Source organism: Nyctereutes procyonoides, unplaced genomic scaffold, assembly GCF_905146905.1.
Source record: "Nyctereutes procyonoides isolate TBG_1078 unplaced genomic scaffold, NYPRO_anot_genome, whole genome shotgun sequence".
In the NCBI taxonomy this organism is placed as follows: domain Eukaryota; kingdom Metazoa; phylum Chordata; class Mammalia; order Carnivora; family Canidae; genus Nyctereutes; species Nyctereutes procyonoides.
Genome location: NW_026575129.1, coordinates 4,592,551 through 4,736,729, shown reverse-complemented (window position 1 = coordinate 4,736,729; position 144,179 = coordinate 4,592,551). Strand labels below are relative to the sequence as shown.

General features: G+C 43.3%; 1 protein-coding gene across 1 annotated transcript; it reads left to right on the top strand.

Moving 5' to 3' along the window:
- Positions 1 to 32,899: 32,899 nt before the first annotated feature.
- SERINC5 (serine incorporator 5) lies at positions 32,900 to 140,743 on the top strand. Its single transcript, XM_055342236.1, has 12 exons — positions 32,900 to 33,076; positions 84,094 to 84,261; positions 107,806 to 107,984; positions 108,486 to 108,568; positions 110,371 to 110,464; positions 116,271 to 116,482; positions 119,200 to 119,295; positions 122,406 to 122,532; positions 129,904 to 129,970; positions 133,448 to 133,487; positions 134,067 to 134,211; positions 136,219 to 140,743. The coding sequence occupies exons 1-12, from the start codon at positions 33,050 to 33,052 to the stop codon at positions 136,364 to 136,366; spliced, it is 1,386 nt and encodes a 461-aa protein (XP_055198211.1). The 5' UTR covers positions 32,900 to 33,049; the 3' UTR covers positions 136,367 to 140,743.
- Positions 140,744 to 144,179: the final 3,436 nt, after the last annotated feature.

The window sequence follows — 144,179 nt, the reverse complement described above, 5'->3', positions numbered from 1 at the left end:
CAATCATTACAGTGGTGATCTAATGGTGATTTTCTATTTCTTTTTTTTTTTTTAAGATTTTATTTACTTATTTATTCATGAGAGACACACAGAGAGAGAGAGAGAGGCAGAGGCACAGGTAGAGGGAGAAGCAGGCTCCATGCAGGGAGCTTGATGTGGGACTCGATCCTGGGTCTCCAGTATCAGGCCTTGGGCTGAAGGCAGCGCTAAACCGCTGGGCCACTCAGGCGTTCCAAGATTTTCTATTTCTGTCATTCCTTTTATATTTGTTGATTGTAATTATTTTGTAAAGAACTATCTTGGGATGCCCAGGTGGCTCAGTGGTTTAGCGCTGCCTTCAGCCCAGGGCCTGATCCTGGAGACCCAGAATCGAGTCCCGCGCCCGGCTCCCTGCATGGAGCCTGCTTCTCCCTTCGCCTGTGCCTCTGCCTCTCTCTCTCTCCCTCTGTGTCTCTCATGAATACATAAATAAATAAAATCTTAAAAAAAAAGAGAGAGAGAAAGCTATCTCTTTTCAGTATTTACTTATTCCTTCATTTGAGCATGTGTTTATAGATGCATGGATTCATGGATATTTATTTTATTTGGGGGGTTATAATTGAATACTATAATTCATTTTCTTGATCAGATATATAAGAATAATTTTAATTTGACGAAAATTTTTGTGTATAATTAAGTATATTTTCGTTTTGTGTAATTGTTCTAATTCTTCAGTAATTTCATTTTGTTTTGAATCCAAAGCAATAGCTGATTTTGACTATTTAAAGATCTTTATAGTCACAAAGGAATCTATGCCGGGTGTGATTTTAAACAAAACGACTTGTATGATTGCTTTTATATGTAGTAATGTACTTGTGTGTAGCCAGTTAGAGGTAAAATTGTCTGAAAATGTGAAATTTTTATTTAAACAAGCAAAATACAGATAAAACTGGACACATTGATTAGCCAGTGTTCCTCTGCATGACCTCTTTTCTTGGACCACCAGGTGGTGCTGTTGGCTTTCAACATTATAGAAGTTGCTGAGGGGTTTTTGTTTGGTTTTTAAATATTCAATTCAGAATTAGTGATATATCACAGAGATAGTCTCGTCTAGAGCCGTTTTTTCCCCCAGAGTTTGAGCTAAGTGACTTGCCCAGAGTCACTTAGCCCAGCTAGTTATGATGAGAGCACAGATTAGAGTTAAACTTGCAGGGGAGGCAGGTTCTGCAGATGAGGCTGTGGAAGAATTTTTAAGTATCTGTTAAGTGTTACATGAAAAAGGGGTTATGTGGAAAAGCAGGTTTTCAAAACTGATGAGACTGGCTTGTTTTACAAGATGTTGGCAAACAAACCTATATAACACAAACGGTATTTCTATGGGCGAAAATGTGACCAGAGACTCACAAGAATTTAACCTTGTATTTCCCTTGAAGCGATTATTTAGTATTTGCTAATTCAAAGTTGGCAGCAACTTTATAGAACATTACTGCAAAGAACAAGATTTGACTGTATATAGAAGTAACAACAAAAAGTGCAAACTTACATTCTGAAAACTACAAAGTATCATTGAAAGAAATTAAAGAAGATCTAAATAAATAGAAAAACATCTCATGTTCATGGATTTGAAGACTTGATATTGTTAAGATAGCAATATTTCCCAAAATGATCTACAGAGTCAATAAAATTTCTATCAAAATCCCAGTTCTCCCGGTTTGGCAGAACAGACAAGCTGATCCTAAAATTCATATGGAAATTCAAGAGATCCAGAAATAGCCAAAACAATCATGAAAAAGAAAATAGGGGGATCCCTGGGTGGCCTAGCGGTTTAGCGCCTGCCTTTGGCCCAGGGCCTGATCCTGGAGTCCTGGGATCGGGTCCCACATCAGGGTCCTTGCATGGAGCCTGCTTCTCCCTCTGCCTGTGTCTCTGCCTCTCTGTGTCTTTAAAAAAATGAAAAAGAAAACATAGTAGGAAAATTCACATGACCTCATTTTAAGATTTACTTTGTAGACATAGTAATCAAGACAGTGTGGTATTGGTGAAGGGACAGACAACACATAGATCAATAGAGCACAAGAGAGAGCCCTGAAGTAGACCCACACAAATACAGCCAACTGATTTCTATCAAAGGGAATTCAATCAAATGGTGCTCCACAGATTGGATATCTGTATGTGAAAAACAATACATACCTGATACCTTACCAAAAAAATTTAACTCTATGGGGATTATGGAGTGAAGTTGCTATGATGAGCCCTGGGTATTGTATGGAAATGCCAAATTACTATGTTGTATACCTGAAACTAATATCACACTGTATGTTAATTAACAGGAACTTAAATAAAAACTTAAAACATTTTAACTCTAAGGGCTCCTGGGTGGCTCACTGGGTTAAGTATCTGCCTTTGGCTGGCCCTGTGTCACTGTGTGTGTGTGTGTGTGTGTGTCATGAATAAACGAATAAAATCTTAAAAAAAAAATTATAGCAGAAAGAGTAAACTATAATGTATAAAAAAGTTTTAAAAATCAATCAGGAAAAAAAAAGCAATCAGGAGGTCAAAGGATACAAGGGGTGAAATTCAGATTGTGACAATGCTTAATGACGTGCCCCCAAAAAGTAGAGTATGGGAAGGGGGAAATGAAAGTAATTTTATATTGGAGAAACCTGGCAAATACTATTTGGACTGTTCTCATCAGTGCTGAATCATGGCAATAGCATGTACCCCTGATGTAATGAGAATGGGCCTTCATCTCTATGGCCTTCTTCCTCCAAACCCATTACCCGTAGTCTAACCACAAGGAAAACATTAGGCAAAAAGCAAATTGAGATACATTTACAAAATACCTGACCAGTGTTTTTTTGTTTTTTTGTTTTTTTTAAGATTTATTTATTTATTCATTCATGAGAGACACACAGAGAGGCAGAAACATAGGCAGAGGGAGAAGCAGGCTCCCTGCGGGAGCTGGATGTGGGACTCAATCCTGGGAGCCTGGGATCATGCCCTGAGGCAAAGGTAGATGCCCAACCACTGAGCCACCCAGGTATCTCCTGACCAGTGTTCTTCAAAACTATTGCGACCAGGGCAGCCTGGGTGGCTCAGCAGTTTAGCACCACCTTTGGTCCAGGGCATGATCCTGGAGACCCGGGATCGAGTCCCACGTTGGGCTCCCCGCATGTAGCCTGCTTCTCCCTCTGCCTGTGTCTCTGTGTCTCTCATGAATAAATAAATGAAATCTTAAAAAAAAAAAAAAAAACTACTGCAATCATAAAAAGCAAGGGAAGTCTGAGACACTGTCACAGACCAGAGTCGACTAAGGAGACATGGTAACTAAATGTAGTATTCTGGATGTGACTCTGGAACAGAAGAAGGACATTGTGGGAAATGGCGTGACCCAAGTGAAGTGGTAAGTTTAGTTAACAGTGATGCACGAGGGGCAGACTGGGTGGCTCAACGGTTTAAGCGCCTGCCTTCGGCCCAGGGTGTGATCCTGGAGACAGGCTCCCTGCATGGAGCCTGCTTCTCCCTCTGCCTGTGTCTCTGCCTCTCTCTCTCTCTCTCTCTCTATCATGAATGGATGAATAAAATCTTTAAAAAACCAAAAACAGTGATGCACCATTGTTGGTTTCTCAGTTATAGCAAATGTATAAGATGTTAACAGTGGAGGAAACTGGATGAAGGATATACAGGAACTGAACTCTCCGAGCTATCTTTATAACTTGTCTTTTTTTCTTTCTTTCTTTCTTTCTTTCTTTCTTTCTTTCTTTCTTTCTTTCTGTCTTTCTTTCTTTCTTTCTCTTTCTTTCAGAGAAAGAGAGAAGGTGAGGAGGGGCAGAGGTAGAGGGAGAGAGAAAAAAATCTTAAGCAGGGTCACATCCAGGAGAGCTCAACATGGGGCTCAATTTCACAATCCCAAGATCATGACCCCTCAGGTCATGAGCTGAAATCGAGTCGGATGCTTAACTGACTGAGCCACCCATGTCCCCTATAACTCTTCTCTAAATCTAAAATTTCATTCAAAAATAAAAAAGGTTATTTTTTAAAAATTAAATTCCTTACTTGGCAACACTGAGATATATGGTAGAGTGTGATTTCAATTAATTATGACAGTGAAGTTTTTGTGTTGCTTAAGATATTTATGTCTTCATCTCAGCCCTATATAATTGAAAGGTGTAGAGTAGATGTAGAAAGGACATAGAGCTAGCTTGAAGGAGTTAGCATTGTCAAATATGGGATGTTGAACATCAACATAAATAATGATATTAACAGAAATTACTGGTAGACTAAAATGAGAATCCATGAGTCCATACAAATAAAAATAAATAGATGATAGATAAGTGGTATAGGTAAGTGAAAGTGAAAAACAAACTCTCCCTTATGACAGAATGGCAACTGTAAATGCAAAAGTAATGATGGGATTGGAAAATCACCTTTTAGCAATCATCATAATAACAGTTGTTTCAACCAAAGATCATCAATGCATGATTAAAACTAATGGGTGAGGGATTCTCGGGTGGTGCAGTGGTTTAGCGCCTGCCTTTGGACCAGGGGGTGATCCTGGAGTCCCGGGATCGGGTCCCACATTGGGCTCCCTGCATGGAGCCTGCTTCTCCCTCTGCTGTGTCTCTGCCTCTCTCTCTGTGTGTGTCTCTCGTGAATAAATGGATAAAATCTTAAAAAAAAAAACTAATTAATGGGTGAAAATTTGATGAGAAACCCAACATTTACGTAATCTCTAAGCATCTTTCCAAAGATAGTTAATTATCTTTCCAAAGATAGTTATTATCAATATAGCAAAAGGACAAAGAATAACTTTACAGTGGAGAAACCAGGCAGTGACCACCCTAACCAAGTGATTCGAGTTAGCATCACCAGTAATGGGACAAATAAAATTTTCCAACCCCTTGAGTCACTTGGGTGGCTCAGTCAGTTAAGTGTCTGCTTTCGGCTCAGGTCATGATCCCAGAATCCCAGGATCGAGTCCCACATGGGGCTCCCTGCTCAGTGGGGAGCCTGCTTCTCCCTCTCCCTCTCTCTTCTCCCTCATGCTCTCTCTCAAATAAATAAACTTTAAAAAAAATTACTGCCCCTCCAGAATGGACTGAGAAAGATACAATATTACTTCTGTGTAGTATTCATAGCCAAAAATGCATCATCTGAACCTAAACATGAGAGAACACCAGGAAAACAAAAATCGTGGGACATTCTATAAAATAACTGGACTTACTCTTCAGAAATTTAAGATCATAAAAGCAAAGACAGATTGAGGACTTCATCAAAAAAGTATGACAACTACATACAATGTGTGATCCTTAATTTAAAAAAAAATAATACCTTTGAAAGACATGATTGGGACAATTAAATTTATTTTTTTAAAGATTTTATTTATTTATTCATAAGAGACACAGAGAGAGAGAGAGAGAGCGAGGCAGAGACACAGGCAGAGGGAGAAGCAGGCTCCATGCAGGGAGCCTGACATGGGACTTGTTCCCGGGACCCCAGGATCACGTCCTGAGCTGGAGGGCAGACGCCCAACCGCTGAGCCACCCAGGGATCCCCGGGACAATTAAATTTAAATACAGGCTATAGATTATGGATTAGAATCCAGACATCAGTACTTTTTAAAGCTCCCTAATAGATTTCCATATGCAGCCAAGTCTGAGAACCAGTAGTGTCCTTCTTCTGTTTTTTCTTTTCTTTTAAATGAATAGGCTTATTTTTCATTTATTTATATATTTTTATATTAAAGAACTTTATATTTAAGGCACACAACAGAATTATATATATATATATATATATATATATATATATATATATATATATACCTACCTAATGAAATTATTACTAGTCAAGCCAATTAAAATATCTCCTCACATAGTTAGCATTTTGTGTGCAAGATTAGTGCAGCTGAAATGTATTCTCCTAGCATATTTTCAGGGCTCCATACAGTATTATTAAGTGTAGTCATCAAGCCTGTACAGTAAGTCTCTAGATTTCTTCATCCTGGCTTTTAGTTAGAACTCATTGCTTCCTCAGTAAGACCAAGCAGTTCCAATGCCTGCATAGTGTCCGAGGATCCCTAGAATGCTCTAAAGACAGATGGATTGTCAAGAAGACAAGCTATAAACCTAACATCGGCATGGTAATTAATAAGACTAATGATGATGTCACTGCATTAAAAGAATTGCTGAGCACTTGAATGATATAAGTAATTAATCTTCCTTCACTATCGTGTTTTTGGGGCATCAATCCTGCCTTGTTTCTTAATTTCTGAAGACAAGCTTCTATCTCTAAAATAAAAAGGGTAAGCGATGAACTCGATTGGAGAATAAGGTTAAGAAGAACCTAAGTAGCTTGTCTCTAGGAGTCAAATTTCAGTTCTCTTACCTAACAGGCCTAGCATCCTCACCGTCCTTTCTTCCCTATCTGCTCCGGGTCTTGGATGCCAGGACTTTTACCTCCTGAAAGACCAGGATTTTTACTGACTACATTGTACTATGTCCATATGCTGAAATCTCTAAAAAATAAAAAAGAACATTGCATCCTTACCCATCTTACAGCAAAAGCCCTATCTCTTCTCTTTCCAAGCAAACAGCTGAAAACTACATCCATTTCCTTACTCCTGCTCACTCTTCAAACCACTAGAATCTGTCTGCCTTCTTGCCCCAGAACTTCAAGAAGTTCTGCAAAGACCTCCTTGTGGAGAAATCTGAAAGACAAGTTTACATCTTTACTGACTAGTCCCCTCAGCAGCATTTTACACTCTTAGCCATTCAAGACATCCAGACCCAGAAAAAACTTTGAAGTCAACATCTGAGTTCAAAGGCTGGCTTAGTTACCTTCTAGTCCTGCAACCTTGGCTAGTTACCTAATCTCATAAAGCCCCAGTTTCCTCAACTGCTTCAGGGGGATTATGATTATATGGGCCCATGAGACAGGATATTGTAAGCCCTGAACACAGCATCTGGCTGGCACTCAAAAAGCATTCAATGCATTGTGACTTTATTTTCCTTTTTGTTCTTCGATGGCCCCAACTTTCCTGAATTTCTGCTTCATTCTTGTCAGTTACTCAGACCTTCTATGTGCATGGCTTTCTAGATTCCCAGGATTATGCTCTAACTTTTCAAAGCCTCCTTTGAATATTTCATTCCCCAGTTTTTCCATTTAAATTTTTCGGTCAGCTTCTCATTAGCTTCAGCTGGTATAGCCAACTTAGGCAGCTGCAATATCAAACATTTGCTGCTGATAGTTTTATGATAAGTGCTTTGAGGATAGGGCTGTTCTCACACTGTGAACTTTTAGGTGAAGCAGAGACAAGTATGGAGCATTTCAGAAACTTCTGGATAAATCAAATAGTGATGATACTTTTTTGGGAGCTATAAACCTATTTTGCCCCCTGTGGTGGCTGCTAGATTGCTGATTTTCACAGCTACTCAAGCTGTGAGGCTACTCCAGAGCAGGGGAGAGGAGGATAGGAGTGGGGCAACTTAACACATCAAGAATCTCAATGTTCTTATTTAGATTCATTTGTTTTTCTCTTTTCTTTCCTTTTCTTCTCTTTCTTTTCCTTTCTCCTTTTTTCATTTTAAAGATATTATTTGTTTATTTGAGAGAGAGAGAGAGAGAAAGAGTGCAGAGGAGAGGGACAAACAGACTCTGCTGAGCACAGAACTTGGCATGGAGCTTGATCCCACAACCCTGAGATCATGACCTGATCTTCAGACCAAGCTGAAATCAAGTGTCGGATAATTAACCGACAGAGCCACCCAGGTACCCCCTGTTGTTTTTCTTGAAAACACAGAAATACACCCACAACTATATGGTCAATTAATCTTTGACAAAGCTGGAAAGAATACCCAATGGGAAAAAGAATGTTTTTTTCGACAAATGGTGTTGAAATCTGGACAGCAACATGCAAAAGAAAGAAATTGGATTCCTTATTTTGTTTTGTTTTGTTTTTAAAGTAATCTCTATGTCCAATGTGAGGCTCAATTTTGCAATCCAGAGATAAAGAGTCCCATGGTTCACTGACTGAACCAGCCAGGCTACTTTCTTACACCATACACAAAAATAAATTCAAAATTGTTTATGGCCTAAATACAAGACCTGACACCATAGGAACCCTAGAAGAGAACACAGGCAGTAACTTTTTTGACATCAGCCATAGCAACTTCTTTCCAGATATGTCTCCTGAGGCAAGGAAAACAAAAACAAAAATAAACGGTAGGGTATAATCAAAATGTGCTTCTGTACAGCAAAGGAAATAATCAACAAAACTAAAAGGCAGCCTACAAAATGAGAGAAGATATTTACAAATGACATATCTGTTAAAGGGTTAATAACCCAAATGAATAAAGAACTTATAAAACTCAACACCCAGGGGTGCCTGGGTGGCTCTGTGTGTTAAGCATCTGCCTTTGGCTCAGGGCATGATCCTGGAGTCCTGGGATTGAGCCCCACGTTGGGCTCCCTGCTCAGTAAGAAATCTGCTTCTCCCTCTGCTCCTCACCCTGCTTATGCTCTCTCTCAAATAAATAAATAAAATCTCTTGAAATACTAAGCCTCCTAAAAAAACCAACAACAGAAAGTTCAACACCTGCAAAGCAAATAATCCAATTAAAAACTGGGCAGAAGACATGAATAGACATTTCTCCACGGAAGACAGACAGATGGCCAACAGACACATGAAAAGATGCTCTACATCACTAATTATCAGGGAAATGCAAATCAAAACTATAATGGGATATCACCTCATACATGTCAGAATGGCTAAAATCAACAACACAAGAAACAACAGGTGTTGGTGAGGATGTGAACTGGAACACTCCTTCACTGCTGGTGGGAACAAAAACTGGTGCTGCCACTGTGGAAAACAGTATGGAGTTTCCTCAGAAAGTTAAAAATAGAATTACCCTGTGATCCAGTGATTGTACTTCTGGGTATTTACCCAAGGAGTAAGAAAACACTAATTCAAAGGGATACATACACTTCTATGTTTATAGCAGCATTATTTACAATAGCCAAGATGTGGAGGCAGCCCAAGTGTCCACTGATAGATGAATGGATAAAGCAGGTATGGTATGTAAATATGGTACCCACAGAACCTCATGAACCAAAAATCTGGAAATAATCTTTGACTCCTCTCTTCCTCCATCTCTCTCTCTCTTTTGGGATTCCATCAAATACCAAATCCCAACCATTCCACTTCCTACATATGTCTCAATCTCCCATCTTTTTCTTGTCAATCGCCCTCTCATTTACCAAGTTCCCACTACCATCCTCTCTCCCTTTAACTCCTGTCTCTAATGGGTTTCCTTCCCCTCTGTATCCTCCATTACACTCAGTCATAGGGAATCATTAAAAAATGCAGAATAGTGGAGGATAAGAGTTCAGGCTTGAGACTCAAGTTGACAGGGGGTCCTATGTCAACTTTGCTATATACCAGCTCTGGGTCCTTGGTTAAATTACTAATTCACTCTGTGACTCAAATTTCTCATCTATAAAACTGAAATTAGTTCATAGGATATTCATGAGGATCAAGTTAGAAAATTAAAAGTTTTTATTACATTGTCTGACAGGTAGTAAGGATTCAACATATGATATCAATATAATATTAGACTAAAGTCCCAACTCTTTAGCATGAGTTATAATACACAATAGCATCCACTGGGGGTTTAACCCTCCAATAGCTTCTCCCAATCTTGGAGCCATTAGAATTTTCATTTCCTCATCTATATGAGAATATAGTATGTTCATTTTCAGTTCTCAGCTCTCAGCCTTCAAACATATTGTTCTCTGCCTGAAACATCTGCAGTTTCTGCAATATACCAGACATGATTCTGGCTCAGGGCCTTTGCACTGGCTATTTTCTCTGCCTCGGAGGATCTTTCTTAGATCATCACTCCCTTTCTCCACTCATGTCTCTCTGCCCAAATACTATCTCCCTTAGTGCAGCCTTCTTTGATCACCATATGTAAAGTGGTGCTCCCATGATTACCCCTTTACATTGTTTAGTTGTCCTTTGTAACTCTTACCCCTGCCTGGTATTAAATGATCACTTTCTTTATTACTCGCCTGTTTTCTTTGTTAGAATATAAGGTGGGCAAAGGCAAGAATTTTGTCTTGTTCCTTGTTGTAACACTTGAAAATACCTGGCTCATGAAAGACACAAATGTTTGTGGAATGTATGAAAAATGAGTGAGATCTTGGTGAGTTTGCCTGGTAAGATTTTTTTTTTAAGACTTATTTATCTATTCATGAGAGACACAGACATAGGCAGAGGGAGAAGCAGGTGCCTGGCAGGGAGCCCGATGTGGGACTCGATCCCGGATTCTGGATTCACACCCTGAGCCGAAGGCAGACGCTCAACCACTGAGCCACCCAAGTGTCCCACCTGGTAAGATATTTTGATGAAGCTATACCGAGATGCAGGTAAGAAATAGATATTATCTTATACACTTGAAAGGACTTCCTAGGACCAGATATAGGACCACTGACAGACCCACGTTCACTTTAACACGTCTACTCCATTAAGACAAGAGTAAGAGATTCCAGGTGGAATCAGTATCAGTAACAGTAGAGGCTTTCACTAGTTTCAAAGGATGGACCAAAAGACCTAATTAGAAAAAAAAAAAAAAAGACCTAATTAGAATTAATAAATCTCTCTTTGAAGGTTTCTATTATTATGGCCTTCCTGGGGTTGGTTGGACATTCTATGGCTATTGAAAAATTATTACCTTTTGATCCACACACATTAATATGTGTCTGGCCCTAGGCACTTGCATCTTCTCCTAAGAGCTCATTCTGCAGTACGTGCAGGTCGATTCTCATGACCTTTGTTATCATGAAGAGAAATCTGGTTTCATGAGATCTTTGTTTTTTGTGTTTTATCCTCCATCTCCTGAATTTCCTGTTTGTAGAATTTTACTTACTGTATAGGTGATATTTCTGTTTCCTCTCTTCCCATTCTTAATCTTCCTGAAAAAGGCTTCTTTGGAAAAATGCTGCCTTTCTGCTAAAGAGTTTATTAAGTATATCAGCTTTCTAATGCAAAGTTTCGTATTCATTTTCCAGTAGAGTTTTGGCTTAAATCAGTGAGTAAGATTTGTGTTCCAATTCCTCTGTTTTCCAGCCCTTGCTGAGCTTGCAATTCAGCACTCAGCTTGGATTGGAAATGGTCTTTATCTTTTTCAACTATCGTTAACAAAAGTTCCTTTTGTGAGCCATCTATCATCTGGTTTTTAACTTCTCAGTCTGGTCACCTGCCAGCTATTTCAGCTGCACAATGCCATTACTCAAAACTTGAATTTCATTTTCTTTGTGAGCAAGGGCACTTGCTATGTCTTTTGGAAGTTTCTGACAGTGTTTGATGAGATCACTGAGCTCATTTCAGCCCTTCTGCTGCTAGCTGCAAGTGTCCAAGTCTCTGAAGTTCAATGTGTTCTTTTTAACCCTTTGGAATTCAGGTTTTGTCCCTTTACTTAGACTAATTTCATTAAAGGCTCTTTTCATCTCTGAAGTTTGCAAAAGCCCTTGTGAAAACTCACATTTTCACTGAGATTTCGCACTGTAATATTTTATCCTGGTTCTTAACATTCCTGTTTTGGGGCAACCTAAAATAACAAATGGATTTCCCACTAGCATTTGATTTGTTCCATCAAGCCTTTGATTGCGTCTTTAAACCCACTTCCTTCAAGTGATTCTGATTTGTATCTTGGGTTCCTTCAAAAACTTCTTGGTCGCTTTCATGATCTACTGATAATCTGACAACTCTCTGGGATTTCTTTTTTCCCCCAAGATGTTTTTAAATTTCTGCACAGTGTGCTTCAGTCACTTCATATCTTTTTCTCACTAAGGACAGAAACATTCCTCCTTTTTTTTTTAAATTTTTTTTATTTATTTATGATAGAGAGAGAGAGAGAGAGAGAGAGAGAGAGAGAGAGAGGCAGAGACACAACACAGGCAGAGGAAGAAGCAGGTTCCATGCATCGGGAGCCGGACGTGGGATTTGATCCTGGGTCGCCAGGATCACGCCCTGGGCCAAAGGCAGGCGCCGGACGTGGGATTTGATCCTGGGTCGCCAGGATCACGCCCTGGGCCAAAGGCAGGCGCCAAACCGCTGCGCCACCCAGGGATCCCCCAGAAACATTCCTCCTAAAGAAAATGCCAAAGTGATTACTTCCTATTTGGTAGTGATAGATTTCCAAGGCATTTATTGAAAATTAGGTCATAGAGGGGGCACTTGACTGGTTCAGTTGGTTGAGTAAGCAACTCTTTTTTTTTTTTAAAGATTCTATTTATTTATTCATGAGAGACACACAGAGAGCGAGAGCGAGAGAGAGAGAGAGAGAGAGAGAGGCAGAGACACAGGCAGAGGGAGAAGCAGGCTCCATACAGGGAGCCTGATGTGGGACTCAATCCCGGGTCTCCAAGATCAAACGCTGGGCTGAAGGCGGCACTAAACTGCCAAACCACTGGGCTGCCCGAGTATGTAACTCTTGAACTCAGGATCATGAGTTCGAGCCCCACATTGAAGGTAGAGTTTACTTAAAAAAAAAAAAAAAAAAAAGGAAAGAAAGGAAGAAAGAAAGAAAGAAAGAAAGAAAGAAAGAAAGAAAGAAAGAAAGGGAAAGAAAGAAAGAAAATTAGGCTATGGAGACTGCAGTATGGGACAGTGGCATGGCAGGGAGGACAGAAGGCACCAGAGCAAGGAGCCTGGGCCTGGGAACAGTGAGCGGGTATACTTGTTGAGGCCAATTCCTGCCAGAGCCTGGTGAGAAGAAAAGTACAGGAGAAGGAAGAGCTCACTATCCATTGGTCTACCAGAGCTTCCTGTAGTACCGCCTCTGGGCCTGCCCCCCAGCTTTTAATTACAGAGTTGGCCAGGGCTGGCCCCTCCCCAGATCTTATTCTAGCCCTGCTACAGTCAGACCCTCTCCTCACCAGGGCACCAAACTCAGTGGCACGTGTGTGGGACTTAGAAGCAGGCGCTCCTAGGGCTCCTGGCTGGCTCAGTTGCTAGAGCATATGACTCTTGATCTTGGGGTTGTGAGTTCAAGCCCCACACTGGGTATAGAGCTTACTTAAAAATAAGTAAAAAATTTCGGGATCCCTGGGTGGCGCAGCGGTTTGGTGCCTGCCTTTGGCCCAGGGCGCGATCCTGGAGACCCGGGATCGAATCCCACGTCGGGCTCCCGGTGCATGGAGCCTGCTTCTCCCTCCGCCTATGTCTCTGCCTCTCTCTCTCTCTCTCTCTCTGTGACTATTATAAATAAAAAATAAAAACAAATAAGTAAAAAAATTCAAAAAGACACAGTCACTCCTTCCATGATGCTTTATAATATGTGTACAAATCTGGTGAGTATGATGTGACTGGTGCCTCCTAAAGATATGCCATTTACAACTTATACATCAGATAATTCCTGCCCCCTGCAGCATGAACTCCCTACCCTAGAATGATCCTAAAAATAGATATGGACTTCCTTCTGAGAAAGTTTTCATTTTATCTAATCTCATTGGCCTTCCCCTCCCAACAGTCCCTTCCATACTATTATTCAAGCTAGAAGGCAAATCCCCATCAGCATGAATAACCAGAAATTCCATATACGTATACATATATATATATATATGTTATATATATAATATATATATATTATGTATATGTTATATATATATATATAATATATATATATATAATATATATATATATATAACTGAACCCTGAGATCAAGTGACACATGCTCTGCAACAGAGCCACCCAGGCAACCCTAGAAGCCCAAAATATTTTAAAAAGATAGTTAAGATCCATGAGAAGTTGAGAAGGATTTATTTTTGCTCATGAGAGGAAAGTGTGAAGAGAATGGGACTGGGTGTCAGGCCTGGTCCCAATTCCATTAGCTGAGCAAGCTAATCTCTTGCATTTTACTTTGCACATCCTGAGCTCCAGAGATGTCACTGTAAGAGAAGTAGACGGAGCTAGATGATCATGAGGGCTGCTTCTACATTTGGCATTCCATGGGTATCCAGCAATCAGGGGTTAGTGGCCAGACTGAAGGAACAGTGAGAAACCCAAAAGTAGGTTCACTGCTTTTCTGGGATGATGTGACTTGGGAGAAATTGCTCACTTGGGAGGAATGAATCATGCCATACTGCCTGGACCTGGACAAGCAACCTGACACTTTCCTGGTTTTTCTTTCATGTCAAAGTCAGAGCTGTAGAAGCCACTTTTTGGCAAACAAACTTGAGTAATATGGAAAAGGCCCACAGCAGCCCCCTGGTTGAGTACAGACAGGCCCATCAGGTGACCCCATCTCAAAACATCCACAGGCTCTAACCAACCAATGGTCTACTTAAAACTAGGCACAGTTACCAAAAAGGGGAGAATTCCATACGTCCTCGTACCTCCTCATCTCCCCCCTCTAAAAACAGCCCTCACCCACTACCTCCTTGCCGAAGGTCTCTCCTCTGCTGCCTTCTCTGCAGCAGCCTCCTGGTGCATTCGATGAACTTCTATTTCCTCTTTTCTGCCTCAGGGTAATTCTTTCATCTCCTAAGCCACTGGCTTCCACTTGAGAGTCACCCCACACTTGGGGGCCCCCTCCAATCAGGATACACACCACGAGAACGACTTCTAGCTTCTCTATGCCGATTTTGCTCACAGTAGGAATGAGCGTTGAAAGTCTTAGGTAGAGTCCATTTGTTGGTTAAGGAAGTTTTCTTCTATTTCTAGTCTGTCAGGAATGAGTGTTGGCTTTTATCAAATGTGTTTTCTGCATCAGTAGAAAGGATCATATGATTTTCTCCTTAAATTTGCTCCTCTGGCGAATTACATGGATAGATTTTCTCATATTAAAGCCTCCTCGAATTATTTTGAAATCATAGGGTTTTTTTTAAAGTACACTGTTGAATTAGACTTGCTTGTATTTTATTCAAGACTTTTTCATCTATGTTTATAAACAATGTTTTCTTTCTTTCTTTCTTTCTAGATTTTATTTATTTATTCATGAGACACACAGACTGAGAGAGAGAGGCAGAGACACAGGCGGAGGGAGAAGCAGGGTCCATGCAGGGAGCCCAACGGGGGACTTGATCCTGGAGACCCCAGGATCACGCCCCAGGCTGAAGGCAGCATTAGACCGCTGGGCCACTAGGGCTGCCCAAAAATAAAATCCTTAAAAAAAAAATTAAAGAAATAAATAAGCCATCCCTCGGTGGCTCAGCAGTTTAGCGCCTGCCTTTGACCCCAGGGCATGATCCTGGATCCAAGCCCCACATCGGGTTCCCTGCATGGAGCCTGCTTCTCCCTCTGCCTCTCTCTCTCTCTCTCTCTCTCTCTCTGCCTCTCATGAATAAATAAATAAAATCTTAAAAAAATATTTTTAATCTTTATGCCCAACATATGCCACAACCGTGAAATCAAGAGTTGCAGGCTCTACTGACTACTGACTCAAGTCAGGTGCCCCATAAGCAATGTTTTAAGCATAAAAGAGAGTTTATTGGTTCATTTGACTGCAAATTCCAGGGACAATTCTATTTATGCTTATAGGTGACAGTGATTTCTAATTTTCTTTTTTTATGTTGACCTTGCCTGGCTTGGGTGTCAGGATTACACAAGTCTTAAAAATGAGTTGTATAACTTTCCTTTTTTTCTGTTCTTTGAAATAGTTTGTATAAGATGAAGATTAGCTGTCCTCTGAAGTTTTATTAAACAGACTTCTAAAAATATCAGAGTGATCTTCCACTTGGCCAGGATCGTGTCCAGAGACCCTGCACAAACTTCCTAGTAAAATAACTAGGCATGCTGGAGTAAACATTTAAAAAATTATGTAACTGTGTGGCTGAGCTGGAAAAAAAAAAAAAATCACAAGAGAAAGGAAAGGGGTGCCTGGATGGCTTGGTCAACAGAGCATGTGATGCTTGCTCTTGGGGTTGTAAGTCTGAGCCCTATTTTGGGTGTAGAGATTACTTAAAAATAAAATATTTTGCAAATGAGAGAAAAAGGAAAGTGGACATTCAGAGGAAGCAAGAAGCCACAGTTTTTCCCCTCAGAGCATCTCCAAATCTTGGTAAATTTGAATTCCAGTTTTGATGGTTAGGTATAATATAAGAGAATAGGGGACAAAACTCTCTCAGACTGTAATAGAAGATTGCTCTTAAAATCCAGGTCTGCAATTGGTAAGTTATTCATATAAGGGCAAACTAGAAATAATGCACATCACAGAAGGACACAGTAAGGAAAGTTGTTTATCTAGACCTTGTGCTAGGGGGAGGGGAAATGAGTTCCTTGGGAATTTGCAATCAATTTTTATCTAGACACAGGCTGCCTGGAGTAAAGATTGTAATTTCCAGTCTTCTCTGCATCTAGGTGTGATCATGTGTTCTGGCCAATGGAATGTAAATAGAAGTGCTTACATATCATTTTTTTTATGCTTACATATCATTAAGGAATTTTCTTTTTTTTAATCTTTTTTTAATATACTTTTAAAATTTATTCATGAGCAACACAGAGAGAGAAGGAGGCAGAGACACAGGCAGAGGGAGAAGCAGGCTCCATGCAGGGAGCCCGACATGGGACTCGATCCTGGGTCTCCAGGATCACACCCTGGGCTGCAGGTAGCGCTAAACCGCTGTGCCACTGGGGCTGCCCAAGGAATTTTCTATGTATGTTCATAAATGAGATAGAATTTTACTTTATTTATTTTTTGAAAGATTTTATTCATTCGTCTGAGAGAGAGAGAGAGAGACAGAGCATGAGCATGAGTGGGGGTGGAGAGAAGGAGAGGGAGAAGCAGACTCCAGGTTGAGCAGAGAGCCTGATGTGGGGCTCCATCCCAGGACCCTGAGATCATGAGCTGAGCCAAAGGCAGATGCTTACCCGACTGAGTCACTCAGGTGCCCCAATGAGATAGAATTTTAAAGTTATTTTCTTGTGTTGGTTTTTGTCTGATTTGAGAGCTCTTAGAAAGGATGAAAGGTACTGGGATAGATGACTGGCAGTCCCTGCCACATTGGTGCAAAAAGTGAATGAGACCTGGAAAGAGGTATCACAGAAACAGAAGGTTCACACTGACAGGGGGGATATTTTTTTCTTTCTTTAATTTTTAAGACTTTATTTTTAAGTAATCTCTACATTAAACGTGGAACTCAAACTCACCATCTCAAGACTGGGAGTTATATTCTCTACGGACTGAGCCAGCCAGGAGCCTCAAAAGGGATTCTTATTCTTTAAAGAAGATCCCAGCCCTAGGATCTTCTAAGTTTCAGCCAAGATAACTGCCTTGAAAAAGAAGCCATAATTAATGATCAAATGTGGAGAAACATGAAGTGAATTATTTTTGTGTTCATTCCAAAGTAATCTGGAGCATTCTGTGGGCTGAAAGTGGGGAGGGTTTTGGGTTGAATTACTCAGAAAGGAAAAAAAATCATATATTTGTGTATATGTTTATGAGAGAGGTCCAATGCAATTTAAAATATTTCTTGAATTATCTCTTTTCCTGTGTGTGCTTGTCAGAGCTCTTATTTCAAATAGGCCTCAATTCAACCTCAATCCAGCCTTCTGCATTCCTCAATCCCTCTTCCCTTTTGTCCTAAAAGGAGTCTCTTATTACCTGTGAGTCAGGGCCTTGCCCTGGAGCAGGCTGGCCTCTCCTACTCACAATCACTCTGGGCTCAAGGACTGCACTGGTCTGAGCCCAAGTTGGAGTGGTTAACAGAGTTTCTTTATCTGAGAGGTAACTGCTGACTTTAGGACTCTATTCCGGTTCCAGTAAAAAGTAAAAGATGAAATATTCTTGGAGCCCTTCCAAATCCATGAACTCTGCAATTTGAGATATATGCCCCTTTTTCCTAGCACTGGGTGGAATCCTACAAACATTTACATGCTTCTCTGTGTTCCAGATTAGCAGGCTTCAAATCTTTTCGCTAGTGTACTCTACATAAAAGTTTCTGAAAAGTATGTTCTTCTTCACGCATTTCTACTTTGACAAACTTTCTCAGCAAATTTCTTTTCTTTTTTTAAAGATTTTATTTATTTATTTATTCATGAGAGACACAGAGAGAGAGGCAGAGACACAGGCAGAGGGAGAAGCAGGCTCCATGCAGGGAGCCCGACAAGGGACTCAATTCAGGGACTCCACGATCATGCCCTGAGCCAAAGGAAGACACCCAACCGCTGAGCCACCCAGGTGTCCCATTGAAATTGTTTTTATATCACTTCTCATAATTCTTTGCAACAAAAATGTGTACATTTTCATTTTGTTTAATTTCCTACGAACCTGGGATGTCTGGGTGGCTCAGTGGTTGAGCATCTGCCTTTGGCTTGGGTTGTGATCCTGGGGTCTCTAGATCGAGTTTCACATCAGCTTCCTCGCAGGGAGCCTGCTTCTCCCTCTGCCTGTGTCTCTGCCTCTCTCTGTGTCTTTCATGAATAAATAAATAAAATCTTAAAAAAAAATTTCCTATGAACCTAAGGCTCTGAGTCTTATAAATGACAATTATGAGTAATTCAGAATTGAAATATACTTCTTGAAGGAGCTTCAAAAACCTTATTGACACACTTTTTTTTAACCTTGTGAAAAAAATAGGTTAAAGTATTTTTAAACTGTCTCCCTGTCAGGATGGCTCATGTGAATCACTCTTCCATTCAGACTCAATGTCTTTTTTTCCCCATATGTTGTCTTAGGGGCATCATGAGCATTGGTGAAGCAGCATTTCCTAAAAACAAAAATTGCTTCACTCTGGTCTCAGGAGGGTTTTCCTCCAAGTTGCCAACATCTATTTGTTTTAAGGCTGGCACTTTCTTATTTGACCAGAAGGTACCAGGCAAAGATAACTATGGTAAGACAGCCACTTGGTGGATTTGAATGGTAACATCGATCAATTTCAGGAAATAGTATTACCATGTGGAGGGAGAAAAGAGCAACTTAGACTCAAAGAGGCATAGTCTTGTGAATGGGAAGGTAGGAAAGGAGAACTATGGGAAGCTAGGGCAGAGTACAGATGGACATTAGGGATCTGGGAATAGACTCTTAAACCTCTTTGTGCCTTTTTTTTTTCTCCCTGGACAGTGCACCCAGTTTGAAGACCGTGTCCTAAAGGATCAATGCTCAAACTTTTTGATCTCAGGACCCTATGCGCTCTTACAGATAATTGGGAACACCAAATGGCATTTGTTCACTATCTACAGTGAATGGGTTCAGGACAGGGCCTCCATGCTCCCCTCCCTAATGTGTCACTTTAGCATGTAGATGATTTTGAATTGAAGGTATTTGAGAACTTGTGGGCTCAAGAAAAAATTCTGACTTTCCTTAGCCACACAGAAGAATTTAAATTGAGGTTTTCCCCAGAATAAGGATAACTGACAGAGATAAATTTTATCCGGGTGACCCATCGGTATGGTAGGACAGATATCTAATTACCATACATTGGCTCTTCTTATTGCTCTGTGAATTGCATTCCTTTCCTCTGAAGTCCCAGACTCCTATCCCTTCTCCTTAGCTCAGAATGACATATATACTTAATTTTGCCTGCTTTTGGAATTTCCATGTCTATGTGGATTCCCTGTATGCGTGCCTATTAATTTTCTATTAATCCGTCTCTTAGTCCAACTAGAAGGATCCTTAAGAAGATAGGAATTCTTGCTCCCTGAAATAGTATCAGTAATTAAAACAGAAAAAAATTAGGGGTGCCTGGCTGGCTGAGTCAGTGAAGCATGTGACTCTTGATCTTCGGGTTGTAAGTTTGAGTCCACATTGGGTGTAGAGATTACTTAAAAATAATAAAATCCTGGGGAATCCCTGGGCTGCTCAGCGGCCTGCCTTTGGCCCAGGGCGTGATCCTGGAGACCCGGGATCGAGTCCCATGTCAGGCTACCCGCGTGGAGCCTGCTTTCTCCCTCTGCCTGTGTCTCTGCCTCTCTCTCTCTCTCTCTCTCTGTGTCTTTCATGAATAAATAAATAAATAAAATCTTTAAAAAATAAAATAAAATAAAATCCTAAAAGAAAAAAAAAGAAAGAAAAAGAAAAATTTAGGGATGCCTAGGTGGCTCAGCAGTTGAGCATCTGCCTTTGGCCTAGGGCATGATCCTGGAGTCCTGGGATCCAGTCCCACATCAGTCTCCTTGCCGGAATTCTACTTCTCCCACTTCTCCCTCTGCCTATGTCTCTGCCTCTCTGTGTCTCTCATGAATAAATAAGTAAAAATCTTTTTTAAAAAGAAAAATTTAAATATTCATGCAATTCACTTAAAAAAATTATTTGAGGGGGATCCCTGGGTGGCTCAGTGGTTCAGCGCCTGCCTTCAGACCAGGGTGTGATCCTGGAGACTCGGGGATTGAGCCCCGCGTCGGGCTCCCGGCATGGAGCCTGCTTCTCCCTCTGACTGTGTCTCTGCCTCTCTCTCTCTCTTTCTCTCTGTGTATCTCATGAATAAATAAATAAAATCTTTAAAAAAAATTATTTGAGAGAAAGAGATAGTGAGTACTTGAGCCAGAAAGAGAGTAGGAGCAGAGAGCAGGGGTAGAGGCAGAAGCAGACTCCCCACTCAGCAGAGAGCCCAACACAGGGCTCGATCCCAGGACCCTGGCATCATAAACCCAGCCAAAAGCAGACGCTTAACTGACTGAGCCACCCAAGTGCCCCTTATTTTTATTTTATTTATTTATTTTTAAATAGTTTATTTATTTATTCATGAGAGACACAGAGAGAGAAGCAGGCTCCACACAGGAAGCCTGATGTGGGACTCGATCCCGGAACCCAGGGATCACGCCCTGAGCCAAAGCCAGCCACTCAACTGCTGAGCCACCCAGGCATCCTGCTGTCCCTTATTTCTAAAAATAATAAATATATTGCATTTTAGCAAAAAATAATATATTAATTTTTTTTTTTTTTTTACTTTGAGGATAGTTGACACACAATGTTACATTAGCTTCAGGTATACAACATAGTGATTCAACATATTTATGTGTTATGCTGTGCTCACCACAAGTGTAGCTACTATTAGTCACCATACAATGCTATTATAGTACCACTGACTATTTTCCTTATGCTGTGCCTTTTGTTCCTGTGACTTATTCATTCCATAACTGGAAGCCTGTATCTCCACTCACCTTCACCCATTTTGCACATCTCCCCACCCCTCTTCCCTCTGGCAACCATTAGCTTGTTCTCTGTATTTATAGGTCTGATTCTGCTTTCTGTTTGTTCATTCATTTGTTTTTTATAATTAACACATAAATGCAATCATATGGCATTTGTCTTTCTCAGTCTGATTTGTTTTACTTAGCATAATACCCTCGAGCTCTATCCATGTCATAATGGCATGATCTCATCCTTTTTTATGGTTGTGTAATATTCTGTGGTATATACATATATATGGAAAAAATATATATATACATATACATACATATATGTATATATCTTCCTTATCCATTCATCTATCAATAGATATTTAGGTTGCTTTTATGCCTTTGCTATTGTTTAAAAAAATCTATCTTTATGTGTAATAACTATATTCTTCAAAAACAATTACTATTTTTTTTTAAAGATTTTATTTATTTAATCATGAGAGACAGAGAGAGAGAGAGAGAGAGAGAGAGAGGCAGAGACACAGGCAGAGGGAGAAGCAGGCTCCATGCAGAGAGCCCGACATGGGACTTGATCCCTGGTCTCCAAGATCACACCCTGGGCTGAAGATGGCACTAAACCGCTGGGCCACTGGGGCTGCCCCTATTTTATGTTTTTAAAAACCTTTTAATGTTTGCTTAATAGATGTCAGCTAGACTCTTGTATCTTATCTGTTTCTGCTTTCAATATGTTGTGAAATACTGTTTCGGTTGAAGGATAGGAAGAAAATTTGGACTCACATGTATATATACTTGGAAAAGGGAGGATTTCGTAGAGGGACTCCCAGGGTCCCTCAGACCACATTTTAGAACTATTGAACTAGAAAAATATTTGTACACGTGCACCAGAAAATACATACACACTTTATGAGCATGAATTTTTATAGCAGCATTGGTTCTATTTTTTAATTTTTTTAAAGATTTCATTTAATTATTTGACAGAGATTGAGAGAGAGAGAAAGAGAAAGAGAGAGAGAGCAAAAGCAGGGGGAGCAGGAGAGGGAGAAGCAGATTCCCTGTTGAGCAGGGACCCTGATATGGGGCTTGATCCCAGGACCCTGGGATCATGACCTGAGCTAAAGTCAGATGCTGAACCAACTAAGCCTTCCAGGTGCCCCTTGCAGCATTGTTTTAAATAACAAAAAGCTGGAAGCAAGACTTACAGGATTGATACTGAAATCATGCCCCATGGGGTTAACGAGGTTAAAACTGTCACCAGCAAGACCTCCACCGACCACCTCCCTCTCCTTTCCTTTACAGGAATGTTAACCTTATCTTTTAGAGGCAGACAATAGGAAGAGCTGCAGTTTGAGCTGGACCACTGACTCACACCTGCACAGATGGATCTTCGACCTCCACCTCATTATAATGTTAAAATCCCTGCCCAAGGAGGAGTACAAACTTCATTAATGCAACATAGCTTACGTATATAGGCATATTTTCTAGGTAAGCCTGCACATTTGTCCTTATAAGCGATGATAAATCTCCTCATTCTGAATATTCATCCTGACTCTAAATAAAAGAAATCCACTAACCCCCACTTGGGGAATGGGAATCGGGGAATTGCAGCTTTGGAAGTTGTTCCCCATGGTCTCCTTATTTGCTGCAAATAAAGTTTTCTTTGTGTGATAACCACCTGGTGTGATCTCTCTCTATGTAACTCACCAAGGAGTGGACTTAGTTCAGTTACAATGGAAGTAGGATAGATAAGCAATCATAGTATAGTCATATAATGTAATACACATTGATGAAAATGAATGAAAATAGCCAGTTGTATTAAAATGGATGAATCTTACAAAATGGCAATGAGTAAGAGAAGTCTATAACACATACAGTATGATGCCATTTATACAAGGTTCAAAAATAGGCTAAAGTAAATTAGTTGGAGATGCATACAGTGGTAGTAAAGTTATACAGAACGATAGGAAATGTAATTATCTAGAGGGTGGAGGAAGAAGGATGTGATGGAGGACACAGGGGAGGCTTTTATAGTATTAACAAGGTTGTATTTTTTTCATCCAGATGGTGTTTACATGAGTGATGGCTTTACAATTATTCTTTAAGCTGTACATATATGTTCATATACTCATTTTAGCTATTTTGTATTTCACAATTATTTTTAAAAAAATATTTTATTTATTTATTCATGAGAGACACATAGAGATTGGCAGAGACATATGTAGAGGGAGAAGCAGGCTCCCTGCAGGGAGCCTGATGTGGGACTCCATCCTAGGTTGAGGGCCCCAGGATCATGACTTGAGCCAAAGGCAGATGCTCAACCACTGAGCGACCCAGGTGTCCCTGTATTTCACAATTAAAAATAAAAATATATTGCTTGCAATAATAGTAAAAAATAAAGAATATGTTCAACAAAACTGTGCAAAACCTGTGTGGAATAAATGATATACTTTTAATGGAAGTTTGGGGTACCTGGGTGGCTCAGTGGTTGAGCATCTGCCTTTGGCTCAGGTCGTGGTCCCGGAGTCCTAGGATTGAGTTCCACATCGATCTTGCCGTAGGGAGTTTGCTTCTCCCTCTTCCTGTGTCTCTGCCTCTCTCTCTATGTCTCTCATGAATAAATAAAATCTTAAAAAAAAATTTAATGAAAGTTAGTAAAAGAGACTCAAATAGAGAAAAATACATGGTGTCCTTGGATAGGAAAAGTCATTCTTACAAAGATGTCAATTCTTCACAATCTGTAGAGTCAATGAAATTCCAGTAAAAATTCCAACAGGCATTTTGTGAAGCTTTACAAAATGACTCTCAAATTTACATGGAAGAGCAAAAGACCATGAATAGTGAAGACACTCCTAAAGAATGTAGTAGGAGTTAATCTACCATATATCAAGACATTCAAATTTATGCTATAAAAGTTAAGAGTATATATAGTACAGGGATAGACAATTAGATAAATGGAATGTAACAAAGAGCCCAGGAAACAGATCCAGGCATGTACAGACACTTGGTTCATGACTTGGTATTGTAGATGAGTAAGAAAAAAATATTACCTAAAAACAAAATATCTCAAAAATAAATAAAGAGACCAGCTGCATTCACAAAAGCATCAGAAACAACAACATACTTAGGAGTAAATTTAACAAAGGAGGTAAAAGATTTGTACATTGAAAGCTATAAAACTTTGATGAAAGAAAATTGAAGATGACACTAATAAATGGAAAGATAATCCATGTTCAAGGACTGGAATAATTAATATTATTAAAATGAAATAATATTTTCATATTACTGAAAGCCATTTATAGATTTGGTGTGAACCCTATCAAAATTCTAATGGTGGATGCCTGAGTGGTTCCATGGTCAAGCTTCTGCCTTCGGCTCAGGGCGTGATCCTGGGTCCTGGGATTGAGTCCCCATGGGGAGCCTGCTTCTCCCTCTGCTTGTGTCTCTGCCTCTCTCTGTGTATCTCCCATGAATAAATAAATAAAATCTTTAAAAAAAATTCTAATGGCATTTTTTCACAAAAATAGAAAAAAAAAACAATCCTAAATTTCATATGGAACTATGAAAGACCTTAAAGAGTCAAAGCAATTCTTTTTTTTTTTGTTCTTTTTTTTTTTTTTTTGAGTCAAAGCAATTCTGAGAAAGAAAAACAAGCCAAAAGGCATTGTACTTCCTCATTTCAAACTATATTGTAAGTCTACAGTAATTAAAACAGTATGGTACTGGCATAGATATAGACAGACCAATGGAACAAACTCAAGAGCCCAGTAATAAACCGTCACATATGTAGTTGACTAATACTTGACAAGCGAGCCAGAGATTCGCTGGTGGAAGGATAGTCTCTTTAATAAATGGTGGTGAGAAAACTGGATAATCACATGCAGAAAAATGAAACTGGACCCCTCTCCTATACTGCCCACAAAAATTAACTCCAAATAGGTTAAAGACTTAAACATAATACCTGAAGCTATAAAACTCCTAGAAGAAAATAGGGAAAAATTCTCCTTGACATTGGTTTTATTATTTTATTTATTTTTATTTTTAAAGACTTTATTTATTTATTCATGAGAGACTCTAGAGACCCCTACGTGGGACTCGATCCTGGGTCTCCAGGATCACGCCCTGGGCTGAAGGTGGCGCTAAACCTCTGAGCCACCCGGGCTGCCCTTGACATTGGTTTTAATAATGATTTTTAGGATGTGACACCAAAAGCATAAGCAACAGAAGCAAAAATGAACAAGTGGAAACACATCAAACTAAAAAGTTCTGTATAGCAAAAGAAATAACTGACATCATGAAAAGGCAACCTATGAAATGGGAAAAAATACTTGCAAACCACATAGCTAGTGGTTAGTATCCAAAACTTACAGGGAACTCATAAACTCAAGAGGTAGAAATCAAGTAATCCAATAAAAAAAATGGACAAAGGACATGAATAGACATTTTTCCAAAGAAGATACTCAAGGGGCACCTGGGCGGCTCAGTCCGTTAAGTGGCTGCTTTGGGCTCAGGTCATGATCCCAGGGTCCTGGGCTCAGCAGGGAGCCTGTTTCTCTCTCTACTCCTTCCTCTCCTCATGCTCTCTCTTTCTCAAATAAATGAATTTTTTTTAAAAAGAAGATACTCGATCAGCCCCGGTGGCTCAGCAGTTTAGCGCCGCCTTCAGCCCAGGCCGTGATCCTGGAAACCCGGGATCGAGTCCCACGTGGGGCTCCCCACAGGGAGCCTGCTTCTCCCTCTGCCTGTGTCTCTGCCTCTCTCTGTGTCTCTCATGAATGAATAAATAAAATCTTTTTAAAAAAAAAGCAAAGAAGATATTCAGACGGCAGCAGGTACATGAAAAAGTACTCATTATCACCAATGTGAGGAAAATGCATATCAAAACCACCCTGAGTTACCACCTCACGTCTGTCAGTACGGTTATCATCAAAAAGACAAGAAAGAACAAGTGCTGGCAAGGATGTGAAGAATAGAATGCCCTTGCACACTTTTGGTAGAAATGTAAATTGGTGCAGCCAAAATGGAAAACAATATGGAAATTCCTCAGTATGGAGAAATCACCACCTGGAAGAGATGCTTGCACCCCCATTTCTACTGCACCATTACTTGCAATAGCCAAGACATGGAAACAGCTTAAGTGTCTATCAGTGGAAGAATAAAGAAGGTGTAGTATATATAAAAAATGGAATATTGTTCAGCCACAAAAAGAAGGAAAGCCTGCCATTTGTGACAATGTGTCTGGATCTTGAAGTCATTATGCTGAGTGTTATAAGTCAGGCAGAGAAACACAAATACTGGATGATCTCACTTACATATGAAATCAAATAAAACTGAACTTACAGAAAAAAAGATAGATATTGAGAAAGAGAGGAGATGAATGTAATCATTGTCTGCCACTTTGAGCCCCAAATCTCCTCTGCCTTGTTTTAAAATTATTTCACCAGAATGAAAACACAAGGCAACCTTCACGGGGTGACCCATCCCCATTCTGAGGTACTCCTGCGATCCTTTGTTCTGCTTTGGGATTCAGACTGAAATAAGATAATATATAGAAATTTGGAAATCAGTGGGGCACAATGTGGTTGGTTCCCTTGCTCCAGCTTCCTGTCATCCAAAAGGTAGGAGTTTTTGACTAAGGCTTTTCCCTAAAATCTAGGGTTTCCAATATCTACTATGGTAAAATAGAGGGTACAGGGGTTCGCATCCTAAAATTTTGATCTTATGTGAACTAATCGATGTCCAAAGACCTGTTTGCCTGCAAGCACTCCCTGTTTGTGAAAGATCCCCAGAGTTAGAGAACTCTGATTAGATGAAGGTATTGTTTCCTTTTAGGGATTCCCGGGGAGCAAAGCTTGAAGGAAGACAGGCAAAGAGGGCCCAGGCTGACCTCTACGAGCATCTGGCTGCAGTGGGCCTATGGTTAGAGTCACCATTTGACTTAAAACATAAAAGCTAGAAGGTTTTAGAGCTATTGGTACTTCTTCCTTCCACCCAAGCACTAGACCTTACATATTCCTATGGTGGAAGCTAAGCCATTCTGCTTGGTTTCCTACTTTTCCAAAAGCCTCTGTGTTCCAAAGGATTTAAAAAGTTAGCGGCACAAGGAAAACTTCTATTTCTAAAAGAGAAACCTCCCAAAGTCATCTCGTTGATGAAGTCATCACCATTAGCCTTACCGAGCAAGCTGATAAATCTGCAGGTTGACAACAGCAAGAACCTTTCACAATTTGGTATCTAAGGTATTCCTGGGGGGGGGGGGTCAGTTCAGCCTTTCCTCCACTAAATAGCCAATCTTTTGCTTCCCTCCTATTCTCTTGTCTCTCCCTTCCACCCTCAAGTCTATAACATTGCTTTAACTCTGTGTTTTCTACTAATTGGTCCCAGGTCCCAGCCAAAAAGAAAAAATTGGTGTCTGTGTCCTACCTCAGTTTACTGTGGTTCAGATCACACATCCTCATTTCAGATTTCATACTTCAGCTGGTGGGCCAGAAATGAATATGCCTTTGCTTCTTCAGAAAATGTAGACGGGTTATGGAAGAGAACCCCACTGCTTTAAAAATAAAACAAAATTTAAGAATGTGTAATTTTTCTTTCAACTTGTAGGAATGTCATAGGGAAAAATACAAAAAGAAAATATTCAAAGTGATTGATGTCAGTTCAGTAAATTCATACCTTTAAAAGTAAATGCATACTTGAAAAAATCTTAAAGCAGTCGCTTCTAAATTTTTTGAGAGTTTCAGGGTCATTAATTTTCTTAGTTGGGTATTTTCCTCTTTTACATTAAAGAGGGAAACAAAAATGAAGTAGTTTTTAAATATTTTCTTACCATCTTTTCTTATGCATTTAAAATTCTATTTTCGAATCTTAAACATTCTTCTCTGAGATGTGATTACAAATAAATAAGCTGCATTGTCTTTCTGTGAAGCCTCAGGAAGATCCTTCCACTTTTCCATCCTTCACAGAACAATGTAAACATCTTTCAAGTGAAACCTCAATGAAAGCTGTTTCTTGATTTTCAAGAAACTAGCTAGTTTCACAGGCAGTTAGCACTCTGTGGCTCTTTTAAAACCAATCACCTCCTAAGAGGCTAACTTCAAAGGAAGCATCATATGGAGGGGATTTAAGAGAAACCAATAGGAAGAATCTCTTTAAATACGTATTAAAAAGATAATACAACATGAGGTGCTTTTTAAAATTATTATTTTATTTTTAAGTAATGTCTACACCCAACATGGGGCTCACATGTCACAAAATTTACAACTTTGAGATCAAGAGTTGTATGCTCCACTGGCTGAGCAGGCCAGAAGCCCCCAGAGTGCTCTCGGTGTGAAGAAGTGGGCTCCCCTCTTGTTTCTTCCCCTCAGGAGATTAATTAGAATGGATTAACCAGGAAACCTGAAAAGGTTGCCTTGCTCTCTCTTTTGTCTCCCTCTGCCTTCTCCCTCTCCTCCACTTCAAGCCTCTGTTTACTTGAAATCAGGATATGGAAAGTTTTTGGATTGAGTTTTAAAACCAAATAAGTCAGAATAATTTTCCTTGGTATGCAGAAGAGCAGAAATGAACTGTTTTCAGCCATTTTTTTTGAAAGTTCATAATAAAGTTGAATAGTGACTGCAATGTTGATTTGCCTGGTTTACACAAATTTTTATTTCTAAGAGAAGAAAATGGAGACTTGAAAAAATTTCCTCTGCCCTTCAAGGTCCTTTTAGCCGGACTAAGAATCAAATTGACATGAGACAGATTAACAGGAAAAAATCGAACTTAGTTTCTTATGTACTATGTAGTTTCCTAACCGGGAATCCACAGAGACAGGACATGCCCTACTGGTGAAGTGTGAGGCTAATCCTGAGCTAAGGGGAGGGTGAGGGCCCTGGGGACGGGAAGGGGAGGAAGATTACTAGCCAGAAGGTGAGAGGAGATTTTTGGAAAACAAGGGTTGCCCTGTTATGGAGACTGCTCCTTTGATAAAGAGATCTCTGTTAACAGCTCTCTTCCTGGTACAAGCTCTCTTTTCCAATGTAAATTAGGCAGTGGAAGGGGAGGTGAAGAGCTTTTCCAGAGTCTGGAGGGTTTTGATGGCTTTTAACGGAAAAAAAAAATCTTCAGGCCAAATGGTCCATCTTGGGGCAGTGTCCTTGGCCCCTACACATGGTATGTCAGAGGTGGGTGCAGAAATATGCAAACATATATAATATATATATTAATAATATATATATTATGTATGTTTTCTCTCCACTGATATTAAGTCTATTACCCTGAGGATTTAGAAAAATTTAATTTGTTCCCAGAAGGGTTGAGCAACGCTGAAAGACCCATTGAACAATCCTCTGCGCTCTTCATTAATTTGGAATTTGGGTTCCTTCTTGGGATGCTAAAGGGAGTATTTCCCTTTGTATTATCTATACTCAAAGGACTCATCAAGCAAATTAATAATGTAAAATGGGTTACTGGGAGAAGCTTTAAAATACTGAGGCAAATACCATCTGGTGAAGAATCATTAGCTTTCCATACTGACAAAATAACTGATGACAAATACAAAAGACTTCTTCAGTTCTCTAAAGCACCTAACCAAAGAATCCTGACCAGACAACGTATCTTTAAATTATTTAGTCATTACTTGAATTTGGAAAAACAAGAATATATTTTTAAAAAAATCCTTTCAGGGGCACCTGGGTGGTTCAATTGGTTAAGCGGCTGCTCAGGTCCTGATCTCAGGGTTCTGGGGTCAAGCCCTGCTCAGAGGGAGTCTGTTTCTCCCTCTCCCCCACCCCCTCATGCTCTCTTTGTGGCTCTTGTTCACTCTCTCTTTCAAACAAACAAACAAACAAAGTCTTAAAAAAAAAAGAAAATATGAAGGTAAATAGGCAAAAACTGCTAACCTAATAGAAAGTGGTTGCCTCTGGAGAGGGGGGCTGAAGGATAGGGTGTAGCGAAGGGAGATGCTATTTTTCATTTGATGTTTTGTCATATTTCTGACATTTAAAAAAACATTGTGCACATGTTAATTTAACAGGGGTCAAGGAGCCTGGAATTTCCAGGAGTGGGGTGAGGGTACCACAGGGCTCTGATTCATTTTTGCTTGGGGTACTGAATTTGTAGCTCTTTGTTTCTAAATGAATACTTTGTTGTTTATTGTAATTGAAATTAATACAACTTCCACAGCTACTTTGAGGTCCCTAGAGAGTTTATAAGAGAAGATTAGAGAAATTTCTTCTTTTATATTAAAAAACTAACTGAATGTACCACTAGTGTTTTTCTTCAAAGTTGAAAAAGCTTTAGGGAATCAGAACAATGGATTTTATTTGCTTTTAAACCATTATTGAAGTGGACATTAAATGTATAATGAAATTTTGTGGGTGTCTATGACTAGTGTTTTTCTTTCATAATATGTGTATACCACTGTTGTTTTCAGTTCAGGAATGGTGTTTTAAAAACTCAACGTTGACTTCTACTTTCTAAAAAAGGAAAGACCCAAAAAAAGCACTTCAAATTCAGGAAGAGTAAAAAGCAAACTATAAACTGGTTATTTATGTCATATATACATATATAATTATATTGCATAAAAGGAGCTAGTTAATTTAGGAAAATTTTTGTGGGGGAAATATTTCACATAGTCCGCCAAGAGCCAGTCTCATTAAGGAAGGGCTATTACTGCTTGTTCCCGAAAAATCCAAATCAGAAGAGACGGACTGTAAATGTATCTACATGTTAGGAACACCATGTACAACTGTCTTCCTTGAAAAGGTCTTCAGAGCACTTAAAATGAAGGTCCCACTGTTTTCTGTGATGTGTACTGACATCACCCTTATTCTTGTTACCTGACCACAGATGCAAAGGGTGCTACCAACCAGACCTTAAATAGCGACTGCACAACCTTAGAACAAGGAAGGTGGTATGCTCTACACAAGGCCACATTCTTGTGAGTCTCCCAGTAGGGAAATGGGGGAACCCACTTGCATAGATCATTTCTTAATATTCTTTAAACTCCTTCATTAATACCAGCCAGGGCTGCTACTTGGTCAGGACTTAAGAAGGCCAGGCCCTGTTCGGCATGGTCTGTTGGGGTGAGTTTATCTAATCCTTGGAAAGTGAGTCCTGTTTTGCAGATGATGACACTGAGATCTCTGTTAGGCGGTCCTGCCAGCTCTTGGTAGAGTTGAAACTTTCAACTCCTGGCTCTGGAAGCTCAGGCTTCGACTCTGCTTTTCCATACCTTGGGGCAGTGCTGACAAATCCCTGGGTTATTAATTCTTGCCTTAACTCTCTGGGAGGCTGGCATTGATTTAGTCACCGAACCCTCCCATGCTGGCATCCATTTGGCAAAATGAGCACAGTATTTACAGTCAGGAGGCCTGATCCTTTTACAGTTGACTCTATCCCCATGGTCCCCTGGTGAGAATTCTCTGCCTTCTTGAGCCTCAGTTTCTCTAACTGGTTAGGAGGCCTGGATCCCAGACAGCTCAGACATATGTAACTGTCACACCTTCCCTTTCCCAGGAACTGGTTGGCTCTTCCCAGCTGGACAGAAACTCTAGGTGTCCAACTAATCTCCCCAGGTGAGAAATGGGACCAAAGTGACCTCGGCTTTGGATGAGTCACAGGCCATCAAGGAGCAGGGTGCTGCCCTAGTCTGCTGTGTATGCTGTTGCAAAATTTTTTTGTTTTACTATTATTTCCAGATTCCAGTCAATTCTCATTACACTCCACGGCTCTGAGTAGGGCCTGCGCCATGACTTTTCTTCCTATAAACTCTGGCATTTGAGATACTAGGAGATCCTGTGCAGCTCATAAAACACTCAGGACCAGTTCCCATTCGACTGCCTTACCCCCTCCAGCTTCTCATCTGCGAGGCAACACCCTCCGCGGCCAAAGGCTGTGTCTTGGAGGCGAGTTCAGCTTGGGGCAAGCCTGGCATCAAGTGCAAGGGGGTCAGACAGGTGACTTCCAGTCCCAGGGTTGCTTCTGCAGTTTTGCTGCGAAGCTTTGGGCAAGTTGTTGAGCGAGTCTGGACTTCCGTGGCCTCAATTCTAAAATGGGTAAAGTTCTGATTTAAAGGGCTTGGCGCCAAGTTCTTATTAACAAACGCCCTGAAGTGGCTGCGAGGAGAGCAGATCTGGGATAGGGAGAACTAGGGGCGCTACCCTCTGCACGTCCTCTAGCGATTTTGGGGCCCCCTTTAAAGTGAGGTCGGGGGATCCCTGGGTGGCGCAGCGGTTTGGCGCCTGCCTTTGGCCCGGGGCGCGATCCTGGAGACCCGGGATCGAATCCCACATCGGGCTCCCGGTGCATGGAGCCTGCTTCTCCCTCTGCGTGTGTGACTATCATAAATAAATAAAGTGAGGTCGGGGTGGAAGGCAGCAGGGCCGCGCCTGGAAGACAGATCAGCTTCCAGGGAAGCGCTGCAAGTGCGCTCGCGGGGCCCCCCCGAGGGCAGAGGGAAGCAGGACGGAACAGCCCGGTGCCCCGGGTCCCAGGGAGCCGAGGAGGGAGGTGAAGCGCCCCGTGCAGGTCGCCGAGCCTCCGCCCCGTACGGCTCCAGGCTCCCTGCAGCAGGCAGCCAGCCGCGGGGGCCGGGGGCCGCGGGCAGGCGCGGCAGCACCGGAACGCGGGGCCCGCCCCCCGGTAAGTGAGCGCAGCCGCCGCGCCGCCTGACGCCAGCGGAAGGGCGGGCCCCGCGCGAGCCTACTCGGCCGCCGGCGCCCGGGAGGGGGCGGGGCCTGCGGCGGCGCGACCGGGCGGGGCGGGGCCTGCGGCGCGGGGGGCGGGGCCTGCGGCGCGAGGGGGCGGGGCCCGAGGGGGCGGGCGGGGCCCGCGGCGGCGGGGCGGGGCTTGGCGGCGGTTGTTTGCTCCCAGGCGGCGGTGCCTGGCTTTCCCACCGGGCTGCTCGGCGTGGAGGAGCGGGCTGCTCCAGAAAGGGGAGATCGCGGCTGGAGGTGGCGCGAGGGCCGGAGGGCAGCGGGCAGCGGGCGAGGACGCCGGTGGTCGTCGGCCGCCGCGATGTCAGCGCGGTGCTGCGCGGGCCAGGTGAGCGCGGGGCCGGGCGCCCAGCACCGCCGGCTCCCCCGCGTGCGCACCCCGCATCCTTGGCTCCGAGGGGCCGGGCGTGGGTGCCGCGGCTGCCGCTGCGCCGTCTGCGTGGCTGCCTCGGGCCGGAGCGCGGCGCGCAGCCGTCGGGGGAGCCCGGTGCCCTGGCTGGGAGGGACGGGCGGCTGGAAAGCGCCGAGGAGACCCCGGGGTCCTCGGTCCGTTCCTCGGGGTTCGCCTAGGGCGGGGCAGGCGGGGCAGGCGGGGCTCGGGCTCGGGCTCCCCAGGCTGCCGGGGGGTCTCGCCAAGAGCGAGCGCCGTGGTCCACCCGGCTCTGCCTCCCCGACGAGCCCGGAGAAGGACGTGCGTGCGGGCCGCGTCTCCTCTGTCGTGCGGTGGACGACACTCGGGTCATCTGGCGCCGGCCGCTGCGCTGGGCGTCGTGCAGCCCCGAGTGTCGGCGCTGGGCCTGCGGGAGCGCCTCGAAACCCGGGTCGCGCGCCACGGGGGCGCCGGCGGGCGGGGGAGCCAGCCCCGCTTCCTGCGCTCGCGCTCGGAGCCTTCCGTCCCTCCGCCTCGGCTCCGCGGGCCGGGGACGGCGAATACCTTGAACCGCGTCTGTCTCCTTGGGATGGGCGCCTCCTACTGGCTAGTAGCGCATCCGGGCGGAATTACTGGGCCTCAACTCTTCAGTGCTGATTAAACAGTAGGAGGCGGCGGAAGGTAAAGCCTTCCCGACGTGGAGCCCCCTCCTCCCTATCCTCCCCACTCTGTACAGCGTCTCTTTTCTCTTTCTCTTTTTGTGTTTGCTTTTTTTTTTTCTTTTCGAAGATTTTATTTATTTGAGAGCGAGCACGGCGGGGTTAGGGGCAGAGAGGGGAAGAGGGCGTGCAGGCTCCCCGTTGGCGAGCCGCGGGGCTGCACCCGGGACCCTAAGTTCATGACCTGAGCCGACGCGGAGCGCGGACGCTTAAGGCACTGAGGCACCCAGTGCCCCTCTGCACAGCATTTCTGTACATAATTTTAATGGTGTGTTTTTTTCCCCAGTAACTCTCCCTCGGGAGCAGTCAGGTACTGGGATGTGCCTGCTTTCTTTCTAATGCGTTCAGTCTTGCGGCAATCGAGGCCGGTCCCTGCGTGATGCGGAGGGTTAAACTGAGAGTCTCTAACCCGCGGATTGTGTTGGGAGATAATCCGCCCCCTTCCAGCGGCTGTGTGAAGTTCTCCTGGTTTTTGAGGTCTAATACTGTACTTGGCTTGCGTTCACGTTGACCTTTTCATACACGAGGAAATTGAAGTTTTTGTGAGTTTTTTTTTTTTTTAATTCGCAAGTGGTCTCCATGTCCAACCTGAGGTTCAGACTCACTACCCCGTGACCGAGAGTCGCGTGCTCCACCGACTGAGCCAGCCCCTGAAAATTGAGGTTTTTAACTTGAGGTGTAATGACTTGCGTTAAGTCAGGCAAGGAGGGAGAGAGGATGCTTACCACTTTACCAGGGCTTTTCGTACTAAGATGGACTAGAAAGGCTGTTTTCCGAATGTTCCCGATCTCAAAGCTTTGCAGATCTTTCGTTGTTGTTTGAGATGCTTTCCAATTTGGTGCAGCACTTCCCATTATTTAGTAATTATAGATATTTAGGGGCATCTGCCCTCCCCTAGTCCCTTGAGGCCTTCTGTGACTCCAAGCAGCTAATTTAGGGCTTTGAAAATGATTACCGGTACTCAAGTGGTCTTGTGAAAGAATTATTGGTATGGTTGATATTTTGGCAGGATTTAATGACTTGTTTCTAAAATTCCCCTCTCAGGACTTTGGAAAGAACCAAATCCTGGCCATTCATCACAGGAAAGTTAACTTCTCCTTTCTCTGGGCTGCTTGAGGGAACACTGTGGTGGGTCTCAATGCAGTGAGGGGGTGATGACACTATGACGTCTTTCGAATGGGGCTACTAAGAGGTGTGTGTTAAAAACAACTCATAGCACCATCAGAAGCTAAGTCTGACAGTCCCTTTATTTAAACAATTTTAAAAAATTGGTAAGTAATTTTTTATTCAACCAATCTTTTTTGTTTAATTTGAGCACCTATGAACTGTTTTATTCCCAGCATCTCTGAAATCAAATGTGTGGGTCCCCGCCCCCACACCAACCAATTTCCCCAAGATACTAACTGGATTTACAATTCAATTCAATTATGACGCCACCTGGATTTACTATCCCACAGGTTAAGGGCTTAGTTGGATACAACTGCCTCTCGCCACACACTTCAGATGCCAGTCACAAGTCTCATGGGCTTCCCATACTGAAGGAAAACCAAATCTCTATTTCTGGTATCACGATATCACAACACCTACTATGTGCCAGGAGCTAGAGATGGGGCAATGAGCCGGACAGACATCGTCTCTTTCCTCAGTGGTCTGTCCAATTGTGCTTGTGTTCACAAGCATGTAAACAGTGAACTAGTACTGTAACAAGACCTGGTAGCAGAGTGGCTTTGGGTGGGTTGCCGCAGAAGCCTGTCTGAGAAGATGCTCCTGGAATCGAGACTGGAAATGATCAGGAAGGAGAGGCATGTCAGGGCATGTCCATGTCAAGGTCTGGGTAAGGAGCCTTGCAGGGTTTTTGAGGAACAGAAGGGGGTCCAGGGTAGCCGGAGTGTCATCAGTGGAGCAGATGAGGCAGAGAGGCAGGCAGGTCCAGATGTGGCCAGAGACGGACTGACAGCCACGGTTGGAGTTGGGACTTTGTGTCTGTTCCAGGGCGAGCTGTGGTTTGCTCCACACTTAGATCACTTTGGGAGCTGTGAAGACTCCACGGTCTCCGGGACTAGCGGAGGTAGGGAGAGCAGCGAGCTGTTCATTCAGTGGAATATTTTTAAACTGCCTCCTGTATGTGCAAGCAGGCTGTAGCAGTCAACAAAGATGCCCCCTGATGGAGCTTAACGCTTGGCCATCCGCTGTTGCTGTAGTGTGAGGAGGAGAGCATGTTTTACCTTAATGTAGGCTGTAGTGGTGTTCACAGTGGGAGGTTGTTGGCTTCTGGGGTAATTTTAGAGGTGAATTGGACTTTTGTGTGGATTGGAAGTGGGGTGTGGGAATGAGAGCTATGCCAGATTTGTCCCCAGCTACTGGATTGCTGATGGTGCCATTTACTAGGTGAGATGGGAGGCTTGAAGGGAGGAGGACATTTGGGAAATTAGTTTTCTTTAGGCTTTGTTACATTTGAGATGCCTATTATAAATTACATGTGTATGGAAAGTCACCAGTTGGATGTTTAAATGGGGAGAAACTTAGGGGTGCCTGGCTGGCTCAGTTGGTAGGGCATGCAACTTTTGATCTCAGGATTGAGTTCCAACCCCACGTTGAATGTAGAGATTACTTAGAAATAAAATCTGAAGAAAGTTGGGAGAAGTTTTAGGTTGGAGATAGAACTTTTTGGAACCTGAAGGACCATCAGGAGCAATGTATAACTTAGAAAATAGCTCTGGACTCAGGTCTGGGTTTGAATTGGTAAATCTGGACGAGGGCTGGTGTGAATGTGCACATGTTACCTACCCTCTGTTAACCTCAGTTTTCCTTGACTGTAGAATGGGTGTGATAATACCTCCTGGGATTATTGTAAGGGTTATATGTGATCTAGACACACAGTCTCTAAGTACATAGTTTAGCACAGAGTAAGGAACCCCAAACTCTTAGTTTGTTACTAGCCAATACCCACCTGCACCTGGATAGTTCCCAGATCATCTTATTTTTGCACCGACTCTGAAACACACTTAGATTTCACTTATGCTGTTGCTAATGGATGCTAATGGAAGGAGAGATTACAGGGGAGAGTGGTCACTCCACACTGTGCCGGGGCAGATCCCTGAGGACTGGATGATGAGCAGAGCTGCCTTGCTCTCCTGGGAACTTACGACTTATTTAGGGGGGCAGTGTGGGGAAAGCTAGCTACAGAAAATGAAAATACATACTGTCAGAAGTGAAATAAGATGTGTAATTGAAAAATCTAGGGATCCCTGGGTGGCGCAGCGGTTTGGCGCCTGCCTTTGGCCCAGGGCGCGATCCTGGAGACCCGGGATCGAATCCCACATCGGGCTCCCGGTGCATGGAGCCTGCTTCTCCCTCTGCCTGTGTCTCTGCCTCTCTCTCTTTCTCTCTCTCTGTGACTATCATAAATAAATAAAAATTAAAAAAAAAAAAAGAAAAATCTAGACAGTGCTCACAGGGCAATTTGAGAATAAAGCTTGGCAGGGAGGGGATCCCTGGGTGGCGCAGCGGTTTAGCACCTGCCTTTGGCCCAGGGCGTGATCCTGGAGACCTGGGATCGAATCCCACGTCGGGCTCCCGGTGCATGGAGCCTGCTTCTCCCTCTGCCTGTGTCTCTGCCTCTCTCTCTCTCTCTCACTCTGTGTGACTATCATAAATAAATAAAAATTATATATATAAAAAAAAAGCTCGACAGGGTTCACTCCAGGCAAGTATAGGCATTAATGATGGTAGTAACGATAGCTGAGGTGTATCTCATGCCCACGATGGGCTGCCTGTTTCTACCTGCATTAGAGCCTACATTTTTCCACAACAACCTTAAGGGGTGATTAATGTTCTAATTGGCTTCCTTTTGCAGGGCAGACAACTGAGTACAGAGAAATAAATGAACTTGACTGATACTCCATGGTGGTGGAGCCAGGCCTCGATGCTGGTCCACCTGACTCAGGTTGGGCCTTTTAACTACCAGGCTGCCATTCCTTATTATTCTTATTATGTAGAAGTAATGAATACCTGTTGCTCATTATTGTTGCGTATGATGGGCCTTAGGCAGTTTTGAATACACAGCTGTTTTGATAGATACTGGTAGTTGCCAGTGGTTGTGGGTGGATAAGGTTTAGCCTTTTCCAGACCAAATTCTGCCGCAAATGCTGACATTTATTGGCCAGGCGGGTACATAGCAGTCAGGCAGCCTGATCTGGGGCTTCATGATGTTCCAGCTCTTTGCTCTTCTTGGTGCACTGACAGGGAGCTTGCGTGCTCACTCGAGGCAGAGGCAGAGGCAGCAGTGATCTATTATGCGGGACCCTCACCCAGGCGGCCAAACCAGCAAGACCATGTGGGTGGATCACAGCCATGGGACCATTCCTGGGATGCAGGTTCACTATCCAATGGTGGTTGGGCCAGTTCGTTTAAGAGGTATTTCCAGCCAGTTCATAATAATTACTGTTTCCCCCAATGAAAGCCCATTTGTAATGTCTGTCCTGTTAACAAAGTCATGAACACCACCCGGAACTAGCTGTGGTCAGAGACATACAGCTAGATGGTTTTTTTTTTTTTTTATGATAGTCACACACACACACACAGAGAGAGAGAGAGAGAGAGAGAGAGAGAGAGAGAGGCAGAGACACAGGCAGAGGGAGAAGCAGGCTCCATGCACCGGGAGCCCGACGTGGGACTCGATCCCGGGTCTCCAGGATTGCGCCCTGGGCCAAAGGCAGACGCTAAACCACTGCGCCACCCAGGGATCCCCACAGCTAGATGTTGAAGCAGTGAAAACATTTTATTTTCTGAAACCTCTGACACTAGGGGAAGAGCTGAGCTCTGTTCTCTTTTGCAGGTAGTTTTTTTTTATATATATATATATTTTTTATTTATTCATGAGAGGTGCAGAGGGAGAAGCAGGCTCCATGCAGGAAGCCCTACGCGGGACTCCATCCAGAGACTCCAGGATCACACCCTGGGCCAAAGGCCTCTGCGCTTAACCGCTGAGCTACCCAGGGGTCCCTGCAGGGAGTTTTAAAGGGGGAATGAAGGAGTAGGGAGGAGTGAGTGGGGCCCAGTCGAGTTAGGGAAGGGAAAGTTACAGGAGGTGGTTAGTAGACTTGGGATTAGGCCCCTGTGTCTGCTAGTTGGCAAGTTAGGATTGTCCTGTCACTGACCTGGGGAGACAGGCCCTGTCCTTCCTGATAATTACATTTCCAAGGAATGGCTTTCGGGTCCTTGAGAAAGACGCTCCAGAGTTGTAGGAAATACATACACATCTCAAAGGAACAGGAAGGATTCACAGTTGTAAGCTCTCTTTGGTAAGAAAGGAAGGCCAGGGCCTATCTTAGGTGTTGGCTAGGACAATTAATTTCTTTTGACTGCCCAGAGCTTTTCTAGATGAGAACTGAAGGGCAAAAGGCAGCTGGGCCATCCTCGGGATGCAGCCTTAGGTTGCCAGAAGCCCTGTTAGAGCTTGGTCAGATCTGTCCTGTAGGAGTTTGTGCAGAGTTGCTTTGTGTTGAGATTTCTTGGAGTTTTCACCATTATTTAAGCTGGTTAACAAAATCTGGGTTCATTGGAGTTAGAGGTGACAAAAGTCCATACAGGAGACCTAGAGTGTGGCCTCTGAGGAAGTGTTAGCTGGAATGGGTGTTCCTCATCAGGGCATCTGAAGTCCATGAAGACTTCTACAAAAAGTAAGTAAGCTCAAGAAGCATTTCCTTGGTAATGATCTTCCCCTTCCTTTGAGAGTTCTCTCCGAACGTGCACTTAGACCTGCCTAACCCCTAATACTTGGTCATCTGATGGACAGGAATGGTTTCCTGGTTACTGTGTGTATGGGCTTCCTCTCTCCCCCTAGACAGAGCGGGTACTATTACCTCGCTGAACCCCCTATTGAGTGCTTTTGGTTACAAAACTCTCTCTCCCTACAGCTCATTGTTTATAGTGATTGGAAATGTTAGGTCCTCATTGTATCACGTGATGCTTCCACCCTTGGAAGGGATCCAGGCGCAAAAGTTCATTTTATCTATGACTGGTGTGTTTTTTTAACTTATTGGGTGTATTTGTGAAACACAGGGGGGAAAAAACATCACACCAGAGAACCATATTTTGATATTTTAACGTCCAGTCACCCATACTTAGTATATATGATTTTACTTTGTAAAATTCGATTATACTGTAGTGCTGTGGAATTATTGGGTGATCCTCCTCTTTTTGTGGAATTATTGGGTGGTCACGGGAGTTTTTTTTTTTTTTTTTTTTTTAAGTAATCTCTACTCCCAAAGTGGGGCTCAAATTCACAACCCTGAGGTCAAGAATTGCAGGTTCTACCGACTGAGCCAGCCAGGTGCCCCCTTGGTCAGGGAAGTTGTGTTTTTTGTTTTAAGAGTTTTAAAAATTTATTTATTCATGAAAGACACAGAGGCAGAGGAAGAAGCAGCTCCCTGCAGAGAGCCCGATGTGGGACTCCCATCTCCAGGCCAGGATCACACCCTGAGCCGAAGACAGACGCTCAACTATCCAGGCGTCCTGGTCAGGGAAGTTTTTTTTTTTTGTTTTTTGTTTTTTAGATTTTATTTATTTATTCATAGAAACAGAGAGAGAGAGAGAGAGGCAGAGACACAGGCAGAGGAGAAGCAGGCATCATACAGAGAGCCTGATGTGGGACTCGATCCAGGGTCTCCAGGATCACGCCCTGGGCTGCAGGCAGCGCTAAACCGCTGAGCCACCGGGGCTGCCCCAGGGAAGTTTTTAACAGACACAAATCACTCATTTGTAGCCATTAATATTTTCTGGGTTAACATTCAGGTGTAAGTATTCTTTTGCTTTCAAACATGATGAATTCTCCAGAGGTATTAAATAAAGTTAAATGAGTGAAAGTTAGTTAATAAGCATGTGTGTTAATAGGCTTGTGTTTCTATTTCTAAAAGACCAAAAATAGCAAAGAAAATCTGAATTATGCCCCCTTTTAATGCCGTCATTGACAGTATATTTCAGTCATTTCCAACATTTTCTTTGAGCTTTTTCTTTGCCTTTATTTCTACAGATACTACCTCTCTCAATGGTGTTTGAGTCTGTTTCCCTGCTGTATGAAGGTGCCCATCTCTGTTTCAGTTACATTAAGTGTGACTCCTGTTTTCTCACTAGGGTCAGCACTTTTATTTTTCTGTTCATTTTTGTAAAATGCAGGCAGAATGTGGTAAAGTGCCACCTGGTTGGCATCCCACACTGACAGGGTGCTGACTGCCTAAGGTTGAACCGGTAGCTTATATCTTCACTGCTGAGCTCATATAGAAAGAGTGTTCGGAGATGTGCAGTTAGGCAAGCTTAGGTTGTTGGGGAGGGGTTGGGGGGGTGGCCTGTTACCTGTCTTAAAGCAGGGAAGAGGGTTGCCCGGGAGCTCAGCAGTTGAGCGTCTGCCTTTGGCCCAGGGCATGATCCTGGGGTCCTGGGATCGAGTCCCATGTCTGGCTCCCTGCATGGGGCCTGCTTCTCCCTCTGCCTCTCTCTCTCTCTCTCTCTGTCTCTCATGAATAAATAAATAAAATGTTAAAAAAAAAAACAGTAAAGAGGGTGAAGGTGGCCATGTTGGTTGGAGAGTTAGGGTGAGGGGTGTTCACTCAGCCTTGTTTTCTTGGGCTGCTTTATAACTGATGTGGGCGAGCTGACAAGTAGCTTTGAGCTATGTGGGATGCCTCGGCTGGGAGAGCCAAGAGGGCCGACCTGTGGGGAGTGGAAGCAGTCTCACTGTCTCCGCTAGAGAGACAATCTCTTCCCAGTGCTTGATTCGGCCCGGTTTTCTGTATAAATAACACCTCTAGGTTTCCCACAGCTTATTCAAGATCTGGGACTCAGTCAAGTATGAGACTTGGCAGCTTATCTTCCAGTGTCCCAGGTGTTTTCATGTGAGCTGCAAGGGTAGAGCAGGGAGGATGGCATTGTCCACTTACATTTCAGTTCACCTATGATAATTTGACATCAGAAAGGAGGACTTGGGTGCCTGGTGGCTCTGTCGGTTAAGCACCCAACTCTTCTTTTTTTTTTGGAAGATTTTATTCATTTATTCATGAGAGACACACACAGAGGCAGAGACACAGGCAGAGGGAGAAGCAGGCTCCCTATGGGGAGCCTGATGTGGGACTCGATCCCCTTACCTGGGATCAAGCCTTGAGCCCAAGGCAGATGCTCACCGCTGAGCCACCCAGGTGCCCCTAAGCATCCAACTCTTGATCTCAGCTCAGGTCTTGATCTCAGGGTTGTGAATGTGAATTCCACACTGGGTGTGGAGCCTACCAAAAAAAAGTCATCATGTAAGGTGGCGTCTGCAGCATTAACCACTGGACACAGTTCCATTTTAGCTTTTGAATTGTTCTCAATACCTGTAATTATAGCTATAACAATTGTTAAAAAAATTCAACTAAATTCTCAAGATCTAATTGGCTTTATTAATTGATTCATGAATCCAGCAGCATCCCATCTAGCATGCAGAGGAATGGTTTTTAAAGGTAAGGAGGGGTGGGAAAGGAATGGTTTTTAACGGTAGAGAAGGATGGGAAAAAATTACTAGCAAAGAATTCATTGTTTTAGGCAAGGTCACCCTCTTAAGGGGAGGAGGATGGATGTATCAGTAAATTTCCTAGTGCTGATCAGGATAGTCCCGGGTCAATTGGTTAAAGGTTACATTTTTGGAGGGTTGAAATTGCAGTTAAGTTAGGTATTAGGTCTTTGTTTACAAATTTGGGATCTTCACCTAAGTGACACCATTTGGAGCTTGTGGTTTTCTTTTTAACACTGCTAATAATACCTTGTGTTCTGTGTGAGTCAAGCAGCGTTGTCAGTGAAGTTTCATTACATTTTGTGGTTGGGGTTGAGATTGGAGCCTGACAACATTGGTCAAGTTACTAATCTGGACCGCTGTGATTATCTTTGATAATCTTTGTTGATCAGGTTTTCCAAGTAGTCTAAAGTGAACCTTTGCAAGATTTCTGAACATTACATGGAAGTCAGCATAGCGTGTATAAGGAAATTCAAATAGTGGATTGATTTGATTACATAAAACATCTGTTTGAATTTTAAAGGAAACAGGATTTTACTTTGGCTTTTCCTCTGTAGTTTGCCTTCTGAGATTAAAATTGAGCTGATGTTTAAGGAAAGCAGCTGTTATGGAAAAAGAGTGGGTTTTTATCACAGAATAAGTTTTGAAACAACTTGCAGGTTTGAAGTAGGGTTGCAGTTTACAGTGATTTAAACAGCATTTCCCTCATGAAAACTGTCTAGTCAAAACAAAAGTAGGAAAAGCACATGCACACAACCCTTAAATCTTTTATGCAGCGATAACTAGGAGAGCTGGAAAATCAGACTTCTGTTTAAGTATCATTTTTATAAACTGGCCAACTACACTTTGAAACAAAGCCCACAAGGTTTTCATAGGATTTATTTTCCAGTTTTTTGTCCTTGCATTATATCTCAGTAATTTCACAGAGGACTGAGTCCCCTAATGCTCTAATCCTTAGTGTGTGTGGTTCACCAAAAAAAAAAAAAAAAAGGGAAGAATTTAGTCTTTTGTTGTTGACTCCATGCTCATTGAACTCCTCCAGTGGTGTTCTCAGAAACAATGACAGTATTTTGTAACCATAGTAATGAAAATGTTCTCTGTAATAGGATTCTTTATCAGTATGAATTTTCTTTGACTTTGGTAGCATTATTCCCGTTAAATAACAAAAGATTTAACCAAGTAAATTTTAAAGACCTAATTGGCTTTACTAATCAATTCATGAATTGGGCAGCATTCCAACTAGTAAGTAGAAGGGAGCTTCAAAGTTCTACAGAAAAGGGTTTTCTTTTTCCTTTTTTTTTTTTTTTTAATATTTATTGAGAGAGAGAAAGCACAGGGGGTAGGAGCAGAGAGAGAGTCTCAGGAAGACTCCACTTTGAGAGTGGAGCCCCATGTGGGGCTCAGTCTCATGTCCCTGAGACCAGGACCTGAGTGGAAACCAAAGTCGGACCCCAACCAAATGCACCACCCAGACATCCCAAAAAAGGGTTTTCAGAAGAGGGAGAGGAGGAAGAGGAAATTATTGGCACAGAATCCATTGTTTTAGGCAAGGTTGCCTTCCTAAGGGGAACAGAAGGGAGAGGGGTCTATCATAGTGTGGACCAGGAAATTCCATGTTGACTGGCTGAAAGTTCCATTTTCAGGGGTTGAAACTGCAGTTTGGTTAACCTAAGTGACAACATTTTGGGCCTGTGGTTTTCTTTTTAAAATTCCTAGGAATACTGGTGGCGACTTTGCTGTTTGCAAAAGAAAAAAAAAAAAAAACTTACAACCCCCAAAGCAATATGTCAATTGATAAATACTCACTGGGTATCGAGCATATTATTAGTCCAAGGCGGTAACTAGGCTTACTTTCATGCTTGGGAGCAACTAGTGAATTGATGCTGGATATTCTTAGGATAACATTTCTCCTGGGGCAGAACTTCCACAAAGACCTGAACTGAGGTTTATGTATCTCAGCTTTGGACCTTTTATGCCTGTGAAAGGGGAGGAAACATCAAGTTCACCAGGGGCAACACTTCCCTAGGAGTAAATGAACCAACCCAGAGGTGCACCCGGGGTACTAGGTCCTCAGAAATGGACTCTTATGGTTTCTGTGCAGCCCTCCGGTCACACAGTTTTTCCTAGGACAGAATTCTTACCATTTTTCAGCTTCTCAGAGGAATTTTAAGACCTCAAAAAGTCCCAGTGCAGAATGATAATGGAAAGACCAACAATGGAGACAGCTCCATTTAAAAGGCAGACATTCTGGGTGGGGGTAAGGGGGACTCCCAGCTGGCTCAGTCTCCTCATGAAGAGCCTCCGACTCTTCATCTCTGGGTTGTAAATTCAAGCCCTGCGTAGGGTATAGAGATTACTTAAAATCTCTAAAACCAAACCCAAAACATTAAAGGGCAGACACATTCCTGTAGCAAACCTAGAAAGAAAATGCAGTGATGGAGGGAACAGCCTTCTAATGGAGAGGGAAGAGGGTGGGGGTTTGGGGTGGGAGAGGTTTTGGCTTTGTCAGATGACACCCTACAGCCTAGAAGTTCATAAGGGGGAATCCCAAGATTCCTGGGGGGGGGGGGTTGACAGCCTTGGTTTGCAGGGAGCAGAAGCTATGGTGCTATGGGTTAGAGAGTGTTGGGGAGCTAAGGAACTGAAGCCAGAGAGGGGAGGTCGGTGACTAGTGGGAGATGTGGGGTTTCAGCGGTGAAACCAATGTGGTTTGGGGGTAGTGAAAAACAAAATTCAGCTGAATAAAATTAAAGATCTAATTAGCCTTATTAAACGATTCACAAATACGGGGCACCTGGCTGGCTCAGGTGGCGGAGCATTTGACTCTTGATTTCGGGTTGTGGGTTCAAGCCCCACTTTGGATGTAGAGATTATTTAAAAATAAAAATTTTGAAAGCCCCCAATTCATGAATCGAGCAGCATCTCATCTGGCAAGTAGAAAGGAGCTTCAAGAAGTTTTAGGAAATGGGAGGTTTTTAAATGGAAGGAGAGTGGGGCAAGGAAGTTATTAGCCAAAAAAAGGAGGGGAGGCACCTGGGTGGCTCAGTGGTTGAGCCTCTGCCTTTGGCTCAGGTTGTGATTCTGGGTCCTAGGATCGAGCCCTGCATTGGGCTCCTTGCGGGAAGCCTGCTTCTCCCTCTGCCTGTGTTTCTGCCCCCCCCCCCCATCTCTCATGAATAAATAAATCTTAAAGAAAAAAAAGGGATTGTTTCAGGCAAGGTCACTTTCCCTTAGTGGGAAGAGCAAGGAGTCTTTTTTTTTTTTTTTTTTTTTTTTCCAAGGAGTCTTAACATATAGGTTTCTTCATCTTCCTTTGCAGGGGGTGGAGAGGGCCCATGTGACACATGACCGCAGTGGTGCTGACTGCAAAGTTCTTGACTGGTTAAGACTGTGTTTCTTGAGGGAGATGGAGGGTGAGGAGAACTACATTTCAGGGAGAAAGTAGAGCTGCAATTAAGTTAGGCATTAAGCCCTGGGTTGCTTGCTTGGCCTGGCATCCATGACTCCCTTGTGGGCCTGTGGTTGATTTTAGAGAGGGATCTGAACAGGTTGCCCTTGTGAAGGAGGAGTAGGTTCCAACCTGGGGCTGGCCCTTGGTATGCATGGTGAGGAAGCTTGGACACCTTCTGTGCCCAGATTGCAGGATGCTGAAGCTCATTTACTGTACATTCTGTAAGCTGCCAAAATTTAGTCTCGCGGTTGCCTCCGTCCCCTTGATTTTTCTCTTCCTCCTCCTTTAACCCCTTTCCCCCATGTTTTTCTGTTTATATTTGTTTGATCCTTTGGGATTTTATTCTTTGGAAAATCCTGGAGTCTGGCTCTGGAAAGATCAGATTTTGCCGTTGTGGTGATTTTTGAGGTAGATTGTGGAATTAGAGAAACTTTTGCAAGAGACTTTAAAAGGCCTGCCTTTTAATTCTGCATGTGAAGCTTAGCTGTCTTTTTTTAAATGTCCCCTCTCAGTATACATCTGAACCCCTCTGGTGTTGGAGACTCATAACCATTACCAATTCTTAAATTTTCTGAGCCTTGGTTTCTTTGTTCATCAAATAAAGGAATTTCTGTCTTGCTTCCCCTATATAATTGTTGAAAAAGACCATATGAGAAGACAGCCTTGACTCTTTGTTCTCTGTAAAGTGGTGATGCAGGGGTGTCATTTATAATGCAAGAAACTAAGACCCCTTGTGGTATTTTAAGCAGAAGGGGATTTAAGGTGGGGAAATTAGTTTAAAAAATAAAACTAGAGGAGCAAGAATCAGGGACCATCCTTTGAACTCTTAGATTTGAGAACATAGTACCATAGCTGTAATCCAGAAGTCTGGAAGCTGAAGCTGTTGTTGTTACCACCATGACTGCTTCTTGACACCCCGAAGCTGATGGCTTTAACACAGGACCTCCAAGTCTAGCTGATGCAACTCCCTGCCCTGTCCCAGGACCTTGCTTGGCAGCAGACATCACAGCAGGAGGGCGGCCCTCATTTTGTTTTCCTTCCAATTATGACTGTTGCCAGTTGTCAGGCTCCTAAGAGCAAAGGAGTCTGAGTAATGTGGCTTTCCTTTCTAGGTTCTTCAGTACTGGAAGACCCGTAAAAGAAGGTAGGAATGGAGGCTGAGTGAGGCTGTTTATGTGGAGTACACGGCATGAGGAACTAGTATGATAAACTCTAGTCGTGTGAGCACGGTACTTCCCACTCATTGTGGTTTGACCAAAAAGCAAACGGCAACCTTGGAAGTAAGACCAGAGTGTTGAGGGGGCTGACTTAGAGGTGGGAGGGTGGAAATGTGTGTTGTATAAACTGGTTTTTCTCCCTCTACTCCCTTCATTGCATGACCATTTCTTTCATATACCACCAGAAGGTTGATCCTTCTACTATAGTATAGTTTAATCTTGTTATCCCATGCTTGATTTTTCCAATCCATTGGGGTTAGTGCAGTGGGTTTTCTAAATGCAAATCCTTTGTAGAAATCTGTTACTTAGAATATACAATCTTCATATGACTAACAGTTAATACATGTTGTCTTAATCATTGCTGATACTAGCACTTTGTATTTTTTTTTAATGACTTCGCCTAGGAGTTTAAACTTGTGAAAGAGGCTTACCTGAGCGGCTCAGTTGGTTAAGCATCCCACTTTTGATTTTCGCTCAGGTCTTGAACTCAGAGTTGTGAGATCTAGTCCTGTGTTAGGCTCTAGGCTGGGCATCGAGCCTGCTTGAGGTTCTCTCTCCCTCTTTAAAAAAAAAACAAAAACAAAAACCAACCAACCAAACAAAAAACACCTTGTGAAACAGATAATTTTGTTCACTGTCAGTTTTTTATTTTATTGATTTCTGCTTTTTATCTCTGTCTTAATAGTTACCTTGAGTTTAATCTGCTTTTTCATTGATTTTTTTTTTAAAGATTTTATTTATTTATTCATGAGAGACACAGAAAGAGAGAGAGGCAGAGACACAGGCAGAGGGAGAAGCAGGCTCCATGCAGGGAGCCCGATAGGGGGCTTGATCCTGGGACTCCAGGATCACACCCTGGGCTGAAGGCAGGCGCTAAACCACTGAGCCACCCAGGCTACCCCTGATTATTTTTAAGGTAGAAGCTTAGACTATTATTTTAAAGATCTCATTTTTCATGAAAATAAATATTTAAACCATAATTTACATCCCACATATTTTGATGTTGTATTTTTGTTATTTTGTTTAAAGTATTTTTTTAAATGAATTTTAATGATACATTTTTTTTTTTAAAGATTTTATTTATTTATTCATGAGAGACACACAGAGAGAAGCAGAGACACAGGCAGAGGGAGAAGCAGGCTCCATGCAGGGAACCTGATGTGGGACTTGATCCTGGGACTCCAGGATCACGCCCTGGGCTGAAGGCAGGCACTAAACCGCTGAGCCACTCAGGGATCCCTGTTTAAAGTATTTTCTAACGTCTCTTATGACTTATTCTTTGGCCTATGAGTTATTTAGAAGTGTGTTGTTATTTTCCAAATATGTGAGGATATTTCAGGGTATTTTTGCTATTGATTTCAAATTTACTCTTGTGTGATCGAAGAACATATTCCGTACATCTTAATTCCTTTTAAAGCTATTGTTTTATGGCCAAGAATATGATATATCTTGGTGACTATTCTATGTGCCCTTGAAAAGAACACATATTCTACAGTTATTGGGTATAGTGTTCAAGTTAATTGCTAGTGTTGGTCAAATCTCCTTTATTTTTTAGTGGCAGTGGTGGTGGTCGTAGTAATCCTCTAATTTTATTAGTCACCAGGAGAAGGGTATTTTCCAATATGATTATGTTTTTGTCTCTCCCATTAGTTTTGTAATTTTTTGGTTTAATACATTTTGAAGCTATATTAGGTGTAAAAAAATTTGGGTTGTTATGTTTCTTTAATGAATTGCTCCTTTATTTTTTAAAAAGTTATTTAATTATTTTAGAGAGAGAGTGCACATGTGCATGTGAGGGGAGAGGCAGGGGGAGAGAAAACATCTCAAGCAGACTCCTCACTCATCGAGAAGCTGGACACGGGCTCAATCCCAGGATCCTGAGAGCATGACCTGACCAGAAATCAAGAGTCAGATGCTTAACTGACTGAGCCACCTAGGGCCCCTGAATGGATCCTTTAATAAATGATCTCTTGTATCTCTGGTAATGCTCTGTATCTTTAAGTCTTTGTCTGATGGCCATTCCACCCTTCTAACTTACAGTGTGTGTGTGTGTGTGTGTTTAAAGTAAGCTCTGTGATCAATATGGGGCTTGAATTCATGACCCAGAGATCAAGAGTTGCATGCTGTACTGACTTAAGTCAGCCAAATGTCCCATCAACCCATTTGTGTTTTATATTTAAGAGTGTGTCTCTTATAAACTATATGTAGTTGGGACTTGCTTTTTGATCAGCCTGACAATCTTTGCCTTTTAATTGGATGTTTAGATCATTTACATTTAATGTAATTATTCATGTTTGATATTAAGGCTAAGTAAGGCCATTTTCATTTCTCCTTTGTTTTTTTTCTTTTTTTTGAGGGGGGAATATTAGTTGAATATTTCAAGCATTCTATCCTCTTCTGAATTGCCTTTTTATTTCTTATAATGTTGTAAGGATTCCAGTATTGTAGCATCTTGAAGAAGGGATATGAGTCAGAATTTGCCCATTAGTGATGGAAACTCTTATAAGTGGGTCAATTTACTAGATGCTTACTGATTATTTATAGCAAATTAATTAACATTCATGAAATTTTAAAACTATATTTTCTGCTTTATAAAAATAACAGTTATAGAAAATCTGGGAAATACAGGAAAGTTTAAAGAAGAAAGTGAATAATGTTTATAATCCCAGAGAGAACGACCTTGTTAGTGGTTTGTTTTATTTAATATTAAAATACAATAAATTTGACTGTACTTTATGTACTATTTTATATCCTGACTTATCACATGATACTGTGAACATTTTCACATATCATAAGAATTCTTTTTGCATATTGTAGGAATTCTTAAATATTGTAATCACTGTATCACATTTAATTGATCATATCAACATATATTTCATTATTTTCCTTTTATTAGAACATTTAGTCTTTTCTTTCTTTCTAAGGTTTTATCTTTTTAAGTGATCTCTACACCCAGTATGGGGTTTAAATTTAGAACCCTGAGATCAAGAGTCACATGCTGTACAAACTGAGCCAGCCAGTTCCCCCTAGTGTATTATTTAAAAACAACAACAACAAAAGAACCCCAAACTAGTATAAATAATAGTTTTTCTCTATGCTCATTCCTCTTTAGGTTAGATACTGGAACACAATGTGAATATACATTCCTGAAAACCACACTATGCGAAATTGCACAATAAAAATCACAGGTCTTAAGGGAAAAATGAGGTTGGGGCATAGCATTTAAAACTTTGTCAGTGACACACTTAAAAAAAAAAAGGAAACTAGTTAAAGTTGATACTACAATTTTACAAATGTTTAATGGTTAAGAAACACATAAATACTGTGAAAAGTTTGGCACTTGATTTGAAAAAGATTGAAATTTGCTTGTGGAAATGGGTATTGGAAGAGTTGCAGCTTGTGAGTAACTGTGAAGTCATGGAAGGAAGGTTCTCTGAAATTGGATGGAAAGGTGTAATACCATGTATGTTTTAGAAGCTCATAAGTGCTGGTTCAGTTAAAGTCTGTGCATTCATGTATTCCTATGCAGCTCGGTAGAGCTGATTTTAGTTGTCGGCCTTCAGTGGGTGTCTCTCACAGACAAAATTACACATCCTACTATGTTCAGATTGTTCCCTACTGTGCCAGGGGAGAAAAAAGTTTTCTTTGACCGTCCTAGCATCTCTGGTTGACACAGATTAACAGGAGAAAACCATACACATTTATTTAATATAAATTATATGTGACTTGGGAGCCCTCATAATGAAATGAAGATGTAAAGAAATGGTGAAACATATTTGCTTTTTTTTTTCTTTTTTAAGGATTTTATTTATTCATTCATGAGAGACACAAAGACAGAGGTAGAGACACAGGCAGAGGGAGAAGCAGGCTCCATGCAGGGAGCCTGATGTGGGACTTGATTCTGGGACCCCAGGATCATGCCCTGGGCCGAAGGCAGACACTCCACTGCTGAGCCACCCAGGCGTCTTGACATACTTGCTTTTATATTAGGTTGAAGAAAGAGGGGTAGTTGTATGGAAAAGTGATTTAACTATATGGGGAGACTTACTAGAAAGATAAGAATTATTTTAATATGGTCTATCTGTATAGGATTCTCTCCATCTCAGCTTCTGGTCTTTCTAAGTATGCCATCTTCTTGATACAGGGTGGGCACCTTTCTTTTTTTTTATTTTTATTTGAAGATTTTCTTTATTTATTCGAGAGAGAGAGAGAGAGAGGCAGAGACACAGGCAGAGGGAGAAGCAGGCTCCATGCAGGGAACCTGACGTGGGACTTGATCCCGGGTCTCCAGGATCATGCCCTGGGCCAAAGGTGGCGCTAAACTGCTGAGCCACTTGGACTGCCCGGAGGGCACCTTTCCTAAGGGAATTTATCCCTTTTTTTCAGGAAGAGAAAGGAAGGCCAGAGTGCCCTTCTTGCACCTGTTGTTTCTCAAGTGCCTTTAACTCAAAATGCTCAATATGCCAAAGTGTCATATATTAGGGTGACATGCTCTAAACTCTTTATTTTTAAAAGATTTTATTTATTCATAAGAGACACACAGAATCAGAGACACAGGTAGAGGGAGAAGCAGGCCCCCTGCAGGTCAAGAAAAAGCTATGGAATTGTTAAGTGAGCTGAAGCATTTGGAAGGATTGGTGTGAGCAAGTGTGGCCTAAGCCTGATGTGGGACTCCATCCCAGGAGCCCGGGATCACGACCCGAGCCAAAGGCAGACACTCAACCACTGAGCCACCCAGGTGTCCCTGAACTCTTTTAATATCAACGCTCAGTTGGTTGAGCGTCGGACTCTTGGTTTCAGCTGAGGTCGTGATCTCAGGGTTGTGGGGTCAAGTGCTGTGTCAGACTCTGCACTTAGTGCGGAATCTGCTTCAGATTCTTTCTCTCTCTCCCTGCTCAGTCTCATGCTCTCTGTCTCTCTCTCACGTAAATCTTTGAAGAAATAATACCAATCCTGTTGGAACAAATTTGTTTTTCTTTTTTTTCTTTTTAATTTTTTAAATTTATTTATTTATGATAGTGAGAGAGAGAGAGAGAGAGAGAGAGAGAGAGAGAGAGAGAGAGAGAGAGAGGCAGAGACACAGGCAGAGGGAGAAGCAGGCTCCATGCACCGGGAGCCTGATGTGGGATTCGATCCCGGGTCTCCAGGATCGCGCCCTGGGCCAAAGGCAGGCGCCAAACCGCTGCGCCACCCAGGGATCCCTTGTTTTTCTTTTTTAAAGATATATTTATTTCTTTGAGGAAGAGAAAGAGAAAGCCAGGGAGAGTGCAAAAGTAGGCACTGGGAGAAGCAGACTCTGGGCTTGATCCTGGGATGCAGAGATCATGACCTCAGCCAAAGGCAGATGCTTAACCTACTGAGCCACCCAGGCGCCCCAAGTTAGTGTTTTCAAAGCAAGTATAGCAGAACTGACTATAGGATGAATAGCTCAGAAGCCCTAGCTGGATGTTGGAGACCTTCTTCGTTAAGGCTGCCCAACCATTTCACACTCCTGTTAGCTGCGTGAGGGAGGAGTTGGCTCCCCTGCCTCCTTTTGGACCAACTCCCAAAAAGTTGGTGCTGGAAGTGGCTGCGAGGGTCTTCTGCTTCTCCAAGTACTCAGTTTTCTTGTACTATAATAAGCAAAGAACTCCAGAGACTTCCTTTCTTTGAAAGCAGCTCTCCTTAATTTTTGGGGGCTCTGGTTTAGTTCTTCCTGTGGGCCTCCCAAGGCTGAAATGACCTGCCAGCTAGGATCTTGGAGAGGGAGGCATTTTTTTTTTTAAGATTTTATTTATTTATTCATGAGAAACACAGAAAGAGAGAGGCAGAGACACAGGCAGAGGGAAAAGCAGGCTCCATGCAAGGAGCCTGATGTGGGACTCGATTGCCAGACTCTAGGATCACGCCCTGAGCCAAAGGCAGACGCTCAACTGCTGAGCCACCCAGGTATCCCGGCAATTGGTTTTTGTAGTAGTCAGAAGAGACAGGCAGTGTGGAAGGTGGACATGGACTATGGCTGCTGGGCCATAAGAGGACCACAGTTGGGTTGATCCTGCTGGTTATGGGAATCCCCAATATTCACCCAAACCATAAACTGCAAATTGGGACATCCTGACAAAGGGGAATTGGGCCTTTGGGTATGAGAAATTTCAGTTGGAAGCCAAAATATTTGGAACTTCTAGGACACTCAGTTTTTAAGGATAATGGTCAGGCAGTTTGAAATGAGAACCATCTTGGGAAGTCCTTGACTGGCGGCAAGCCACCTAAAGTCTTACTCTTGGTCGTGGGTTACTATTTTCGGATGGCTTATGGCCTATGAGAATCTGGGAAGTCATAGGTGACCTCTGGAGATAGCAGGATCCCTAAGGGAGCGACATGCCCACCCTCTCTTGTTATTGAAGAGGAGGTAGGCCTCCAGAGCTCAGGACCTTCCAAGACAAACACCAAATTGGCACGGGTACTGCCACCTTGCTCCCAGGCCTTTGCCATGCTCAGTGCCCAGTACACAGTTCACACTTAAATGACAAGAGAGGGAATAGGTGATTTTTTTTTTTTTTTTTTTTTTAGCCATCTGGTGTCTTTGCAGAGCAACAAAGAGCTCATGGCTATAGATTTTAAGCATCTTATGCTGGGTGCCCCATATTGGTTTTTTGTACCATGTTTTGCTGTAATAAAACCAGTGTACACCTTTGTCCTCTCTTTTCTTAAACCCCCAAACAATTGTTTAACATTTTCCCCCGGAAAGGTTTGCCCTGTGGGTTACAGGATTTAACAGCAGTTTTTTTTTAATAATAATAAATTTATTTTTTATTGGTGTTCAATTTGCCAGCATACAGAATAACACCCAGTGCTCATCCCGTCAAGTGCCCCCCTCAGTGCCTGCCACCCAGTCACCCCCAACCCCCGCCCTCCTCCCCTTCCACCACCCCTAGTTCGTTTCTGTCTCCCTTTCTTAACAGCAGTTTTTAAGAGTGTGCTTTCCTACCGAGTGATGTCATTTGTGAAAGTTGCAGGTTGGTATTAGGCCATTTAGAGAGAGCTGGTTAACCGATGAGCTGCTCTGTGCAAAATATGATGCCTAGCAGTAGCTTCTGGTTGCAGGCTTTGGAAAGCATGAAGCAGTAAATTATTTCCTTATGATGGGGGGAGGAGAGAGCCATGAGGGTTGTCACGGGATTGCATTTTCTTGGAAGCAAGAGGTCCAGCAGAGCTGAGTCTCTGCTTTCTTTTTACTGTTGTGGTGTGGCAGAAAGAAAGCAGGGCTTGGAGTGCTGGAGAAGAAGGCTAATTAATGCTCATTCCATTTGCCCTCAATATGGAGAGTCTAAGAGTGTTCCCAGATTATTTGGGGGATGCGCCTTCCTCTCTTCCAGTCGGTAATAATTCTTCCATTCCCTCTTCCTAATGTTTGTAAGACTTTGAGAATAAAAAAATTAGTACTGTATATTAAGCCCAGAGCTCCTGATCACAAAATAGATATATAGAATATATATAGATATGTAGAATGATCTATTCTATAAGGCTCTTATTAGAAGAGGTCAAGGAAAAGCTATGGACTTGTTAAGTGAGCTGAAGCACTTGGAAGGATTGGTGTGAGCAAGTGTGGCCTTAAGCAGTGCTCTTGGTGTTCTGGGTGCCACCACTCTTTCTCTTGGGAACTGTTGCGCAGAGCTGGTGTAAAGCATGCTTGATAAACCCCAGATGTTAGTAGCACTCACCAGCCTTTGTGAAAACACTGCCTCCACCTTCATGACCTGTGACCCGCAAAGCCCCAGGGAGATGGGATGCTGCCCACAAAATAACCACACTGAGTGCTTTGGGCTTGAGAATTATTTTTTTCTTTTAAGATTTTGTTTATTCATGAGAGAGACACACAGAGAGAGGCAGAGACACAGGCAGAGGGAGAAGCAGGCTCCATGCAGGGAGCCTGATGTGGGAGTCGATTCCGGGACCCCAGGATCACGCCCTGAACCAAAGGCAGGCGCTCAACCGCTGAGCCACCCAGGGATCCCGGGCTTCAGAATTTTTTAGTACAGTTTAGAGTTCTTAGAAAACAGACTGAATCCTACTTCCAGTGTGGCACAGCTATAAAGATGAAAAAGGACACAAGCAAGTGGATGATTCTACTACAGTACCACCTCGATGTACTTGAGATACAATGAAGAGTGGACATAATGATGCAGACTGTACTTTGGATGTGGTTTACGTTAAATGTTGCTCAGATATATTAAGATATAGTGCTTTAGGTAAACCAGTTAAATGAACTTATGTTTGATAGGAAAAGGAAAAACATACTTTATAATGAGAGAATTCATTTAGGTCTATTTCTGGTGTGCATTTGAGGCTGTTTTGTTGATAGTCCAGAGGTGGTATAGCTTGATAGGTAAGAGCCAATTCTGATGATGGATAGCTTGAATTTAGATGTAGTCTCTGGTCCTTACCAGTGGTGTACCTTTCCTCTGCCCTTTAATTTATTTACCTGTAATATGGGGTAATCACTAGTAACTTTGTAAGATTTTCACTTCGAACAGTAGCTGGCTAAAAATCTGAGTTCATAAATGTTCCCTGTTATGGGGTGGACTGGCACTCTTTGTTGGAATAAGAGTACTGAAATTTTAAATTGTAAATAAGCTTCTTTTGAGGTTTGATCCATGCTCTTTACATCAGAATAAATAATGTGTGACTCTAATATTTAACTGTATTAAATTAAATGGGTTAAAAGAGGTCCATAAAAATATTAAGAGGAAATATTAGTGAACCTTTAAAATGATAATCTTGGAATGGCTATGGTTTTTCTGTTTGTGATGAAAGATACTTAAAAGAAATTGATGAATTTGACTGTAATAAAAATGAGGAACTTGTCCAGAGCAAAATATAAACTAAGTCAGAAAAAATTGATACACAGTGATTCATAGGATAAAGATCCATTTTCCCTAGTGTATCAAAAGTTTTTTTCCCCCCTAAAGATTTTGTTTATTCATGAGACACACACACACACACACACACACACACACACAGAGAGAGAGAGAGAGAGAGAGAGAGAGAGAGAGAGAGAGAGAGAGAGGCAGAGGGAGAAGCAGGCTGCATGCAGGGAGCCTGATGCAGGACTCGATCCCAGGACTCCAGGATCACACCCTGGGCTGAAGGCAGATGCTCAACCACTGAACCACCCACTGTCCCCCAAAAGAGTGTTTTTTTTAAAAAAGATTTTATTTATTTATTCATGGGAGACACACACAGAGAGAGGCAGAGACACAGGCAGAGGGAGAAGCAGGCTCCATGCAGGGAGCCCGATGTGGGACTCGACCCCGCGACTCCAGGATCACGCCCTGGGCCAAAGGCAGGTGCCAAACCGCTGAGCCACCCAGGGATCCCCCCCAAAAGAGTTTTTATAAATCAATGGAAAAGACACACAATAGAAAAATGGACAAAGGTTAGAGATAGATACTTTGGGGAAAAACACAATTTGCCAGTAAATATGTGAGAAGATGCTCAGTCTTACTCATAATTTAAAAATACAGTTAAAAATGGAGATTTTTTTTTTTTTCACTAATCAGATTGGCAGTTAAGAAGTATAATACCCAGGGGTGCCTGGGTGGCTCAGGTGGTTAAGTATCTCCCTTCACTCAGGTCAAATCTCAGGCTCCTGGGATTGAGCTCTGTATAGGACTCCCTGCTAAGGGGGAGTCTGCTCCTCCCTCTCCCTCTGCCCCTCCTCTCTGCTCATGCTCTCTCTTTCTCTCTCTTAAAAAAAAAAAAAAAAAGGTATAATACCCAGAGTTGACAAGGTGATAGAAAAACCAACCTTTGTGGGTTCATGTTTATTCACTTCTGAAGGAATAAATTCTTCTGTTTTTTTGTGTTGGAAGTAGGTGTGAAACATCTTAATTCAACATTGGTAGTGAAAACTAACTTAAAAGTTTATTAGTCTTACATACAATGGAATATTAGGTTGCGACTAAAAAAAAAAATGTGACAAATTTGTGCAGAGAGGGAGAGATGTCCAAGATGTGCTGTTAAATAGGGATTAAAGGAAAGTATGTATATGATGAACCCAATGTATATGGTTTTTACAAGGAATAGGCACATGAGTATGTATGTCAGGGCCTGTAAGTGCATACAGATTTCTGACAGTTTTTGAGATGTATTGTCATATATAGAAACTGTCATATCTAGAAGACTATATACTGTCATAGAGGATATATATGGAAACTGTCAACAGTGGTTACCGTGTTGGAGTAAGAATAGGAGTTTAGGAGGTAGGGGATAATGTAGGGAGCATTTGTTTCTCATCTGACATCTTGCTGTGTTGTTTGAATTTATCATGGACATGTGTTGGTTACTTTAAAAATTTTCAATCTTAGGTTTTAGCAAACCTAAATGTGTGAATTTCAACATGTATAATTGCATTTTCTGGCATTATTTTCATTCTTGACACTACTCCTGCTGCTCAAGGAAATGATGGTGGTGGCAGTATGTGTGTTATATATTTAGGATATAGGTTTAGACATAATAGACTTAACCCATTTTTGCATGAAGACAGGAAACTGATGATTAATTTGACTGCACAACTGGTACTGGTATGTGGTGTATCTATATTATTTGTAATTTACGTATGTAAATATCGATTTTTCATAACTGAAGTGTACTGAGGTGAACAGAACTGGGGAAAAAAAGAATATGCCACCCATATTCTTTTTTGGAGGGTGCCAAGATTATAGTTAAACTGTCAAATCAGTTTTTGTAAGCGTCTCCAGCTGGCTGTGGATTATTAGGAGACATGTGAAAGGGTTGCTTTGGCCTAAGTAAGACAAGAAAATTGTTGGAGAAATGGGAGCTCTGGTACCAAGATTCAACCGTCGCCAGTGTGCAGTCTCTTAAGAAAACCAAATGTGGAAAGATCCATGAAACGTTTTATGTAAACTTTACAAAGCTTTTTATAGCTGACCAATAACTTAGACACATGAAACAATTTCAGCTTCTAAGTGCTAGAAATTTGTCCTTGGGGACACTTGATTCCTGTTCAAATTAACAGGTGTTCAAAAAACCTCGTAATTTTCTTTTCGTTCTTAAAGTGGAGTTGGAGAAATGCCTAAGCTTTTACTTTTGTTGAGGAGGAATAGCCAGCTTTTAAAAAAAAACAAAAACATGATTTGAAGTTTTTCCTTTTTTTTTCACACTTCCCCATTTCTTTAAAAAAGTTTTAGGGGATCCCTAGGTGGCGCAGCGGTTTGGCGCCCGATCCTGGAGACCCGGGATCGAATCCCACATCGGGCTCCTGGTGCATGGAGCCTGCTTCTCCCTCTGCCTGTGTCTCTGCCTCTCTCTCTTTCTCTCTCTGTGATTATCATAAATAAATAAAAATTAAAAAAAAATAAAGTTTTAAAGAGATTCTTTATAAAAATTAAAAGCGTTTTATTGAGATACAGTTCACATACCATACAGCTTACCCATTTAAACTGTATGATTCAGGGGATCCCTGGGTGGCTCAGTGGTTTAGCGCCGCCTCTGGCCCAGGGTGTGATCCTGGGGTCGCAGGATCGAGTCCCATGTCGGGCTCCCTGCATGGAGCCTGTTTCTCCCTCTGCCTGGGTGTCTGCCTCTCTCTCTCTCTCTCTCTCTCTCTCTCTCTCTCTCTCTGTGTGTGTGTGTGTGTGTGTGTGTGTGTGTCTCATGAATAAATAAATACAATCTTTAAAAAAAAAAGAAAAAAAATAAACTGTATGATTCAGTGGTTTTCAGTATATTCCCAGAGTTGTGCAGCCATGACTACTAAGTTTAGGACATTTTGTCGCCTTCCATGGGTGTGAGCAGCCGTTCCCACTTTCTCCCCAAACTGCATCAGAGCCCTGGCAACTGCTCACTCACTTGCTGGCTCTGGATTTACCTCTTCTCCATGTTTCATATGAATAGAACCACACAGTATGTGGTCTTCTGATGGGCTTCTCTCAGTGAGCATGTGTTCAGGGTTCATCCACGTTATAGTGTGTACCAGTATTTCGTTTTTTAAATGGAATATCCTGCATCTTACTCATCTATGTGTTGATGGTTGTTTGGGGTTGGTTCTACATTTTGCCTTTTAATAATGCTTTTATCACCATCTGTGTACAAGTTTTTATGTGCCCATGTTTTCATTTCTCTTCAGTACATATCTAGGAGTGGAACTACTGGATCAATCATATGGTGACTGTGTTTAACATTTTGAGGAACTGCCAAATCTTTTTCCAAAGAGCCTGCTACATCCTAACTGTTCCACCAGCACTGTATGAGGGCTCTAGATTTCTTCACATCCTCACTGACTCTCATTTTCTTCTTCTTCCTTCTTCCTTCCTCCTCCTCCTCCTCCTCCTCCACCTCCTCCTCCTCCTTCTTCTTCTTCTTCTTCTTCTTTTTTTAAGATTTTACTTATTTATTCATGAGAGACACACAGAGAGAGGCTGAGACACAGGCCAAGGGAGAAGCAGGCCCCATGTAGGACCCGGGAATCACGCCCTGAGCTGAATGTGGATGTTCAACCGTTGAGCCACCCAGGCGTCCCCTCACCAACTCTCATTGTTTTTTTTTTTTTTTTTTTTTTTTTTTAATAGCCATCCTACTGGATGTGAAGTGGCATCTCATTTTGGTTTTGATTTATATTTTCCTTTTTTTTTCTTTATTTATTTATGATAGTCACACAGAGAGAGAGAGAGGCAGAGACACAGGCAGAGGGAGAAGCAGGCTCCATGCAGGGAGCCCAACGTGGGACTTGATCCCGGGTCTCCAGGATTGCGCCCTGGGCCAAAGGCAGGCGCCAAACCGCTGCGCCACCCAGGGATCCCTTGATTTATATTTTCCTAATGGCTGATGATGTTGAACATCTTTTCAAATGCTTATTAACCATTTCTGTATCTTCTCTGGAGACTGTTCAGATCCTTTGTCCATTTCTTAGATTTTATTTATTTGAGAGAGAGAGCAAGAGCAAGCTTAAACGAGCAGGGGGAAGGGCAGAGGGAGAGGGGGAGAGAGGGGAGAGAGGGAGAGAATCTTAAGCAGACTCCCCTCTAAGTGCAGAGCACAACGCAGGACTCTTATCTCATGACCCTGAGACCTGAGCCCAAATCAAGAGTCAGTGCTTAACCAGCTGTGCCATCCAGGTGCCCCTATTACTGCATTTCATATATTCTGGATATTACCTCCTTATAAGATAGGTGATTTGCAGATATTTTCTCTTATTCTGTGAGTTATCTTTTCACTTTCTTGATGGTATCATTTGAAACATAAAAGCTTTTAATCTTGATGTAGTTCACTTGATTTTTTCTTTTGTTGGCTTGTGCTTTTGGTTTTGTAGTTAAGAAATTTTTGCCTAATCCAAGATGATGAAGATTTAGTGCTATGTTTTCTTCTAACAGTTTCATAGTTTTTGCTTATACATTTAGCTCTTTGATCCATTTTGAGTTAATTTTTGTGTATGGCATAAAAAAGGGGTCCAACTTCATTCTTTTGCATTTGGATATCCAGTTCCAACACCATTTTTTGAAAATACCGTTCTTTCTCCATTGAATTATCTTGGCCCACTTGTCAAAAATTAATTGGACCATAAATACTAGGGTGTATTTCTGGGCTCTTGTTCTTAATTTCTAAAAATTGACTGTGTATTGGTTGAATTATTCATTAGAGATATAGATACAATGGGACAGACATTCAGTGAGCTGGAAATTGCAGCTTGATGACTGGTCACTAGTCATTCTTAGGTGGTTGACACATCTCTGTGTGATCATGAGATTAAATATTACAGTGGTTTAATTATAAGTAGCCCAGGGCTGTGGTAGATGTTAGAGGCATGAGAAATGATTTTGTTTGTACGGATCACAAAATATAAATGCTGTAGCAGTGGGAAGTGGAGCCATCCATATATCAGAGTTAAACTGCTCCTTGGTAGTGGAATTGTCAGGACTAATGTGCACTTACTTGCCATATGGAGTAGTAGCCAGTTCTTTATTTAATATTTTCATTTATCAGGTAATAAGGTAATTGGAAAACGAATTTTGATTCAGTTTTCCAAAGTTATTTTTTTAAATGCTATTTCCTTTTTCCTTTTCATCTTTATTTATTTATTTATTTTTTAAGTAATCTCTACACCCAATGTGAGATTCAAAGTCATGACTCAGATCAAGAATTGCAGGCTCCACTGACTGAGCCAGCCAGGCATCCCCCCTTCTCCGCCCCCCCCCCCTTTTAAATCTTTTCTGTATTGGCTTGGTGGGGTGGTTAATAGGGCTGACTTTTTTTTTAGTTGAAGAATGCTGCCTTTGAAGTCACACCTGGGTTTGGCTCTTATCCTTGCCCCTGATGAGTTGTGACCTTGGGTGACTTATTTTCTTGAGCCCAAGTGTATCATTGCTACTGTGGAGAGAATAATAAAAGTAACTGCCTCATGGGTTGGCAGAAATTGCCCATATGTACTGGAGTCCATCATGGCGCTTGCAGGTAGTGCTGCACAAATGGTTTTGGTTGCCTTTGTTGTTGTACTTTTTTTTTTTTTTTTTTTTAAGATTTACGTATTTGTAGAGAAAGCAAGAGGGACCAAGGGGGAGGGGCAGGAGGAGAGGAGACAATCCCAAGCAGATTTCCCTGCTGATCACGGAGCATCACGCAGGGCTCGATCCCATGACCCTGAGATCATGACCTAAGCTGAAACCAAGAATTGGATACTTAACCAGCTGTGCCATCCAGGCGCCCCTGTTGTTATAATTTTTTGGATAGTTATAACCCACCACTGGGTTATATATATGTAACTGGGTTAGGTATGTATATACCCCCCCCCCCAACCTCCCCCTCCCTACCCCCACTCCCACCTCCACCTCCAAGCCCTCTTTGGGAAAATTTGGCAAACAGAAATACAAAGGGGAATAGCTTTTTGGTCAGATGTGAGGTTCAAGTGATGGGACTAAGGGGGTATAAGCTGCAAGTTCCTGGAGCTGATTAAGCTGCCAGGAGGAAGGAAGCCCTTCGGAGTTTCCTTGAGTTTTCCCCCAATGGAAGCAAGCTGGCAACCAGATGAAGTCTCCCAGGCATCACCTTTTAGGTGGAGTTTGAGGAAATGAAGTGATAGCTGCTTTGGAGTAACTAGGTTCACATCGTGGTCCCTGTGAGTCTTCAAGCTTCTTCCCTTTTTTTTTTTTTTTTAAAGATTTTATTTACTCATGAGAGACACAGAGAGAGAGAGAGAGGCAGAGACACAGGCAGAGGGAGAAGCAGGCTCCATGCAAGGAGCCTGATGTGGGACTTGATCCCGGGTCCCCAGGATCACACCCTGGGCCGAAGGTGGCACTAAACCGCTGCGCCACTGGGACTGCCCCAAGCTTCCTCCTTTTGAGGGCACTAAGAATAGTACTGGTCACTAATGCTGTAAGTGCTTTCAGTACCTTTTCCATCCTGATAATCCCATGATGTGGGAACTACTAATATTTTTATCTCATAAATGAGCAACCAAGGCACAGAGTAGGAAGTAACCTCGTATTGAATAGAATGGGCATTTAACACAAGCTACTGTAGGACACTGATTTCTATGCCAGGCCCGTGCTAATAAACCAGCACTGTACATGGTTGATCTCCTGTAATCCTTACAGATGTTCATCATCATGACTTTGATAGGGGAACTGTGTTGCTTCCCTGGCTGCGATCCCTATTTACATTAAGGAGCAAGTTTCTGTTACTTGTTTGCTTTCACTCTTTTATAGTGTTGACCTAAATTATGCATGTTTAATGTAGGGGAGTTCAAATTCTTGTTCCTCTTAATAATTTTCAATTATTTGATAGCTTCGAAATTGGTCACTAAACTATTTTCTTATATACAGCCTGGAAAGGGATGATTCTAAGATGTTATATAGCAAAAATTTGCTTATATGTATGTAAAGTATTCAGGTGGCAAACATCTATATATGTATGGGATCTATGATCTTGGAAGATGGTATTTTAAGGGATAGAGAATTTTGTGAAGAACTTACCACTAAATGTGCTGTATAATTTTTGTTTTCTGTCTTTTGCTTTTGTATCTTCTTGTAATAATAGTTAACTTTGAAGAATTTGGAATGATTTTTTAATGTATCTTAGAAAGCGTGGGAGGAATTCTAATATTAGTAGTGGGAAAAATGAACCAAGGGACATTTTGGAAATGGATATTTTGTGCAGAATCATAATGAATGAAAATGAACAACTTTAAAATTTTTTTACTTAATATAATGGTAGACAGAAGGTAGCTAATGGTACAAGGAGATTTGGGATATGGGTAGGATTTTAGATTTGCTACAGGAACCAAACTTTATTTTATGCTTGGTGTCTACATTAACTGGAGCCCCAAATAATTGCTAAAAACTTCTAAACATTCTCTCTCTCTCTCTCTCTCTGTAGACAGTAATATTATCATGTGTGTATATTACTAGCTCTTGACACTTGCCCCATTTTAGAGATGTTACTGTAGAAGTCTGGGTCAGTTTTAGGCTCAAGCTGACTGAGTTCACATCTCAGGACCCCAGGAAAGTTACTTCCCTTTTATCCACCTCATCTTTCTCATGTGTGAAAAAAATGGAAGTGATCTCCTTTTTCTCTATGTCTTGTGTTAAATAATGAAAATTCAACCAAGTAAGTTTTGGAGATTTGGCTTTATTCGATTCATGAATCTGGCAGCGTCACGCACATCGAGCAAGTGGAGGGCAGCTCCCTAGGGCTATAGAAAAGGAAAGGTTTTTATTTATTTATTTATTTTTATTTTTTTATTTTTTAGTTGCATATCCATCTTCATTTATTTTATTTTTATTTATTTATGATAGTCACACACTCAGAGAGAGAGAGGCAGAGACACAGGCAGAGGGAGAAGCAGGCTCCATGCACCGGGAGCCCGACGTGGGACTCGATCCTAGGTCTCCAGGATCGCGCCCTGGGCCAAAGGCAGGCGCTAAACCTCTGCGCCACCTGGGGTTCCCAAGGAAAGGTTTTTAAAGGTGGGCAGGGGAGCAGGAAATTACTAGCAGAGAATCCATTGTTTTAGGCAAGGTCACCCTCCTAAGGGGAGTGGAAGGGGCCTATCAGTAAGCTTCCTAGTGCTGATTAGGAAATTCCATGTTGACTGGTTAAAGGATACATTTTTGGGGAGTTGACACAGTAGTTAGTTTAGGTATTAAGTCTTGGTTTACTGACTTGGGCTGTTAACCTAAGTGACGCCATTTTGGGCCTGTGATTTTCTTTTTAACACTTATTATTTTGTCTTTCCAGCACTTTTTCAGAGTCAGTATAGCTTATGCAATTTTTTTCTGATTATAAAAGTAGTACATTTTCATACCAAAAAAATTCAATAACACTTTCTCATTTGTGAAAGAATGGCAAAAATACCAATGAAAAAATGGTATAATGAGTATTTACCTCGCAGAGTTGTGAGAAGGCAATGACTCTATGCCAAGAATTTAGGACCCTGCCTGGCACCTAGAAAATACACAATGTAGTTTTTTGTTACTCAAAAAGTTAAGTGTTCCTACCACTGCCAGAACTTAATAGAATGAACAATGCCCTTCAGAAAGACTCTGGGCTGCCCAAGACTGTAGCTGTGTTCTCCCAGCAAGCCTTTGGAATGGTGCTGTCAGTGGGAGCGGGGTGAGGCAGTCGCAGGACCAGTGGCTCCTCGGACTGCCTCGAGCTGGGCCTGTACCTGCTTTACAGGGTCTTGATTTTATGTATCTCTGGGGGAGCAGGTGGAGGAAGCTTCAAAACTGTGTTATCAAAAACAGTTTTGGGAATCCTGATGGTCTTTGCAATCAGAAGGTCAGGTTTCCTCATATGTAAAATGGGGATTGCATTACTTATATCGCATGGCTCTTTTGAAGATGAAATGAAAAGAATGTCACAGATACAGAGGAAGTTAAGAAATGGTAGGTGACTATTATTTATAATGAGTACTGGGTAGAAGGATCCTCCTGGTTGCCTAAGACACTCTCATCTTTAATTATCAGTGTTTTGATAGCAGCACAGCATATAATTCTCTGCCTTCTTAAATTGTGCTTCTTAAACTTGCTGCAAAGTTTGGCACTTGGAAGTAGTGCTGGGGTGCTGGGGCTTTGTCCTTCTCGGATTCACACACACACACGTGCATGAGCACGCTGGTACATGCGATGGCATGGTACGCCTGCCCATAGAATAACCCTGCACTCTCAAGGCAGGATTGAAATATCAAGGTTACCTCAACTGTCTTTTCTAGTGTGAGCAGTCTCCACTCTCTACCCTTATCCGTGCACAGTGCCATGTTAGAAAGATCAAGAATGAGTCTGAAAGTAATGTAACTTATCCAGGCTTTACATTTAATTCCATAATGGGAATAATGCTGTTCTTGCTGTCCATCAGGAGTGGTTGCCAGGATAGAATAGGAAGTTGGTGAAGGCACAATCCAAGTGTTACTGATGGAAATGTGAGAATAGAAGAGTGTGGCCTCATGGGGGGATTACAAGCCTCAGCAAAGGGTTCAGCCCTTGTGAGTGAATGAAGTTAGGGTACAGGCCCCTGGAAGATAGGACTCACACAGTTCTGATCCATGATGGCCCTGCCATTATAATCTTTACAATGGAAAGACCAGCCAGCAGCTGGCTGGCTCAGCTGGTGGAGCACGTGACTTTGATCTCAAGGTTGTGAGTGCATGCCCCACGTCGGGCACAGAGCTTACTTTAAAAAATAAGTAAAAACAAAAACAAAAAACGACCAAATAAATAGTAAATAAAATGGAAAGATAAAAATTTAAGAAGAAAGTGCCGCCTTTTAGATGGTTTCTCTATTTTAGATGGAAATAGTTTTACATTTGACTTTGGTCCATGCCAGATATTTGGCGCTGATAAAAAATAAACAGGCAAAATGAAGCACAGCCTCTCCTGTGAGTGCCCCTGGATGACCTCAGCTAGAAGTGACATCTCCCTCTTGGGGGTGGCACCGTTTCTTTTAGCTCTCTGCCTGCCAGTTGGGTAAGAGTGCTGTATCTCCTTGTAGATAGTGAACTTCCAAAATATTCAACAGATATTTATGGAGCACTTGCTTTGTTGCAGGCACCAGGCTAGGCACTGGAGAGGTAGCTTAGAACAAGATGGGGAGTCTTTGCTTTAATGGAATACAGACGCTAGTGCAAGGGACAGATTTTCAATATATCATTCCCGAGAGACCTAATTCCAGTGAGATGAGTTTTATGAGGTTAAGACAGTTATAAAAGCAACTTAATCCAGGCAGTAGTATTAAGCAGGTCAGGAAGCAGTTTGGGGGAAACAGCAGTGGGGCTGCCATATAAGGTTGCACAGTTTGTGTACTGCACAAAGGTAACCAACTGAGAGTGAAGGTGAGAGCTGGGATGCTGTCCCTGCTGGCTTGCTCATGCTGTGCCTTTTTCTAATTTGCAGAAAGGCATTGTGTAGACTACCAAGGAACAGTGTTTAGTTCCTTATACCCCTCTCCCCCGCCCCAAAGTATTACACTGATAATTAAACATTATAAAATGGTGGAAAGAAACGGACTTAGAAGGCATCCACCTGAGACAGAAATCCTAGTTCTTTCATTTACTAGGTGTGTCTTCATTTGATCAACTTTCTCACCTGTAATAGAGATGGAGAACAACATAGGGTCATGATGAACATTAAATTCTGTAATGTATGTAAAGAATCGAGTAACGTATATGATGCGCATAGTAGTTACTCAATAAATTATGTTTGTACAAACTTGTCAGTTCTGTTATTTCTACTGCCTATTTTGGCCTGTTTTATCTATATTTTCCCAATTTCTTCCTTGTCTTCTTTGGGAAGACTGTATATTGCCTAGAATATCTGTGCACCAAGTCGTCGTCGTCGTCTTCCTTTTTTTGCACCAAGCTTTCTTACTTTCTGGTTGGTGAATGGGAAGTTATATCATCAAAAGTTAAGTCTTCAGGTTTCCATTTATGCCTGACAACTACTTTTTGTTTTGTTTTTCTTGCTTTGAAATGCTTTATTTCAAGACATTTTTGGATGCTTAAAGGTAACCAGGAAAATTTAGTCTGTCAAATGATTTTTATTTATTTATTCATGAAAGACACAGAGAGAGACAGAGACATAGGCAGGACGAAGCAGGCTCCTCACAGGGAGTACAATGCGGGACTTGATCCTGGACTAGGGATCACGACCTGAACTGAAGGCAGACGCTCCACTGCTGGGCCACCTAGGCATCCCAATGTCAAATGAGTTTTAATTCAATTAGAACATTGACTCTCAAACTTGTTTTTGGAGTGGGATATCCTTTGTAAAACATGGTGTTCCTTACTGAGTACCATGAGAAAGTTAGCGATATGACCTAGATAAGTTTTGACAGCAGAATGTGATTATTATATATGTCTTATAAAATTCCAATGTGTTGGTTCATGAAAAAGCAAATATCACCTTTTGATTCCTGGTTTTCCATTAATATTTGTGATGTCTTCTCTCTGTCTGCCACCTGCTTACATAAGTGGGGGTAGGTGATGTTTCCCTAGGGCTTCCCTTCTCACTGTCACCAACAAGTCCGAGTCCAGAAAGATTTCTCGGCTGCTTGCTACCTCGTTGCCGTCTTCCCCACCCCAGCCTCCTCCATGCTGTCTGATTCTTCTGTCTTCACTGAGGGTGGGTGTGCCCACTTCAGAGGCACCATTCACCAGCCGTGCCCAACCCCAACCTGTCCTGCCTTGTGGGGCTCCCTGAACACCAGGGCCTTGGATTGCCCTGGGGAAGGAAGGAGGGGTGAGACTGATCCAGAAATCTTCCAAAGAGCCCTCTCTTTGGTCCGTCATCCACTCTACCCAGCAGACTCGAGAAATTCTAGGTTTGATTGAATAAATAACAGTAATTAAGGTCCATTTCCTGAACTACCCATCCCTGGAGCCTGTTTACCTTGCAGCCCAATAACCGTTCATCTGATGTGTGTGTTAGCTTAGTCCATTTGTTTGATTTTGATGCTGGGATATGGTTCTTCATCATCTAGGACTGATAGAAGAGCTCTGTCTTTATAGTTTTAAAAAAGCCAGGGAGCACCACTCCCAAGATGAGTAACTTATTAAGAGAATGCCCCAGGGGAAACCTCTCTTTTAGACTCCTTTCTCCCCACCTCCCTCTTGCTCACAAAACCAGTGCCCTGATGAGTAGAAAATAAAGGTTGGGGTCCCCTATGTAAGAATGTTTGCATTTCTGTTGGTCTTTGATAGAAAAAATATGATTCATAGGTTCCTTCATTTGGCCCTGGTTCCTTCTGAAAATGTATTTTAAGAACATCAGGAGGAAGTTTCTCAAGTTGTTGGTTGGCTGCGGGTTGGGGAGGGAGGAGTTGCCTGCGATGACCGTTGCCTGCTAGTTGGTACCATCAAGGCAGCCGTACTTGAATAAGAGCATCCTCGTAAATGCTGTCCAGGCCTTGGTGCAGCTGGCTTTGTCATGAGGACCAGGTTCAGAGGAGCGTGGAGGGTGATGATGATGAGGTCCTCTGGGGGAAGCACACCTGTCCGTTCCTTCCTCTTGAAGCTGCAAGTGGGAGAAGGAGATAAATTTCGAAGAAGAAAGGAGAGCAGAGCTGATACGGCTTCCTAAAGTTTTAACGGCCCGACGGATGGAGAAATGAAGCGTGAGAAAGTTCTTTCAGCCTTGGATACTTGGATCTGAAGGAAAGAGTGCGGCTGTCCCTTCAGAAGAGCTGTTAAGCCAGGACCTCTCATGGGGCCACCAGGCTCTCCTCCTGAGGGTGGACTCAGCCAGCCACGCTGATCTGTGGGAGGGACGGGAGTTTTCCAGTGAGAAGTGAGGCGTCCAAGCCCATAGGGGCCTTTGCCCTGCTCCCCTTCCCGCTCGGGCCGAGGGCGACAGCCGTCCAGGTAGGCCCAAGTCTTCCAGACCCCAAGCCCCGCACCTCACGTTTCTCTCTCTGGTGTATGTGTTCCTGTATTTTGTGAAAAGAGGTTCAAGAAGTCACCCTGTATGGGGCTATTAGTGAATCCCAAAGAATAGGATCCAGCGAAATCCTGCCTGCTGGCAACCCCAAGGTAGGGGGTATGTGCAAGCTTTTCCTTGCCCAGTGCTGGTGGAGCAAGACTTAGCTGGACTGACCCTCGGGGGAGCATCTGGCCCTCGCAGATACCTGCGTCACCTGGGTGGTGGCTCCTCTGGGCGGCCTGCGGAGGGAGACTGGCCAGCACCTGGCCTGCACGCGGGTTGTGTGTGGGATTAGGGGTGCTGGGGAGGGCTTGCCTGCTCTGCTTCTCAGACCTGGGGCGGTCAGGGTAGGGAGGTACAGCGGGGGACTGCCTGCCGCTGTCCCACAGCATTAAGTTTTGTGACCATCGTGGGCCAGCCTCTCATTTTTTTAAAAAAATGAATATTTATTTATTTTTATTTTTAAAGATTTTATTTATTTATTCATGAGACACACACACACAGAGAGAGAGAGAGAGAGAGAGAGAGAGAGAGGCGCAGAGACACAGGCAGAAGGAGAAGCAGGCTCCATGGAGGGAGCCTGATGTGGGACTCGATCCCGGGTCTCCAGGCTCACACCCTGGGCTGAAGGCGGTGCTAAACCCTGCTGAGCCACCCAGGCTACCTCCAGCCTTTCATTTTAACGCTGTTGTGATGGAAACCTTTCAAAAATGTACAAGATGCTTAGAACACAGCCCGCTTACTGTGGGCAGTGGTGGCATTTAGATTTATTTATGGAGACTTCATTTAGCTGCTTTGAGTATCTGTTAGTCTTTGGGGCATCTGTTAGTTTTTTTTTTTTTTTTTTAGATTTTATTTATTCATGAGAGACACACAGAGAGAGGCAGAGACACAGGCAGAGGGAGAAGCAGGCTTCCTGTGGGGAGCCTGGTGTGGGACTCGATCCCGCGACCACGGGATCATGACCGGAGCCGAAGGCAGCTGCTCAACCACTGAGCCCCCCCCCACCCCCCCCCCCCCCCGGTGTCCCTGGGTATCTGTTAGTCTGTTACTATAGGTACAGAGGTGTGGAACCCAGAGGGTGACTTACCTAGCCTGTCCCTGCTCCAGATTTGCCTAGTTGTGTCACGCTGTGGGTCTTCCTGGTCCACTGATGCTTGTCACTGAAATTGTCCATGAGCCATATCATCTAACATTTTTTAAAAAGATTTTATTTATTCGAGAGAGAGAGAGAGAGAGAGAGGCAGAGACATGGGCAGAGGGAGAAGCAGGCTCCATTCAGGGAGCCCGACATGGGACTCGATCTCGGGTCCCCAGGATCACAGCCTGGGCCGAAGGCGGCACTAAACCACTGAGCCACCTGGGCTGCCCCTCACCTAACGTTTCTGGGCCACAGATTTCATGGCAGGAGCATGAGAGGACTGGCCTCTCCAGGGGCTTCCCAGCTCAGCACAGGTTGGACTTTCGGGGATGCTGAGTTCGACGTGAGCCCCTGGAGTGCAGGCTCCAGGGGAGCAGCAGCTCCTCGCTCAGCTCAGGTCGCCAGCAGGCATTTGGTTAGTTTGTTGTGTGAACCTGGAAGCACTTTGGTCGTATTACGGTGCGTCCGTGTGTCTTCTACGTTGGGGTTGCCCGTAGGCTTTGTCCGACAGGGAGAGAAGCGTGCTGGCCGCCCCCCACCCCAGGGCCGGTGGGCCCACCCGAGCTCTGAGGTGGTCGCCGCTACAGCGAGCTCTCTCTGTCCTCTGTCCTGGAGCTGGCCTGCTCCGCTTGGCTCTGCGGCCTCCTGCCAGCCCGGGAAGCTCTCCGCCGCTTGGCGAGGTTTGGGGACCTGCCTGGCAGAGAGCACTCCTTGCAGGGGCTTTGGCAGGCTTTTCTATGGCAGCGTGACGTCCGTGAGACAATTGGGCAAATTCTGGGCTTTTAGGTTCCATGAACTGCTTGTTGATAAGTAGAACATGCATTCCCTGTTATTTTGATGAGAAGGTTTAAAACTTCTAAAAATGAGCACTTTTCTTCCCACCCTACGCCTTTCCATTTCAAACTTCAAGATTTCATTTTCCTCCACCCTGCCCCCCCAACTCTTCTCTCTTAGCCGGGTTTGCCTGTGCACGTCCTGGAGGCCAGTGCACGTCCTGGAGGCCTGTGCAGGTCCTGGAGGCCAGTGCACGTCCTGGTGGCTTCTGCCTCCTTGTGTGTTCCTTAATGGAAACAAAGTACAAAGATAGCCTTTGGCAGGTAGAAAGTGCTTGTGCATACAGGGAGGAGCTTTTTCCCCAGGTTCCCAGAATGCTCTCCTGGGTTCAGATCTCAGGAGTTTTATTTCTAAAAACATTTTCCGTCAACAGATGGATTTATCAGCCATGTTAAAGTAGGAAATGAAAACATTGCTATGAATGAGGTTTTAAACATTTTGTCCCATTGCCTCCCATCCTTACCTCTTTCCATATGACCTGAAGGACCAAGGACAGTGGGCATCTAGGGAGGCCGGAGAGGACTGGTGATGTGTTCTTTTCTTTCTTTTCTTTTTCTTTTTTCCCTTTCTTTCTTCCCTTTCTTTCTCCTTTCCTTTCCTTTCCTTTCCTTTCCTTTCCTTTCCTTTCCTTTCCTTTCCTTTCCTTTCCTTTCCTTTCCTTTCCTTTCCTTTCCTTTCCTTTCCTTTCCTTTCCTTTCCTTTCCTTTCCTTTCCTTTCCTTTCCTTTCCTTTCCTTTCCTTTCCTTTCCTTTCCTTTCCTTTCCTTTCCTTTCCTTTCCTTTCCTTTCCTTTCCTTTCCTTTCCTTTCCTTAGCACCCTGTGCCAGCTTCCATGTGAAGAACTTTATCTGAATTGTTTCATTTAATCCTCATAAGGACCCTGTGAAGTAGATGTTTTTTATTCCTATTTTAAGAATGAGGACATTAATACCTAAAGAGGTAAAGAATTGGTCCAAGTCCACATCCAGGCAGTGTTCAAGCTTGGGTGTGAGCCCAAGTGGCCTGACCCCCTTGCTCTCTCTCTCTTACCCCCTCACATAGGCAACAGAAGCGGGGAGGGACAGGAAGGGTGCTCCTGACATCTAGAGGGTAGAGGCCCAGGATGCTGCTAACCATCCTCCAGTGCACAGGTCAGCACCCCTCCCAGCAGAGACTTTCACACTGAAGGTTCTAGTGCTGAGTTTGACAAACTGCTCTAGGCTACCTACCTCCTGGGAATGTTTGTTTCCTGTTGAACGGCCACAAAGTTAACCTTCTTTTTTTTTTTTTTTTAATTTTTATTTATTTATGATAGGCACACAGTGAGAGAGAGAGAGAGGCAGAAACACAGGCAGAGGGAGAAGCAGGCTCCATGCCCGACATGGGATTCGATCCCGGGTCTACAGGATCGCGCCCTGGGCCAAAGGCAGGCGCCAAACCGCTGCGCCACCCAGGGATCCCCAAAGTTAACCTTCTAATCTTAAACCCAATAGACTCTCTCCACCGACCTACTAAAATATATCAGGTGGTATTTTTTAGTTTTACTTAAAAAAATTTTTTAAAGATTTTAATTTGAGTTAGAGATAGAGAGAGAGAGAGAACAAGAACGCAAGCTGGGAGGGGGGGCACAGGGAGAGGGAGAAGCAGGCTGTCCATGAGCAGGGAGCCCAATGCAGGGCTTGATCCCAGGACCCCAGGATCATGACCTGGGTTGAAGGCAAATGCTTAACCAGCTGAGCCACCCAGGCACCCTGATGAGGCCAAGATTGACACTTGCATCTGCCTCTCCATGTGGGTGTACATATTATGCACATCTTATAGGACTGCAGGAGTACTGAGGAGGGCCCCACTGCTTGCGAGCTGCAGCAGGCCTTGCCCGCGAGTGTGGTATTTTTTAAAAGAGACAAGTGGAGGTGCTCGGGTCGTGATCCCTGGGTCCTGGAATGGAGCCCTGCATTGACTGGGCTTCCTGCCCCGCGGGGAGCCTGCTTTTTCCTCTCCCTGTGCCAGCTGCTTCTCCTGCTTGTGCTCTTTCTCTCTGTCAAACAAATAAATAAAATCTTAAAACAAAAAATCTAGAAGTGGAGGCTGGTGTGATGGAAATGAGTCAAAGACTCCAACTGCTAAGGATAGAGAACTCAATTGACTTTTTTGTGGGGGGGAGGGGTATTGCTGAAAGCAACCCTAACCTGGTAAGAAAGAGTCTGAGCAAGGAGAAGAGTTTGGGCCGGGCCCGTGGTAACCCAGCAGCTGGCACTGGCTGCCTGTGTGTGTCACAGCCCGCCTGTTTCACATTTGGTCCCGAAAAGTCCCTGGGTGCCCAGGGCCACTTACGGAAGCACAGTGACCCCTGACAGTGCTTGGAAGCACCGTTGAGGGCGGAAGCCAGCATATTCTAGCGTGTTGAAACCTGCGTGAGAAACTACCTGTCAGAAACGCCTTCCTGGCAAATGCCCAGAATCTGGTTGCCACGGTTGTGGGAAGGGTTGTGAGAACCTTGGAGCTCTAAGGGAGTCTCTGAACTCGAAAGGAAACCTTAAGAATTTTAGATGAAGGAAATACAAGAGCTCATTTCTGGGTTAGGCAAATGCATAGCTTCTTGTTCAGCACCTTGAACCTTTAGGTAGCTCTTTAATTTTTCCTCATTTTTTCTTTTTCTTTTTCTCTTTCTTTTTCTCTTTCTTTTTCTCTTTCTCTTTCTCTCTCTCTCTCTCTCTCTCTCTCTCTCTCTTTTCTTTCCTTTCCTTTCCTTTCCTTTCCTTTCCTTTCCTTTTCTTTTCTTTTTTTTTCTTTCCTCTTTTGCTTCAAATTCTACCAAGTAGAGGTTTGTTTATACCCCTTGAACGCTAAAAAATATTACAAGGGTTAAGGAATATTCTTTCTCGCTCTTTTTTTTTTTTTACTGTGGTTAAAAAAAATAAAAATTTACCATCTTAACCAATTTTAAAGATGCAGTCCTATGGGAATTTCCTGTGTTTTTTGTTTTTGTTTTTTAAGATTTTATTTATTCATGAGAGAGACAGAGAGAGAGAGGCAGAGACATAGGCAGAGGGAGAAGCAGGCTCCTGGGAGCCCCGATGTGGGACTCGATCCTGGGTCTCCAGGATCACGTGCTGGGCTGAAGGCAGATGCTCGCCTGCTGAGCCACCCATGCATCCCGAATTTTCTGTTTTTATTCCTCCGTTTCAGAGATAGTTCACTCTGGCTGTTTTCTCCCAGTCACATCACTAGAGTAGGTTTCTTTTTTTTTTTTAATTTTTTTTATTTATGATAGTCACAGAGAGAGAGAGAGAGAGAGGCAGAGACATAGGCAGAGGGAGAAGCAGGCTCCATGCACCGGGAGCCCGACGTGGGATTCGATCCTGGGTCTCCAGGATCGTGCCCTGGGCCAAAGGCAGGCGCTAAACCGCTGCGCCACCCAGGGATCCCCAGATTTCATTTTTTTAAAAAAGATTTTATTTATTTATTCATGATAGACATAGAGAGAGAGGCAGAGACACAGGCAGAGGGAGAAGCAGGCTCCATGCAGGGAACCCAATGTTGGACTGGACCCCGGGTCTCTAGGATCACACCCCCGGCCAAAGGGAGGTGCTAAACCGCTGAACCACCCAGGGATCCCACTAGAGTAGATTTCATTTACTCACTGGTTGATTCAATTAAATATTTGAATGCTTACCACCTTTGAGATAAAACAGAAATATTGTTTTGTTTTCTTTCAAAATGGAAAGTTGCTGTCATGTTTTTCTAATTAGAAGCTATGTGCTTATTGCCAAGAGTTTAGAAAATATAAAAGCATAGTTCTTCCTAACCCTGCAAGTTTATTAATTACCGTTGTCAAGTTGCTGTATCCTTCAGATTGTTTTTTATTATTGTTATTGCTGTTCTATGTCTTATTTCATTGTTGTTACCTCAAATGCTGTCCTCCTCTGTACTGTTCTGTTAACTATTTTCAGCAGTAAAGTTTTCTGTATCATCTGTATAATCAATGGGGGGGTGCATTGTATTCAATGATGTGAGCGTACCATAATTTTCAGTGGTTAGTACTCTTTCATTGATTATCCAGGTTTCCTTTCTCCTAAACAGCATGTGGATGGTCATTCTTTTTTTTTTTTTTTTTTTTTTTAATTTACGATAGTCAGAGAGAGAGAGAGAGAGGCAGAGACACAGGCAGAGGGAGAAGCAGGCTCCATGTACCGGGAGCCCGATGTGGGATTCGATCCCGGGTCTCCAGGATCGTGCCCTGGGCCAAAGGCAGGCGCCAAACCGCTGCGCCACCCAGGGATCCCTGGATGGTCATTCTTGTGCATATCTTTGTATTCTTGCTTAGGTAGAAAAAGATGTCTTGTTTTTATTGCTACATTATTAGGAATTAACACCGTGCATAGTAGGTTTGTAGTATAATAAATACTAGTTGAATGAATGAATGGCCTGGTAATTTCCATAGGACTAGGAACAGGGCTGTTAATGCGGAATAGGACTTGGTGGTGATGTAGGGTCTTGGCGATTGGGGTGGTTGGGCTGCTTGGGACAGGGCTGTGTTTAGAAGAGGTCATCGAGATCGCTGAGGCCAGGCACTGGCTGGGAGAGAGAAAAGGGCGTGGAGAAGGAGATGCCTCCTTCAGATACTTGTTGAGTGCTTACTGTACACCCAAGGTCAGGCAGGAAAATGTGCTTCCTCTCTTGCTGTCTCCTTCGCACGCAGCCCATTTCCCTTTTGCAGGCAACCAAGGTTTTAGGCCGGTGTTGTCTGTCTTGCTCACCCCCTCTAGGCCAGCAGTAAGCAGGGCAGAAGGGCCAAGAGCCAACCAGATTGAAATTCTGGCTCTACCACTCATCAGGCTTCTGACCCTTAAGTTCCCGAATGTCTCTGAGCCTCTGTCTCAGCTCTGTTAACTTTGGGGTGATAAAGTAGCTAATCCTAATAGTTGTGCCTTGCAGAGACTGAGAGATTAATAAGTGGTAGCTATTGTTAGCTAGTATTGTGGATTAAATAGGCTTTAATAAGTTGCCCTTTATTCTTTTGCATGAGAGAAATCCACCATATGCCCCAATCAGTTTACTAACACGTGTGTAAGTATGTGTTGAGTTTCCCACCACACGATCATTTTGTGCGTTAGGGACTACCTGCCACCTGTATGTGTTGTTTGTGAAATAGGCCTTTATTGAGCAGAGGGAGTTGTGTTCTTGTCCTCCTTGCTTTCAGGTCTCCTCGTCCTCTTGCACAGCTCCCAGTCAAGGACAGCATGAGGCACTGTGATGGCGAGGGTCGCTATTTACCCTCACCTCTGCCTCCTGGTAGTAAAAAAAGGTCTGTACAAACTTGATGGGAGGCCATTTATGAGCTTGGAGCCAGAATGAGCTGCAAAATGTAGGTTGTGAGCTTTAGAGTTTAAATAAATACTGCTTGTCAAAGTAGAATCCATTGTTCATTACCTCTCTGCTGACCCCCAGTAATTCATAAGTAATCCTAAAACCTCAAAGGAGGGGGAAACAAAGTGGGCTGTGACATTCATGCGTAGTATTGTATGTCACTGAAAGATGTGGAAGTCTAAATATAGTTAAAGGTTAGAGAACTATTTACTTGGATAAAAAAATTTTGAACCCAGTTTTATGCTTTAACGTTTTGCTTCTATTTCTTTGATAATAGAAACCCTGCAGCATGCCCAGGAACCTGGGTTCTGCTTTTAACAGCTTCAAGAACTTCAGTATTTGAGGAGCTTCCCTATTGCTGTCCCTTCTCCCCTCCCTTTATTAAAATAGGGACAATATTGGGACGCCTGGGTGGCTCAGTGGTTGAGCATCTGCCTTTGGCTCAGGTTGTGATCCTGGGGTCCTGGGATCGAGTCCCACATCGGGCTCCCCGCATGGAGCCTGCTTCTCCCTCTGCCTATGTCTCTGTGTCTCTCATGAATAAATAAATAAATAAAATCTTAAAAATAGGGACAATATTATAACTTTTGTAGTTAAAAGAAGTCTGTTATGTCTTCCCTCAGTTCTGCTAGGGCTCCTCTGTTTCCAAGTTGGGAAAAACAACTGAATGAAGGATGGTGTCAGATTTGATAATTTCCTTCCTTCTGCAATTTGGACTTAACTTATACACATTAAAGCCAACTTGGCTATCCAGAACTCTTAAGGAATAAATCTTTTTGAATGAATGTTTTCTGCATTGCTGAGGGATTTACATGCCCCCAAACTAAAGCGCTGAAAGTAAAAATAGTGGCTGTCTTTGGGATGGTTCTTGTGGCAGAAGTGTCCTTCTTGTTTGCCTTCCTAAGTGGAACGAAGGGATGTGATGGATAAGTTATCACCATGCCGCGTGTGAGCTGGACCACGAGAGCAGAGGCCAGAAGCAAGTGATGCTCACCTTACTTGTGGAGTGCTTGAACAGGGCTTTGAGTTGCTCCACTTTTTAGTTCTTGCTTCTCTTTATGACTGGTTTTTCTCTTTCTTTGAGGTTAACTCCGTGTGCTTGCCTCTTGCGGTTCATTTTTCAACATCCAAGTATTTATGGATGGTTGGGGACAACCTCTCGTAGGGATGACAAGAATGTAGCACGAGTGGCACTGTGCCTTTGGCAGGTGGTACTCATTTTTTCTGAGGAGACATTCAGTCTTAGGATGCACCTCATATAGCATTCCAGGCCAACACTGCTGATGGATTGTGTGGTGTGAGATGAAACCTATTTCCTGTTGTCTGTTGTCTCCAAGTCTCCTTCGATTTTCAAGTGAGGAAAACCAAGACCCAGAGAGGAAAAATGACTTAGGCAAAGTCACACAGAGTTAGATCCCAGGTCTTCTGGTTCTTGGGCCAGAGAACTTTCAGCAGTTTTTCCCTCCTAGCAGCTCTGGGCTTAAGCAAGCCCCTTGTAACTGTGATAATAAGACTTGAGGGAGGGAGGGGCAGCTGGGTGGCTCAGTGGTTGAGTGTCTGCCTTTGGCTCAGGTCGTGATCCCGGAATCCTGGAATCCTGGGATCGAGTCCCACATCAGGCTTCCCCACAGGGAGCCTGCTTCTCCGTCTGCCTGTGTCTCTGCCTCTCTCTGTGTCTCTCATGAATAAATAAAAATAAAATCTTAAAAAAAAAAAAAGACTTGAGGAGGGAGAGAGGGACTGTCATAAGCAAGATACATGTTATTCTATGTGTGTGTGCCAGTTCTATGACATCTATTTGGCTTTCTTCCTGATTCTTTGCTTTCTAATTGATGGTGTTGCCAGCTGGGAATTCCAAGTAATAAAGGAACTGTGCTTTTTAATTTGACAGACGGAAGTTAAAACCAGCCCTAGCTCATGTCCTCACATGCTTAAGGTCAGTCCTTGGAAGAACTATCAATGCCCAAAGCCAGGGTGGGGGAGGGGAGACAGATATTTGTTTATTTGTTGCTGTGTGTGTGTGTCCTTAGATAGAAGAAAAGCTGAGCAGGCTCAGCTCCCGGTAGCAGCAAGTAGCTGGCTTATCCTTCCATTTTGACTCTGCCTAGCAAGGACAAAGTCCCTTCTATTTTGAAAAGCCTTTGCTATTCATACTGTTCCCTTTTGCTTTTCTTTTCTTTTTTTTAAGATTTTATTTTTAAGCAATCTTTACACCCAACACGGGGCTCGAACTCACACCCCAAGATCTAGAGTCGCACTCTCCACCCACTGAATCTGCCACGTGTTCCCATACAATTGCTATTTGAATGAAGTTAGATAAAGGGTATAAAGGGCTCTTTGAAGACTTTTCTCTTTGGCTATGTTTGGGGGAGGAAAGGTTCTTCAGAAAGGAAAAAAAAATCACAGAATTCAATACCACATTTGCACGTGCTCCTGTATCAATATCTTCAAACTTAGTTTTCTTAAGCAATTTTCTTTTCTTTCTTTAATCGTGATAGTGATACGAGAATAGGATAAGAACCCAAGCAGCGGAGTGCAGTGAGAGCTCCACGTCATCTTGCCCTCCCATACCTAGACCCACTCTACAGATGGTGTCAGTGGTCACTTTGGGCATATGCACATTAGTGCCCTCACCCCCCATGGCCCGCCATGGCTATAAAATACCAGGGCATGCCAGCTGTGTTTGCTGGCACTGTCATAAAAAGGTACCACAGCCAGAGGGGCTTAAACAACAGAGATTTCAGTTCTCACAGTGCTGGAGTCTGGAATTCTGAGGTCAAGGAGTTGGCAGGTTGGTCTTTTTTGAGGCCTCTCTCTCTTTGGCTTCAGAATGGTGGTCTTCTCCACTATCTTCACACGGTCTTCTTTCTGTGCCTTTGTCCTGACCTCCTCTTCTTACAAGGACACTAGTCAAGTTGGATTAGTGCCCACTCCAATGACCTTATTTAACTTTAATTACCTCTTTAAGAACCCTATTTCCAATTACAGCCACATTCTGAGGTAGTGGGGTTAAAAAGTTGAACGTATGATTTTTGAGGCATAGGGAAGGGAGAAGAGAGCATAATTCAGTCTACAACACCGACTTACTCTTTTTAACTATACCGTTTTGTCTAGCTAGCCGGTTAGTCATTTTTCCAGTCCCCATGTAGCTGGAGAAAAAGACTGTTTTCATGCTTATAATGAACAACCTTAAACTAAATCTCTGTACCCTTTTGCAAGTATATTAGCAGAATGAATTTATAGAAGAATTGTTGGCATTATTCTCCAAAGAGATTTCTTGGGTCTCTCTTGAGTGTATAATCATCTCTTGTGGAAAAGGAGAGTATGCAGATTCTACAAATTAAAGCTCTTTAAAAAAAATTTTTTTTGTTTATTTATTTGAGAGAAAGAGATAGAGCATGAGCGAGGGGCAGGGAAAGGGAGCCAGGAGGCTCTCCACTGAGCAGCGAGCCTGGCACAGGGCTCCATCCCAGGACCATGGCATCAGGACTTGAGCCAAAGGCAGATGCCGAACCGACTGAGCCACCCAGGTGCCCCCAAATTAAAGCTCCTAATGTTTTTCATAATGTAATGTTGATATGAGAGATTCAGAGTGTATCATATGAAAGAAAGGATCAGTATGAGTGACATGCTCAAATAAACCTGTAAGTGGCTGGGGCTGGGTATGGGTGCATTTTATTCCAAATTAAGCTCTTCCTGAAAGAAGTGGTAAGTCAGTAGGGCTATGAGATTTTCTAGATGATAGCATAACACTGCTTTTAAAAGTGCTATTTTGGGGCAGCCCGGGTGGCTCAGCGGTTTAGCACCACCTTCAGCCTAGGGTGCGATCCTGAAGACCCCGGATCGAGTCCCACGTCAGGCTCCCTGCATGGAGCCTGCTTCTCCCTCTGCCTGTGTCTCTGCCTCTCTGTGTCTGTCATGAATAAATAAATAAAATCTTTAAAAAAAAAAATAAAAGTGCTATTTTGAATATATACTTGGTATATATGTCAATGTCTAGGTTAAGACAGTGCACTTGTATTGTTGGTTATTGGCATAGTTTGAGTTGACAAGTAACTCTTTGGCTAGTAGAGAATGGCTGTTGGGTTCTAATATTAGGTGTGGATATATATGCACACACACCTGTATATATATACACACACAGATACACACACTTATACATGTGCATGTATATTTTTAAAATACCACAGTATGATAAAGGGTGAAAGTGAAAAGTAAGGAAAGGTTGAAAAGTTAAATCCATACAATGATACATGACTTTAACGATAAGCTTATTCTGAGAAGCCCTATGATTTTCTTCTCACATTTTCTGTAATCACACTCCTTCTGTTACTATTTGCCTTTAAATAATAACAAATAATAATAAATAACATAATTTATATAAATATATAATAAAAATAAAAAATATAAAATCTCTTTATTTTCCCCCTCTGTGCAGATAGTTTAAATGTTGATTGTGCTATGGGAACGTTCTATCATGGGAAACATTTACTGTTTAAAAATATTTCTTTTCCCAAATAGAATAAATCTTTTATTGGATTTGAGTTTGCAATACAGTAAGACTGGTTATTTAAAGCCATAGAACTAAAAAAATTAGCAGCCAGCAAAGGAGAACGTTGGGCAAGAATTTGGGAGGTGAGGAGGAGGAAGGCAAGGGTCCAGAGAAGAGATCGCTGTGTGAGTGGAAGGAGAGAGAGTGTGTGTGTGGGGGGATTTGGATCTATAGGTGGAAAGGGGTCAGTCAAGTTGGGGATTGAGATTGTGTGAGTGGGTTATAAAGGAAGGTGACCTCTCAGAGCCACACACACCAGTAGTGGTAGGTTCTCACTTGTGTCATCTGTTAGCCCAGCCCAAACAGACTGGCTTATCTTACAAAGAACCAGTCTAACCTTATGAGGCCAGAAGAGTCTTTTGAGGAAGATAGTTTGAAACCTGAACATAAGATGGAAAGAGTGCATTAGCAAACCTGTGAGGTGATGAAATAGTACACAAAGTGCTCAAACAATGGTGTTACGGGATACGGGACAGAGAACCTTTTTTTTTTTTTTTTTTTTACAGAGAACCAGTTCTGAACTCAAGCTCGGCTGCTTTATTTTTTTTTTAAATTTTTTTTTAAATTTTTATTTATTTATGATAGTCACATACAGGGAGAGAAAGGCAGAGACACAGGCAGAGGGAGAAGCAGGCTCCATGCACCAGGAGCCTGGTGTGGGATTCGATCCCGGGTCTCCAGGATCGGGCCCTGGGCCAAAGGCAGGCGCCAAACCGCTGCACCACCCAGGGATCCCCAAGCTCGGCTGCTTTAAAAATCAATACTTGGGAGACAAGTGATGGTCAGAAAGGAAAGGTTGCTTTATTCAGGAAGCTGGCAGCCTGGGACTATGGTGGACTAACGTCCCAAAGACCATCTTCCCTGTCCAGACAAAGCCAGAAGGTTTTATTTATTATTATTTTTTAAAGATTTTATTTATTTATTCATGAGAGACACACACAGAGAGAGGCAGAGACACAGGCAGAGGGAGAAGCAGGCTCCATGCAAGGAGCCCGATGTGGGACTCGATCCCGGGACTCCAGGACCACCCTGGGCCGAAGGCAGGCACTAAACCGCTGAGCCATCCAGGGATCCGCCGCCAAAAGGTTTTAAAGGGGAAGGTGTGGGACATTGGGGGTTGGAGGTGGGCTACCTGCAGGGGAAGGTGGTGCCCAGGTGGATAGTCATGGACATGACCTTGAACAAACTTGGTGGCATCAGCAGCAGCTGTGCTCCAGTGTGGGCAGGACTCCTCTCCTGGGGAAGTCTGGTCCTTCCCTCCTCAAGGCCTGTGGTCTGCAGATCTCAAGGATAGTAGGTTAGTTTATCTATAGGCCAAGGGACTTAGGTCAGCAAGCAAGGAGTGCATAAGCTTGAGACCTATTGGAGTGGTCTTACAATGAGTTTCCTGACGTAAATGAAGGAAGATGTGAAAATGTGGTTGTGATTATAGCCTGTTGTCTTATACCTATATACTTGTGATATAGATTTAGTTATTTGCAGGTTATGGTGATCTCTTTTGTAAGATTCCCGGTTTGCTTAAGAGAAATCCTTTCTTAACACCAAGTGTGTTAGATTAGGTCACCTATGAGACCACAGCACAGGCATAAATACTGTTACTACTCCAATTTTGTAAATAAGGAAACTGAGTCGTAAAAGGGTAGATAACTTGATCACGGTACACAGCTAGTAGGGGGCAGAGCCAGGCACCAAACCCAGGCAGGCTGACTTTGAGCCCAAACTTTGTTTGTTTGTTTACTTATTTATATGTTACCTTTTTTTTTAGATTTTATTTATTCATGACAGAGAGGCAGAGACACAGGCAGAGGGAGAAGCAGGCTCCATGCAGGGAGCCCGAGGTGGGACCCCAGGATCGTGCCCTGGGCTGAAGGTGGTGTTAAACCACTGCGCCACCCAGGCTGCCCAACTCTGTTCTTTTTAAAGATTGACTGACTGATTGATTGATTGATTTGAGACAGAGAGAGAGAGAGGGTAGAGAGGCAGGGGGAGAGAGAATCTCAAGTGGACACAGAACTAAGTGTGGAGCCTGATCCGGGGCTGGATCTCATGACTGGGAGACCATGACCTGAGTCAAAACCAAGAGGCTTAACCCATTGAGCCACCGAGGTGCCCCTTGAGCCTGAACTTTTAATAACACTGCCCCCATTGCCTTATGATTTCCTGAAGATTGAGTTTGTTTTTGGGGCAGTGAAAATACTCTGTACGATATTATGGTGATATATATCATATATATATTTGTTCAAACCCATTGAGTATACGACACCGAGAGCGAACCCTTAGGTAACCTGTAGACTTTGGGTGATGATGATGTGCCATCATCGCCCTTGGTAAAAAACGTACCATTTTTGTGAGTGGTATTGCTAATGGGGAGACTATGCATGTGTGGCAGTAGGGGTATATGGCAAATCTCTTTGTCTTCCTCTCAATTTTATTGTAAACCTAAGCATGGTCTAAAAAACATAGCCTTTACAAAGACAAAAAATTAGCAGAGTCTCACCCTTGAAAACTTAATCCCTATTTTATATAATATTCCCAAATTATGTCTAGTTGCATTGACCAGTGAATCTCAGTCAAAGATGGGGGGAAAAAGATCTCATTTCCCCAAAGGAAAGGTGTGTGTGTTGCTACTGGTACAGCAGCATCTCTCAGCTACTCGGTGCCCAGGCCTGCTCATGAGCCTAAAAGCTTACCCTTAGGGGCACGAAGCTCTGGTACACAATGCCTGGGTAAGAGGCACCTATTCCTTCGGAGCTTCACGTTACACACTAGCATTCCTGCCTGCAAAGGGAGAGGCATACCAGCACACCTCACCCTCCCCATCCAGCACGTCCCTAGGTGTTTATACAGTTCATTATCTGCCTCATGGATTTTTGGCAATGCCCTTTCTTGGGCCTAGCTTGTTTTCTCACATTCTTCCCACCTCACTTCATCCTTTTTCTGGTTCTTGGCTGCTTCTCCTACTCCCTAGCTGATCTCAGAAACCTTTGATCTCAGAGTAATGATTACAGTCCTGCGGGCGAGCCTTACACAGAAACGGTTGGGCATCTCCCCAGCCACATGCCTGCCTTTTACCGAAGACAATGTCAGAGCAATTCTGGTGAACACTCTGTGCACCCCCGCCACCGTTCCTGCACGTTCTGTGGGCAGGTGGCTCGGAAAACCACAGCCCAGAGCGGGGGGCGGGGGGGGGGGGCTGCAGAGGTCTGGCGTTCATGGGTCTGTAAACGAGGGGCTCTAACAGGATGTTTGTGCTCCTTCCCTAGCTGGCCTGCTGCTGTGGTTCCGCTGGCTGCTCCCTCTGCTGCGGCTGCTGCCCCAAGATCCGACAGTCCCGGAGCACCCGCTTCATGTACGCGCTCTACTTCATCCTCGTCGTTCTTATCTGCTGCGTCATGATGTCAAAGACCGTGGCTAATGAGATGAAAGAGCGTGTAAGTCTGCCTCTTTCCAGCTCTTCCCATTTCCCACGGTTGATGGGGAGGTGGTGTGGGAAACCTTCAGTTAAGGGGATGGAGCCCTGCTGCCCTGGTGTGGTTTGGGGTATCCTTGTTTTCTCTGAACCTTCCTGAAGCCTCCTTGGTGCTTTGCTGCCAAGCAGGGGAGCCATTTAAGGTCTGGAACTTTAGTACAGATACAGTCCAGTGCTTTTGGTGTACTGTGTGTTTTGTCATAGCCTTGTTTTTAGCTGTTCCTCCTTGGATGTACAGTCTTGCCTTGTAGACTTCTGGACTTCCCCCTGTTGTGGCTGCCATGGTCTCAAGTAGCAGTTGTTATAAACTCAGTTTGGTGATATGTCATTTGTAGGTTGGGTGTCTCCAAGGGTGAGAGATGGATTTCTAGCCACGTCTTAGGCAGCGCCTACAGAGATGGGCTTGGTTATGTGATGCTGATGAAGACACGTAGGACCTTATCCTGGACTCTCCCCATAGAAGGCCTTTTCGTCAGCCAGGTGATGGGGGACATTTGGGGTTTTTTGAGGGAGCCCCCCAAAAAACATTTCCCCTCCTAGGTTCTAAACAAATTGACAAAAAAGACTATGGAGTCAGCAGATAGATGCCAGACATCCTCTTTACGCTTCATAAAGCTGATGTGAGACAGTGTGGCTTGGATCTGCAGAGAAATGGGCTTCCCACTATCAGACCCCAAAACGAGTTAGACTTTTCCCCTGGGAGACCCCACTCAAGCACCAGTCTCACTGGGCTGGGCCAGACTTCCCCTACAGAGGTAGGCAGTTTACCAGGAAGAGCAGCAGGCATGTTACAGCTCTTGTCCAAGGAAAGAGGGACAGGAAAGGCTAGCTGTCCAAACCCAGTTTTCCTGGGGCCCAGCTAAATGAGGATGGGAAGGAGGCCAGGAGCAGAGCTCTAATGGAGCCCCTCCACAGTGCAGGTGGCATCAGTAGGAACAGTTTCCGAGCAAGTGTCTGTTCTTCCAACCTTACGCTGATTCTACAGACTCTCTTAAGTACTCTCAAGTGCTTCAAAACAACCAGTTCCTTAAAAGCACTTGATATATTCTTATCTGTTAGGCCCTTTGAAGTCTCCTGTTCGGTAATGCTTTTATAATTGTGGATGTATGGTCTGGAATATAGTGGGGCTACTGTCAAAGCTTTTAAAATTGTGATTCTTGGGCAGCGTGGGTGGCTGTGTGGTTTAACGCTGCCTTCAGCCCAGGGCGTAATCCTGGAGACCTGGGATCGAGTCCCACGTCAGGTTCCCTGCATGGAGCCTGCTTCTCCCTCTGCCTGTGTCTCTGCCTCTCTCTCTCTCTCTCTCTCTCTCTCTGTGTGTGTGTGTGTGTATCTCTCATGAATAAATTAATAAAATTTAAAATAAAATAAAATAAAATTGTGATTCTCCTCTGACTGCTTTAAACATTGGCTCTTTCCTCAGTAAGACACTGCTGTGGGAGCTCCGGGGCAATCAAACTTGTGAAAGATGGAGCTTACCATGCAGGAGACAGGGTGCAAAGTCTCCTGAGGTATAAAACAAGGTAGAAATTACTAAGTGCCAAATAAGCGGATGCATGAAGTGCTTTGGAAATTTGGAGGCAGGGAGAACCAGAGCTAAGGCTGCCACACCAGGCTTCACTCCATGGTGGTGGTAATTAGCACCAGTTCTCTTCATTATACCATGGTTTGATCTTGTATGTTTGTAGCAGAAAGTTTGAGAGGAGGAATACTGAGAGGGCATTTAATCTCCCTCTAGTATCTCCCTTTAGTATCTTTGTTTTTCAGGTAACCTCATGTTCTCTTTCTAAATGCAGCAAGCATTGGTTTGTATCCACCATGGTTGTGGCCAGAACTCTGAGCATGTATCAGATGTCTCTGGTGCAATTCCAGCCGGTAAGAGGTTTTCAGGGTAGGTAGAATTAAGCCTAGATCCAAGAGACAAAACCCAAGACTACAAATATGTAGTGGTGAACCCATCAGAAACATTGTTACTCAGGGGAGGGTTCATTTGGGAGCCCTAGGTAAACCTTTTAGGATATGACTTTAATAGTAGTAATTCCAACATTCAGTTGCCATCCAGATAACCTGCCCCTTGAAACAGTCCTTGACAAGTTCAGCCAGTGTCTGTGATTTCCAAGTCTTCATAGAACATTTAAGAAACAGATGTTGAGTGGTGTCACTAAGGGTCACTTCATGGAAGTGACTTGTGTAATGACGATGACTATTTTAATTGCTAATATTTATTGGGTGAAACCATGTGCCAGGTTTTATTCTGAGCATCTTACCTGAATCCTCTCAGTTCATCACTGCTACACTCAGCTGAGCAGTAGGTGCTGTCATTATTCCTGCCTTACAGATGAGGAGGCTGAGGCACTGAAGCATTGAAGCACCTTGAGCGGTCTCCAGCTCTAAGTGGTCCAGTTGGGATTTGCACCCAGGCTGACTGTGTTCTTAGTGCCTGGGCTGTGTACTGCGTAGGTCGACAGGAGGGAAAAAAAACAAGGACCAGGCGCGTGTAGGAGGACAGAGATGAGATATACATAGGTAAAAAGACTGCAGGAATTCTGGTGCTAACGCTAGGCGTTTGGCTGTGGTCTGATGGCAAGTTGGAAGCCATGCCATTATCAATTCTTGAGCAAGAGTGTGTCCTTATAGAAACAGGTGTTTAGGGAGGTGAGCCCAGCAGTGGTGTGTGTGTGCAGTGTGATTTGAGGTCGGAGCAGGGGGTGGGGGATTGAGCAGGGAGGGGAGAGGGGCAACTCTGACTCCTCACATTGGCTCTTGTAAGTGTTTCTATGCCTGTCTTTTGAATATACGCATTTAAAAATGGTTTGGCTGGACTTTCTGCATAAAGAATGAGGTCCCTGTGGGTGAAACCAATCCTTTTCCATTTCTAAGGCCTCATAGGGTGCAGGCCAGCTGGTCACAAAGTCATCTTGTTTGCAGCCTATAGAATGGAGGCTGACCTCACCCTCAGGCGATGCTCAAGGGTGGTGTTGAAAGATCCCCTTGTGGGGACACTGGGCTTCTGCTGCAGTCCTCGCCCCCACTTTGTTGGACGTGGAAATGTCTGAGGCTGTGATGGGAAGAGGAGAAAGTGGGTGTGCTGGTAACTGCCCCGATGGGAACATCTAATTGCCTCCCACCCAGCATTCTCACATTTGTATTCAGAGGACGGGGCTCCGTCCAGTGTCACATGGGTCTTTGGTGCGTGGGTTAAGAACACAAGGGCAGCCCTTTTTTTCAGTTACTTTCAGTTTTTGCCTTGTTTTCAAAACGTGGCCTATGTTTAAATGTGAGCAGGAGGAAACTGCAGGGATCTGCAGAGCCAAACTTCATCCCGCCTCCTTTTCTCTAGGGAAACTCCTTATTCCCATGAGAACATTGGCTCAGAGCAAACTGTGCCAGTGCTGGTGGTGTGGAGTGGGATGCCTGTCTGCTCCTGGAGCACGGTTCTCATCCTGAAATGTAGGAGCCATTTTATGGCAGGTCATTCATGTCATTAAGCATGTAATTCATGCAGGTGTAGTCTTTTTTTTTTCTTTTTTAAGATTTATTTATGTATTTGAGAGACAGAGAAAAAAAAGTCCCCAGGAGAATACCCTCCACTGCTGAGTGTGATGGGGGCTTGATCTCATGACCCCAAGATCATGACCTGAGCCAAAGTCAAGAGTTGGAGGCTGATGAACAACATAGGTACCCTAAGCAGGTATAGTCTTGATGTGGTTTTGGAATGTTGGTGAGATCCGGAGCCGACGGCCAAGAAAGAATTCTTCAGACCTCTTTGGTGCAAAAAGGTGGTTTTATTAAAGCCCAGGGACAGAAGCTCTGGGTAGGAAGAGCTGCTACAGCAAGATTGTGGGGAGTAGCTGATTACATACTTGGGAAGTGGGGGAGGTAAGGACCAAAGGAGGTGACCAAAAGGACTTTCATATGGTAAAGAAGACTCTCAGGATGCTGGAGGCATGGCTATTGTCAAGGTTATTTTTCCTTCTAGTAAGGCATTTTAAAAAAATTAAAAAATAAAAATAAGAAACACATTAAAAAAATTTATTTATTTATTCATGAGATAGAGAGGCAGAGACACAGGCAGAGGGAGAAGCAGGCTCTATACAGGGAGCCTGATGCGAAACTTGATCCAGGGACCCGGGATCAGACTGGAGCCAAAAGCAGACACTCAACCACTGAGCCACCCAGGTGTCCCTGGTAAGGCTTTTTTTTTTTTTTTTTTTAAAGGATTTTATTTATTTGAGAGAGAATAAGAGAGAGAGAGGGAGCTTGAGTGTACAAACTGGGGGAGGGGCAGAGGGAGAAGCAGGATCAGCAGACTCCTTGCTGAGCAGGGAGCCCAACCTGGGGCTCTGTCCCAGGACCTTGGGATCATGACCTGAGCCGAAGACAGACACCCAACTGACCGAGCCACCCAGGCGCCCTCTGGGAGACCTTAAGACCGCTGGAGTTTCTGCAGGAATGCTGTATCCCGCCTGCCTCAAGTATTTGTCAGTGGGCGGCAGGTTATAAGGAATTTTTATTTATTTACATTCCCTTCTACCTTTGTTTCCCACATCAGTGTAGAAGGCAGGGTGATGTTAGGGCTCCAGGAAATGGAGTCTACCAGCTTCTGAAGGTTAGGCTTTTGGTTAAGAATGCTTTTTGCCTTGTAAATCACTAAGACATTGTAAACTGCTAGAGACTCAGGTCCTGCCAGACTTTGATCTGTATCACTTACCTGTTTGTTTGCCTTCCTCTTAGCTTTAGGGCAGCCGGAGCCCCGAGGAATGCCACAGGTAGCCCACCTGGGGAGGGGTGCGGGGTGTCAGCTTGTGCTTTGTCCTCTACTTACCTTCTGCTCCCTCATCAGTCTTGAGATATCTGATGCCTAGGGGACTAAAAATTCATTTCAGAAGGTAGGATGGCCAGAAAGACTCCCCAAACCCCAGAGTGAGCTCAGGGTGCCAGGCCACCATAGGAAGAGCCTAAACTGTCCCTGACCTGAAACATCTTGGATCCATTTACTTCCCTCCCATCCCACGCTGTTCCCGGCTGCTCTGATTCATTGAGGTGGGTGGTAGGTTAGTGCCTCACCTGGCTAAATCTTTGCATTTTATTTTCCTCAGAACCCAGACACATGCTCCACGTCGTGGAAGACTGGTTTTTGTATTGTTACATGTTTTAAATTTAAATTTTGAAGAATTATTTCTTGTATTGAGAGGAGTGGCTATAAAGGTCTTTGTTTTTGACCACAGCCTTTTTTTTTTGTTCCTTCATTTGTCTTATTTATTTAATGAATTTTTTAATGTTTTAATTAATTTAATAGATTAAAGTAAACTCTATACCCAACACGGGGCTCAAACTCAGGACCCCAAGATCAGGAGTCGCGTGTCTTCCGGCTGAGTCAACCCAGGCGTGTCCCTTCATTTGCTCTAGAAGACATTTGTTTCTTCTTACCTGGTCTCTTTGGCAAATATGTTTTACTTTATACAGTATTTTCTCCTCCTGGGTTTAGGTCTGTTTTCCTGTGGGTAAGTGAGAATGCAGAAACTGCGGTCCTGGGATTGGCTGTTCTTGTCCTGGATGCAGAGAGCTTGGTGGTTATTTTCAGCCCCTGCTGGGAATGCTGCAGGCAGAGCAGGCTTTAAAGGAATCGTGAACAAGGTCTGTAAGATGTGGACATGAGCAGGACTCAGCTACAGTGCTTGCAGTGTGTTAAATGCAGTTCTTAAATTTTTATTCATTCATTCATTCATTCATTCATTCATTCATTCATTTATTTATTTATTTATTTATTTATTTATTTATTTATTTATTTATTTATTTATTTATGATAGTCACAGAGAGAGGGAGAGGCAGAGACACAGGCAGAGGGAGAAGCAGGCTCCATGCACGGGGAGCCCGATGTGGGATTCGATCCCGGGTCTCCAGGATCGCGCCCTGGGCCAAAGGCAGGCGCCAAACCGCTGCGCCACCCAGGGATCCCCCAGTTCTTAAATTCCCTTCTCTCCCAGGACTTGCTCAGCCAGCCTAACGTTAGAATCCCAGCCCCAGCGGCAGCCAGTGCCGCACCCAGAGGTTGCAGGGGGAGCCCAGGACATGTGCATTGTCCTACAGGCTCTTGTTTGGCCACTGGTTTTTATTATTACTAAAGTTTAAACTTGGCGCCTCTAGGAGGGGCGAGCATGCTGTAGCTCCTCATGAGTCCCATCGCAGGATGCTTACCGACACCGTGTCTCACACATTTACCTTTACTTCTTGCCCCCTGAAGAAAGGCATTTGGATTTGCCACTCCTGAAATAGCTTAAACTCTCTGAGTTCAAAATTTCTGACAAAACTATACATTTGAAAATGGACACCAGGCTTCTCTCACCCCACCTGTTACAGTGAGCAATAGGGAGGTTGCTGAGTGGCATGTGCTAGAGTGGTCTGTGCAAATCTATGCATGTAGTCCCAGGATCCAAGAAGCCCTTCTCTACTAGTCTACCCCTTGCTCACTGGAATCAGGCATTTTTATCCAAGTAACTATTTAGAAATTGTCTTGATCGCTTTGCTCCACTCCACTCAGTTTCAGAACTAATGTGGGGTGGAGGTAGGACATTGAACCAGGTCTCGCCTTCTCCAAGTAACATTCATCATCCCACCTCTACCCCCACTTTTATTTATGTATTTTTAAAAGATTTATGAGAGAGAGAGAGAGGGAGAGGGAGAGGGAGAGGTGGGGAGGGCCAGAGGGAAAGCAAGAGAGAGAGTTTTTAGTAGACTCCCTGCTGAACTCCAGCCAAGTGGTGGTGGTGGTGGGGTCATGTCCTGAGCTGAAATCAAGAGTTGGGACACTCAAGTGACTGAGCCACCCAGGTGCCCCCCCCCCTTCACTTTTAAAATTGTAAGTATGTACCGTAATCACAATTTCTACATTTCTTGTGAAGTCCAAAATTCACCAGGGGACAGGAAAGGAGACCAGTATTAAGGCTGCTAACTGTGGATTTCGACCCTTTGAACAAAGGTACAAGATAGGCTTAAAGAATTTTTCTCTATCTATTCGGAAAATCTAGCCTCTCACAACACATTCCCTAGAGGTGTGATATATAAATTTTTGGATATGTATTTCTCAATAATTTTCACTGTTCATTACTGTCTTCATCAGGAGGAGAAAGGAGGAGTTGTGGTAGTGGGAAATTCATGTGTATTACCAGCATCAGTACAAGATTATGTGGACATAGATGAAAGGGAAATAGTTGACTTGTAGCCAGTCTGGTGCCAAGGCCACACCCAAATCTTGTAGTATCCCCAGCACCCGGAACAAAGTGATCATCTCTGCCTTGCCTGAGCCTGAACCGCTGCCTCCTGCCCTTCTCATTCGCTTCCCTTCTCCTTTCTCCTGGGCAGCTCATTCGCTTCCAGCTTTGCTTATTTCCATAGGTCCATCTGCTCATCAGGGCATGCTTTTCTCTGGACACTGCTCCGTCCGTACCCTGGCGATGCCTTTCCTCTCTTTTTTCTAGATTCGGTGCTGACCACATACTTTCCTCAGACACATCATAAAAGTATTGATTCCACTGTGCATCCCAGTCGGTTCTGACTTACCCCCACCAGGCTCCTTGATGTCACATTCCAGTTGTGTTCTTTGGATTTTAATTGTTCCTGAATGTCCCCAGCTTTACATGTTCCCTTCCCTTTGACTTCTTTCTCCAGATAAGCAAATCCCATGGGTGACCGCTTGCTACATGTATTTTTCCCAGATGATACCCCGTTTCCAAATTCTGGGGTCACTGCAGTGTGTAGAGATGAACACAGGACCTACTTTCCTTAGCAACACCTTAAGATTTCAAAAGCCTCTTCATAAGTACACCGTTTAGTCAGTTTGTTGACATTTAACACTTTGGTGGTTCCTAGTGTTGACAGCTTTGATCCAGTAAATTTGAGGCTCTGAAGCTTGGTGGATGGGCTACCTTACTTTTGTAGTAATATGAGGAACCGGAAGGCATCAGAGTCTGTGTTATTTGTGGGAAAGCCCTCCCTGTGCTAGTCACAGGGGATTAAAAAAAAGAAGTAAAACAAAGTTTCTAGTTATAGGATCTAGTTAAACAGGTAAGAAATGGGGCAGCCCCGGTGGCGCAATGGTTTAGTGTCACCTGCAGCCCGGGTGTGATCCTCGGAGACCCGGGATCGAGTCCCACATCGGGCTCCCTGCAAGGAGCCTGCTTCTGCCTCTCTCTCTCTCTTTGTGTCTCTATGGATAAATAAATAAAATCTTAAAAAAAATAAACAGATACGAAATGGAAAAAAGATGCAGTTTACATTTATGATGTGTTCTGCCCTTTGAGGAGACAGCAAATACCTTATGGTGTGAAGGACTTTGCACTATTTTTTGCCTTATTTCCAAAAGAAATAATGATCTCTTTTAGAGAGTATGATTTAAATAGAAGGTTAGAAGGGTTTTTGGAATTTTCTTTCCAAAGATTTTATTTTTTAAAGATTTCATTTATAAAAAAAAAAAAAGATTTCATTTATTTATTTGTGTGCATGGGAGAGAGCAAGCCTGGGGGCAGGCAGCAAGGGAGAAGCAGAGGGAGGCAAGCAGACTCTGTGCTGAGCTCAGAGCCCGATGTGGGGCTCGATCCCACAAACCTGAGATCCAGTTAACCAGTTAAGCCACCCAGGCGCTCTCCAGGATGGTATTGTTCAGTGATCTCTGTGTCCAGTGTGGGGCTCGAACCTACAACTCCAAGATCAAGGTCAAGTGGCCCAAGCCAGCTAGATGCCCGAAAGGTTAGAAGTTTTAATAGTGGGAGTACCTTAAGTCAGAATCCTAACTAAACTTAGCCTCATTTGACAGGTGAGAGGGTGGGGCCCTGGGAAGTGGCTCGCCCAAGGCTGGGACCCCAAGGAGCACTGAGATTAGAACCCCAGGAGTGCTGGCCTCCTGGCTGCCTGGCCAGTGCCTTTCCTGCCTGCACCACTGGCTTTGGTGTCCCTTGGATATTTAAAGAAGTGTAACAGGGAAGTTCAGCCTTAGCAAACTTATCCTTCCTCCTGAATGCTAATCTTTCTTCTGGAGCCAGTGGTGAAGGAGAAGTATTCGTTCTGGAAACAGCACCATCTGGGCCTGTAGCAGCTTTCTTAGTTTGTCTTCCCCACCTGCTGCTTCCCTGTGGTGAGGACCAGGAGCTGGGCTTGAGGGATGACTTTTGGTCTGAAGTAGAAAATAGGAACATCCACACATCTAGTCTTTGTTTGATGGCTTTTTTTGCATGTAAAATAGAAACTGCCTTCAAGTTGTGTTTGGTGTAATTATATTTTAAAAGTAAACAAGTGTCAGCAATGAAGAAGATATTCCACCTTGATCCACAACATGGAGTAGTTTGTCCCAGCGCAGAATGGCAGGCCTTCACGCTGAAGCTGGAAAGTCCGGCTCTTGTTTTGATTTTGATGTTTACCAGTTGAATGTTAAGAAAACTGTGTATCTGAAACCTGGTGTCAGGTGTTCTTATGGAGCTTTGAAGCTCTGTAGAGCAGAACTCCCCATTCTTAGCTGGCATTTTGCGTTTTTGTGTTAGAACAAGTGTCAGATTGGCAAAAATAAATAAGTAAATAAAATAAAGTAAGTAAATAGATAAATACATAAAATTGCTGACCTGACTAGTTCTTTGATTCTGGAGTATTTGTTGTATCCAGCAGGGCTACATGTTGTATCTGTGTTTTCCAGAAGTTCTCTTTCTAAACTGTTGTGCTTGTATGTGTCCAGTGTATCAGTGAGTATGTTTCTGAGGTTAAAGGTGGGTTTGGGCCATCAAATCTCAAGTCCTTTAGGACTTTAGTCCTTTATGAGGTTCCACCTCATAGTGCTCTGGGTCCCCTCCCTTCCAAGTGGGAGTGACTTTGGGGGAATATGTTTTCACACAGTTTTATCTTTAGTCTAAATTTCATCCAGACCTAACACCATGTGGGAGAAAACAGAGTCCCTGCAACCCTCCCGGCCCTCGCTCTTCCCCTTGCTCAGGCCTCCCCCTCCTGCACACAAGTGAATTCCAGGGGAAAATGATGGTGGGAAATAGTTCTGTGCTGCAAGCAGCGATTTGAACTAATGGATACCCTGCTGAGAGTCTTTTTTTTTTAATCTGAACCAAGGGCAGAGAAGTTTGATCCTTGTCCAGTAATAATGAGCTTTGCCGGGAGCCAGAGAACAAGAAACAATAGTTATTGTCTTTGGACGGGAGGATCCATTACCCTAGAAACTTTTGGGGAGCATCAGGTGTTAAAGAGGATCTCTGTTTCAGGATGGATCTGGCTGTGGGAAGGGGAGAGTGATAGGTTGTGAGAACTGAAGTTTCCCTAATCCCTTTTTCTGTCATCTTGCGAAAGCATCTCTTCATCCACTGTCTGCCGACAAGACCCTGGAGCTCTCTGCAGATAAATAGAACAGACAAGAGCTTCCAGTTGGAAATGAACAGCTCTGCCATTATAAAAATGGGCCCAAGGGAGCAGACAAAATACCACAACACCAAACTCAGGAGTTGGTAGCCTCAAAACGCCGGGAGCAGGAAACATAAATATTGTGAATAGTTGAGTCTCTCGATGCTCTTCAGCATTTAAAGGGGTGATTGTCTGACTTGATTAAACTGTAACCTGAGTTTGTGCTTGAAAAAGTCTTTAAGGTCAAATGATTCCTTCCTTCCTCCTGCCTTTCCTTCTTTGTTGTGGGAGAGCCAAGCACTGTGCGAGACACAGGGGACATAAGTGTGAGCAGAACAGTTGTTGTCCTTACAGAACCAGACCCCAGGTGGGGGGAAAGAGAGAAGGGTTTGGTAATCATATGCGGAAGGAGCCCCTTGATGTTAGGCTGCGAGTATGTAAGGTCTATGTAAGGTCGGGGGCAGGTTTGAAAGCTAAGTACGTGCACTCCATTAGTGACTTGGAGACAGTGCTGTCAGCTTAGCCATCATTTCTGTTGACCTTCAGGGTCATGTTAGCGCTGAGGAATGTTTTCCCTGTGTCCTTGTCTGGAGACAGGGTTGCTGAGGTGAGGTAGGAGGATTGAAAGGGAATGGAGTGTGTGGCCCTCTAAAGCAGTCTTGAACTTAATCACTAGGGGGTCAGGCATTTTGGGGGTGTGGTTTTTAAATTTCAGTGAGACTGTTTCAACAGTCTTAAAAATAAGTCTCAAATTATCTTTTGAAATGCCAGCTTTCATGAGAGTGGGTTTTATTTTTGGTTGCACAGGGTGTGTTTGCATAACAGATGTGAGGACTTTTTTCTGTTAGAGCTATTGAAGGCTTCTGGCCTGCAGAAAGGAGCACTGTGACTCCCAGGCATGTCCTCCTCCATGTCCTCCACCCTACAGAGAAATTAAAATGCTTGATTTGCTGCTCTAAAAATGACATATGGGAGATGTACAATTGGATTCATGTAAAGCACAAGTTCCATTTTGGGACAGCAGTGCCTTAGAGGAGGGCAAAGAGTCTCCGTGGAGGTAAGAAGGCAGGATAGAGTTCTGGGACACTCAGAAGGCCCTGCAGATGGACCTCTCTGCTTCTCCTTAGGCTTTTGGTCTGGAGACCTCAAGTCCTCACCATTTGTCATCTGCCTTTGAGATGTTAATTTATATTCAGCAGTTGTCCTTCCTGGTAGTCTAGGCTGGTAAACTTTTCCTGTAGAGAGCCAGCTAGAAAACATTCTCTGGTCTGGGGGCTGGGTGGTGTCTAGCAACTACTCCAGCTCTGCCATTGTAGGGAAAAAGCAACCAAAATAATGTGCCAACAAATGGATGTGGCCGTGTTCCAATAAAACTTTATTTTCATGAATTGAAGCTTGCTAGGTTTGACCCACAGGCTGTGAGTGTTTGCTTTTTTTTTTTTTAATTCTTTTTTATTTATTTTTTTTATTTATGATAGTCACACAGAATGAGAGAGAGAGAGGCAGAGACACAGGCAGAGGGAGAAGCAGGCTCCATGCACCGGGAGCCCGACGTGGGATTCGATCCCAGGTCTCCAGGATCGCGCCCTGGGCCAAAGGCGGGCGCTAAATCGCTGCGCCACCCAGGGATCCCGAGTGTTTGCTTCTTGTGTCAGATCGCCAGTGGCCCTGTACATATCATATGCAGCTAATCTCTCCTCCCCCTAGGGGAGAACTTCAGTGGCTTCAACATTGCATTGAGGGCACCAGAGTCCTTGCTTACATTGTAGATCATGGGGATGTGTCAACCACATGCTAGATGGACGAGATAAGAATAGTGTAGCAATAAATTTAGTGTGACACATTTAACACTGTATCTGTCTTATTCTGCATGGCCTTTTGAAATGAATGGTAAATTATTCACAAATAAAAATAATGTGTATTCTTTTTATGTAGCCAAACCCAAGCACTTTGGGGATCAGGAAAAAGTGTGGATGGAGAAAGTGAGTGTGAGGACACTTTGGTTCCCCTGCTGCTAAGGACTCCCCATTCCTTCCCATTCCAAGTCCAATAGATGGTAAAATGGGAAAGATACTGGGCCAGAAACCTAAATGTCTTCCCTGTCCCGGTCCTCAGCACAAGGACTGGGGACTAGGGCCTCCCAGGAACTTGAAGTTATACGTGTGGTAGAATATAGTCTTCTGGGAGATATTAGATTCTCATGTCCCACCTGAGGCAAACATCACAAAGAGTCAAAATTAACCATGAAAATGCTTGGAATATCCACAAAGTAGAGCACACATGGTTCTGTGTATAAAGCATCTTGCTGGAACGTTAGCTTCTTGTCAGCTTGGATTTTTTTAAGACCATTTTGTTCACTGCTTGTATCTCCATATTCTAGAACAATACTTGGACATAGTGGATGTGAATGAGTGAGTGAGTGACTAACTCTGTACCATAATGTATATTTAATCATATAATGTAACGTATAGTATGGAAAAAAGATTTCACACACAAACTCTAGTTTTACTGGGTTTAAAAAGTTATAGAAGACAGTCATGCACACAGTTGAATTTGTGTATAATACAGCATCACTGTATTCCAAGTCTATTCACAAAGCGGATTTGGGACTCACTTAGGCCATAAACATGTCTTCCATCTGGTAAGTGATCTGAATAGAAAGTTTTGCCTGTTGAGATGTTTAGTCCTCTTGTTATAGAAACCCCAGCACCTCTGTGTTCACGAATGATTCTTCACTGGCCTTGTTTCTCTCTGGGCAGTACAGAGTCCTCCATCAGACCCTGTGTTTGGTGGGAGGGGTGGGGGGATAATAAGCCAGCTAAAACAAAGTGTAGCCCTCCGTAGTGAGGCTACCCAGTGTCTCTGGGGTTAGGTGTAGATTTTTTCTTGGACTCAGAGGGTCCCATTCCCACCCTACACCCCTTGCAGTGCTTGTGGGCAAAAAACCTCAAGAAAGAGCATTGAGATGCTGACCCTGAGGGGGCCAGTGGAGGATTTCCTGGCTCCGATGCATGTGTTTGGTAGCTCTCCTGACACTTTTTCCTTCCCTTCTCCTACTCTCCCTATTACTCCAACCCTGAATTCTCAAAAATCGTCCTTGGGGAGTGTTTGGCAATATTATTATTAAAATTTAAAACATTCTAACTTTATGATCCAAAATTACCTCCTTGGTATCTGTCCGTGATGTTTTACATTTGTACACAGAGAGATGCACAATAGGGAAAATATCCATTATGCATTATTTATGAAATAATTATGAAAAATCAGAAACAACCTAAATGTCTACCATTTGGGTAGTAGAAGCTAAATTATGGCTGGTATGGACATGAAACAGTCTGCAAGACACTGAGTGTAGAGCGGTGCAGCAAAATGTCTAGAAGGGTATGCACGCAGCTGTGACTATGGGAAGCAGTCAAGTTAAAGTTGGGTAATAATGGTCAAGAGGATTGTATTTTCTCTATATCTTATATTTATTTAGTTATTTTGAGAGAGAGAATGTGCACATGCTTGAACGTGTGGAGGGTGGGGCAGCAGAAGGAGAAGGAATCTGGAGCAGGCTCATGCCCAGCATGGAGCCCAATGTGGGACTCGATCTCACAATCCTGACACCGTGACCTGAGCTGAAATCAAGATCGGCTGCTTAACTGACTGAGCCACCCAGGCGCCCCTTGTATTTTCTCTATCTTTATGGTAGTTTACATTTTCCTTGGCAACAAGAATATGATTATGTATTGCTGCGTAATCACAAATCTGTAAAATTTAGAAACAATCCTCATACTCCTGCATTTGCCATTAAGTTTCTTGAAAACATGGGCAAAGGACCCACTGGGTTCACTTCCCTGGCCAGCTCCTCAGCCATCTGCATTCTGGCTTCTGCTTCCACTGGCTTTAGAGAGTATTCTGATTCAGCGTCCTAGATGACTGTCGCTGCCAAACTCAGGGTGACTGACTGCTCAGCCCTCACCACATTGGCACTGTTTGACACTGCTGACCACGCTCTGCTTCTTGAAAGCCTCTCCTTTCAATTCTCTTTAGCTCTGCACCCTTTCAGTTTCTTTCTTGAGTGTTTTCCTTCTTCCCGGCCCCTGACTATGTGTACTCCCCAGGGTTCTGGGCTGTGTCCACCTGCAGCCCCCTCCGCTCCTTCACCCATTCCTCTCCAGGGGAATATACTTACTGCCTTCGAATGCCTCCTTTGCCATTCCTGCTGGCCTACTAAACCTTTATCTCTAGTCAGCTGTCTTCTGGAGTACCACACCCTTGCTTAGACACCTGCTCACACTTGCCCTTGATACAGGCACCTCCAGTGCAATTTGTTTTTAAGTGAAGTGTTGCCCCACCACTTTGAAACTGCTCTTTTCTCTGATTCCTGTTCCCCGCTGGTCTGCCATTGGATCAGCTATCAAGCTAGAAACCTGGGTTCCTATACCTGTGTTCCTCTGCCTTAATTCATAGACTTACACCAAATCACCACATAGGACCTACCCATTCCATGGCCCCTGTTCCCCAAATGTTACTGTCTCATTGAAGAGTGTTTTAAGTTTTCACTGGGATTAAATTTTTTCTTATTCAGGACTGGTTACTGGTATGGTTTAGTTGGTACATCCCACAATGTAACATCATTTCACAATGATGTTACACCTAATTCTCTTACAGAGATTGACATTAATTTGATATTAGTTGATCTTTGTTCCCCTCCCCCCACTTTTAAAAGAGTTTATTTATTCATGAGAGACACACAGAGAGAGGGAGAAGCAGGCTCCAGGCGGGGAGCCCGATGCGGGACTCGATCCCGGGACTCCAGGATCACACCCTGGGCCGAAGGCAGACACTCAACCACTGAGCCACCTGGGTGCCCCCTTTGTTCCCGTCCTGTGGAAGATCCGTTCATTCCATCATTATTAGTCCTCTGGAAGTTGTCTTGTTTGGGTTGAAATCTTTGTGTTTACAGTTTGATCACAGTTTTTTTTTTTTTTTGTCTAATCAAATTTGTGGCTATTTGATCCTGATGAAATGCTTGTGGTGAAGGAGCTGTGAGCACTAAGACTAGTCTCTGTCTCATGCTTCTGATATTTTGCAGAGTTACCCTTTGGGGTCATTGAGTTCCTGATTTCAGAGATGGCAGGATCAGATAAAGCTAGACTGTGTAAGTTTAGTTCCTCTTGTGGCTTTTTAATAATGACAAATGTAGATTTGCCTCTTAAAAATATTTAGATTCACACAAAAGAGAAGGGGGTTGTTGGCCCTGACTTTAATTTGCCTCCCCCATCCCCCAAAGGACCTCAAAGATAACCACGGGTCAAGGAACAAGCCTAGAGGGGGCCCTCCCAGCCTAGAGGGGGTCCCTGGGAAGATGGAAGCTGATTGCAGCATTCCCTGTTTCACAGCGCCTGCCCGTTGGTCGGTAGCAGACAACATCACTGGTATGGACCTGGAATTATTCCACAGAGAAAAACAAATAGACTCAGAAAGTTTGAAGGTTAGTGGAATACCAGAAAGAGGAGAGGCAGACAGAAAGAGGCTCTGGTTCTGATATTCGTTTTCAAATAAGGGATATTAAATAGAACTTGCAGATCCAGTTCTTCTGGTTCTCATGCTGTTACTCACGCCAGCCTGCCCAAAGCTTTCATGGCACTTTGGATTCGGGCAGTGTTCTGATATAATGGAAGAATCCTTAGCTTTGCTAATACGCCATTTTCTCATCTCTTCCAGACAACACTTTCATACTGGAGGGACCCCACTCTCATCTTTCTCCTCTCCGTTTCTGTAAGAACCCTTCCAAAGTCTGTACTCCCAGGTTGGCAACATCTGGGCCCCCGGCCAACCAGACCTGTATGTGGGCCTTTCTGTGGCTCCTACGTGGTTTCTTTATGTTTATTCATCCAAGGTAGTTGTTGTTTCGGGCGGGGGGGAGGGGGGCATGGCTAGCATCTCTCCCGTGGAGGAAAAATTATGTGGATTTTCTTCCAATTTCCATCTCTTTGAGCTTAGTACTTACTTCGTACTTGTGTTGATGTTTTTGAAAATATCTTCCCTGATTTGGGAGTTCAGATATCTTTTCTTTTGAGTGTCTTTCTTTGAAAGACAGATGAATAAATGCTGTTTTTTGGAGCTCAGTTCTTATGTAAATATGCCAGGGATAGAGGCACCTTGTTGGAAGTTACCTTGTGTCTTGGTCTATGAGTCCTTGGTAAAATGAATAGAGCACCTATGGGATTCTAAGATGCTTATTTCCCCATTTTTAAATCAGAATGCAGGAACCCACAGTCATTCCTGTAATGTGCAGATTCCCTCCCCCAAAAGTTCTTTTTGTAAAATAGTACCTTAGAATTTAGGGAAATTCACTGTGGGGTTTTGTTTTGTTTTGTTTTGTTTTGTTAAGTAGGCTTCATGCTCGGTGCGGTGTGGGGCTTGAACTCTGAGATTGTGAATCACATGCCCTATGGACTGAGCCAGCCTGGCACCCCTGGAAGTTTACTTAATGGCTATCACGGATTAGGGACTATGGCAAGCACTTTACAAGGATTGACTGAATTAATTCTTGGGACATTGTGGTAAGGTGGATGGCAATATTATTTTTTTGTACAGATTGGGAAATTGAGGTTCAGAGAGAGTGTGGACTTGGCTCAAGTGAGTAGTGCAGTTAGGGTTGGAAGTCCACTGAGTCCTTGTTTATTCTGACTGATAATTTTATGGCTTTGAGTGGGGCTGCCTTGAAGGTTGAAAGGAAACCTCTTGCACGGGTCCCTACAGAACCAACATAGACGTACTGTCCTTGGATGCCCAGAGCCAGCCTTAAAAGAGGCAACACTCTGAGCAGGCCTGTTGCCTTCACCCCACAGTGTGGAGTCTGTGTGTAATGTGTGTTTTCTTTTTCTAAAACTGGGATGGAGCTCGGGGCAGCAAATATTTAACCAGAGCAAATTTCCCTTGGTAAATTCTGTTGGTTTTTTTCAATATAGAGGCTCTTTGCCTAAAAATACTCACCACTTACTGAGGACTAAATGACTAAGTCACCCACAGAGCATAAGGCAGGTCTTAGTACATGGAGCACTGGGGGTTGTTTGGCTACTTTTATTTTGGATGAAATAGTCAATGCCACATACTCACCCTTCAATGAGCCTAAGAACCTCTGGGAGTAAACATGGGAGGGTTTTTTTCGGGGGAGGGGGTGATAGAATGGGAGTTTAGGTCCTTCTGGCATTGGCATTCTCCTTGAGATGGAGCTGAATAGGTTGTGGGAGGGGGTGGGGAGAGAAGAGACTGCTGGTAAAAGATGGGCTGGTGGAGATGAAAGGAGTACTGACATGCATGTATTAAACTGAGGGGAGGGGGATGTCAGGAATTAGTTTCACTGAGTAGATGAGAGAAAGGAAGGAAGAAAAGAGTTCAATGAATATATTTATTTAAATTTTATTTATTTATTCAGGAGAGACAGAGAGAGAGAGAGAGAGAGGCAGAGACACAGGCAAAGGGAGAAGCAGGCTCCCCATGGGGAGCCCAATGTGGGACTCGATCTCAGGACCCCAGCATCACGCCCTGAGCCAAAGGCAGATGCTCAACCACTGAGCCACCCAGGTACCCCTAGTTCAATGAATATTGTAGAGCAATAAATCCCATATAAATAAAACAACCTAATAAGTGAGTTGTTATCCCACCTCCATGGATATAGCTTTTACAGATTTTTTTTTTTAAAGATTTTGTTTTTATTTATTAGAGCACAAGCAGGGAGAGCGGCAGGCAGAAGGAGAGGGCAAAGCAGGCTCCCCACCCAGAAGGACCTTAGGACCACCAGGGGCGGAAGGCAGACACTTAACCAACTGAACCACCCAGGGGTCCCGCTTTTACAGGTTTAAAGCAATATTACCTATTTGTTATAGTTCTACATAATATGGATATAGCTTTTGTTTCTTACTAGAGGCTCTGAAACATTCACTTTGTGTAGGATCTCCCATTATGTTGATATTTGAAGAATTTATTATTTATTTTTTTAAAGATTTATTTATTTGAGTGCATGGGCAGGCAGGGGGAGGGCCAGAAGGAGAGGGAGACAAGCAGACTCCCTGCTGAGTGGGGAGCCTGAGATCATGACCTAAGCTGAAACCAAGAGTCAGATGCTTAACTGACTGAGCAACCCAGGCACCTCTATCATTTATTTGTGAAAAAAAAAATTTAATTAAATTTTTATTTTAATTCCAGTTAGTTAAGATACAGCATTACATTAGTTTCAGGAATACAATATAGTGACTCAAAAGTTCCATACATCACCCAGCACTCATTTCATGACAGGTGCACTCTTTAACCCCATCACCTGTTTAACCCAACGTTCACCCCTCTCCCTGCTGGTAGCCATCATTTTGTTCTTATAGTTAAGAGTGTTTCTCAGTTTATCTCTCTCTCCGTTTTTTCCCCCTTTGCTTATTTGTTTTGTTTTTTTAAAATCCACATATGGGTGAAGTCCTATGGTATTTGTCTTTCTCTGACTGAGTTATTTCACTTAGCATTACACTCTATAGCTCCCTCCATGTTCTTGCAAATGGCAGGATTTCTTTCTTTTTTTATGGAAAAATAATATTCCATTATATGTATGTGTATGTATATACCTATGTGTGTGTATACACATATATAGCATATCTATGTTTATATGTATTTACACCACCTCTTCTTTATCCATTCATCTATTGATGGACACTTCGGCTGCCTCCGTAATTTGGCTGTAGTAAACAATGCTGCAATAAACATAGAGGTGCATATATCCCTTTGAATTAGTGTTTTTGTATTCTTTGGGTAAACACCCAGTAGTGTGATTACTAGATCATAGGGTAGCTCTTATATTTAACTTTATGAGGAACCTGCATACTGTTTTCCAGAGTGGCTGCTTGAATTCCCACCGTCAGTGTACAAAGGTTCCCCCTTCTCCACATCCTCACCAACGTGTTGTTTCTTGTGTTGTTGATTTTAGCCATTCTGAGAGGTATGAGGTGATATCTCATTATAGCTTCCATATAGTCCTATGACCTCCACCTACAGAATTTCTGGCCTCCTTGCCATTGCTTTACATTCTTCATCCATTACGACTATTAAACCAGTGGCCTTTCAACTTACCCTCCTACCTGAAACTGGTCACCTTTCCAGTATGTCCTGTACTTTGTAGCTTAAAATGTTGTTTTCTCTCACCTATAGGGTGGGGGCCAGACTTCATAGCATTAGAGTACATCTGGCCCTTCCCAAAGAGACCCTGACTTTTTTTGAGTCTTACCTTGTGCCAGATAATGCTTTTTTAAAGCATAAGTATGTCTCATGCAATATTTTGTATAAGTATCTCCCAAATATTGTACAGGGTGTTGTTAGAAGGTAGAGGAGGAACAGTAAAGTATCCCCCAAACTAAGAAAGCAATTCTGAGAGTAGAAAATGAAGCAGGTGACTCTATATAATTTACAGTTTTATTCAAGGTACCCTACTGACTGTGGGGATGAGGCAGGAATGGGAGGGCACATCTGGCAGAGGATGATCCACAGCAGCTGCACAGTTATTCTCTGCAGAGTCCAGGCTTTAGTCCAGATTTTACAGAATGAGGGGACACACAGAAGGGCACTGTAGTGAGATCAGAAAGTTTGCATACACCTAATTGACAGCTAACCTTTAATTAGATCTTGTGGCACCACTTGTGCCTCAGGAAGATGAAAAACCATGTTGTATTTAACAGATTCATGGGAGGCCAAAACAAGCCTCCCCACCCCTCCCCCCATCCTAGGCTTGGCAGACATTTATAAAGTATGTATATTAATCTCCAGGGGATCCCAAGACAAATCACCTGGTGAACACGAACTAAATGGAGGGACAGAGATGGCAGTCATTACTGTCAGCACCCCTGCAGACATACTAAACAATTAGTCATTGTTAACTCAAAATATAAATTTAACTACATAGTTTGTAGTTTATCTGGCAGTCCTACATGTCTGCTACTTTGTTTTGTAGCCTGTTAAAAAAATACAGTAGTGTCTCTGTGTATTTACATCTTGATGGGATCTAAAAAAATTTGCAGTTCTAAAAACTTTCTGACTACAAAATATTTGACATTTCTTTATGAAATCTTTAGTATCTATCTGTTCACAGACAAGGAGCTGTACTAATTGGGTCTCAACAACAATGCATTTTTGCCTGAGGCACTAACTTGAATGTTTCCATGTTGTTTTGGAAAAACATGTTTCAGATTCTGGTGTAGTAATGACTGGACCTTTTCTGAGTGGTAGGAATCTTCATTCAGGAAAATGAACTCAGTTAAATTTCGTCTTCTTTTTGCTTATGGAAATCTGAATAGCCTCAGTTACTATTGTTTCTTTAAGATCTTTTCTGGAGATAAAACTAAATTGCCATGCTTCAATTTTACTTCCAGCTTTGTGTCATTTTTTTCCCCTCTACAATGTTTTTTGTCTTGTGAATAACAGTTACAGTGTAATTTTTCAACTTCTGTTTTGTTCTGAATAATGTTCAACTTTAGTGTTGATAAGAAGCAAGTTGTTTTTTTTTTTTTTTAGATTATTTATTTCTTTATTCATGAGAGACAGAGGCAGAGACACACAGGCAGAGGGAGAAGCAGGCTCTATGCAGGGAGCCTGATGTGGGACTCGATCCTAGGTCTCTAGGATCACGCCCCGGGCAGAAGGCAGGCGCCAAACTGCTGAGCCACCCAGGGATCCCCAGGTTTTTTTTTTTTAAACCACTGACTAAATCTTTATTTTCCAAAAGTAGTAAAAATATCCTGCTTGTTCTCATGATGTAAAATTTTAATTATTCTAATAATATTATAGGTTTTACATTGAAACCTTCTATTCCAGTTTAACTAGAATAAATGATTGTCAACCTTTATCAGAAGATTAAGACTCTTAAAGAATGCCAGTGAATAAAAAGAAAGCCCAATTAATATCCAATTCACAGAGAAAAATATAGATAGCCATACATTTAATAGAAGATGTGAACCTGACTCATAATGAGGAAGATGGACATTGAAACAGGATAGTGTTTTTTATTGTTGGGAAGGAAAATTTTCCTCTACCCTTCAAGAATCTTCTGGCTGGTCTAAAAATTAAATTGACAGGAGACAGATTAATCGGGGAAAGTCAAACTTGATTTCTTGCTTTCATGGAATCCGATACATGATCTCATAAGCATGAGATCCTGAAGATAGGCAAAAAGGGTATAAATGTCATCCTGAACTAAGGAGAAGGGGGCAGGGGCCTGAGACTTCAATAAGAAGGAAAACAGTTCCCAGGAAGATGAAGAGGAGTATGTGTTTGGTAAACAAATGTTTACTGGGCCACTATTGAAACCTCTCTCTGGGACAGAGAGAGGAATTTTCAAACAGTTTACTCAGTTCTTCCTGTCTACCACACTGAGTTCATAGTATGCTGGACTTCTTTGTGGCGGTAGCTTTTTTCCTGGAGCTGGTCCTCTATTAAGTTCATTCTGGCCCCCTCTCCCTCCCCTTCCCCCCGCATCTAAATTTTGTTGAGGCAATTAACAGGGAAGGTCAAAGTTTTTTTTGAGTCTTCTGGAACTCAGTTGTTTTCAGTTCAAAATAATTCACATGCCAAAGTGGCATATCTTGGGGCCATTTGTTCTGAACCTTTACGTTAACTTTAAGTGAGATGCTTAGGTTGGGAATGTGAGCAGTCCCAGATATTACTGATGAGGTATAAATTGTTGCAGTCTTTGAAAGCGTGGTTTGACTTTACCTCTTGAAACTTTAAAATTTGATTCCATTTTTAAGTCAGGAGTCTATCCTACATATTTAAAGACATGTTTACAATGAGGCATGCATAACAGAGTTTACTGAGTCAGTGTTCGTAATAGCAAAAACAAATAACAGGAAACAATCAATTCTGGTCTACTAAAAAATATAAATAATGGTTAAAAAGTGGGCCAGGATTTTATGTATGATTAATAGGGAAAGATCTCCACAGCTTACTGTTCATTGGGAAAGCACATATTGTAGAACAGTACATATAGTCTTTTATTTAATAAAGTTGGTTTTATACATACCATATATGTGATGCCATACCAGTGTATGTATGTATGTAAGTTGGTATGCTGTGGATAAGTATGGGATGGGGACATACACATGTAAATTAATAAAACTACCCACCAAATTCTTATTAATTTATTTATTTTAAAGATTTATTGGGGGATCCCTGGGTGGCCCAGCAGTTTGGCTTCTGCCTTTGGCCCAGGGTACGATCCTGGAGTCCTGGGGTAGAGTCCCACGTCGGGCTCCTGGCATGGAGCCTGCTTCTCTCTCTGCCTGCGTCTCTGCCTCTCTCTCTGCCTGCGTCTCTGCCTCTCTCTCTCTCTCTCTCTCTCTCTCTCTCTCTCTCAAATAAATAAATAAAATCTTTTTAAAAATAAAGATTTATTTATTTATTCATGAGAATCAGAGAGACAGAGAAAAAGGGGGAACGGCAGAGACACAGGCAGAGGCAGAAGCAGGCTCCTTGCAGGAGCCCGATATAGGACTCAATCTTGGATCCCAGGATCATGTCCTGAGCTAAAGACAGATGCTCAACCGCTGAGCCACCCAGGCATCCCTACCCGCCAAATTCTTAACTTTCGAGGGAGAGGATTTGATATTTTGGGGTGGGAGTGAAGGAAATCTTTCACCTTTTATTCTATATATGCATTTCAGGAAAAATATATCCATGTATTACAAGTCAATTTTTTAAAATTCTGATGCTAGATTGCAGAATTCATTTAGGATAAGTAAAGGTGACTTGGGGGGTTACAGCACTGTATCTTTAAAAAATGGTTTAGAGAAAATTAAGAAAAAGTCTTTGGAAGAAGGACTTTTATCTCAGTCTGTTTCTCTTTGCACAAGGTGCATTTTCACCTTGGATTTTGACCTGTAGGCCGAAGGAACACTTCATGACAGCCCTTCTTTACCTGGCTTTATGTTTCTTTTTTAGAAGTTTATTTATTTATTTTTAAAGTAATCTCTACACCCAACCTGGGGCTTGAACCCACAGTGCCCAAATCAAAAATCACAAGCTCTTCTGACTGAGCCAACCAGGCTCCCCTCTCTTGACCCAGTTTTAACAGATGACTTTTTTTCTCTTTGCTCAGATTCCTTTTTACGAGGATATTTGTAAAGGCATTAAAGCTGGTGACACGTGTGAGAAGCTGGTGGGATATTCTGCTGTGTATAGAGTCTGTTTCGGAATGGCCTGTTTCTTCTTCATCTTCTGCCTCCTGACATTGAATATCAGCAGCAGCAAAGGTTGTAGAGCCCATATTCACAACGGGTAGGTCTGGGGTCTTCGGGGGTGAGGGGGTGGGGGGTAATTGGCTGTTTCCTGGTGTGTAGAACACCGTTCCTCAGCCTCCTAGACCCATCCGACCGTCCAACTGTCCAACTGCTCTTCCCCTAGTTGAGATTGTTGATGCCGATTTTAGGGGAGGTGGGACCTAAGAACCAGAATCTAAGTGTTTGTGACACTTAGTACCACAGTGAGAGCTGCAGCGGAGGTGAGAGTTTTTATTTCTTGCACTGAGACCTGTCCCTACATTATCTCCACCTCGGCAACCAAGTGGTGTTTTGCACAGAGGCCACGCTGACTTGGTCTAATTATGGGAAAAGGCAGTCTCCAGTCACTTAATTACTTCCCCTCGATTTGGAAGGAACAGTACCCACGGCGGAAACATGGACTGCCTGCCGTGCTTACCTTCTAAGAGGTCTTTTGTCCTGCCATGAATATCATTTAAATACATTTCCTCTCTCTCTCTCTTTTTTTTCTTTTTTCTAGCTTTTGGTTCTTTAAACTTCTGCTGCTGGGGGCCATGTGCTCAGGAGCTTTCTTCATTCCAGACCAGGAGACCTTTCTGAATGGTACAAATGGGGTATTTGGGGTACCTATTTATTTTGTTCTTACCCATTTTGGAAAATCGTTCCAAACTGTAGTCCAGGATGCCTTTGATATTTTGAATTAGTGGTTTTCTTGTGTGTGTGTGTGTGTGTGTGTTTAAATTGCCACCTTACCTGCCCATCCACATCATCCACCCTCTCCTCTCCCTCTCGCAGCCCCCCCTCCCCCCCTCCCAAGCCCTCCCTCTCTCTCTGGCTGGGTGTTACTCTGCAGCCTGGAGAGCTCAAATGATAATTTTCAGGTTATTGACCTGCAGGCAAAATGGGGCACTTAAAATTTGTTTGAAAACCAGTTTAGCATGTCAGCATGACACCATCAGCCACATTTGAATAAGCCCATAGAGGCCTTGTTCTGTCTGACTGAAGCCTGCCTCTGCCTGGCACCGGCTCCTTGGCGACTTCAAATCTCCTGCAGCTACAGCTGGATGGGAGAGGCTTCCTCCAGCCTTATTTCTAAACTTACCTTATGTGAAACTGTACAGCATTGAATTGTTTCTTACAGAATTTACCAAAATTGATTTAATTTGAAGCCTTGACTCATACCTGAAACAGGGGCCTTTCTTCATAAGAACCCGGGAGGAAGAAAAAAACCTAAATTTCAATGGTTCAAAACCTTGTTTAACCCAAACGAATTCATTTTTCTAATTCACATTCACACTGTGCTGGTCCATAAGGAACAGCCCACAGTCCTTCAAATGGTGACTAGAGGGAAGCCTGGGTGGCTCAGTGGTTAAGCATCTGCCTTAGGTTCAGGGTATGATCCCGGAGTCCCAGGATTGAGTCCCGCATCGGGCTCCCTGCAGGGACCTGCTTCTCCCTCTGCCTGTGTCTCTGCCTCTCTCTGTGTCTCTCATGAATAAATAAATAAAATCTTAAAAAGTTTTAGGGTCATGCTAGGTTTGTTTTCTTTTTTAAAAAATATTTTTATTTACTTAGAGCATATGCACAAGAGTGGGATGGAGAGGGGCAGAGGGAGAGGGAGAAGCAGACTCCCTGCCAGGGGCTCGATCCCAGGACCCTGAGCTGAAGGTAGAGGCTTAACCGACAGAGCTACCCAGGCACCCCTAGAGCCATACTAGTTTTATGTACTCCTTAAGGAAGTTATATCTAAGTCTTGTTTTTCCTAAAATGCTGTTACTAGTTTTCTGTTCCCCACGGATATATTTTTATGTATTAAAATGATAGATTTAGAATGGGAAGGGGCCTAGCAGTCCTCTAGTAGAGCGTCGTCATTTTTATAGACAGGCTGTAACCCAGAGGAGTGACATGGCTCAGTCGAGGTTAGGGCTTCCTCATCGCAGAGAAGTGGACCTGAGTCCTCAGCCCCTAATCTGAACCGCATCTCCCTACTAGCCTCTGGTGGCTCCATAGGCAATAAAATTTGAACCCTTTTTTCCTCAGAATATGTGTTTTTACTTTTAAATTGTGGGTCATTGTTGATTTTATGGATGGCTGCATCTGTTAGGATATCTGGCAGTTGCAGTCTGGAGGTTAAGCCTAGGCATTCCAGAGCCACATTACTTGTGCTCACACCCCAGCTGCACCCTTTGCCGGCTGCGGGACTTTGTCGGTTTACATAGACTCTGAAGTTTTCTCATCTGTAAAGTGGGTATAATAGTAGCACCCACCTTATGGGATTGCCTGGAAATTAAATGTGTTGCAGGTACAGTAAGAACAGAGTAAAGATGAACCGTAGTCATTATTCTCCTTTGAGCTCAACATGGGAACAATCCCCTCATCTCCTTTTGGGTGGTCTTCTTTTATAGCCTGGCGCTACGTGGGAGCCATCGGAGGCTTCATCTTTATAGGCATCCAGCTCATCCTGCTCGTGGAGTTTGCACATAAGTGGAACAAGAACTGGTATGTACATTTTTGGAAAGTTTCCAAGTGAACTCACCTGTTGCTCAGAGAAACTACCTGTGGTACAGTGTTGCTAGAGGCTCTGCTCCAAGATGTGGCGGCAGGGATCAGCAGCCTGCTCCTGCCTGAGACAGTTTGCCAGCACTTTCCCTTCACTCCTGCTCTTCGAACCTTCCCATTCACTTCTTTCCTATGCTGTTTTTCTCTCCTTTCTACTTTTCCTTCTTCTTTTTTGTTTTTGGTTTTTTCGCTTTTTGACTTTTTCCCATGCTCTCTCATTTGAGTTCTGAGTCAGCTGCTGTTGTGATTTAGTCAGACTCTGATCCATTGCTGGCACTTTCTCAGCCCTGGCTCCCTGATTGTGATGGTTGGTGCCTGAAAACTTGGGCAGGCTTTATTGTAGGCTTCTATCCTTAGAAAATTTAAAAAAAAAAAAAAAAAAAAAAAAAGGGTACTTTGGAGCTGAAAATATACTTTCTGCAAAAAATATGTGTTTGAATAGTTAAATTTTTTTTGGTTCCTTCTCAACTTGCCTAAAAGCTTAAGGACCCCTTCAATAGGAAGATCTGTTGTGCTACCTTAGAGAGCCATCCTGAATTTAAAAATGGAGTCTTTTCTAAGTGCTTGAACATGGAATTCACATCCTAGGATAAATGGGAAATGCCAAACGATTAATAGCTAATTTTATTTCTTGCTGAGCCATATCAAGGAAAGGGCAGCTAGATGAAGGTCAGCCCCTTGGGTATTAAGGCCAGGTGGCTTTGTGACTCCAGGCAAGGCACTTTGCTGCTTGCTGTCTTTATTTATAAAATATGAATGAAGGGGGGTGCCTGGGTGGCTCAGTCAGTTAAGCCTCTGACTTTGGCTCAGGTCATGATCTCGGGGTCCTGGGATCGAGTGCTTGCACATCAGGTTCCCTGCTCAGTGGGGAGTCTGCTGCTTCTTCTCCCCCTGCCCTGCAACCCACATGCCCTCCCCCCTAGCTCATGCTCTTCCTCTCTCTCTCTCTCAAGTAAAATCTTTAAAAAATATATGAATGAAAATACCCATTGCACCTCATAAAACTTTTGTTATTTTTTAGACTTTATATGTACGTGTTATTTTATTCTGTTTTGGAAAAAATCAGAAAGTGGAGTATGAATTTGAAATTTATTTTTTATCTTGGACAAAACAAAATGTATAGTCCAAATTCTTTGAAAATACTTTTCATTTTGATTATATCCCTCAGCTTGGTAGTTGTAGTAGTTTCGTTTTGGTTTTGGTTCTCTAGAGAACAAATTAAGAGGTGAAAGGCTAGTGTTAACATTTTATAATTTGGTAAATATCAAAGTAAGTACCCAAATATTTAAAGTCAGTATTGAAAATGTTTGCAGCACATTGACTGGTCACATAAGTAGCTCTACAGAAATTTGTCTAATAAAAAAATCATCCTATATTTTTCCTAAAGTTTTTGCATATCTACTTGGAAATAGGGAACTTTTAAAATAATAACATTTTCGACACTGAGTGCCTGATTGGCCCATTAAGTACTATGTTCTCTTGAGAATACTTGTGCTTCTCCAACTCTGACTTGACTGTTTTGATTGATTCTGAAGCCATTTTCTGGGACTAATTATTGATGCCAAGTTTTAACAGGCATTTTGGAAGAATTTGGCTGCTGTAAAAACCTTCCAGAAACCACTCAATAAGAATGGCTTAAGAGCTTTGTAACAAATGATGTTGCTGTTGTGTCAGCATTGAGGCTAATATCCCAACAAAATCCATTTTGTCAACATAATTCATAGTTGATTTGTCTGCCTAAATTTAGGATTAAGCTAGGAAGCTCACTAATAATGTATTTTAAGGTAAATTAATCTAATTTACTTTTTTTTTTGTATATGTTTTAACGGAACAAGTCTAGAAAATATAATACATCACTGTTAATGGAACAACCAAAGTGTTTTTTCTTTTTTCTTTCTTTCTTTTTTTTTTTTTTTTTAAGATTTTATTGTGCAAAAGCACAAGCAGGGGGAGAGGCAGAGGGAGAAACAGGCTCCCCGCAGGGAACCCAATGTGGGACTCGATCCCAGGACCCCAGGATCATGACCTGAACTGAAGGCAGCTGCTTAACTACTGAGCCATCCAGGCACCCCTGTTTTGTCTTTTCTTTTTTTGTTTTGTCTTTTAAATGAACATCCTGAGAAGAAGATCCCAGAGGCCCTGGGAAAGAGGCCATGAACCCAGAAGCCAGGAGACTCTGGATGTTTATACCCTTGCCCCTTTAATTCACTGTTTCTCTTTAGGTGTATTACTTGGCCTCTCTGGCCTCAGTTTTCACACCTGCAAATGTTTTACAGTTGCATTATATGTTTAATTATATGTTTTTTTCCTTCTACCTCCAAATTTTGTGATTTGAAGTGACGACTCTTTATCAAAATGAAATAGCAAAGAGTAGAAGGTACATTCAAGTGCTTCTAACAAAGACCCATCTTGTAAATGTGCTAGATTTGTAATTTCCATCGTGGTTGGGTTTTACTTCAGAGTCCAAGAAGCCAGCTGACTCTCCCAACCTGGTCCCAGCTTGCTACTCTGTGGGTGCACCTGCCCCCTTGTCTGATCCTTTTCTGATGTCCTTCTAAGTGCTTCTTCCCATTTAGCATTTATTCACAATTTCTGGAAGTCTTAACTGTGTGCCAATGTGGTAGGCACTGAGAGTATAAAGATACCTAAGTCGTGGCACTTAATTTGGGATGTGTGCAAAAACAAGTTGTCATCAAGGATGATGTCACAAATCTGGAGCAACAAGAATAGCAGCCATTGCTGCACAAAGTTGTGTTTTAACAGTTGACAGTCTTCGTGGCAGTATTCATTAAGCACATATTATTTGCCAGGCATTTAACAATAGGAGAAGAGTGGTGAACACAGTGATGTCCTGCCCTGTGGAGCTTACCTTCTGTTGGGGACAGTGGGGGGCATAGATGGATAATCAGTTTATGATCAAGCAAATAAGTAACAAGTTCAATGGTGAAAAGAAATGGAGGAAAAGAAAGGGTGTGGGCTGTGGGGAGAGCAGGGCAGGGAACGGCTTCATGATCATGTACGAAGGAGACAACCACGACCAGAAGGAAGAGGGAGAGCCTAAGGCAGGACTTCACTGGGCCCATGCTGGGCTTCTTCAGGGGGCACACGGGCCTCCGTGTGCTGCACCCCACTGGTGAGGAATGGGCACCAGAGGTGAGATGGGAGATGGTGCTGGATCAGATCACGTTGGGCTTCTGGGGCCCAGTGGGAGATGGAAGGCCATCAGCGGAGTTTGAAAGAAGAAGAACATGATACAATTTATATTTTAATTCCAGAAAAGATTACAGGGGATCAGAGTTGAGTTACAGGTAAGGAGGCTTGTGGGAGAAAATCCAGGTGAGAGATGACTGTAGCTTGGACGATGGTAGCAGCAGTTAGGTTCTGGTATATTCCAAAGTTGGAACTTGTTGACTTTGCTGATGGTGATGAGGATGTGGTGGGGAAGGAGGGAGCCAGGAGAGAGAGATTGCAGTTAGGAGTTGTTTTTTGTAAAAAAAAAATTCCCTTTCTTGGGGTGTCTGGGTGGCTCAGTTGGTTAAGCATCTGACTTGTGGTTTCAGCCACGAGTCGTGAGTTCGTGAGTCATGAACTTAGGGTCGTGAGTTTGGGCTGGATGCAGAGCATGGAATCTGCTTCGAATTCACTCTCCCTCTTCTCATCCCCCTGCTTGCTCGCGAGCTCTCTTTCTCTAAAATTAAATTTTTTTCCCCCTCCTCCTCCACAAAAGGGAAGAATAGAACTGCCATCTTCTGAGCTTGGGAAGATGAAGAAAAGCAGGAGTAGAGGGTGGATATGCAGATATTGGGAAGTCATTGTGCTCCCTCGTGTCAAGCAGTTGGATAATAGGAGTCTGGAATGGAAGGGAGAGGTTAGGGTTAGAACTTTGACTTTGGGAGTACAGGCATACATTAACTGTAAGAAAATCCTCCAGGTTGTGATCTCAGGGTCGTGGGATTGAGCCCCACCTTGGGCTCTGCGCTCTCCCCACCCCTACCCCCCAGAGTCTTGTCCCTCTCCCTCTGCTCCTCCCCTGCTCTACCTGTCCAGTGCTCTTTCTCTCTGTCTCTCAAAAACAAATAAATAGAATCTTAAACATACAAACAAAAGAAAGCCCTTCATATGCTAACAACAGCCCAAAAGACCATTGGAGAAACCATCGCCCCCCACCCACACAGTGGTCAGCTGTGTTCGCCTTTTCCAACGCACATTCTGTTTCTCTGTCATCGATTACCATTTGGCTTTCAGATTTTTTCCCCCCTTTCTCAAGTCTCCTTTTCTGTCATTTCCTTTGTGTGGCTTTTATGTTAGACTAATTCTGTGGTCATTGAGCGCCTGGCTTGGTTTCAGGAATACGGTGGTTATTATCATTGCTGTCTTTCCTCCCTGTTTGTCTCTGGCTGCAGTAACTTTTTCATAATTAAAATATTTTAGCTGAGTTGCCTGAATACTTTCCAGTTTGGGGAAAACATTAAGCAAGTTGTGAAGATTTGTTAGAATGTGGTTATTATGGGGCAGTTTCATCATAAGGCAGGTGACAGTGATTCACTTTGTGCTCCCTGTTGTTTTGTCCTCTTTGTTCGGTGGTTTTGAGCACTCTTTTTGTTGTTGTTGTTGCTCTGAACAATTTCTATAGATTATTAAGCCACCACTTACTTCTCCCATCCCTTTATTAATATTTAAGCTAGAAAGCAAATTAGTCTCTTCTTTAAATTTCTTACTGTAAATCCCATTACAATTTTTACTCATTTCCCAGCTGGTTGTGTTCCTTCCAGCCCTCCCTTAATCCTACATCATCCTTGGCACTGTTTGGAGGAGCAGTACACCGTAGACCCTCCTTGCAGCAGAGGGGTGAAGGGGCTGAGGTCAGCCAGGCTTCCTGTGCATGCAGTTCGTTTGCCCTTTCTCTCCCTGAGCAGCAGCTCTGGCGTTGGCACTGGTAGCAGGAGGTGGTGGCACATCCAGTCTCTGTGTTGAGAGGGAAAACGTGACGAGAACTCCATCTAAGAGCCACTTTTTTTTTTTTTTTTTAAGATTTTATGTATTTATTCACGAGAGACAGACAGAGACAGAGACACAGACAGAGGGAGAGGCCGTCAGGAGCCCCATGCGGGACTCGATCCCCAGACTTGGGATCACGACCTGAGCCAAAGGCAGACGCTCAACCACCGAGCCACCCGGGCACCTCTAAGAGCCACTTTTTTTTTTAAGACTTGCCAAAACCTACCAAGTCTTGGCACAACCTTGCCAAGTCTGTGGATGTGCATTTTAGTTGATGAAGAAACATTTAAAAATAGAATGTTTTAGGGACACCTGGGTGGCTCAGCAGTTGAGCATCTGCCTTTGGCTCAGGGTGTGATCTTGGGTTCCTGGGGCCCCAGGATCAAGTCCCACATCGGGCTCCCCCCTGGGAGCCTGCTTCTCCGCTTCTCCCTCTGCCTGTGTTTCTGCCTCTCTTTGTCTCTCTCATGAATAAATAAAGAAAATCTTAAAAAATATATATAGAATTTTTTTAGTGTTTAATAAACATTCTAACCCTGAACCAAAGTTGTTTTGCATTTTTACATGTACCTTCTAGCTTTGATAGAGCCTGTTGGTGGTAAAAGGATAGATCTTCTGGACCCCTGGGTTTATAAGGGCTTTGGGCCTGAGAGCACTGCAAAGCCTGAGGGATGATGAATGTCGTCAGAGGGTGCAGGCTTCGTTGACCTGTCTTCTGTCTCCCTCTTATCCACCTCTGGAGAAACAGGACTGCAGGCACGGCTAGCAACAAGCTGTGGTACGCGGCGCTGGCCCTGGTGACACTCATCATGTACTCCATTGCCACCGGAGGCTTGATTTTGATGGCGGTGTTTTACACACAGAAGGATGGCTGCCTGGAAAACAAAATTCTCCTGGGGCTGAATGGAGGCCTGTGTCTGCTCATTTCAGTGGTAGCCATCTCGCCCTGCGTCCAAAATCGTAAGCACAGTGTTTTTCCATTCCTCCTTATTTATACATTTTTTTTGTGTGTTAATTTGCACAAACCTAGTGTTTTTAGTTTTGTTTTTAAATTACAGTTATTCCTTAATTTACCATGGATGGGTCAGCCATGGGAAGGACGGGACTACAGCCTCCTCCTCGTATCCCACACTTGGGCTGAATGTCAATAAATAGGAAGATAGATGCTACCATTATTACATAGTGAACTACAAGGAGCCTTTACATGGAAGATGCCCTGAGTGTGTATTAAGTTCTTCCCTATGATCTCTATGAATGAGAAGGCTCCAGAAGGAGCTCTTTCTGGGCTCATCTTTCACTCAAGGCCTTGAGTCAGAAATCAGGGACTGTGTGGTCTAGGAGTCAAGAAGCAGGAAATGTGACAACAACTGGTCCCACGTGCTAACCTTCCTCAGACCCAAGACCCTTCTCAGCAAAGCCGACAGAAATCTATAAACCTTCCTGACTCAAGGTTGTTTCAAAGGCAAATGGAAGAGGGGCGCCTGGCTGGCTCAGTCAGTAGACCGTAGAACTCTTGATCTCAGGGTCATGAGTTAGAGCCCCATGTTGGGCACAGAGCTTGCTTAAAAACCCGAAAAACCCACAAAGGCAAAGGGAAGAGATCATGGGATGTGGAAGTACTTTAGAAAGTACAGGCCTGAGTTGTCTTCTTCTTCTTTTTTTTTTTTTAAAGGTTTTATTTTATTTATTCATGAGAGACACACAGAGAGGAGAGAGAGAGAGAGAGAGAGGCAGAGACACAGGCAGAGGGAGAAGCAGGCTCCATGCAGGGAGTCCGATGTGGGACTCGATCCCGGTCTCCAGGATCAGGCCCTGGACTGAAGGCTGCGCTAAACCGCTGAGCCACTGGGGCTGCCCCCTGAGTTGTCTTCTATAAACAACTTCTGATGTCTTAAGCCAGATTGCCATCTTTGGTTATAGAAAGAAATGTCTGTGATCTAATTTTCTTGAAGGTATCTTACTCTACAGGTGATGGAATGCAAATGATATTCAGGTTTCTAATAGGAAAAGGAAAAGGTGGCCAATAATTTGTAGTCCCTCAAATCATTTCTAAAATGGTGATTTAAAAAGTGAACTAGTCTTGGGGCACCTGACTGGCTCCATCCTGACTGGAAAAGCATGTGACTCTCAATCTCGAGGTCATGAGTTCAAGTCTCACATTGGGTATAGAGATTATTAAATTAAATTAATAAACTTAAAAAAAAGTGACGTAGTATTGAATAATTTAAAGGTTTTCTGGTCCTAAAAATTTCAAATACCTTATTGAAATTGAAAGTTCTAATCTCCCAGTCTCTTTAACTGATCAGTTAAGAATTTCCTAAAACATACTGGTGTTCAGATTAAAATACCATTTGGGTTAAATCCTACTTTTTTTTTTATTTTTATTTATTTATGATAGTCAGAGAGAGAGAGAGAGAGAGAGAGGCAGAGACATAGGCAGAGGGAGAAGCAGGCTCCATGCACCGGGAGCCCGACGTGGGATTCGATCCCGGGTCTCCAGGATCACGCCCTGGGCCAAAGGCAGGCGCTAAACCGCTGCGCCACCCAGGGATCCCTAAATCCTACTTTTTAAAATAGTTTTAATATTTTGAAATATTTGGCTTAATGCCATTAGTTGCTAAGGTGAATCTTATTCCCATGCCAAAGAGCAACATTATAAAAGACTCTATTTCTATATTTTTATGGGTTAGTACAATTTAATAATTAGAACTTGAAACAAATTTAATCATAGGGAAGTGATTAAATCCTTTCATGTATGCAGATGGTTGAAAATTCCACTAAGGATCCCTGGGTGGTGCAGTGGTTTGGCGCCTGCCTTTGGCCCAGGGCGCGATCCTGGAGACCTGGGATCAAATCCCACGTCGGGCTCCCGGTGCATGGAGCCTGCTTCTCCCTCTGCCTGTGTCTCTGCCTCTCTCTCTCTCTCTCTCTCTCTCTCTCTCTCTCTCTCTCTCTGTGACTGTCATAAATAAGTAAAAAATTAAAAAAAAAAAAAACAAAATTCCACTAAAAAATGATAAATCCTTTTTGTCATATCCTGGTTACTCTCAATTATTAGTTTAATTTAAATATTATAACATACTGAAGCCCTTCTCTCAATGAACGCTGAGCCTCAGTTGCCTTCCTCGTCGACCTGAACTGGTATTCCCAAAGGTTTTTTGTTGTTATTGTTGTTTGTGTTTTTGTTGTTGTTGTTTTGTTTTGTCTATTGACAGGTCAAACTTTTTTCCATTGTCGTGGACTTTGTCTGATGGCCTTGTAGAATCTGGAATCCATGCTCTATGAAGTCTCACTCACTTATCTCATAAGCTGTGTGGTCTCACAAATAATGATGGTGAATTTTCTTCTGAGGTCTTAAGATTTAAAAGCTAGTGTTATGAAACTCAGGAGGACTAGGCAATATGTTTAAATACAGTTGTTATTAAAATACGGTAGTGGAGAACTCAGCAGAACATGGCATCTCTAAAATAATAAGTGTATCAGTTTTGTCCCCTTCAGTCTTTTTAGTGTTTTTGGAAGACACATAATGACTTCTTGTTTCTTTTAAAGATAGGAGTCCAAGTTTGAGGAATGTCATTTGGGGATGGGGACCTTTTTTTTTTTTTTTTTTTTTTTTAGGCTTTCTTATTTTTGAAACTTAAAACATTATGTTAAAACCTGTCACTTTCATTTTCCAGGACAGCCACATTCCGGGTTACTACAGTCAGGGCTCATCAGCTGCTATGTGACCTATCTCACTTTCTCGGCTCTGTCCAGCAAGCCTGTAGAAGTAGGTAAGCCAGCTTCTTAGGAGAAGTGTGCTTGTGGTATGAATATTTTCATTGTGGAGGAAGGACTATGACTCTATTGTGCTGCTGTTGAGAATGTCAAAGATGTGATAAATTGAAATAGATGATCTAGATTTTTCGCTAAAGTCCTTAATGTGGGATACCAAAATGAAAATTTCTTCTTCTGAGTCTTCCCACTATGTAACAAAAACAGGAGCAATCATGGGCTGTTGAGTTTGCTTTGGGGCCTAATCTGCATTTTCCTGCTCTGCATTTTCAAGAAACATTACTGTTTTGCTTATTTTATGTTGTCTTTTTTGTTGGTTATTAATTTACATTTCTTCAGGTGGTCATCTCTTTGTAAGACAGAGTGGGAAGAGCGTGGGAGTGGGAAGCAGGAAACAGGATTTGAACCCAGCTCTTATCATTTGTTGACTGTGTGACCTTGAATTACTCATCTTAAATAATCTTTATGTATAGAGACAACAGAACATGCATGAGCTTGGGAGTTAGACCGCTGGGGTTTATAGCCTGGTTCTACCACTTTAGTAACTAAAAGTAGAAGGTTATTTACCTCTCTCTGCCTAGATACCTTGTCTTTAAAATAAAATGTGCTATCTTTTCTCTAGAATGAAAAATTGAAGTTAGTTTTCCTTTTTTTATTTTATTTTTATTTTTATTTTTTTTATTTTTTTTAAGATTTTATTTATCCATGAGAGATACAGAGGCAGAGGCAGAGGGAGAAGCAGGCTCCATGCAGGGAGCCTGATGTGGGACTCAGTCCTGGGACCCCAGGATCATGCCCTGGGCCAAAGTCGGCGCTAAACCGCTGAGCCACCGGGGCTGCCCTGTTTTCCTTTTTTTAAATGTAGAAAGTAAATGCAAAGATAATTTTGAAAGTTTTATATGCATGTACTGTGTACGAGTCTTGTCTTTAGAGCTATTTATAGTGCAAAGTGATACAGTTGTAGGTCTTAAGTACAGTCTATCCTGGATTTAATTTTTTTAAATAGTTCTATCTTGAGTAAGTTTATTTAAGTCTAGTTTCTTTAAGACTTTCATTTATGACTTAATTTTTGGTTTTAACATGAGGTTTTTGGTTAGAGTATTTTTCTCTTAAATGGCAGGTATCACTTAAAAGCAGAAAACTTACTTTTAATTTCAGGTGGTACTACTTAAATAGAAAAGTTCATATTTTGGTCAGTTAAAAAAAACTTTTCATTGGCCTAAGAATAAAGATTCCTTACACCACCACACACACAGTTATTTTTGATGTCACAAATGTGAGTCTAGCTGCTAATACATAGAGTGTGTATGTTTGTAAAATGGTTTGTTTGTTTGTTTGTTTATTTAAAGAGGGGGAAAAGGGGAGAGGGAGAAAGAGAAGGAGAAGGAGAGGGAGAGAGAGTATCCCAAGCAGGCTCCTGCCCCGTGTGGAGCTCGGTATAGGGCTTGATCTCACAATCTGAAGATCATGACCTGAGGTGAAAATCAAGAGTTGGGTGTTTAACCAGCTGAGCCACCCAGATACCTTGCCTCTCAAAATTTTTAAGAAATCCAGGAAACATTAGAATATTCCCAGGTCACACGCTATTTTTAAAAAATTTTTTAAAAGATTTTATTTATTTATACATGAGAGACACAGAGAGAGATGCAGAGACATAGACAGAGGGAGAAGCAGGCTCCATGCAGGGAGCCTGATGTGAGACTCGATCCCGGGTCTCCAGGATCACACCCTGGGCTGCTGAGCCACCTGGGCTGCCCTAAACTTTTTTTTTTTTTAAGAGATTTTATTTTTAAGTAATCTCTACACCCAACATGGAGCTTGAACTCGTAACACTGAGATCAAGAGTTGCACGCTCCTCTGACTGAGTCAGTCAGGTGCCCCAGGATGTGTTTGTGTTTAGCACTTGTTTTTATTTTTATTTTTTCTTAAAGTAGGATCCATGCCCAACGTGGGGCTTGAACTCATGATCCTGAGATCAAGAGTCACATGTTCTACTGACTGCGCCAGCCAGGTGACCCACATACACTATTTTTTACCCCACCTTTGCACAGATAATTTTATTCTCTCCTGTGGGTGTCAGCAGTGTTCATAGACTATAATTTGAAACACTAAGAAAGCACATACGTGAGTGAATATTGTCACATTTCTTTACATCATGATTGAGTAACTATTAACCAGTTATGTCTATTAAATACAGTGAGCAAAAAATGACGTTTATACTGTTCCTTTGTAAACAAGGCTCTTGCGCACAATAGTAACACATGGAATTAATGCATACCACGGTATTCTTGAGGAAAGAACTTCTCTTTAAATAAACTCTTGTTTATTTTTTTTAAAAGAACTGTAGATTTAGCACATTTACAAACCTGATCAATAAAAAGAAACAAGATGTATGTGTGTATTTATATTTATATATTTAAAGAAAATGTAGAGGGGCGCCTGGCTGGCTCAGTTGGTAGAGCATGCAACTCTTGATCTCAGGGTTGTGAATTTAAGCCCTGTGCTGGGTACAGAAATTACTTAAAAATGAAATCTTAAAAAAGAAAGAAAATGTAGAGAAGGGACCATGATGGGAGACCTTTCCTGGAAAAGGAGGTAAGAAGTAAGCAAAGGATGATAGAATCATGACCATCCTATTACTGACTTCGTGTGGCTTTTGACAAGGTGGCTGTTGTGCAGCTAATACATATTTGGTTCTGAATAGCTTCTACACACTTCCAGAGAGGATCAACATGGTGGGAACTCAAGAATGTCTACATGCTACTTCTGTTCAGAGTTTGCTAAGTCAACTGAAAAATGGATCTAGTTTTACTTCTTACTGTTTGAATAGTACTGAAAAGAGCAAGACTGTCACTACATTAGGACACAGAGGAACCCTTTGGCGCTCAGCTGGAATCTGAGGGTCTTGTTCTAGGAGGCTGCCTAGGTGGGAGGGGGTGCTTTGAAATCACAACACTCTAGTCTGAGTCGAACGAGACTGTGGAGTAGAAGTTTCCAGCAATAAGCCTTCGCTCTTCTAAGCTACCCACATTTTCCCAGAGTGAATGTGTCTGTGAACTACAACAGGCTTTTCTAATTAACTTTGATTACTTTGTTTTTTCCTCGCAAGCTCTGGATGAGCATGGGAAGAATGTTACAATCTGTGTGCCAGACTTTGGTCAGGACCTGTACAGAGATGAAAACTTGGTTACTGGACTGGGTACCACTCTCTTGTTCGTGTGCATCTTGTATTCATGGTAAGTCTTAGACACTTGAGGCCATCTTTGCAAACTCTAAAAGCACGGAGAAGAATTTAAGTGAGCTTTAGCAACTGCGAGGCTGCACAACAAATCCCGTCCGAGGATGAGGGAAAATAGCTTAAAGTAAAAAGTTTGCATTACAGAGTGGAACCTCAGTGTTTGGGCTTCATTTTCCTTACTTCTATTTATATGGGTAAATATAATAGATATAGAGTACGTTGCAACCCTTGAGAAAACGGTTGAATATTAGTTGTTAAAGTATTATTGGAGGGCCAGGGAATACAAAGTAGGGAAGAAATGGTATGTGCCAGAGGTTTTGGCAGCTTTCTAATCCAAGGGAAATACCATTTGTTCTGCTGATGGAAAGAGTACAAAGCTCTACATATATGGTCATTTTGTGCTTGGCCCAAGAAAGACAGGAAACGTCTCTTTTCTTTTATGCTGAAACCCACAGTGCCATTAAAGCAGGCGGTGTTTCACATGCTCGTGGTGGGTTTGTGCCACCTTCATGTAGAATGTTCAAAAGATGGCCCCGGGGAGGAACGTAACCCATAGAAACAGCTTAGTTCCTGATGCTGAGTACATAATTCACTGATAATTAGGCTTCCCTTTGGCAGTGATCTTCTCATGTGTGGGGTTTACTTCTGTGTTTTATGTTTTGTTACGTTTCAACATATAAAAATTTCATCCTGTCGAAGACACACGGTCATCTTCCTCTGGCTGAAACTGAGGAATCCTGGTGGTGCTACCTTATATAAGTAAAATGTCTTTGTGTACACACGTGGGTGTTTTCTCTTACAGCTCTAAAACTCCCTACTGTTAGAAAGGAACCTGAAGGCAGACATTTTGGAGACACAGGAACTGAATTTTTAGAATATTTGTTCAGTCACGTGGTAGGCCATGAAACGCTTGCTCGTGTTGCAGGTGGCTGTTCCAGTGAAGATTCTATCACACTGATTCTCCTCCTGTCCCTGGCGTAGCCACAGATTCTGCTTGTAGCAGAAAGGCCCACGGTGACCATGTCTGGCCTTTCATTTTTATTGATTCCATAGTTGTTTGCTGTGTACCTGCTGTATCCAAAGCGGTGGTGGATGGGATTCGGGCCTGAGTCAGTGAATGCTGATGTAAAGCCACCCAAATTTCGAATGCTGATTCTCACGTCTTTTTCTGAGTAAGCTTTTTCTTCCTGAATCTGTTTTTATTGGGCTTTGGGGGAGAAATGGCAGCAGCACGGCTAATTTCATCATTTATCCCTCAGGTTTTTTTCTGTATTGGCATGTCATAAATATTGGCAAATTATGTGAGGAGACAGTAGATGACTAAATTGTAACGATAGAATATTCCCATTTAAAAATAAAATATAGGGGTGCCTGGGTAGTTCAGTTGGTAAAGCATCTGCCTTCGGCTCCGATCGTGGTGATCTCGGGGTCCCCCTCTGCCCCTCCCCATGCTCATATTCTCTCTCTAATAAATAAATAAAATATTTAAAAAACATGACAAAAATAAAATATAGTTGTGTTTACATATATAGAAAAAAATCACCATACCTGTAATAGTGGTGTTTATAGGGATAACTTTTTTCTGTTGTGTTTGTTTATAGTAAGGTCGCATTTCTCCTATTTTTGTATTACTTAAAAAAACAAAAACAAAAAAAAAACTATAAAGATATTTGACAGAATAAAATTGTGTGTTTTTGCAGATTACTGAATGCCTAATCACACATGTGTTTGCTGCTTAGGTAAAATAGGGCTTAGATTTGCTATAAATCCGTTAATGGAAAGATGGCAACAATTCTACTTAGTGTTGATAGAACTGCCACATGGTATTATTTTGCAGCGTGGGATTTTCACCCTGTCAAGAATTTCCCTGCTACTCTGGAGTGAGAGTTAATAAATAAAACCTCACCTCTTTTGAAATTTTAGAGGCTCCCCAGTGGAGGCTGATATAACTGGTTTGATATTTGCAAAAGATAATAATTTTCAGAGCTGACCGCAGCTATTTAAAATCTGTGTAAATGCCAAAGCAAACATTACTGAATATTAGTAATTAAACTGCAATACAGTGGTGCCTGATGGAAAGAGGAGGCGGAAAGCAGCATCCACGCAAGGGGGGCGCTGGAGTAACCAGGTGGCCCCGGGAGCTTGCGTGATACAGGACATCAGTGAAGCGCCAGGCTGGAGGGCTGGGAGATAAGTGCTGTAATGATGTGCTGCAGCGCCAGGAGGAGTCAGCTTTCAGGACCTGGTAACCAAACGTCTTGGAGCCAGGGAAGGGAGTTCAGGTCCAGTAGGGCCTGGAGATAAGGGATGCTACTGGGAGGGGGAGGCATCTCAGTTAGGTTTTCAAACCTTGACTCCCTAGGGGTGGTGTTCCTTGCCAGACTCAAGATTGAAAGGCTGGAAGATGTCATAAAAAGAGTCTACATTGAGTGGAAACTGTCATTTAAAAATGACTACATGGCTATCTAGAATCCCTTTTTTAAAAAAGATTTTATTTATCCCCGAGAGACACAGAGAGAGAGGCAGAGACACAGGCAAGAGGAGAAGTAGGCTCCATGCAGGGAGCCCGATGCGAGACTTGATCCCAGGACCCCAGGATCACCACCTGAGCTGAAGGCAGCTGCTCAACCACTGAGCCACCCAGGTGTCCCCCTCCCCCTGTTTGAGGTTTAATTAAAGTGAGCATGAGTGGGGGGAGGGCGGCAGCAGAGGGAGAGGGAGAAGCAGTCTCCCTGATGAGCAGGGAGTCCAACGCAATGTGGTCCCATACCAGGACCCTGGGATCATGACTTGACCCACAGGCAGATGCTTATTAACCCACTGAGCCGTCTGGGCACCTGTCCCTTTTTTTTTTTTTTTAAGATTTTATTTATTTATTCATGAGAGAGAGAGACAGAGAGGCAGAGACTCAGGCAGAGGGAGAAACAGGTTCCATGCAGGGAGCCCGACGTGGGACTGGATCCCAGGTCTCCAGGATCAAACCCCGGGCTGAAGGCGGTACTAAACCGCTGAGTCACCCATGCATCTCCCCCCCCCCCCATCCTTTTTTTAAAAGGTTTTATTTTTAAGTAATCTCTACACCCAGTATGGGGCTCAAACTCACGTCCCCCAGATAAAGAGTTGCATGCTCTCCTGACTGATCAGCTGAGTGCCCCAGGAATCTAGAGTCCTTGGTAGAGATTGTAGGAAGCCTCAAGATGCACAGTATGAGCTTCACACATTTTCACTGTAAGTCCCAAGATTGCTTGGGATTGGGGTTAATTTTTTGGTAAGGTACTAGAAGGCTTATTGCACTACCTCCTCACCTAACCAGGAGCCAGCTGGGCCTACCCTCCCTGCCCCAACACATACTTGTTTAGGGTGCCCTCATGCTGCCCTCTACACTCAGTTTCTTGTTCTCTGTCCCGGGTCCTACGTTTGGGGCACTCACTCTGAGTATGTTTTGTTTTTGGTGTCGTAGTTTGAAGGAAGGGCTCAAACGTAACCTTTCCAACTGAGGCTCCTCTTTCTCCAGACGCCCCTTCTGTTGTACTCAGGTATTATTGCTGTGAAGAAGTGTCACAGCTTGGACTCCATGCATAGGTTCCCCACTGGCTCTTTGTATAGGTCCATCCCTCCTGAGACTCCCTAAAGCCTGGTCTTTGGATAGGCCCACCCTCTGACACCCCTTTAGTCGCAGCCTCCACAAATTATTCCTTAATTCCTTCCTTGGTCTCTAGATTTTGGCTGAAATTGTTATTTTGTTGGCTTCAAGTCCACACTGTCTAGTGAGGCAGGATCCTGGAGTTAATCAGCTGAAGTTCCCTTGTCATACATAAAAGGGAAACTAAGAGGCAGAGAGCCTGTTTTTGTGATTCCCCCTGCCCCCAATCTCAAGAACCCTCTCCTTGGGCTTTCCTTGCTAGAGTACTGGGAGAGGCAGGTTCATAATCATTTTCCCCCCTGGGATTGTTGGGAGTAAGGTCCTTTGGTGAGGTACAAGGATAAGCTGGATGACTTGCCTCATTATTAGGAAGTATTTGTGCTATAAAATGGTCCTGGCTATTTTGGTTTTAACTGTGCCTATGAGGAAAATACTATTTAAATGATTAGGAACTTGGGTATAAAATTGGAAAACCTGAGAATCTTTATTAAATGTCAAATAACTTGCTAATTTGAAATGAAATATTCATGGAATAGGGCAGACCGTGTGGAACTAAGTACAAGGCTGGTAGCCAGAAAACTTTTTATTTTTATTTTTTTTAAACTTTTTTTTTTTTTTTAAGATTTTGTTTATTTATTCATGAGAGACACAGAGAGAGAGGGGCAGAGACACAGGCAGAGGGAGAAACAGGCTCCATGCAGGGAACCCGATGTGGGACTCAATCCCAGGTCTCCAGGATCACGCCCTGGACAGAAGGCAGGCGCTAAACCTCTGAGCCACCCAGGGATCCCCCGCCAGAAAACTTTTAAACTGGGAGTTGGGAGTTGGCAAATCAAGGTATCTGGGGTTTTTTTGTGTCTTCTTTGTCTGCTACCTTTATTTGAGAAAGGTGGACAAGTTAAAGTAAATGGAGGAGTATACAAGCTTTGGGAGTCCTGCCACTCCCTCACCTATGAGCTAGAAGTTTTCATGGCTCTGCTTTGGAGGGTGTGTCAAGGCCTCCCCCCAGTTCATATGACTGTGGTCTCCCTTGGGAGCTATGAGTCACAAGTTACACTGTGCTTGGGAGCATAATTGAACTTCAGACAAAGGGTGGGAATAGTCATGAGATCTCCCAAGGGCCCTGGGAGGGAGCAGAATCCGTCTCCAAGAGGAATGTCTGTACGTGTTCCCTAGAGATTTTCTTTGATCTAGGGGAGTTTGGCCAGTTCCCAAAACAGCTGAAGCAGGTGTGGAGGGCCACCTGCATTTTGAATCATTCTGCCAATATGGAAGAGGCCCTGGGCATGGCAGTGATGGAGGGGAAGCATTTTTTTGTTTGTCACAGTAACAACCAGCCACTGCCGGCTTCTTTGGAGCGGGGAGTAGAGATAGTAAACAGGCTATGACTTGTCTATAGGGTGACGCCCCAACCAAATGCCATCAGTCTTCCTTCAATGCCCTACAAGAAGCAGTGGGTGAAAGTTGCTTGCACTTTAGCTCTGGAAAGCACTCTAGTTCTGCGTAATCCAGGAATTGTTGAGCAACATGTCTTGCACTCACCAAACAGATGAGTCTGAGTAATAGAATGTGGACAAGAATTTCCTAGGCTTTTAAGGAGTCTGGAAAAACAATGTTTCCTTGGTAATTCCAAGAAGAGTATTTTGTGGGCAAAGGCCATGACCGAATTATAACCATGTTTTATAGTAGCATGTACTTCTAGAAGTCCTCTTTCATTAATGATGAATTGAATACAAAAATATATGTATTTTTAAATTAAATCCAATTAATTAACATATAGTGTATTATTAGTTTTAGAGGTAGAGTTCAATGATTCATCAGCTGCATGTAATACCCAGTGCTCATTACATCCAGGCCTCCCTCAGTGCCCATCTCCCAACCCCCTGCCGCTCCATCAATCCTCAGTTTCCTGTGATTAAGTCTCTTATGGTTTGTCTCCCTTTCTGATTTCGTCGCGTTTTATTTTTCCCTCCCTTTCCCTATGATCCTGTCTTGTTTGTTAAATTCCACAAATGAGTGAGATCATATAGTTACCTTTTTCTGATTGACTTACTTTGCTTAGCATATTACCCTCTAGCTCCGCCCTCATAGTTGCAAATGGCAAGATCCCCTTCTTTTTGATGGTTGAGTAATTGAATACAGGTGTTTAGAAATCAGAACAAAAGCTTCCCCATTTCATGCTCTGATGATGGAAGTAAAGTGGCAGTGGCCAGAATCAAAAGCTTTTTTCTTGAAACCATTTTATTCCAAAGAATTTACAAAAGTACAGTATTTATTCTAACTCTTTTAAATAAGGAATATCATCTTTCAGGTAAAAATTGCAGATAATCTCTAAAAGAAGTTACACTTTCCTCCACAGATACGATACAGCATATTTTTATTTTATTTTAAAGATTTTATTTATTTATTCATGAGAGACACACAGAGAGAGGCAGAGACACAGGCAGAGGGAGAAGCAGGCTCCCTGCAGTGAGCCCGATGTGGGACCCCATCTCAGGACCCCAGGATCCCGCCCTGAGCCCTCCAGGCATCCCAGTACAGCATATTAAATCACATGCAGAAAATTCACATGCAGAAAATACAGCATGCGCTTACATGGAGGAGCAAAGTGTGTGTGTTTGGGAAGTAGCTCTAAAATTCCTCTGATGGGGCTCCAAGTCAGGAAGCGAGGGTGCTTGGGCCTCAGTCAGCATCCATCTGTTCAGAGCAGAAATGAAAGTGACGCTATTGGCCTGGAGTGGCCCACAAAAGAAGCAGTGCACTTGGATCCCAGAGGACCTTTTTGTGAGGAAGGCTTTTTATTGTTTATTTGCATTTTATTGATCTCTCCTCCTCCAGAAAGAGGATGAGAATAAGCGGAGAAGACTGGGTCGCCTCATGGGGTTTTTTTTGGTTGAAATGAATCTGCTAATTCCTGCTTCTCCAGTGGCCACACCCCCGCCTCCAGGCTGGCACTTAGGATGCTAGAGGATGGGGATTGTCCTGTTTTTCACTGAGTGCCCCAGGGCTTACAACAGGGCCTTGACACATGGCAGGCCTTCAGTAAATATTTGCTAAATGAATTTATAGGGTTAGCTGGAACCCTGAGTATTGTATATATTTGTTTGCTTAAAATGTTCCCCTTTTTCCCCCCCTAGAGGAAATACCTTTTTTACCCCCCTGTAAGCCAGATTTTATAATATTTTACCTCTCTGGGTATAAGGAGAATGGTGGGAAGAATTTTTTTTTCTAATCACACTGACAGCTACTCTTGAATTTCCAAACAGAAAACTTTGTTCTGCCAAAAGCTGATAACCATAGTAAATAATTGTGGCCTTTGTTTTTCATGTCCTTGCTTTTTTTTTTTTTTTTTTTTTAATGCTATCTCTGGGTTCTTCTGTTGGTTTTGATTCCTTCTAAGTGAGACTCCTCAAAAGTTGGGGAAAAATAAAAGGGAAATCAGAAAATCCTTTCGGCCTGGTGTTTGAGGGAGGAGAGGTAAAAACCAAGATAATAAGACCAAATATATCTTGCTTCTTTATCAACAAACTTCTCTTTGCTTAAAATGATCTAATGCAATCCACAGAAAAAGACATCAACTATAGAATTGGTCAATTTTGGAATTAAGTGGGATATTGACAGACTACTTTTAAGGAACCAGAACTGGAGTGAGCCTCCCATTAGAGCACTGGCTAAGCGTCCCTTCCTTTCCTTTGATAGGATGTAACGTGTGTGTTTATTTCTTAGCTTGACATCGACGACAAGGTCAAGTTCTGATGCTCTGCAAGGGCGATACGCAGCTCCTGAACTGGAAGTAAGTTCATTTCCTTCTCTTACTCTGCTTCATCTCTGAAGACCTATTTATATTTCAGGAAGGTTCTTTATGTGTGTTGCATCTTTATGGAGCTGCATTCCATGATACTGTTTTTCTCCTCAGGAAAAGAATACAATTTTTATGCAGAAAAAAACAATGTCCCAAGTATCTACAAGATACGATGGGATTAAAATTAATCTTTGCTTTTCCTCCAGCAACATTAGCCTCTAGTGTGGCATTGCTGCCCATCTTCCACCAGAGGCCTGGGTAGCTTTGTCAGGCTGCTGACTGCTCTTTTCTTCTGTCATAATGGAATGTGTGTGTGGGGGTGGGTAGGTGTTTTAACTTCTAGTCCATTCTTCTGTGTCCTTCATATATAGCATGACCATGAGGTTATGTGTAATCGCTGAGCTGCAGAAGGAAAGGATGGACAAGGGAAGGAACAAGCATCGGCTCCATGCCACACCACTGAGTGTTGTCTATATATTAGCTTGCTTGCTTACTTATTTAGAAATTATTTATTTATTTGAGAGAGAGCAGAGTGAGGGAGAGAGAGAGAATGAGCAGGGGTAAGGGGCAGAGGGAGAAGCAGACTCCCCGCTAAGCAGGGACTCCCGGACGTGGGACTCGATCCCAGGACACTGTGATCATGACCTGAGCTGGAGGCAGATGCTTAACCAACTAAGCCACCCAGGCGCCCCTACACATTAGCTTATCTAAGTGCATCAGTACCGTCAGGTGGGCACTTCACTGGGTGAAGAATTGGGAACAGGAGGTGTTCAGAGAATCAGAGTGGTAAGCAGATGCCTATCGGTCAGCAGGATGTCTGTGATTTCCTTACTTGTGCAAGTCTTCTGCTGGGGCCCTCGGTGGGACATCCACCGAGGTCAGGCAAGGTCTAGTCACATGGAGGCAGCCAGGAAAAGACTGAGCCCTGACCCCAAGAACGGAAGGAACAGGAGATTCCAGTGATGACTGAGACTTAGAGCACTTGCCACATGCCAGGCACTGTTCAAAGCACTATTTTTGTGATTTCATTTCATCCTCATTAAAACCCAGTAAGGGTTTTATCTCTGTTTTACAAGGAGGGAGACAGAAAAGTTAGTGACGCTTCTGATTTGCTGGCATATGGACTGTGCACTCTGGCTCCAGAGTCCGTGTGGCCCGAGCGCTGCTGTCCGAGAGCTGAGCTGCTGGCTCCTGGCCCTGCTGCGCACCCGGCCTGGCCCCCGGCCCCAGGCCCCATCCTCCAGCTCTCCCTGTGTCTGTCCAGATATGGGCACCCTTCTCTGCAGCTGGGTCTCTGGGCATGGCCTTTCCTGCACCTGAACTGGAGATGGTGATGGCTATGAAGGGTTGTCAGTCTGCCAGCAGCATTCAACAGCTCTTCTGTCACTTAAAAAAGGAAGAAAGCTCTACTGAGGCTGAATAGGTTTACTGCCTCGCACACAGAAGAGGGGCTCTAGAAGGCAGGCGTTTGTTCTCCCCACCGCGGGTAGCCACCTGCTGAGGCCGTGTGCCATGGCTTCAGTATCCCTATTGTGTCGAGTGCAGGCTCAAAGAACAGCAAGTCTCTAAGTTAGATTTGAGAGGATGTTTTCCTTCTCATTCTAAGGAAAATGTCCCAATGTTTCCTTCTGAACTGGAGAGCATGTAAAACGGAAGTTGGTTTGCTCTCCTCGCATCAGGTTTCACAGGCTATACCTTTGAAAGAGTTAGTAGTTTCTTATGCTAAGTTAGGCTTTAGAGGAACGAAGACCCCAGGATACGGTGTCTTGAACCCACTGAATGGTTAGTGAGTCTTGGACTGTGTCACTTGGTCCAAGATCTGCCAAGGCCATTCCCTGTGTTACTAGTTTCCCTGATGTAGTAGGCAGACGGGCGTGGCCTTGAGGTGTGCAAGTGGGATGAAGGCTTGAGCTCCTCTATCCTTGTCCCCAGTTCTGTGTACTTTCTGCTAAAAATACTGTCAGCCAGAAAGTGCCAAGGACCCAGTACTCCGCAGCTGGTCTTGCTACGTGTAATGTTTCTTACTCTGTTGACCAGAGCCCTTCTGGAGTTATGTATTAATTTTTCATAATCCAATTTTTATTAGAAGATTTATTTATTTATTTATTCATGAGAGGCACACAGAGAGAGGCAGAGACACAGGCAGAGGGAGAAGCAGGCTCCCTGCGGGGAGTCTGACGTGGGACTCGATCCCAGGACCTCGGGGTTATGACCTGATCCAAAGGCAAATGCTCAACTGCTGAGCCACCCAGGCGTCCCTAGTTAATTGTTTTGAGTAGATCAGAAACATGGTACAGAATTAAAAACTGTCAAAGACTCTTCAGAGGAAAGGATCCCATCTATCTATCCCAGACCCCACCACCCCTGCCTCCATAGAGGCAGACAGTTCGGCAGCCTGATGTTATAGGAAATGTAGGTGGGCCACCTGCTTCCAGAGCCCTTAGCTTTACCGTTTCTGATTCTGCTAGCTCCACTGTCTCCTAGACATCACGTGCTACCTATTGCTGCTTGTGAATCGTGGACCTTGGAGTTCCCATCCTGCGTGTTTTTTAAAAGGTTTTATTTATTTGACAGAGAGAGAGGGAGCACAGCAGGGGGAGTGGCAGGGAGAGGGAGAAGGAGGCTCCCCGTGGAGCAGGGAGCCTGATGCAGAACTCGATCCCCGGACTCTGGGATCATGCCCTGAGCCCAAGGCAGATGCCTAACCCACTGAGCCACCCAGGCACCCCCTCTTCCCCCAACTCCTGTATTTATGTTCCAGCTCTGTCACTAAACTAGTTTTGCACTTCAGGCCAGTTATTTATCCTGCCTGCCCTCAGCTTTCTCAATCGCAAAGAGGATGATAATCCAGCAAGTAGAGCAAGTCATCACCCAGAATGAGCTTGTGAGAGTGAGGACCCGTCTCATTTCCCTTTTGTAATCAGGTTGTGTTTTCCAGAAGCAGCTGCCAAGGCAGAGTTGACTTGCGTGGTATCTATTAGGGAGAACACAGGTGGAGGGGAAGGAGGCAACTCTGGCCTGAGAGTGAAGTTGAAGGGTACCCTAGGCTGGGCGAAGCCGCTGTGGGTCCTTTCGGTGCTCCAGAGCAGTATGACCCATCAGAGCTGTCGCCAAGGGTCAGAGGCTGCGCCTTCATCCCCCTGCCGTGAGCAGTCCTTCAGTGTGGGTGGCCCAGGAAGGCTTGCTCTCCGGCAGGGCGCAGTGTGTGGGAGGGAAAGGCTGGGGGCCGCTCCCCACACTCCAAGTAGAACCTTGAAGGGGATCTCGGCGGCCCACGTCCCTGTCATAGCAGAGCACTTGGAAGGACAGATGCTTAGTGAAATCCTTTGGACCGAATAAGATGAGCGCAGTTCAGAGCCCTGCCTACAGTCACACGGCAAGGCTTGGCATGTCACATGGGTGGCCACTGGGGCTTGACTGACGTGGAGGTAGAAAAGCCACCTGACGTTGTTGGGTTTGCTCTTCCAGGTAGCCCGGTGTTGTTTTTGCTTTGGCCCGGATGGAGAGGGTAAGTAGAGAACTTGAATGGTAAGAGGAAATTTTTATTCCAAAGGTGGTTTATTGTTGACCTCCTTTTCACGCTCTTCCTGAATGATAGCTGGGTTTTATCTGTTCGTGTTGGCGGCCTGGCTGGCAAGAATCAGTTTCTGTTTTGGCCTATATGTAAGTCGAATTATACAGTGAGATTTAGAGAAGAACAAAGTACAGTTTTCTAAGGAATGAAAATTTAGAAAATTTCTTGCAACTTTCTTTTCTTGGAATGGAGCGTCCCAGGGGCTTGAGAATTTTTGGCATGCTCGCTCACTTCCCTCTGAGCTTACCCTAGGTTTTCTGTGTATAAGGGCTCTCTTCTGCTCTGTTCAAAGGAATGTGATGTTACATAATTCATCCTGTTGAGGACATTTCTGTGGTTGGGTGGGGGTTTTATGCTGAGAGTATAGATGAAGTTGTCCGAGAGTACAAATGGCTTTGGACATCTTTTCTACTCAACAGCTCCTGGGATTGTAATGAGTGAGTGTGGCTTTGCTAAAGTGGCAGGCGTGCATATGTTCACTCACAGGGCTTGTGTTCACTTTGTGCTTCACAGACACTGAGGAGCAGCAGAATGTGAAGGAAGGACCGCGGGTCATTTATGATGAGAAGAGAGGCACCGTCTATAGCTATTCCTATTTCCACTTTGTGTTCTTTTTGGCTTCCCTCTATGTGATGATGACCGTCACCAGCTGGTTCAAGTGAGTGGCTCATTGTCTTAGACGTTTTAGAGGGGACAGTCTTTAGAAAATCAAATTAAGTCCTATTCTTTAAGTGCTGAGACCCACTGGGTCGCGGATCCCCTCTCCTGGAGTCAGGAAACTCTTCTCCAAGTCCTGCTATGCTCACCTACACAGAAACAGTCCTGGGGTCTCAACAGTCTGTGGGCCTGCTTTTAACCCTGGCACTTGGTAGTGCTCACTTGCTTAATGCAACTTTAATAAAATGAAAGGTTGGGAGTGGGGGGTGGGGTGCTGGCTGGCTCAGTCAGTAGGGTATACGACCCTTGACCTTGGGGTTAATTTGAACTCCTCATTGGGTGTAAAGATTACTTAAAAATAAAGTCTTCTGGGAAACAAACAAAGGGTTGAGGAAGGGGAGGAGGGTGGTGGGTTGGGGTAACTGGGTGATGGGCACTGAGGAGGGCACTTGATGGGATGAGCACTGGGTGTTCTATTTGTTGGCAAATTGAATTTAAATAAAACATATTTAAAATAAAATCTTGGAAAAAAATAAAAGGTTAACTGCTTATGGGCGGTCTTGAGGAACATAGTATAAATAATGGAGGGAGAACTTGGAATTCTTAAGCAGTCATCTGCTTTTAAGAGAAAATACCTTTTTTTCTATTTTGCATTTTGTTTGCCTTTTTATTTTACACTTTTATTACAAAAGTTTAAGGTTTTGTTTATTTGAGAAAGAGAGAACACGAGCTGGTGGGGAGGGGCAGAAGGAGAAGCAGACTCCCTGCTGAGCAGGGAGCCCGATATGGGGCTCATTCCCAGGACCCAGGGATCCCGGGATCATGACCCGAGCTGAAGACAAATGCTTAAATGGCTGAGCCACCCAGGCACCCCTGAAACATCTTTTTTAAAAATAATGTGGCAATAGGGGTAAGTAGCCCCCCCGCCCCCACCCCAAACCCCACAGCTGGTGCTAATGTGGTGTGTAAAACTCCGAATACACACAGGATAGACATTTAGGCTCACTGTGCTTTGTTTTATCCATTCATGCAGCAACTATCTGAGGGGCTCCTGTGTGCCTCACTGCTGTAAATGGCAGACTTATAATCTAATGGAGGAGACAGACCATGATCCAAATAAAATACCCTGTGGCAGATTGCACTATTGGGGAGAAAGATGAGGAAGAGGAATGCGGAGTACCAGGTGGGGTTTGGAGATGGTGGAGATAGCAGAAGGCTTCACTGGGGAGATTTTTCCAGAATATGATTTTTCCCTTCTTCTAAGGGAGAAGAGAGGAGGGAGCTTCTAATGTATCCGTAATGGTTCTAATGCTTTGATGATTCCTGGAAAGTTTTGGTGTGGAAACCTTATAGGATGGAGGGAGCCATAATTAATAAGGCAGAAAATAACAGATGCTGTCGAGAATGTGGGAAAAATTAGAACCCTTTACAAAACCTTCTGCTAGGATTGTAAAATGGTGCAACCACTTTGGAAAAACATTTTGGCAATTCCTCAAAATGTTAAGCCACAGTTGTAGTATGATCTGGCTGTTCTAATCCTGGGTAAATACCCAACAGGGGCAAAAGTATGTACACACACAAGCTTCTACACACATTCATAGCAGCATCACTTACAACAGCCAAAAAGTAGAAACCACCCAAATGTCTATTAGCTGATGAATGGATAAACAAAATGTGCTGTCTCCACGCAATGGAATATTACTCAGCAATAAAAAGGAATCAACTATTGGGCCATGCAACAACATGGCCTTAAAAACCTAAATAAACCTTAAAAACCAGTCATACGAGGCCACATGATTCTATTCCTATGGAATGCCTAGAATAGGCAAATCCACAGAGATAGAAAGTAGATTAATGGATGCCACGCTCTGGGAGGAAGTGGGCAAATGGCGTGAGCTGTATCTGAATCGAGCTGTTGGGAAAAAACAAAACTAAGAGAGGCTGGAGGGGACCTTTTCCCCGCCTGTTCTCTTCCTGCTCTGACCACAGTTGGCTCTCGTTTCCACAGCTATGAAAGTGCCAACATTGAAACCTTCTTCAGTGGAAGCTGGTCCATCTTCTGGGTCAAGATGGCATCCTGCTGGATGTGTGTGCTGTTGTACCTGGGGACCCTGGTCGCTCCCCTCTGCTGTCCCTCTCGGCAGTTCTCCGTGTGACGGGGATCCGAGCAGGCCTGCAGCCTGGAAGTGATGTCCTTTGAGCAAGTGTCCCAGGGGTCCGAGCAGGGACTGGTGCTTTGTGAAAAGCTGTCATCCTGTGGCTGGTTTGAGTGGGTCTGAAAAAGGCTTTCAGGGGGGGAAAAATCACCTGATTAGCCTTTGAATTCGGAAAATCAAAAAGAAATAACCATGTCAACCCAAAAGAATTGAGATTTTTCAACCAAGCAGATCCTGAATGATGATATAGTTTGTGTTGTTGTATCTTGGCCCTAAAAACTGGAATAGAAATTAGCTAGTATTTTCCTCCTGTATGTTTTCACCAAAACAGAGTTTGAGGAATGACAGGGATAAATCTTACCTTGTCATTCTTATCCTTCAAATAGAAAAACTTGCCAAAATCTTGAGCCCTCAGCCCGGGGCGGAATGCAGACCCCTCTTACACACCTCGGCCAGGAGCCTCATCCCCAGCGGGCTCTGCAGATGGCACTTGTCCTGCACTCCTTGCTCATTTGGTATATTTATAGGGTACAAGAGGAAGCACCTGCTTTTAACTCCACCCTTGTGCTGTTTCCTCCTGGCCCCCACATATTTCCCTTTGGAGCTGTGGTGCTGGGAATCACAGCTTCACTCTTCTGTCCTGGCCCTTCCCAGAGGTTCCCCTCATCCTTCCCAGGCTCGAACATCTTTGCTATAATGTGAAAAAGCACAATTTACCATCACTACCATGTGGTCCCCCATTGTATTATTACTGCCCGATCCGAGTTACTGCAATAATTGTGACTCCTTTTGTGGTGTTATTCATGTGATTATAGAACAGTATTCATGTTGTCTTTGCCTGAGCGACGGAGGGCTATGGTTCTTCCTTGTTTGTGCTATTAATATTAATAACACTCTAGGACCTTACCCAAAAAGTCGCTTCTTCACGGAAGCCTGCTGCACCCTTCTTTTAGTTATAAAAGTCAGCCGGCGTCTCTACCACCTTGAGGCCTTTGAAATTGTAAAAGCAAAAGGGCTCTTGTTTCCTGGATCTGGAGTGTGGCCACAGCGTTCATATCCACGGTGGTGTGCTGGAGTGGATCAGCCGGGGGAGGAGCCCAGGCAGCACTTCACCCTGGGCTGACCAGATAAGGCCTATCGTACAAGTTGTAGAAGTGGCCAGATATACTTAGAAGAAACGGTGGGGGTGGGGGGGAGGGTATTTAATTAAGCCATAAACAACATCCATGGAGATTTCCAAAAGTATGTACTTGTAATAGGCATAAGAGATTTGTCTTGAGGCGGCTGCCCAAGAGATGACTGTGTTCAGTGGTGACATGTCCTCGGTCAGTGAAGAGTTTTCTCGGTGGAAAGTCTGTTAGAGACCCCAGTAGAGACCCACTGGGGATGCTCCTTTGAGGGTCTTCTGCAGGGTAGAAAGGGTCCTCTGGAGCTCACCGGCACAGGGGTCTGTGTGTGCCCTACTGAGCTGGGCAGCACTGGCTTCCCATGTGCCAAAATGCTGGTGTAGGGAATTAGTCAAATTCTTCATTTCTACTCCTTTGCCCCCCTCCCAGGAATATAAGCAGGGAAGTAAATTCCGGGGACATATTCCTCTAGAATCTTGCCTTATTTATAATGTTTGAGCTTCTGTTTTTATAGGCACTCGTGTATGGGCGAGAGCTTTGTTTTGTAACCTTTATTCAATTTCTTTTTTGAGGCCAAGAAGCTCTGAGCTTGGTGGTTGAAAGGTCCTCTGGTGTCACACAATGGATAGCCACCACGTGCGGCCCCCATTAAGCCAGTGGGACTGGGAACTCTTTGGTTCGGGGACAGAAGCTGCCTTAGTGGCTGTGCAGTGACGCAGGGCTCTGGGTAAGCTGGGATGGGCTTCAGGAAAGACCATGAGAAGAGTAGATCGAGAGCTGGGCTGCTGGCTTCCTAGTGTTTTCTTCCTGCTAGGCTCTGGCTGGTCTGGGCAGCCAGCTCTGTGACTTTAGAAGTGGCCCCCAGGGCAGGTCACACAGGCCAGCTGACAAGGCTCCTGTTCCTTGGGTGGCCTCTGTTGGCGGGCTTCCCCTGCAGAAAGCAGCTCAGGGAAACGGAAAGGAAAGGACGTTCATTGCCAGTGACAGGGCCCTCGGAGCTTCCTTCGGCTGGCCCAGCCGGCAGCTTAAAATTTGGTTTGTGTCCCAAAGTTCTTCTTGAAGTTTAGTCTGACTCAAGAGGAAGAGTTGTGGTTACTCTGATTTTTATTCTCAACTGAGAATTTAAGAAAATTTATCTGAATGACGAGGGAGAGGTGGATATACTCTAACAGCTGAGGGCATAGAAATAAGTTGACTCTAATGATTATTAATTGTAATGAACAATTCTCAGGTGATGAGTCCATGTTTGTGGGTTTAAAGAACCTACATTTTTGTGCTATTGTGATTTAAGAAACTGGAAAAATTGTGCCAATTGCTTTGAGTTGCTGTAATGATGGTGTTCATTTGATAAATTCACTGATCTCTTTTTAAAATAATTTTGCTTCCTACAACTTTTTGTACATGATTTTGAAAAAGTACATTCCCAGTAGCTGCTGGTCAGACTCCTTTAGCAACGCAAGTGCAAGAAGTTTTTAAAGAACTCTATGTGTATGTTTCTTCTGTGCTATTCCTTCAGTGTGGAAATGTGTTCCCTTCTTGTTTTCATGAATAAAAACACTAAGTGGGGGAAGGGATTCTTCTGGGAATGTTGCTGTAGACCTAGATGTGTCATCTGACTAGAGATTTGTCTGTCAAAAACTTTCAGAAACCCGAATTTGTCCTTACTGGGTTGAGTTTTTGTGATACTGGTTGGTTGGGTTTGCTTTTGTCCTCTTGGCTTCTTGGGAAATGGCTTGAAAGAATTGTTCCCCAGAGGTGTTGGGGGTTCTTTCGTGGAGTAGATGGACTGTGTGCATGTGGGCTGTTGGAAGGTGGGGTTACTAGAGATTTGGGGTTCTTGTGCCTATCAGGAATAGCCAATGGTTGGGTCCCCACACCTCATTTTCTATTTCCAGTTCCTCAGAGGATCCTTCATTCCGGATGACCTTTGTGTAGTGCTAATCCGCACCCCCGCCCCGTATCATCCCCCTCTGCCTATTTAAGATTGTATACTTATTTAATTTTAGCCAGAAGTTTATCATCATTGGTGCTTCATGTTACCCTGCAAAGGGAATTCCAGAGCCTGTGTTTAAGTCGCCTTGGCTTTATTCTCCTTTGACTGCCTTTCTAAGTAGCATTTCATTTTGGTGTACATTTGTGTTCTATTCCTCTTGGAAATGAGAGCAGTTTTAACCTGTAACCAAGAAGGATGTGACCTTGGGCTAAGACCCTCCCTGTCTGGAGAGATCCCTGGGTCCTCCTTAATCAGGGACAGTGCAGTAGTCACTCAGCTCGTGGAATTCTTTGTAGGATACTCTCCTAATCGAAGTAATAACTCCCTCTGCTTTGTTCTTAAGGCCACCGTGTTTCCCACCATCTTTAAGATGCGTGTAAAGCCTTACACACTCAGCCAGTGCTGCATTTCCGGCCGAGCTGGGCTCTCTCATGCTGGACCTGCCTTCCAGAGCTAGAGAGCCACTTATACACATCCTTCAAACTAATGCTGGTCACTCTAAGGATCTTTATCTTTTTAAGATTTTCTTCCTCAGTAAATCACTTACAGAGGCATTCATTTTGAAAGGGGGGAAATATTTGGCTTTTACCAGAGAAGGTATTTTGTTTCTGTTTAAGCAAAATGCCCTCGGAAGAACTTAATTGGGTAAGGTAGATAAAAAATGTGTATGTCCATATCCACTTCTGTAGGAGTTTAATCATAGTTATGTGAGTAAAATGATGAACAACTCTTTAAGGTAATCCTCTGGGTGAAGGATCCTGGGAAATTCTCTCAGGTAAAGAAAGTTTGCAACAGATGTATAATATATGTCTTGAGAGTTATTTATGAGAAATTTAAGAGGATTGTTTTGCTTTTCTATATTAAAGATTTAAGGTTTTTTGTTTTTTTTACTTTGCAAAAAAACACAAATTCTACAAAAGTTTTATAATTGTAACATTGTTAATTCTTAGAACTTTTTCGAAACAATTACCTGTAGCCAAATTATGTGGTTATGTTTTGCTCTGCTAGGATTTGAAATGTAATATGTGTGGTAAATTTACTGTTTGAAATTTATAATAGTCTTGGATATGGTTAGAGTTTTGGTAACTTTTTAAAAAATTGTTCCTTCTTCTAGTCACAAAGGCAACTGTGGGTTTATATTTGTTTTTTGAATGCTAATTTTTCTATGAAGCGTCTGAAGTTGACCAGTCTTTTCCTATGTAGAAAACTCAAACTTGTTAACTCTGTACTTTAATAAAATTTAAAATGGAAAACTTCGTTGCTGCTGTTGTTGCTGCTGCTGTTTTCATTTTTTGGGTTTTTTTTTTTTTTTGTTTTTGTTTTTGTTTTTTTTGTAATTTAAAGTCCTCCTGGTAGTGTTTTCCGAAGATTGGTTGCCTTCAGATGTTAATCATTTTTCTCTCAAGCTCATAAAATCTTTTCTGATACTTGAGAATGAAAATATAAACATGAAAACTCAACTCTTGTTTCCTTCACCTCTGAAAGCTTCTGTGAACTGCTTCCTTTTTCTGATTCTTCAGCTACTGTTACACTATCTTAAATATGAGAAATAGAGTAGGTCTCTAAGGAAAGTAGTAGAAGTCTTCCAAAGATTTGGCTTTCCTAGACCTTTTAGATTTTCCTTGAAAATGTAGGTTTGAGTGGGATGGCATTGTGTCATTAGACCAATTTGGGAAGAATGGACATTATAACATTAAGTCCTCTGATCTAGGGTTATTTTTCATTCATGTCGGTTTTTAAAATTTTCTTTAGTAGCCTGCTATAGTATTTCTACTTTTATTTTTTTTTTAATTTTTATTTATTTATGATAGTCACAGAGAGAGAGAGAGGCAGAGACACAGGCAGAGGGAGAAGCAGGCTCCATGCACCGGGAGCCCGATGTGGGATTCGATCCCAGGTCTCCAGGATTGTGCCCTGGGCCAAAGGCAGGCGCCAAACCGCTGCGCCACCCAGGGATCCCGTATTTCTACTTTTATTAAAATATCTTTGAAATTTAATCTTGATTCTTCTAGTCCTTTTATTATTAAACATCCAGTTTCCTGAATGTTTAAATTATGCATATCACATAATGTAAAATTGACATCTTAGCCATTTCAAAGAGTACGGTCAGTGGTGTTAAGGAAACTCCTGCTGTTGTGCAACCAAGCTGCAGAGCTCTGCTCATCTTGCAAAGCTGAAGCTCTGTACCCATTAGACCGCAACTTCCCACCAGCCTCCGAACACCACTATTCTACTTTCTGTCTCTGTGAATTTAACATTTGCTTTGTTTTGACCCTTTTGCTTCTTCCCACATAGATGCCGATCCTGTTCAGGTCTTCTGGCTCACTTGTACTTTGGGGTTCACAACCCACTTTTTGTTGCAATGTTGTCCATGTGGTTTTGGTTGTGCTAATTGTTCTGCTTTTATGGGGGGAATTCAGGAATATCTAAAATCTCTGCTTCTGTCATTGCCATCATTTCTTCCATTCACTCTTAAATTGAACCCATTGCACCGTGGCTTTACACACACCTTTTCCCTGAAACTGCTTTTTCAAGTGATTGATAACTTCCGCATTGCAGAATCTGTTGTTCTCATCTTACTTGGTTTATCAGAAGCACTTGAAAGTATTAACTAAATTACCTTCTTCACATTTGACTGGTATTTATACACATCCCATGTTTTGAAAGGAATTGTCTGGTATAGTTTCCTTGTCCCTGTTTCCATTGTACTTAAGATCAGAAAAGGCAGATAACTTCTCAGTTCCCAAGTCTCTGCACTCACAGATCCACACCCAAGGAACCACCCCCCGGGAGCATTGTCTACAAGTGGACATGACTCCATTCTTAACTCAGCACCACTTTCTGGATCATCCTTTCATCTTCCATAAGGCCTGATTTGCAGCTAAATAGTTTGCTCAGGCTGCTTCTAGCCCATAATGACTGGGAGTCAGTGACTTTAGTTTGAATGAAACTGTCTCAATGTAAACTGGTGGTGCTTTTATTGAGTTCTTTTAAAAACATTGTATTCTGTGTGACTCTTAATGGGATTCACTAGGTCAGATAAAAACTATCTCCATTAATCTTTTCCAGATATACCTTCTCTACTTTCAGCTGCAGGTCCGAGTGCTGTGTGAAAATACTCCTATTCCTGCAGAAGCCTTTTGTGTAGCCAGGAGGATGTGAGAATCACTCCCTTAAATCTTTCTGAGGTCTTAGCAGAGAGGGCTTTACCTTGACCCCACATTTTACTAGTGGCATCTGAGAAATGATAAGTAGCTAATAAAATAGTGCTGTTGAAAATATTTCATTGAATGTGTTCAGATGTGTTGTTAAATGAAAAATAATTTAGAGAACTGTTACAGTGCAACCCAAGTCCTGTGTGTATCTGAACTGTTAAAGAAGAAAATTATCCTGACACTCGTTAAAACAGCAAGGAAGATTTTATTCGGGATTTTTGCCATTAGAGTTTTACAGCAGGACAGAGATCAGGCTGTTAAAAACGACTGTAGGCCTAGAATGGAGTTGTTCACGCTAGGCTCCACGTCACCAAACAGACACATAATTTTGGTTCTCTCTCCCAGAAATCCTCCACCAGTTAATCAGGAATCATGAGCCAGTTCATCAGGAGTCCCCTTATGAGCAGTAGTTAGGTAATCTGCCTCACTGATGCCCGCCATCCCTGAAGGAAAATGATCTTAGATTAACCAATCCATGTCTTTGCCTAGTATAACTTCCTTGTGCCCCCTCCCTTCTGTCTCTTTCCAATTTTGTACGGCTACTTGGAGCTCCTTTCTGTCTCCTAGATTGGATACTGCTTGATTTTTTTAAAAAAACTCAAATTTTTAAATATGCCTCAGTTTATCTTTTAATAGACTGACCTCTGAATACACCAAGGACAAGTGGGGTTGTAGAGGCAAAAAGCAGAGGGAGGTGGTCAGTGGATGGACACTGTAAGAGGAGAGATCAAGGGTAGGAGGATTCTTGCTAAACTGACCTAACCAGATTCTTGCTACAGGCAGCCGGGGATTTATACATCAAAGGTGAATGATGACGAATATGAACAGATACCAAGGGTGGGAGGATTCTTGCTAAGACTGGGCTCTGCGGGCCTGGCAAGGACAGGATGGACACAGACAGTCCAGGCCTACTCAAGAAGAGAGCCCAAAAGAGCCAGACTACAGTTTGGTCAGAGAGGAGAGAGACTTTGTCAGAACTTGTGCATAAGCCTGCACATCCAGAAAATGTACCCATATGCTCATCTCCTCATAGCATCACCCTTCTGGAAATTTGGGCTTGGAACTGTAGATACAGCTGTAGAGTGGCTGCTGTCTTAAACCGAGGAGGTGAGAAACTTTTTTACAGATTTATTTATTTTGAGAGAGAGAGTTGGTGGGGTGAGAGGGAGAGAGAATGTCAAGCAGACTCCTCGATGATTGCAGACCTGCTTGACCTCACGACTGTAAGATCATGACTTGAGCCAAAACCAAGAGGCAGACACCTAACTGACTGAGTCACTCAGGTGTCCCAAGGGGGTAGGAAACTTAAAAGATGTTTTTAGTGACTCTTGTAGGTATTATGGACACCGGGAAGAAGCTAGCTTGCAGGAGAGCTACAGGATTGAAGCAGACCTGCAGAGGAGCGGTTGTGAAAGAGAAGGGGGAGGCAGAGAGAGAGAGAGAGAGAGAGACAGTGGGCTTCTGCATGTCCTACGGTG

Coding starts and splice junctions, on each gene's coding strand:
- SERINC5 (XM_055342236.1), top strand. CDS start 33,050: ATGTCAGCGCGGTGCTGCGCGGGCCAG. Junction 108,569..110,370: donor CCAGGAGACCTTTCTGAATG/GTACAAATGGGG, acceptor CTTCTTTTATAG/CCTGGCGCTACGTGGGAGCC. Junction 119,296..122,405: donor CAGCAAGCCTGTAGAAGTAG/GTAAGCCAGCTT, acceptor TTTCCTCGCAAG/CTCTGGATGAGCATGGGAAG.